Below are 142,336 nucleotides of genomic sequence, written 5' to 3' on the forward strand. Positions count from 1 at the left end.
GCTATAGCAGGAGCAGTTTGAACTTTAATAATTTTGTAACTTTAAGCAATAGATAACACAGCAGGAATTTTTTTCCAGCAATACTATGAACTTAAGATATCAAAACAGGAGACAGACATAAATTAAGGGAACAGAACTTTTTTTTGTAGGTTTGTACAAAACTCTCCTACACATCACTGGAGCCAGTATAAATCTTCCCAGTAACTTTGTATTGGTGATACTGGTGTGTTGTAGCATAGTCATGCAGTCAAGGTGTCAGTATTGCTGCATTCAGTACTGGTCCTCTGATCCTGCCTGTCCCTGATGGTTGTCTTCCTGACCCTTAGAGCTGTGTCACAAAATCTGTGTGACACTGAGCCACACAGATGGTGTCCCTTGGGGCTGCCAAGCTCTCAGGGTGGGTCATGGGTGGGAGGGCAGCTCTGGCACAGCAGTTCAGAGTGAGGGTGAGCTGCTGCCTCACTGAGACTGGGCTTGTCTTGTGCTGGGATGCAACAGCATTTGTTGATTTTCTTCCTCCTGTAGTAACAATTAAGATTATTTGGCAGCCCTCACTCCAGATCAGCTTCTCTGACAGTATCATAACATCCTCCATGGTATGACACCTACCTCTGACTTATTCAAAAGTGATGTTCAGTGAAAGAGGCACAGTGTTGCTACAATGCCTTGAGAAGGCTTTTTATTTTGCATCACCATACTGTATTGCATACATTGTGCAATTTTTTGTTTTGCATTGCATTTTTGAGGATTTTTACTGGACAGCAATGGTAGCAGAGACATAAAATCAAAGTCAGTGTTTGTGCACCTCCACTCTTCTGTCTTGTCAGTGTGATCTCTTATTGGAGAAATAGCCAACACTGTATTGAAGATGTATTGAAGATGTTAAGACAGCATGGAGGAAATAGTATTGTGATTCTGCAAGTAATAGAATATAACAAGGGACAAATTCAAATATTAAAATCCTCTAGATCTTCTAAATCAGGGAAATTAGGGAAATTCTATGATAAGTGAGAGGTGTAAGGTGACTAGCAACATTGGCTCATGACCTTCACTCAGTGTAGATTCACTTTCAGTTACATTTAAGTGCATCCATTGAAAGTGGCATATGATTTCTTAACAATTACTTTGTTTATGGATGCAGCAACACCTGAAAGAACTTGCACTAACCTGTCACAAATATTAAGTATAGATAAGCCTTTCTTTGAATGTCTTCTAAAATACAGCATGCAGCAATGTTGTGCTGTAGTTTGAGAGATGACTAAGGTGATGATCTTTCTGTTTGAGTCATGGTGTATGGTCTCAAGACAGGGAGTCCTTAATCAAAGCTTGTTGACCCTGCCTGACCTCTTGATGCTGTGTTTAAGCTAGACTGAGGAAGTGTAATAACTTACTTCCTAAGCTTTCTTAATTCTCACTGTTAATTTTAGAGCTGTTCACTTCCTATGTTACTTCAGGAACAGCTATATTTTCCTGTGTGCTACAAAAAGCAAGTGGTTTTTGTTCTGGTTTTGAGGGATTTTTTGTTTGTTTCATTTCAACAGGGTTGTTATAAAAAGTATACTCCTTTCTATGCATTTGCATTCCTCCCCCTTATCCCTCAGTAAGATTTTGGCTTTAATCTAGAGTATGCATATCATTTCTGAAAGTGGTGTGAAGGACTTGTGCCTTGCATCTGGCTTTATCTCTTATGTATTCAGAGGCACTCCTGGTTGGCAAGCTTTGCACAGTTGCCAGTTAAAGTGTTGAGTTAAACATAGTGTGGTGAAGGAACTGTCTTGATCTGAATAATGATCATGATTGCACATCATAGTCTTAGGTCACAGTACTGAGTCAGGCTGAAAAAATTAGGTCCTAAGGTTAATTTTATTTAATTTTTGCTTTGTTCTGCCGCACTCTCCAGCTGGGTGATTCAACTCACATGTTTGAGGATCTTCTATATGCTCAGCCTTCTGGTTATGCTTCAGCCTCAGTATTTTACACTCATTCATCCATGGGGAATGACTACTGTAGCAGTCATACTTGGCAGGTACTCACATGAGAAAATTTTCATGTTGATTTTTGCCCTGAAGAACTAGTTTGTTATTGAGCTAAACAGCTTCTTTACATGTACCTCTGCTTCCAGCATCAGGTGGAAGAGAAGTTTGCCTCATCAAGCTGTTAGATTGCTTCTTGTGGGATAGTTTTTGAGGTGAGGCAGAAAGGACAGTACAGTCCTGCTTCTTTTGCTCTCTTGTAATTACTTTATACATAGTGTGACTTGTTTTCTGTCTAAATTTGAACTAACCAGTGATCTTCTGAAGCTGCTGTTGTTACAACCTGGACAAAGGTGACAGGGCACACACAGTTGGTAAAAGATAAAGTTTCAATGCCAGTAAGTAACAGTGTCAGCTCCTGGCATAGAAGTACCCAGGAGTAAAGAAGAGAATAACTGTATTAACAAACTTCCTCCCTTGTATTTTTTTTTTTTTTTGTGCAGTGTGGTATTTGCCTGTAGGCAGCAAGTCACTGAACGTTATATGCTGTAATAGTTCACTTCAGCCTTTGCTGCTCTGAAGCAAACCTGCTGCAGGCATGCTGAAACATGCTCTTTCAGTTGCTATTGATTCTGCTCTTTGTGGAGCTCACAGCGACCCTCTTATACCTCTCTTACAGCTGCTCACTGCTGCATCTTCTCCTCATTTTTTGGGTACACAGGACACTTCTACATAATCTTCTAATTATTTTTAGAGACGGTTTCCAGCAAGTGAGTCAGATGAATCTTGAGTGTATTTCTGAGAGCTCTGCACAGCCTTTCACTCTACATTTGCTGCTTCTGTTATTCTCTGCACAGATGTGTCAATGCACATGTGGATGGTGTGAGCAGGTGTGCCAAGTGAGGGATCCTGGAGGGAGTTCCAGTAGTCACCTTTGTGATACTAGGTCTGAGTCAGACCATTAAAAGTCCCCTTTTTTCCATCTTGTGCTGATTCTTCTGTCTTCATGTTCAAGCAAATCCCAGCACTTGAGGTAGCTGTGTGAAATCTTTACTGAGTCATTTTTCAGTATGGATTTCTCTTTTAACATTTTGGACTCATGAGAAGTATTCCAATGCAGTATTTTCTCGTATTTTCTTCTCTACTAAACAACTTCTTGGTAGTTTTCTGACAGATGTACTAGGTGAAGCTTCAGGGAAAATAAAGAAGATAAAACCCCATTATTTGATCCTCAGGGTTAGTCAGGGACCAAATTCTCCAGGTACTTGGAAGGATGAGATCTGTCACCTATGCTAGAAGAAGAAGCATTTTTTGCAGTTCATGACATGCAAGCTCTTAAGCATGCATGCTTATCACTGGGCTGATAGAGGTGACCATGGGAAACATTTTTCTGTAATCTGCTTAGGTAGTGTCCTTTTTTGATTGTTATTGTTTGTAGCTTTCCATCCTGTGACAGTAAGCAGAGCAAATGGAGGCTGTTGACTGCAAAATACTTTGCAGTGTTACTGTTCCCAGCCCATGGTGTTTCTGGTACCTGTGCATCCTGTCTTGCAAATAAGAGTATCTGAGGACAAGAGAACAAATCAGAATATGAACAGTTTCTAATATATACCTTTAAGGGAGCATAATACTACATCATGAATCCCAAAATGAATACTGCATTGTTTAATCTGAACATAGTTCACTGTGCACACCCCTACTGTAAAGGTAACAATTCATCAAAATAAAAAGTTACCTGAAATGTTCCTTGCACCTTTACCATAGTGGATGTGATTGTTCCTCCTCTTTCAAAGTGCACTCACTGTAGTTGCTTTTAAGCATTTAGAAGTGAGAGGGGGAGCTGCATCTGTGATTTTAATTTTGCCTGAGTATGACAGCAGGGCATCTGAGCTTGTATTGGTACTGTAGGAGAGTGTCACCAAAGTAACAAGTAATAAACGGGTGATAAACTTGTTTCAAAACAGGTAACTTGGGGTCATTCTTCATTTTGCTCAGGGAATAGAAATTTAACCTACAAACTCAAACTTATGGTTTTAATTGTAATTGTAATAATAGCTTTAGATACTTTCATAAGAAGTTCTGAGCACTTCTGACATAGGAAATGTAGCAAAGTAACTTGGGGCTCAGTTTTGTATTCCTTGAATGTTCCACAATGCTGTGCAAAAATCTCTTCTCTTAAAAAAAAAACAAAACCAAACAAACTAAAAAAAAACCACACATCCAAAAGACTGTGAATATAAGATGCTGGAAAGGCTTAGGAATCTGCATTGACTTTCCAGATGGCATACTGGCACTTCAGATTTAATTTGAAAATGTTCTTATGCTGGAGCTATAAAGTTATTAACGAAATGCAACTGTGGCTAGTTATTTGACTTAATATTTTTATATTAGATTATTTTCAGTTTGATCCCATGTTCCTGAAGGAGAGGTGTTGAGAGTTTTATTCTGTTCTTGGTTCCCCTGCCTCCTGAGCAGTTCCAGAGCAGGTTTGCTGCACAGATGGACGTGCAGAGGGTTTCTGGAGCGAGCGGGGCGCGCGCGGGGTGCGGAACTGATCTGTGCAGCCAAGTGAGGGTGGGAGCCCCGACCCCAAACTGCCTTTTGCCTTGGCTTCCAGGTGAGCAGGGTAAGCCTGGCACCGTGGTAGTGCCCCTTCCTTCCTAGGGACTGCTGTGGACTGGGTTGGAGTAGACATTGAGAGTGTAAATCTACTGTGATGGAAGGAGAGAGGATTAATAATTACATTGCTCTCCATTCTTTCATTTAACTAATCTTTCAAGTCAAATAATTTATCAAGTCATAAACAAGAATATTTGCCAGGCAGAACCCACTGTGTGTGTGGAAGTAGAGTTTTCTCCACTCTGCTGTGTGTGAGAAAATCCTGTGCAAGGCTTGCCAGGCTTCCTGTTGGGTGACCTGCTGCTGTGCACCTGCTGGCAAAGGTCTGCTGCAGGTTTTTTGCTCCCATCAGAGTTTTCAGGTGGAGGTTTTTTCCCAAGCCTGTTATCCTCCAGCAGTACTCATCAGTCTGCTGGGAGTGTGTTAGTCTCGCCTCTGCCCAGATAGCATGTGGTGCCAGTTATCAGGAGGTCACAGATTGTTTGTTTATGTGATAGTATTTACTACACTAACAAGACAGAAGCAATATACTAGAGCTGTATAAAGGTCTATGCTACCTGGCTTTATGGAGACAGACAGAAAGGCAGATTACCTGACCTGCTGTTTCCTTCTGGTTTGGTTTAATGGTAACACCACTGGTGTGATTTGCAAAACTGATGTAATAGACCTTTATTTGTTTTAAAACTCCCTGCTCATACCTGTTGTGCTGATTCAGAGGGGGTCAGAGCTATTGGTGTGTTACAGTAATTTCGTAGTTGTAGCTTTTGTTACAGTTCTAACACAAACCCAAATGTTGCTATTTTACTGGGAAAGGTTAACTAATTAATATTAATTGAACCACTATTGATACTACTTTTACTTGTTAAGCTCTTGTTTTAAAGCAAACTTATAAACTGTTGTTTGGTCTTTCTGAGTGCTTTTTTTAAGCAAAGGGAATTGGCAGGCTGAGGAAATCCCAATTCCCCACTGTAGGAAAAAGATACCTTCAAATTCTCTGTTGTTTTAAATATTTGGGAATTTACCTGAAGCTGTAATTCCAGAATATACAAAGTGCATGCTAATAGTTGCACTTTAAGACTTAGAAAAAAAAATAATCTGTATTTTAAATGATGAGTTTGCAAACTGCATAGTCTGTATGTGCAACTGTTCCAGCAGACTAACACTGTTTTGCAAGTGAGCCAAAGAAAAACAGGGTGGCTGTATTTTATAGGAGATGTTAGAATTACTGGTGTGTTTCAAGATAATTAGATATTACTAGAGTTGCACTCTTTGTCATTATGAAATAAAACAGCTTCTTTCCATTGCTGCTCTTCCCACTTTGTTTTTCCTGCACAAAACCTTTTTCTCCTGCTTCATCTTCTTGTTTTGTAAGGACTTTTTCTTTCAGATCAGTTGAGGTAACAGTTCCTCTTTTTTTTTTCACTCCTCTGTTAGCAAAATGCATCTTCCATCACCTGAGGGAAGAGAAGCAACAGACTCTCACAGCACTTGCTTACAGAGATGGGAAGGAGGGATGATACGGAGATAACTTCCAGGGAAGAAATAGAAGGTTATTCCCACACATGCAATGATTCAGCTCGATTGTTTTTATGTACAGTGTGATTAAAAAAAAAAAAAAAGGCGGTGGGAAGTAAGGGTATTTCTCAAAACAGTCTTTCCAGTTGGCATTTGATGTTTTTTGCTGGAAATGCTGCAAAAAATAAAGAGCAAGACTGAGGATGCATATGGCATGGATTTAAAAGCCAGCGGATTAGTTGCCGAGTTACACTTCAAATCACTTAGTGGTAGGACTAATTGAAGCATCTGATTTATAATTAAAGTTCAGTAGGATTTTTTCCCCCTCTTGAAAGACAAATTTCTGTAGGAAGAATTCTAGTACATCCAAGTGTACTTTAGGAAGGCAAAGCACACAATGAAATTTATGAACAGACAAAAAATGCTCACTTTTACCTTGGTAGGAAAAGGGTCTGTTACATTACTTCTGTCTAAAGAATATGCTTGGGAATTTTAGGTAGAAGTAGCTCAAATCAGTTTAAAAAAGAGAACTCTCATGCTGATTGAAACAAAGGGTCTCTAAAATAAATAAAAAACTGGAAAGATAGAGATACCAGTTTAAATAATTAAAAAGAATTGTCCACATTTCTTCTTTGTCCAGGATTTTTATGTCTCTACTACATTATGCTGTTTCCATAAAGCAGTGCTATTTTCGTGCCTTTTATGATGCAGTTAAACCCATAAGTTAATGTAAAATACAGAACACAGGTAAAAAATACACCATTAATTTGAGGGATTTGGGGGTAGTGAGTGTTGATTGGAGGAAGAAACAGGCTTTCAAATATTTGCACAGTATAGAAAGTGTAGGTCTTGTAGTGTAAATTTAGTGACTTTTTTTCCCACAGCATTTGAAGAAACGTGCATAATCAATCCACCATAACTGGTGGAAGTGAGCAAACTATCTCCATGTTTTCAAAACTCAGTATCAGCGTGATCACATTAATCCCAAAAGACTTTAGTCCTGGAAATAAGATCGAGGTTCCTCAATCATTTACATATTTGTAGAAATTTTGCTCTCCCTTGTTCCTAAAAGGCAATTCTTTGAATTTCACAGCAGATTACAAATGTTAGTTAGAAAGGGCAAGCTGGTTTTGGGTAAACCCTGAAAGCTACCAGAGGTGGTTGCCAGAGGTGTTTTTCTGGATGTAGCTGTGCACTTTGAAGTTCTGCTTGCATCTTTCCACCCTTTGCCATCCTGGGGGGCTTGGGCTCCTCCTTGGGCTCCCCACAGCTCTGAGAAGTGGCTGCTTTACCTCAACTGATAAAGGTGGTGGAATTGAGCTTGGCTAACCTTGCCCTGGGTGGATTAGGTTGGTTTGTGTAATCCTGTTATAACAGCCCCTGTGTCTGGGAAGGCAGGCACTGGTAACAAACACCTGGGTTACAATGGACAGGGACAGATATAAACCGAATTTGCCTACCTGTCAGCAAAGGGAAATTCTCCATTTTCATCTTAGAAACTTTACACAGTGGATATCCTGATTATTAGTGATGTTTTATCCTGATTTTTAGTGATGTTTGGCAATCTTATGGCAGTGGAACACCTGTTTTTTTCTACATGTCTGTTTTTAGGTAAACTGAAAAGATGGTCTATGAAGCTGTATTGAAATGGGAGAACTGGAGAAAAAATGTGTGATATCAAAACCCCAGCTGCTTAAGATTTCCTGGTTTTGTCAAGTTGCTATTAGGGACATGTTTTGGGATGTTTGATTTTAAAGCTCCTGTAGGGCATATGTGTCTCAAAATATGGTTACTATGTGACCTGTAATATATTGATATGGTTCAGTAACTAAGGATATAAAAATTGATAGTTAAAGTCTCTGAGGCTTTTGAAAATTGTTTCCTTTATTATGCATAATTTTATTTTCTTATGAGGACTGATGTGTCAGTCACCATGAAACTTAAGTGCCTTTTAAATTACCTGCCAATGCAGTTAAGTGGTTTTTTTTCAGTAGCTTAAGCCAGGAAATATTAAAAGGATTTGTCTGCTATGGAGGCCCAGGTGGTAGGGAAAGGACCTCAGCAGATGCTTCATATTTACAGTTCCCTTCAGGACTCTAATGTTTGGTTTTGCCTGAGTTTGTAGGTGGGAAAATAATTTGTGATCTTTACAGCGTCTGCTGTTGTTCCTATTTCATTATTCAGCATATGTAGATGGTAATAGTAATATAGAAAATATTTTATTAAGCTTGTGGAAGAGCAGTGTTAAAATTGAAGGTTAATTTAGGTAGGTGTAGAATTCCCTAATACAATTGTGAGGGGGAGAGTGAGGATCGGGCTTTCTGTGTCTTTGCCTTAATACAATTGTTGTTCAAAACTATTTCAGAACCAAGTAGGTCATGAATATTAAGGGATAAAGCTTTGTTTAGTTCATGAAACTTATGAAGTTTTGGCAGGATTTTCCAGTACCATCTTTTTCTTAGTAAAATTCCTTAGGAGGCTTCAAACTGAAGTTATTCTCTCTCCTGTGCAATGGTAGCTTTCCTTTTGGGAGTGAAGGGATGGATGCAGTTTGGATTCTTAAGTATTGATACTTTCAGTGGCTAAAATACCTCAGGTTCCTCCTTCACATTCTTCTCCAAAGACAATTACAATCCTGAAATACTACAGTGTTTCTCCTTGTTTCCTTCAATTTTTAAGGCTTTAAATGATAGGGGCAATTAAACACTGTCTTTTAGGAATTAATTATCCAAAGAAAACTCAGATACAAAAGGCTCATTTAGTGCTGCAGCACTATGTTGCAAATATCCTTTAAAGTTTAAAGCATAGAGTTTGGGAAGATGAAAGTCACCTGTGTGTTCATTGCTTGCTTCAGCCCACCATCCACGGAGTTTCTAAATAATTTAGATTTTCATCATTCTGCAAATGAAACTTCCTTCAGAAATCCTGTCAAAACCAAACTGTAGTGCATGAGCACTAGATGATTTCTTTGAGTGTACTTGATATCCACTGTTTTAAATTATCTTCAGTGATGTTGCAAATAGCCTTTTGTGTGCAAAGGAATATATAAGCCCAAGGCAGAGAAGCTCTTTGGGATGGCTGAGCAGAATTTTGAACAGTTGGAGCAGAAGCCATGGGTAACGCCCTGATGAGAGAAATTAGAACATGCATGCCTGCGTAATTTCTCCTGTGAAATGAAGAATAAAGAAGAGCCAGAGGAGAGTGGAAGTATAGCACAATTCCAGAATGTCTAAACCAGGAATTTTTTAACATACAACCAATTATTCTGGTTAGTATAATACAGTGTGTTGAGACACAAAGCAACACTTAACTGCTATCCTCTGCTTAAGCAAAATGGGTCAGAATGATCTTTACCTCACTGGCTGCTCTGCTTTAGCAGGGGTGGGCTCTGGTTTAGAAGGGCTGGGCTCTGCTCTAGCAGGACTGGGCACTGCTCTAACAGGACTGGGCTCTGCTCTAGCAGGACTGGACACTGCTTTAGCAGGACTGGGCTCTGTTTAGCAGGACTGGGCTCTGCTCTAGCAGGACTGGGCTCTGTTCTAGCAGGACTGGGCTCTGTTCTAGCAGGACTGGGCTCTGTTTAGCAGGACTGGGCTCTGTTTAGCAGGACTGGGCTCTGTTTAGCAGGGCTGGGCTCTGTTCTAGCAGGACTGGGCTCTGCTTTAGCAGGACTGGGCTCTCTTTAGCAGGACTGGGCTCTGCTTTAGCAGGACTGGACACTGCTTTAGCAGGGCTGGGCTCTGTTTAGCAGGGCTGGGCTCTGTTTAGCAGGACTGGGCTCTGCTGCTCAGCTGCTTGGGACAGTGGGGGCTGAGGGAATGGTCTCATTCAGCCACTGCTGTGGCTGTCGAGCCGTGGGCACTGTGTCAGTCAGGCTGGCTTCCTCCAAGCTGCCAAAATCTGTGAGGACAGTGGCTGCTCATTTATTCTGCATCCGGATCTGAGTGCAGAGAAGTGACACTTGTAGTATCTCCAGTTGTGTTTCATAGATGTCCCTCCCAGTGTCACTGTTGGTTCCAGTTCTGGACTTGCAGCAGGAGAGTTGTGCTGGTTTAGGTGTCAGGTAGCTGAAGTGCACACATCAAGTGTAAGTGCTAGGCCACATTATCTGTGTGCTCTGCATATCAAACAGAAATTACATTCTGTTCATATGTGATTATTTTTTAACTGATTGCCAGGCTTGCAGCAAGATTCATACTCCAGAACAATGTCTTATGTAAAGGAGTTTGAGATTCCTGAGTTTTACATTTAGAGCCCACAAGTTGTGCTACAAAATAAAGTTAAGTTGTGGTCAAACTAAGGAAGTAATGTAATGCACTATGTTCCATAGTACTTGCTCCTCACAAAAGCTGCAGCTTTTCACCTAAGACACTTGAGTCTCACAGTCTTGTGTTCCTTGTGGGGCTATTTAGTGATGCTACCGTGGGAAGTCATTCTTGTGATTTTGCAGCCATAGTTTATTTTTTAATGATACATCACTATCCCTCTCAGTGGGACATGAAATTAAATTGAGTGGCTTCTTTATAATTCTGTTCTCGCTGTGAAATTCTGATGGAATCAGCTTACCAGACTAGAAAACAGATGTGATGCAGGTAGAACTTTGTTTTAAAACATGTTTAGAGAAAGTGTAAGAGAGGTTTTTATTTTACTTTTCCCCATGTGTTAAGATTTTCTGAAGTACAGGACAAAGATCTACTTCTTTACTCCTATTTGCTGTAACGAAAATGGCAAACTAAAATGGCAAACTTCTCTTGTGCATGGCAGAGAATTCTCTCCATGCATCCTAAGTATGTGTTGGGTGTGCTTCAGTATGACTATAAAGCCAAATGAAATATCTTTCAATAGTGAAATCAGGTTTATTACAGTGTAATTTCTTTCTATAAACAAGTCTCCCTTTAAGGACTTTTATCTGAAATTACTGATGAATGTAATGGTATTAAATAATAAAATACTGTTATGATGCCAAAAAGAACATCTCAGTCTCTTTGATCTTCATTTTGGCTAAATATAGAAAATTTCACTAGAGACTTTTGTAAACAGACTCCATTAATCCTAACAAATTGTTTTCAAAAACAGCAACTGTAATAGATGTTGATTAAGACAGTGAATAACCTTGAGTTTTAATTTTCAATACAGCATGAGTTAACTCCACATTAATTGGAGTCACGCCTCTAAGTCATGTTGTACTGCTCTGAAATCCACGTGTGCCTACTTCTGTTTGTCTTGGCTTTAATTAATCATTCCCTTATTTCTTGGCAGCAGCCTGTTATTGGGCAGGGAAATATGGATCCAGGTGTAGTCTTGAGCCCCTGTAGCTTCTGCCTGCCTTCTGCACACCATGGCTCTGTGCAGCACAGGAGGTCCTGGCAGCAGGAGTCTTGCAGCAGATGAAACACAGATATGTCTGTACTATTTCCAACTGGAGTGCTGATGAGATCTCTCTAGTAGTCTTTAAGCCTTTCTTCTGTCATTGAAAAAGTTCAGATTTCATTTTTTTCTACAGGTGCAGTGTTTACTAACATTCTGTGCATGTGTAATGTAGGTTTGTGTGTTTGCACGTAGCTTAATTTTTTGTTTTGCCACAAAGCTTTTCATGACTACCTAAGAATAAGAGGGATGCCGTTCAAAGAAATGCAGACATCTGTTATTTATGTTTAGAAAAAGAAATACATCTGGTTCTGACAACACATCATTATTTTATGTGCTTCTAAAGAATGCAGCAATTGATATAATTATCTGGATTCAGAGTGTCAGTGGAGTTAATAAAGAGCAGTGCCCTGAGAACTGCAGTGTGTGTATGGCTTGGCTCTCTGTGCACTTTGGGGACCTCTTTTCTGATTGCTTTGTTCTGTCAAAGTTCCCTGATGGGACAGGGCAACAATTAACTCCCATAAAGCATGAGCCCAGGAGCAGCTGGGCCCACTAATGATGGGCAGTATGGATTTGTGCTGTGCCATGCATGAATTTCTCCCCAGGGATACTCCCTTGGTATCATCCCAGCCTGTCTCATGCCATTCAGTGCCCTCAGGCAGCGTGGTGTTGCTCCTCGTGGCTCACCGTGCATGTGGGCATTGAGTCCTTGCTGAAAACACTGCCCCAGAGCAGTTTCAGGTGCCTTGTGGATGTCACCAGTCTGCTCCAGCTGGTCCAGAGGAGCAGAGGCAGAAATGGGGCTGTGTTTCTTGATCAGTTCCCCACTGTGCAGCCCCTAAAGGCAGACCTGACTCCCAGGTCTTCCTGAAGCTGGTGTACCAATTACAGTTGAAACATAATTTCTATTTTCAGGAGTTTAATTATTGGGAATTTGCCCGTTTTCCTTGTTACTTCTGGTCTTGAAAGCTAGATTAATGGTCAAGCATGTGGAAACAAATTAGCAATTCGGTACACGTGGCCTGCAGTGGGGACAGAATTAACTTGGTCATTGAAGTGCTCAACTTGTCCTTTATCACCTACTTCTCACCTGGATCCAGTACATGCACTGGGAAGATAACGGTGAGAAAGTTTAAATGCCAACACATGGAATAGCAGTGAAGAGTAGAAGCTGGCTGAGAAGCTGAAGGCAGAGTAGTCAGTCTGGTGTAAGGTGTAAGTGTGGTTTGGAATGTGCACATTAACTGCAGGGTGTAAGCTTCCAAGGAAAGCAAGAAAGCAGCTGTAGGAGGAGGTAAGAGATGTCCTCTGTCAGAGGAGTTTTTCTCTTAGCCTTACCTGTATAGAGAGTTATGGCAATGGCCACCCCAAGCTGCCAGGCTATTGTGACTGTTCCCCTAACTTGGAGGGGAGGAAGAGAAGCTTGTGTTGTTCATAATACTGCAATATTGGAAGAACTAAACACAGGTAGTGTGAGTTCTTTGCCTGCTCTGACTCTGTTAAACACAACTGTTGGATATTTTAATCAGTTTTATTGACACCTGTATACAGCTTCCAGTTATTAACATTTGATTTATTTAAGTGTGTGTGCAGTAGGGAAGTATTAGATTCCCCATCTCAGCTAAGGGCTTGGTCTTAATAAATTGCTGTCTTCTGGTGGTCCCTCAGAGCTTTAATGAAAGATGCAGTTGTACTTGGTAACTAGAAACAATACATTCTTAAAAGATAACCAGCTATTACTGTAATGGTCATTGCAGAAAACAAATGAAATTAATTTAGTTACTCTGTGGCTGGAATTACATTATTAGTCAAGTTGATGATGTGTTTCTGGTACTACAGAAGCACAGAAATTCGTAGCACTGTATGAAGACATTTTTATTTCAGCTCTCATTACAGGCAAGCTAAACATAACTCACTGACAATGAAAAACACATGTAATATGGTAAATTATATATGGGTTAACTGTCAGTCAGTCACTTATTCTCTGAGCAATTGCTGCTGCATGTGTACTACATATTTTCTGGGGTTATGGGGGGAGAGTACATTTTTAGTTTATGTGACTTCTATAAGCAGTAAAAGAAGCAGTTTTTCTAGCTCTAGTACTGGCACAATTACTGTCAACTTTTGCAAGCGTGGTACTGAATACAGACTGCTGCCTGAAGCTCCCTGCCTGGTGCCAAGGGGCTGACTAGGAAGTGTTTTTGTGAAGTGTGTACTCAGAGCTACAGCTGCGCTCATGGTTGAAGACTGAACCGTTTCTGTGTTATGCTGGCATTAAAATAGAGTGTGACTTTCAATGTGAATTGAAGGCACTTGGATTTAGATTTGCTTCCATGCTTTTAGCAAATCAATTGCAATATTGACCTGTTGGCATAAGAAGCTAATTGGAACTAAATGCTACAAAGTGTTGTGAAGTAGATTTTTTTAATTGCATGCTGCTCTAAAATTGCCTTTAATGAAATTGAGAACTAGGAGCTTGAAATATTTTTTGTTAGAATAGTTGATATTTCATTTGCATGTGGGTTTTTTCTGATTATTTGTTCTTTCTCTTTTTATTTCTTTCTTAGTCTTCATGAAGAAATCATTGACTTTTATAAGTATATGTCTCCCAGACCTGAAGAAGAGACAATGCGGATGGAAGTGGTGTCCAGAATAGAAAATGTTATCAAAGAGCTCTGGCCTAATGCAGATGTGAGTAGGACACTGTTTTATTTGTTAATATGTAAAAGCAACATTTTGTGCCTCTTCACTTTATGGAATATTGAATATTGCAAATACTGTTTATTTTTCCATGCTAAACATAAAAAGACTTCTGGTGAAATGAGAGGGGTCATCTTTCTTACTCAAATAATACAGGATAACATTTTCTATCACACATAGGATCAAAGACAAGTTAGTCCTGCTGTAGTGAAAGAAAAGGTAAAAGGTGTGGCAATGTTCAGTCTCGTGAATATTTATTTGATAAGATGAATGGAAACATATCAGACATGCGTGTATTGTGTTTAAAGAAGTCTTCTGAAACTCCTGTCTTTAGTAGTAGGGCTTTTAGTTCAAAGACTTGTGATCTTGAAGAAATCTGTTAAGGTGGTGTACCAGCAATATCAGATCATGTAGACCATGGTATTTTTAATGGGCAGTTATACTAAATTGATATATTTTACAAATTAAAAAAAACTCAGAAGTCTGTGTTTAGGAAGAAACAAACCTGTAGATCTGTGTGCTGAGTTGTGTAATGCCTCTTTCCACTGAAGTTTTTGCTAGTATGTACTCATTCAAAACAAGAGCTTCTCCTATGCAGAGCTATGGGATTTTTTGATAAAGGTTAGATTAAAAAGAAGACAGAGAAGTTGCATTTATAAGTCAGTATGGTTTTATGGGGACACAGTTGGGTTTCTGGCATAATTGAATCTAGTTTAATTATATTCTTCTACTAATATTGTGTTCATTTCCAGAATGTAAATTTCAAGCTGTAGTCATCTATTTGTAAAGAACAGTAGCTGAAAATAAGGGCTTGTTAACCAGAAGAGCAAACCAGATTCAGACAGCAGAATCTCTAGTATAAGGAATGCTCTTTGATCCTGCCACAGTAAAAGACAATGTTTTGACATGAGTGACTTAAATCCACTGTTCATTTCAAATCTTCTTAACCTGTTTTTTGGAATGCCTTTTTAGAAATTGGCAGAATATGACAGAATGTGAATTCTGTATAAGTTCTATGTATGGGATGTGTGGGTTTGTGTGTAAAATATACTCACATTTTCCAAGAGGTTATTGTTATGGACAATGTTTCACAGAGCATCACATGGAAGGAGCACTCCACTCGGTGATTGCTGCCTTTGCACAGCTGGAGGGAGGTGTTTGAGTCATTACTCCACAGGTCTGGCAATTTTCTCTTTGAGCAAACACAGTAACCTTTCCATGGGAGCTGTGTAAGAGAGCAGCATGTGCCACAGGTGTTGCACAGCTCTCCTCTAACCCGGTGAGACATTCAGGTGGACCCTAATCAAGAGCAGGAGTGGTGGTCTGGCAGGCAGTAGTGCAGGAAACAGTGTGGGTGCCACACCCTGTGAGTGCCTTGCAGGAGAGGATTTCACCAAAACCACTGAGGCTTCAGCCTAGAGATGTTGCAATTTCCTAGGCAAGTTTGTGTGCTGCAAACTTAACTAGGCTAATGGGGTGAATGGATTTATTACCAGGGGATCTCTCTTTGTTACCACTAGCACTTTGAATGGGGCACAAGAACATACTGCGTCCAGAGATACTCTGTGGGACAGGCTTGATCTGTAAAAGGCTTTTGTATTAAAAGTAACTTTTTATGTACATATATAACATACATGTTTGTGTGTGTGTGTGTGTGTAACTTTACATCCTTGAGCAAATAGTCTTCCTTTAAACTGCTGAAAGTTTTCTGTAGCCACCAGGTATTTAAGGAGGGGAAGCAAATTACGAGTCCTACCACAAGCGACAGCTGACCACTGGGCTTAGCTGTAACGTGACTGAGGGGAAGCACACACTGTGTAGTTGAAAAACCAAAGTTCACTTTTCAATTAGTGCCAGTTAAATCTGCCAGGACTGTCTTTCTCCACTGTGCTTGAAAATGTTAGAGAGCGAGAGCGTGCCAGTTCTTTTTCTCAAGTCAGTAACTGTTCTTCAAAGCCCAACTGCATTTTGTCTGCAGTTGTTACGTTGAGGAAGAATTCTCCTTTTGTATGTCCTTCCGTTTTCTGGAGGCTGAAAGGCAACTGAATGGTGACAGCAGCATTACTGTGGTGTTATTTTTCCAAAACTTATTTTGCCAGATCAGCTTGGGAACTGAACCGCTGAACTCAACTGTGTTCGACTTGGACAGTCTCTTGTAATTTTTCAGTCCTTTGAGTTAATCACTAACCTTTTGACAATCTGTGTTGGTTTAGCTGCTTCTAAGATTCAAGTTTTGGGTACATGCTCTGGGAAGGTGGAGTGTTACCTGGTCCAATGTCCTCAGCTCTAGCTGTAGTGTAAAGTGATGAGTTAATATTTAAGCTGTTCGTTTTGAGTCATTGATACAGCCAAACCAGCTTAAATAAACTTGGAAGTTAAACATACACATTTAGCTTGTAGTTTCTCACTAAACACATAGGTAAGACATAAAAAAATATATAAATGCATAAAAATCCAATACTAAGAAAAGAAAAATATGGCTTCATGAATTTAAATGTACAGAGAATGTACATGTGGAATGTGCCTGAGCACATCCTTTTTTTTCCCCCTCCCCTGTTCCACTTAGGAACTGGCTGAAAAAGCAGATGGGGAGGGGGGTAAAACTAGGTATCCTAAACTGTTACTTTATTTATAGAAGTTAGCAATTGTGTCATTTGCTCTCTTACTCAAGGGAATGTGCTTAGAAGGAAACATTCCTAGTAAGTGAGAACTGTTCTTGGCATCAGCAGGGCTCTGACCATAAGAAACACTTTAATTACGCTGAAACCAAACAACCCAAAACATTTAAATGAAAACTTTTAAGACAAATATTTTTGACAAGTTCAGTAGGAAAATTTGGCTACTGAACAAGTAAGTACTTATGCAGTTGAATTTAGGATACATTTGTAATGATATCCTCAGCTTCATGTCCATGTGACCACATAGATCTGAAAAGAGGGAATGTTACATATTTCACACACTTAAATTATGAAAGTACTAGGATTTGGAATGAAGGTAAAAAGATGAACTCTAGTTCAATAAACTTCAGAAAATTCTACTGAAAGATGTAGAAGAAAGGGAAATTAAATTGGCTGTGGATGTTTTTTGTTGTTTTGACAGAGGGATTTTGGTACCAGAAATTTACCACGCTTTTGTGGGTTTCCATTCTTTTGTGCTTAGTGAGCATGTATTTGGACACATACTGTAATTAAAGCTCCCTCAGGAACTGTGGAATTTATTATGAACAAGTTCACAGAAGTGTGGGATAAACAGTAACAATAACCCAGAGGAGTTGGAGTTATTAGAGTACTGTGAAGACTGAAGTTATCTTATGAGTGCAAATACAGATCTCTGTCCACAAGCAATATGAACATGATCAGCAGGATTGGCATACCACAAAAACTAATGCTCACATCTCAAGTCATAATAGTGTTCTGGTTTGGGATGCTTTCAATACATGCATGGCTACAGAGCTTCAACAATTTAAATTCCAAACTGATAATAAATCAGAATCCTTTAAAATCTGTGTTCTGATTTCTCCACTCTTCCTCTTTTGTTTTTCCAGTTTTTGTGAGAGAGTGGTTGAAGTGTGGGTGTGGGTTTCTTTTTTAATAGTTCAGTGTTTCTCATACTCCAGATTATTGTAGAAGAGCAGATGTTGTCTCATTCCTTTTGGTAAAGGTCATATATGTTGTATCAGTAAGTTTATGAATACTTTCAGGGTTGTTTATTCAGTAAAGGCTCTCTTTGCTGTTCAGCTGAACACACTATTTTGTTTGATATTGTGAAAGCACATTTCGTTTTTTCCAAACCCATCAGTGGCTGTTTTATTGTGCAAAAGCACTTTTCTTGTGTTTTTGGTGCCTGAATGAATCCTGGTTTGACCGAACCCAGTTTCATAGAGGATACTTTTATTACTACCCTGGATAAACACAGTGATTATTATTATTACATTCTTAGCTTTGTGATGCCTTTATGCTTTTATGCAATATTGATGTTCATGTTGTGGCACCTCTCACAGTCTTTGCCAGTTTGAGAAGCTATGAACTGTCAATATTAAGTTGTGTATGTACTTTTTATTGGGCTTGGGGTGAGGGGCTGAGAGGAGTGAAGTGATAAAAAATAATCAGGAAGAAGCACTCAAACTGCTTCTTAGTCTACTAAAGTATTAAGGCACTTGCAAAACATCATCTTTTCTTCCCTTTTTCTTATCCTGAAGGGGAAAAACATAAAAAGTGGGTCATTGACATACAAATAGGTGGCAATCAAGCTGGTGTATGAGACTCATTAAAGCAGAATACTCAAGTCTGTATAAGGTGGCTCCAGGAAACATCAGAAGAATGGCTGAAAATTAGCTCAAATGTGTTGATATTTTTTACTTTGAAGTCTCCCCAACCTCCCTTTGAGACAGCACATGAGTCTGACCTCCCTGCAAGGCTTGGCTAGGTAATGAGAGCGTGGTTTTGGACAGCTTACAGGGGAAACCTGATGGTTTACACCTCCAGTGCTAGATATTACAGCATAATAAAGTAATTCTGTGGGATGTGAAGTTCTCCGAAACTTCCAATTGTTGTTTAAGCAGAAATAGACAGAGTTGTGCTACTTGCTTTGTAATGCAGAAAAAAATGGGGCATGATGGAATTGGGTTTTTTTAAGTATGCAAAGCAATGGAAATATGTTAGACTTCGAAATGCTCAGATACTGAGAGGTATACTTTGACATGTGAAAACAAAAATCAAATTAAACTGATACTGTTTTTCTTAAATATTCTGTCATCGTTAAGCATTTCAAAATCTTGGATTCTGGGTTTTTGACAAATTTGGTCATGGGAACAATTTTTACATTGCAATGCAGTTGTTTATTAGAAAAGGCAAAGTTATTAATGTTTTATGAGTAAAAACAATGAGGATCAGCTGTTTGCAGTACATTGAAGGTATGTATGCTTTAACAGATGTGTTCAGTTCCTGTTAGCAATACCAAAATCTACCAATGGAGGGTAGCAATAGCCAGCCTTTACAAGCAGCCTAATAAACTATGTCTTCTGAAGCCTGAAAAATTTCTTAATTCATCCTATATGTGTTCTCATATATCCTTTTCTTTTGTTTCAGGTGCAGATATTTGGAAGTTTTAAAACTGGTTTATATTTACCTACAAGGTTAGTAATTTTTCAGTGTAAATTCCACACAAAAGAAAAGTAACTTGTTGGACCTGTAACCCTGGGGTGATTTATCTGCTCTCTCAGGATCTGTGCTACTTGTGTCAATACTTGTTATGCTAAGCAAGTGTTAAGCTATTAGTTCTCTGCAAAGTGTACAGAAATGCAATAAATAAGACTATTGACTGTAACATGTGTCTATATAGATCTTGCATGTATCAGTAGAAGGTTCTGAAATACCATGTGGTCAGAAAAGGCTTGTGTTGGAATTTGGCTTCATTAATGCAAAAAGAAGATGTTGGCCCTTAAAGAAAAGCTAAATTTTAATTCCACAGATGACTAAATCGAAACCTTTAATGTAACGTTGTTAATATTAGCGCTGAAGAAAAAATATTACAACAGAACTGTTTTTTTTCTTTCAGTCGTCTTTTGTGAAATCTGTACAATAGTCAACATCTACCTTTTCCAAATTTATTGCTAGTTTTCATAAAGAGTCTTTAATCAGTGACACTGGTATCTTCTGTGTAGAAATTGTGAGTATTTATGACAACTAAATAGAAATTGAGTGAAATGCTTAAATGGTTGTAGGGGATAAACACATTTAAATAGCATAAATCTGAGGATAGCTTTTGAACTGAGTTCCATACTTTGGGAACAGGAGGACATCTAGTACTGACTGCAGGTGAGGGATATCCTCATTATTGTTCCATCTCTATTTGTAAAAGAAAGAACCTGACAGATGCTTTAGTTCCTCCTTTAGTTTCAGGAGTTGTAAGGAAGTCTAATTCCTCACTTTTTGTTTGTAAAGCCAGAAGCGAGGTGTACAAATACTCATTGTTTTCACATTTGGCCTCATTTCTGGCCTTATTAAAATTTATTTTAAATAGGCTTAATTAAATATGATTTGATGCTGATAATGCTAGAGAGATATTCCTGGTGACTTGATGGATATTTTACTATATTTGCTTGATTGTTTTGAAATAGATATAACAAAAATGTTTTTCTGTTGTCATATATTGCCTTTCTTGAGTATTTGTTTCAGGTGAGGTTTTGGGGGAGAACAAATGCAGATACTTCAAATGCAGTACATAAACCCACAAAAAACCTTCCTGTGGCAGTGCTTGCCAAACTTTCAAAACAGTCATTATGGTCATTAATTCACTGTTGCCTTCTATCAAAGCTTCCTTCTGCCCTAGGTTTTCCCTTCCTTTTCAGTAACAGTTTGTTTAGATCTCAGGCTCTGGGGTTCAGAAAGGTCTGAAGTGTGTTTTTAATGCTGTGTCTCTCTGTTGGGATTTGCTCTGTATCCATTAGCTGAAGCTGCTGCTGAAGGTTTGGGCACTTTGCTGCTGCATCTCTGTGTCCCCTTTGCAGGCAGTGTCTGTGCTCAAGGTGGCAACAGAGCTGCTTTTTCTCTCTTGGTGTGCATCAGGAAAATGTCTCCTCTTTTTAACTGTCAGCAGTGGGTTTAACAGGAATTCAGTTTAGAAGAGACATGTCCAGCAGCATTTCCTGCTGCCCAGGCCAGTTTTGAACACGTTTCAGAAAAAGAGGCAGGTGCTGCCTGTCCTTGTCAGCCCAGCAGTCTGTGGCTGAACTGCTGCTTCAGGACACAGCTCATCTAGTGCAGATGCAGTTTCTTTGGGGTTGTTAAAGCAGTGGTGTTTGTCAATCAGCAGATCTATAGGATCTCTTGCAGGGGGAAATATTTCTTAACTTTTTTGAGTTTTGTGTTACGCAGTTTCCCATCTCACTGAAGCACCCTGCTAGCATAACTATAGGGTTGCACACTCACCTCCTCTGTGTTCCTGGCCAAGCAAGGGAATCAAAGGACTTAGGGTGCAAGGAGGGAGAAGCTCAGGATCTCACAGTAGCCCTCAGTGGCTCAGATGTGACACCAGCCACCTTTTGAGTTTGAGTTCAGGGATTGGATTAGGGTGTCAGCTTCCTGTGTAATGAAATGGTTTTGTGTGTGTGTAGGGAGGAAGTGTAGTAGGATGGAGACACCCCTTCAAAGAGCTGAGTTAATGAGAGAAGTTAATTAGTGGCTTGATCTTATTTAATAGCTTGTTGCTTCCTGAAGTCCAAGTTGCCATGTTTTCTTCTCCCTTGCCTTGTCCCTATTATTGGTACTACAGGCCAGCAGCTTCCCCTGTGCCCTCTGGTGCTCTGATCATCCAGAAAACCAACTCAGAGATGCAGAGGCAGGAAGTTACCCCAGAATGTTCTGTGGGTCCTTTAAAGGGGGAGTGAAGAAGGTTTCTGCCAGACCCATTGATAGGCTGAACTGATTTGCTGTAGATTAGACAAACACCAGACCTGGAGCAAGGGAGGAGACAGGGTCATGCATGTGGGGGTAGAGGATGGGAAACTGGACTTTTCCTTTTGGTGTCAGGCTGTTAAATCAACATTCCTGATGAATACAGCCCAAAGGTGGTGATTCACAACAAGTTCATTTCTTGCTCTGAATCACTCCAGAGAAGCTGATCCCTCTCTGCTCACAGTGTGGCCTGAGGAGACTAATTTTAGGCTTTGCAGCCTAATTGATTTATGTTTATCTGTCCCCTCCTCCAAGTAACCTGAAATGGTCTGTATTTCCCCAAGTGTAAGAGTTCATCTCCAGCCATTTCCTGGGAAAAATCAGAATTAATTATTTGGTTCAGCTATGTTCTCTCAGCTTTATTCGAGTTATGTATAGATGTCAATTGTTTGTATTTTAAGTTTATCATTCTTTTAATTTGAATAAATATATTTTTTTCCTTTTCAGTGATATTGATTTAGTTGTGTTTGGAAAATGGGAGACATTACCTCTTTGGACCCTGGAAGAAGCTCTTAGAAAGCACAATGTAGCAGATGAAAACTCAGTAAAGGTTTTAGATAAAGCAACTGTAAGTTTGGGGGAAGAGGGTATTCCCTTGTTTTAAGCTGAATTTTTAATCAAAGAAAGATGTTGGTTAAAAGAATGAATTTTTATAAGCAGTAACTTATTTTGTATATTAAATTTGAAATAGAAGATAAAGAACTTTTTTATTTAGTATGATTTTTACTACTAACAAAATAATTGATACTGCAATAACAAAAGCATTTTTTCTGTTGTGGAAATTGTCTGATATTTGACATGCACAACGTGTTGCTTTTAAGAGAGATTGGACTAGTCAGTGTTGTGCATTGATGTTTTTAAACCAGGGCATTTCTGGACTGAGTTTTTACATAAGTAATTTTTCTTGCAAGTAGGCAGGTATAATCAGTTTTCACGTAGAAGTGCTAAGTACAGCATTGTCTAAATAGGTAGTGGTATGTCTTGCAAAAAATAGATAAATTCTATTATAATTTCCTATCTTCTGCTAATTTTAAGAGTATTGGGATATCTAAGTCATAGCTGTTATTAGTAGAGAGAGGAAATTTGATGGTCACTCAGGTGGAGACACATCAGAGTACTCTCCATATCTTGTACTTCTTAATTGAAGTTCATTTTGGTGAGGAAGTGATGACCCCGGTGACATGAGTTGTGTCATTTCTGATGTCTCCAGGACCATTTCTCTGTTTCTCCAGTGTTTGTCTCCCTCTGGTGTCTGTGGTCTCCACCAGAGCTGAGCTGCTGCAACAGCAACTCACCCAAACCAGTCCAAAATAAATCACCTGGAAGGTGAAGCATTAAGTTCTGTTCAGCAGGACAGTAAATTGAAAATAGTGCTTATGAAAAGCCAATAAGAAAATAGTGTTAGAAAAGCCAAGTTTATGTAAACAGATTGGCAAGGCAAGTGAGTTCATAAGTAGGAGTCCTGATTTCACTGCCTACCTCCTCTATAAATTCATAAAAAACTTCAGGTTTGCTGGTGCATATAAGTCATAAATGAAACCAAGTGTGTCTTGGAAATCTGTATTGACTTATTGTATCTTTCTTTTGCAGGTACCTATTATTAAACTGACAGATTCCTTCACTGAAGTAAAAGTTGATATAAGCTTTAATGTACAGAATGGGGTTAAAGCAGCCCAGCTCATCAAAGATTTTATCAAGGTTAGGCAACACTGTCATGGAACTACACACTGAGTATTTGATAACTTAATTTTATTTTCTGTTTTACTTTGACTGCATCCTTACTAGAGATACACTTTGTTGGTTTTTGTTGTCTGGTAATGCTGAGGGATAGTCTTAAATTGTAGATATATTGTCTTAAAAAGCATGAAGATACTAAAATAGAAGAATAAAATATGGAGTAGTTTTGATGGTACAATGATTAAGAAAAATGCACTATTGCCTGTTTTAAGTGTTCTGCTCCTTTAACTGCAGTTCATTGAGCTCTGCACTTCAGAATTTCAAGATGTGAGATAGTCTTCTCATGAAAGCCTGAAGGTGTTTTTGTGTGTGAAAGCATAGAAAATCAAGTTGCCTGGGTTACTTGTGACCCTCTGGCCTTGGGTCAGGGGGTGAGAGGGGTCTGTGCCCCGGGGGATGGAGCAGGAGCTGTGTGTGGCAGCAGGGACAAGAATGCAGCCCTGTGGTACCCCAGCCCAAAGAGCAGAGCAGGTCTGGTGCCAGCAGCTGGGGCAGAGAAGTGGCCAGGGAGGATGTGCAGGCTGTGGCTGGGGTCAGGGTCAGCAGCAGTGTGGGGCAGCATGGACCAGGCTGACAGTGCAGGGCAGCAGCTCTGGAGCAGAGTGGGGGCACTCCCAGCAAGGCTCCCCACATGGTGCTTTCCCACAGGGCTGTTCTCCCTGCAGGCTGAGCCAGGGCTGTGCAGCTGTGCCACACCACAGCTGGCCTTGAGCACGGGCAGCTGAGGAGGAGGTGGCACAGGCTGCTCTGGAGGGTCCTTTGTTTGACTTGGAGAAAACTTGGTGTGTTCTTGCCAAGTGACTTTGTTGGTGTTCTTGAGGCACTCTCTATGTAACACTTGCAGGGCATTCTCTTGGGTCTTATTTTATCACATATAACTTCAGTACTTTTCTGAGATGTCATATTTGGCATTAGGCTTGGAAATGCCTCTTTCTCTTCATCCAGGTTGTTTAGGAAATCCAAGGCAGTTGAAGCCTTTATTAAGGGTGTGCAGTTTTCCAAGAAAAATCCCATCTCTAAATTTTGGTATATACTGATATTCAACACTTCAGCTTGTGACTGGAAGTTTTTAATAGTTCAAAATCTTTGGTTAGATAGTTAGGGATCCTCAGTTAGATGGGACTCCCAGTACTCACCATAAGGCTCCTGCAGAGAGGTTCTTGGCAAAATTCTTCTTTCCCTTTAATCTTTTTGCAGTCACAGACATAGTGATCCACATTTCATCTGTGACACTAAGGAACTTTTTGGCTCTGTGTTGATAAAAGCAGTGATCTTATTAGTCCTCTTTTGCCCCTCTCCTGTGAGGGGTGTACAGAGTGCAGGCCTAGCCCAGCCTCCACTGCTGTCCCAAAGCAGCCTCTTAGGGGAATCCATGCACATAAACCCTTTAAAGGACCAGTTACCCAAGGGTATTTTGCTTTATTGAAGATGTTACCTGGGTGTAATAATTTTGAAGGGCTTTCTTTAACTCTGGGCATCTGAAGTACTTGCAGGACAGAAGTCTCAGGGCACTTTGAGCTACCTCTCAATTGTAGCAAGAAGGTTTTGTTACAGATGTCAGTGTCTCCACAGTTGTTCCTTTGCCATATTTTTCACTTGTATGAGAAAAGTAAGTGTGTGTGTGTATATATATATATATATATATTCAACACAAATACTTCTGATTTTACAATGTAATAACTTTTTTCTCTTGTTAATATCTGCCACCAAAGTCAAACAGGTAAAATACCTGTGTTGATTGTAGGCAGGGCATTGGCTCTTCTCCACAGTTACTAAAAATGATAGGTTAGATTAATGATTAGATTAATGATAGTTACCTTAAAGGCAAAATATAATAAAACATGGTTTCAATATGCTCTCCATTGCATGCATGCATTGCAGTATTGTAACAGCTTTGTTTTTCTCTTTCAGAAATATCCTGTGTTACCATTTCTAGTTTTAGTATTGAAACAGTTCCTGTTACAGAGGGACCTTAATGAAGTATTTACAGGTGGAATTGGTTCTTATAGTCTCTTTTTAATGGCTGTCAGTTTCCTTCAGGTAAGTTCAATGGAATCTGTCAATGCCGTTGTGCCTAAGGACATCACCTTAAGAAGGAATTTGATCAACCCTCCAGTTTAATAATTTAAGCTATCACTTTTTGGGGTTGCACCCCCTTTTCATTTAAAATTAGATATGTCCCATCTGTCTTCTGTTCCTTCTCTGATGCTGATACTTTTGGTACAAAAGGTGTTTAGGACATCTGTTGGTGTACCAATGCCAGGCACTGATATATATGATTTTGATACACATGATGTGATGTGTGTCATTGATGGTAAAACAACTTGAATATTGTATAACTTGCTTGGAACAAGTTCCCTAAGGTTGGTGTTAGCTGCAGCTGTCCTTTGTGACAGTCCTGATTGGTCTCCGGGTCACACACCCTGTATGTGCTTTCACAAATGCAGTGTAATCTTGGTTCTCTGGGTTACTAAGCTGATATCAAACAAACATCTTTTGCAACTTTCTCTTAAATCTAATAGAACAAAATGCATGAGCTAAATCTATATTGTTGTGCCTGGGAGAGGGAAATACTGAACAAATATGAAGTAGCTGATTTCTGGCTGTATCAGCCTTGTTCTTTTTCCTGAACTAATGTTATGTATAGCTGTGTTTGCAAGTGTATGTCCACACTTTTCCAGACTGTAAATACTCTAAAACCCGAGCCTGGAACTGGAGCTTGGTGTTTGCTGAGTGCCTTTGCAGTTCCCTGCTGAGCACAAAACAAATAAGGGCAACATGCATATAGTTTAAAACCATAATCTCTCCTAATCCATTTTCTTATGTTGAGTAACAGCACTTCCATTTGCTCATTAAAAAATATTTTAAAAAAAGTTAAATTTCATATCTGTTACAACTCTGAGCTGGTTTTGTCCACTCAGGCTGCCTCTCAGGCTGTTTCCTTAACAGTAGAGGGGATCCTGTGTTTAGCTGTGCACATGAGAAGTATTTGTATTGCAGACCCAGGTTTGTGAGGTACAAATATCTGCTTTTGCACAAGAACCCTGCCATTAGTGCTGGAAGTTCACTGATTGGCCTAAAAGTTCAAATGCACAAAGATTAGTGTTTGACAGCCTTTTTTTGAAGAGGTAATTATGTTATAAAAGTTGTCATAGCATCTTATTTTAGAGATGCAAAACTGCTTAATCAAGGGAAAATACTTTATTTAGACATATCTGTTTTATTTTTTATTTCTGTATTTAGACATGTTTGCTGTGAAAAAGTGAAGAACTTGAAGTCATAAAAGAATGATTTTTTTCTCTCTCTTCTTAATAGCTGCATCCCAGGGAAGATGCCTGTATGCCCAATGCCAACTATGGTGTTCTTTTAATAGAGTTTTTTGAATTGTATGGACGTCACTTCAATTATCTGAAGACTGGAATCCGAATAAAGGATGGTGGCTCTTATGTTGCCAAGGATGAAGTGCAGAAAAGCATGTTGGATGGCTACAGACCATCAATGCTGTACATTGAGGATCCATTACAGCCAGGTATCCTCAGAAACCAAAATGGAATAGCACTACTATTAAATGTTTAATAGATGCACTGCAGGATTTTTTTCTCTTCATATATTTTACTTGTACCCAAAGAATTGCTAGTCTGGACTTCTTTACATTTAAATCCCTGTAGATATTTTAAGTTGTTTATGCTAAATAAATAAATAAATAAATAATATATATATATATATAATATTTCTGCTTTATGCTAATCCTCTTCTACAAGAGGTGGCTACAGTTAGTTGGGACTTAAGGGCAATTTTAAAAACAGATTACTGTCTTGTGCCTGAAAGGTGATGACCATAGTTTCAATCTTACTCATTTATTTATATTCTTATTTTAAGGTAATGATGTTGGGAGGAGTTCCTATGGTGCCATGCAAGTGAAGCAGGCTTTTGATTATGCCTATGTTGTTCTGAGCCATGCTGTTTCCCCAATAGCTAAATATTATCCTAACAACGAAACAGAAAGGTAAAGTCTCCGAGTCTAAATCTCAAACATTCATTGCTTACATTTTTCTGTCTCTAAAAATTAATTGTGGTGATGGTTTTGTTTTGGTTTTTTTTTCCTGGTTTGCAGTATATTAGGGAGAATAATTAGAGTTACACAAGAAGTGGCCACATACAGAGACTGGATATCCAAGCAGTGGGGAATGCAAAGCAGAACAGAATCTTCATGTAATGGTGAGTTCTGACTCAGCAGGGATGAGGGGGAAACTTCCTGCACTTTTTGCTTGTATAGATTTTATTGTTACTTTTGCCTCACATAAGTCTATGTGTGCATCTTACTAGTAGTTTCTTCTTTATTTTTCAGTATTCATGTCTTTTCATCCAGAAAAGTCAGATTTGTACAAGAGTAAAATGTCCCCATCTTTGTTGTACCAACAATGGATTTGGTTAGTAGAGAGATCTGTAAAGAGGGCTGCCTTCCAAAAAGAGACTTTGGAAAAACTTCCAATTGAAATTACCACATTGTCAGTGTCACACTTCCTTTGTCCTTTAAATATGGACAAGGTTTTCACAAAAATTGCTGGGCATGCTAGTTTAAATCTGAATCCTTAAATACTGCATTTTTAATAGTAATTTTAAAGTGTGAGGAAGAAATACTTAAGCCAGGATTCACTATGTAAGTGGAATAAGTCTTTTAAACAGACAAGTCTTGAAATGTCAATCATGATCTGGTTTTTAACAAATGGAAACACAAAATTGAGCCAGAGAACTTGGTGACGATGCCCTTTGGAATCACCTTTAATCCATTGCCCATCTTCTGACTTCAGCAGCCAGTTGCCACCCTCTCTTGGTGCAGGTGTATCTGCTGTCTGGAACTTTTTTAACTAGAATTAATTTTCATGCTCTCCAGTTAATTTTAGAATGTTTCCTGTCAGAAGTGTTCTCTTGTTAGCGATTAATCAGAGAAGATGTTTCAAGGACCCGTTCTTTTGGCTAGGCTGGGATTTTTTTTACTTGTTTTTAGAAGTTGTGTGAGTGATTTGTCAGCTGGATGTGCTCTGTGCCATTGGAGCTGTGACCCTGCAGGCCCTGAGCTCCCATCACCTCCCTTTTAGCTGCATTTGTGCACAGACATCATGTAAATCTCTACCTCCTAAGTGTCTTATTTCTGATAAAACAGCAATCAAAAAAGAAAAATAACCCTGTATTAATAACCCTGTGACAGTAAAAGTGGTTGTCTTGTTAATTTAGTTCAGATCTAAGTTCCAACTTTTGTTTTTTTAAGGCAGAGCTTAGTGATATATGAGAGTTCTGTATCTTGAATTTTCAGTGTAGGAAATCCTACAAAGTAATGGGGCTTATTTGGAGTTCATCTGATCCTAGAAGCTCCAGCAGAAGAAAAATTGGAGTTGCTGAGTACTGGGCATACAGAATTTAAATCTCTGTATTTGAGTGCTGTTGAAGTGTGGCATGGAACAATCTACAGCAGCACATCTGAACTTTGTTGCTGCCTTCTTCCACATCTTCTGTCCCTAATTTCCATCTCAAACCATGGGCAGTGCTCAGTGCATTAATGTCCATGTGTTACTGTGGATGTAACATGTATTTTGTATCTTAGGGGCTATATTAAATAACCTCAAGGCAACATGTTTTTGCATTTAAATGTGTGGTGATGCTTCTGTTTTGTTTTTACTAGGTAATGGAGTAACCTTGATAGTAGATACTCAGCAGCTGGACAAATGCAACAATAATCTTGCTGAAGAGAATGAAGCACTGGGAAAGCCTAGAAATAAAACTTCAGAAACACTTAGTAAACACTCTTCAAATTCTTCATCAGGTCCTTTATCATCATCATCATCTACATTGTCCAGCTCTAGTGATGTAGTAAGTACTGGAAGTTTTCTGACTCTGCTTTTTAAAATTTCTTTGGGTTTTTTCCCCTCTGATTTATATTGTCACAAAATACATTTTAGGAGCTTACAATCCTAGTCAATTAATTCATCCAGAATCCTAACTTGCATAAGATGTTAATTCTTATGCAATTTCTACACATACAAGTTGCAGTGTGTTTTTGACACAATACATGTAGAAAGTGAATATATAGACACAAAGTTTCACAGCCCTCTTTTCTCTGGGAAAACTGTATTTCAAAAATAAAACAGACTGGTAATCCTAAGCCACATGCTTTAAAAAACAAACAGGCCAAAAGCTTTCAAAAATATCTGTTTGGGAATTTTACTTTAAAAATAAAAGGCAAATCTCAAAACCAGAATCACACATCAATACATCTTTAAATCTGTTGTACTTGATAAGAATTCTGGATTGAAAGAATTTTAATATCTAGTAAAGTAAACAAGTTTTCAGTTTTGTCCACTGTTAACTTTATTTTTAAAAGAAAATTCACTTTTAGAAATACTCACTCTTAAGAAAAGCTCACTAATCCTTTACATTTTCCTGAAGGATTCTGATGGAACACCTTGCAAAACCTCTAAACAGTTGAGTTGTCGTCAGTCTACCACAAACAGAGTGGGGTCACAAGAAGTGTCACTGGAATCCTCCCAGTCAAGTGGGAAAACACAAAATAGCCAAACAGCCAATACATCCAGCAACACGAACAAATCTCAGGTTTGTGAAATGTTTGAAAACAACAACTGTGTAGATTATTTGAATATTACACATATCCTCCATGGAAGGGTAATTTGTTCTGGAAAGGGAACACTGCATTTTTCACCTCCCTTTTGCCCCATTAAAAATCTCCCAGCACTGATTGTATCTAAAGCCACCTGGTTCTCTGTTAAGCTTGCACAGATGAATTTGCAACCGTGGCTTTCCCAGCTTTAAAAGAGATGAAGTTGGTCTGACTTGTACACCAAATTTGCCAGAGGTGTTCAGCTGTGTTGCACCCATTTCCTCCTTTGCAAAAAGCACACCAGCCAAGTTTTGATTGCAAAATATGAGAGATGAGGTGTGCCTACACTCAGTGAAAGCAGTTAGCAAAAATGTGTGTTTAAAACTCTGACTGACTGCTCTTTTAGCTGTTGATACTTGTTGCTCTGTCTTCCGCTAAGGGAGGTGAAGATTCTTTGTGATAGATGACATTCACCCTCATTTTCCCCTATGGCCCATCCTTATGATGACAACTGTCAGAACTTACACATTTAGGAGATTTTCCAACTGAGGAATGCTTCAGTATTCTGAAAATATTCTATGCCTCTATATACAGCATACCCTGGATATATGCAGTTTAAATTCTTACACTTTTTCAGAAATTGGGTCTTTATGTTTGAAACATAGTCCACAACCTTCTGGAATTCTTTCCTTGAAAATAATTCTGAAGACATGCCTCTTATCTGCTGATGATTTGTCTTCTAACAGGACAATTCACACCTGGTCTTGGCTGTGCTATGGGTGTGTGTTTGTATTATTGGGCAGAACTAATTCCAGGCTGGAACGTGCATGCCCATGATCTCATCTTTGAAAAGATGGGGTATGTCAGATCATGGGCATGCACAGATTTGAGCAATCTTCCCGTGCTGTCTTAGATTATGGACATTTCTGTAAAATACCTTTATACTTTCCAAAATTCCAAGTGCTCTGCCCCTCTTGTTAGGGGCTAGAGATGAACATTTGTTTGCAACCACCCGGGTGGGAGATTGGCCCTGCAGTGCTGCTGTCCCAGGTTCCCTCTGCCATGGCAGGTTTTCCAGGCTGTTCTCAGGGGTCAGCACGCTGGTTGTGCAGGAGCAGGGCTGTGTGACTGCCATGCCCTTTTCCCACTGCAGGGATTGCTGACCTCGTTCTCTTTCCTCCACAGCACGGATCCGCACGGTTATTCCGCTCCTCTAACAAAGGCTTCCAAGGTCCAACAAACTCAAGCCATGGTACCTCAGTCACAAACAAACAGCACCAAGGCAGCAAATCACACCATCAGTTTTTCCACGGCAAAAAGAGGAAACACAAGAGGGATGCAGCTCTGTCAGACCTTTGTAGATAGTTGACTACTTTAAGACTGTTCTTCTGTGTGCAATGATCTCATGCTACAGGATAGTTTGATAGTGACTCCTTGGATCTCTTCTGGAGCTTCAGACTGTTCAGACATAGATTAGCAACTGCATTTTTTTTTCCCAGCTCGCCACGGAACGGAACATGAAGATTGATCACTGCAAAAAAACAAAAAAAGGAAAAAAAAAGAAAAAAATGGAAAAAAAAGGAAAAAATTAATTTTTTAAAATGAGGAAAAAGGCTGCTCATTTGATAAGTCATATGCTACAACAGGGTCATTTAGGATATAAAAGCTTGAATGTAAAATAAATGTATTTCCCATCAGCTCATGCTGACCTGTAGAGATAGTACTCAGTGTGTCTAGGGGGTGGTAACAAACAAATAAAACACAAAAAATAGGAAAAAAAAGGCAAAAAATTGTATTTTGAGGGAAACCCAGCCTTTAAAGGTGAAAGTAATTTGTGCATGATTTTTTAATTATTTTTGCATATACTTACCATTTTATTGTGTATATATAGATGACCATATAGGAAAACTGACATTTGTAATAGTGGATTTGTTAATACTTTTTACATAACATTACTGTTTAAATTGTAAACATGAATTTTTCTCAGGATTAGTTTGGAAAATAATCTGAATTGTCATCTTAACATCCATATAAAGAGACATTACTAGTTGTATTGCTCAGATTTTCTTTTCTTGGCATTTGGAAGATCTCATAGAACTTTTGATCTGCAAAAGCTGTTCCTCTGAAAGAAAGGTTTATGGTGACAAATGAAGATTTTCATTTGTATAAAGTGTACATGTACTTTGTGTAGACACTGAGCTTGTCATCTCTGAGAAGTAACCTTCACCTTGTTTTCTAGAGTGCCATCATTTCAGGCAATGGGGTTTTATAGTTGCATCCTTCTCTTCCTCCCCTTAGTGGTCTCTCCTCGACCCTTCCTTCTTTTTTTTAAGGAAAAACAAAGGGCCACTTGGGGTTTGGGGGGTTTTTTTGGTTTTTTGTTTTGTTTTTTGTTTGTTTTTGTTTTTGTTTGATTGATGGTGATGATTGTTTTCTTTTTTTTGTTTTCTTTTTTTTTTTTTGGTTAAAAAAAACCTAAACAACAAAAGTCAATTTGTTACAGACATTTGCATTCCTGGGCTGCTTTAATCCCATGCCTCCTTGTTTGTGCCTTTCCTCCCCCTTCCAGGTCTGGGTTTTTTTGTCTTTTATATTTTTGCTAACTCCTGTAGGAGATGATAACTGTTGAAGCTTTAAGTAAATTTTACAATTAAAGTATTTTTTTCTCACTCCCCTCTTAGGCATTTTTATATATACACTTAATTATTAAAAACAAAACAATTTCAAATAATGAAATATACTTTATATTGCCTTAAAGACCCAAACCTTTCATATCTCCTAATATTTCTTCATTGACCTAGTTCTCATTTCATTGAAACTCCACACGTGTGAGGTTCAGTCGCATCACAAGTCTAGGTTGCAGTACCTTTGATGCCATGAATGCGAATGAAATGGAAAATTGCACTCACAGGCATAGTTTGGAACAGGAGTGGGGACACTTCAGTGCTAGAGAGTTAAGTGGCATTTACTTTCACATATTTCTGTAAAGAGGAGAGTCTGTACTTGGCATACCTGGCTGTATTAAATGCAGCAGTTCTGAGATGATGCTTTTATAAAAAGTACTGTTAGCTTTGAGAAACTTTTTATATACATTTACAGAATACTACAGACCAACCTGACCTTTATGGGCACTAATGAGTGCAATGATTTTTAAAGTAAAATGAGACCAGAACCAATGTTATCACTTAAATTAATAAACATTTTCAATGTGTTAAAGTGTTTTACTTCAAAAAGGAAAATATATATATATATATTCCAAAAATACAGCAAGTCATAACATTTACTCCAACACTAAGCTTACGCGATGTTAATTTGACAATTTTTTTTAATTTTTAGAGTCATATTTTAATTTGATCAGATAATTTTATCAAGATGTTCAGCTTTTCTTCATAGAAACTAGTGAAAGTTGTACCACATTATGCATAGTCACTATTTATTTTGTTTTAGATTATTGTGAATGTGTAGACTTATGTTCACCGCTTAGGGAACAATTATTTATAAATTATATTAATCCAGTATTGTTAGCTGCTATTAGCAAAACTGTTCCAAAACTTAATACTTGCAAAGATCTGTATCGCATTTACCACACTGAAGTGTTTTTAAAAGAATCACCCTCATTGTTGAAAGCAAATGTACTCCTAGGGTGCAGATATTAGTGTTCCAATAAGCATGTGATAATTTTAAGGTGGTGGTAGCGGGAAGATAATCTTGATTCCATTGGGAATCTTAGGTTTGCCTCAATTTATGGTTTTCATAAATTTAATGGAAAAAAGCTTTTCCTGGACTGCTCAAGTTTCTTTTTGGTAAACAGTATCTTTCTAAAAGAAAAAGAAAAAAAAAAGAAAAAAAAAAGAAAAAAAAAAAAGCATGAAGGAAAAATTGAGGTATTTTACATTGCCTCAAATGACCAGCATTGTATTCATAAAATACTGTATATCTTGCAAAACTTTATTTAAACGGAACAGTTGAACTGTTCGTTTTTCAATCTGAAGTAAAATACTTTCAAGACCTTTTAGTTTGCCTGCTCATTTGTCTTGTACATTTCATCTCTGTATTTGACTCAAGTCTAATTCCTTTTTGAGTTTCAATACTTTTGTGAAGATTTTGTGAATATATGAAAAAAAAATAAATGTTTAATCTAACTACTGCAGTTTATCACCATTCTTGACACCCTGTCTTCCCCTTCAGAGCACTGTGGAAAGAGTTTCTCAAGTAACATTTTTTGTAGGATCAGGGTCCTTCCCCAGCTGAGTTCTGGGCCCTCTACCCGGAGTTTGGAAGCTGATTTTGTTCAGGTGGCCCTGGTCTGCTGGTCTTCCTTTCAGGAAAGCTGGAGCAGAGTCTGTAAGCTTGGGAATAAATGGAAGATAATACATGTGTAATGATTTCTTAATGTATGATCTTTGTCTAATTTTCATCCTCAAATACACAGGAAGCTTATGGAAGGATCCATTTTCCTTGTCTTCTGAAATCGGCTGTGGGATGGTGTTGCAGCTGCAGGGCAGCAGCTGCTCAAAGCTGCCATGCTGAGGGGGTTGTGTAGAACTATTCAAGAGTTAATTGGATTTACTGGCAGCTAAAATCCATGTTCAGCAGTTCCTGAAGCACAGCTGATGTTACTGAAGTGTGTTCTTGTCCTTCCCTGGGAGACGTGCACATACTGCAGGTTCTGGTACTTTTCCTTCTGGTACTCCACTGCACACCATTGGAAGTACATAAATAATCTGGAATGTTTGTATATTGTCCTGTTTGGCATTAAATTGATTTGCTGAGACTCTTTCAATTAAAAAGAAAATTGATCAGATAGTGTTTATGGTTAAAAATGTATGTATTTTTTAATTGACAGTCTTCTCCCTTGTGGCAGAAAAGAAGCTGAAATGTAACTAAATCTTCTTGTTTGTGAGACATGATTTCTGTTTTGTCAGAGTTTACAGCTCAGGTTTTGAAATACTAAATCCAAACTTGTTTTCCTAGAACTAAATCTTTAGAAAATAATTGTAGTCCAGTGGCTGGTGACAACTTTTTTAATGTCCTTTCAAAAAGGACCTTTTCCATTTTATGTCTGGAGTCATCATGAGTGTATCTTAAATATAAAGTGAGCAGCTGGTTAGAGAGTAGTCTTACCTGGAAAATGTATTGTAAATAAATGCAGCCATCCATTTGACATCTTGATGGATGCTAAAACTCATGATAGATCTTAAAACAGAACGTTTGACTACAGCTTTATTTTGTAAAGAGTAAAAACCATAGGAGATAAAATGTGCCTTTGTTGGGAATCTTGGCCATGCTCTTGGCAATAGCCAGCTCAGACGTGGCCTGTTCCATTTGCTCCTTCCTGTAGCAGTGCAGGATATGGATGAAACAAGGCTAGAAAAAGAATTTTAATTTTAGTTTGCTGTAAGTTAATTGCTGAAAGCTGATGGGATCCTGAAAATCATTTAAGTATACCTATTAGAAGGGGAAGATGAAAAATCTTGGGTGTCCTGTGCATAAAAGCCATTTGGAGGAATGCCATCTTTCTGCTTCCAAGGTGCATGGAAGTGAGGTGCTGTGGGGTTCTGGTGGGTCCCTTTGCTCAGGCACTGCCTTGGGATACCAAATGACCTCAGCAGTGAATTCTTGCAGGTGTCTCTGCTCTGTAGCAGGCCTAAATAGCTCTTGGCATTTGAAACTTGCTGCATTGAGTTTCCGAATCCTTTTTCAACTCTGAGCCCACCCTTTGTTTTTTGGTGCTAAATGTGACATCTTTCAAATGCTGTCCAACAGGTTATAGGGAAGTACAAAGGGGAAGCAGATGATTAGTGCTTTAAGAAGGGTATTTCCTGCTACTATAGCAGCTCTTTAAAGGAAAATAGACCAAAAACCCTTTGATTGAGCAGGCTGAGGTAGGAATACAACCCCTTAGCCCTCACATATCCATACTTGAATTATTCCATGTAAATTATTTGACAATCTAATGTTGGGATGTGAGGCTGATTGTTTTAGTGTTTCTGTATAATAAGTCCTACTTTCCCAGAGTGCAAACCTCTGCCAGAAAAAAACACTTGACTGTGTGCAAGAGCTGGCTTGTAAAGAATGCATTTGTGTGGTGGTAGAGAAATCTGGGGAACCATGAGTGCAGAATTGGTGAGTGCTTTGCTTGTTTAAAATAAATAAAATGCTCTTGTGCGCGTATATGAAAAGACCTTTGCTGCTGTATGAAGCAATGTTTGACTCTTGAGCTTAAAGATCATTAAGCAATCAAATGCTTCTGAATAGCTGCTAGTGAAACTAATCTGCACTCTGGGCTGCATTTTCCCAAGTCTAAAGTTCATTTGTTGTGCTAGATTTGGTGACAGCGAGATCTGAAAATAATCCTGGTTCAAATTGCTCATTTATGCTGCCTGGCAAAAATATCTGTTCTGAACTTTAAGGTACCATCTTAAAAAAAGCCAAAATCCCCAAACAAATACATCTTCCTGGTCTGTACACAACATATTATTGCACCAGCAGTGTGAAGAAATATTTTTCTTTAAAAATAGCATGATGTGGTTGAGGTGAAATGTGCATCAATGGTTGCTGTTTGCATTTCCCTCCTCCTGTGACCTATTTCCAAACAGGACTGTTGCTCATTCTTAGAATAAATAGGAGACTGATTAAGGCTGGGTTGGGGTTTTGTCCCTCTTCACTAAAGTGGATCTTGAATCAAGGTGCTTTGTGGTTGCCTGGTAATCAGTAACTATGAAAAGACATTCTCGGTCAGAAAAATCAATGGCTTACCCAACAGCAGGTAGAAATCTTTCATATTGTCTTCCTTCAATGCATGTTTGCTTTTCCTTGTCAAAATTTTTCATGGTGCATGGGAGGAATAACTTATAAAATAATGTATTATTTCTATAAGATTCTTTTCATCCCAAAGTGTCTTACTAACCTGATGTTATGATATCAATTTTATCCATCAATATAATGTCACAAAGCATGATTGCTGACAATTTCAAGTGTGTCTGATCTGCAGTGTGTGCCACCTCCTGAATCGCTTCTGTGCAGTGTTTAAGCCACCAACTCCATCTACAAAAGGTAGTTTGAAGGCTCTGGTTTATAATGTTTTTTGAATGCAGGCAGTAGCACCTTCAGATAGTGGTAACTACACACAGAACCCCACTAATCTAAGGGTAGAACTGAGAGAAAGGAAATTTGTTGCAAAGAAATATTGGGACAGTGTTAGTAGGGTGGAAAGCCAAGAGGGTAAGGGCAGTGCTGGCTCCAAGGGAGAGGCTGCCCTGTCCTTTCCTGTCGTGCCCAGGGGCAGAGACCACACTGCCCTGCACCTGCCCTCCTGCACCAAGGGCTTTGTAACTAGTCAGCATTTCTGAGCTCTTCAGGTGAGTCACACAGTGGTATGTCAGAAGCAGAACAAACTTCTTGGGGAGTGCAGCCAAATACAGACATTGGGAATCCAGAAGCTGAGGCATTAATGTGAAAAATAAACCCAACCTTTGTAGTTACAGAGAACACTGGTCTGGTAATTTTACCTGGCATGGACAGTCTGATTTTTAAAAAAACAAACCAAAGCAACACCTAAATCTTTAAATGAATTACTGCACTTAATTTCTATTGAATAAAGTGATATTTCATGGTACAATTTTAGAGGAGTATTTTTAAAGTAAAAGCTATAGAAAAGAATAAGTCATGAAATAATGCAGTTCTACAGTTTCTGTATTATGTAACTATTTTGCTAATTATTACACTTAGACATAAAAACCTGTCCACAAAAACCCAGTAGTTGTGAAGTATAATTACTGTCTTTGGACATCTGTGAAAGTATAATGTTCTGGTGCTGCTTAGTGAGGGAAAACTATAATAGACAATTGTGATGAGCTGGTGAAACACTAAAAGGACATAAATTAGCACTGATGTTTATTTCTCAAATGTCATTATTGGAAAGTTGTTCGTTTTCATTTCTTCTTAATGTCTTCATCAGTGTCTCAGTTTTTACAGGCTTTTCGTACCGTGGTGCCTCATCTGGCCTGCACAGCACAGCACATCACAGCTGTCCTGCATCCCAAACTGGCTGCTGGCCTCCTGGAGATTAAATTTTATGAGCTTCATGGATTCTTTTTAAAGAATAAAGAGTATCCATTTTGGATACAGTCCTGTTTGAAGCTAGCCAGGTTTCTTTCCCAGTTCAGTAGTTTATCCACATTGAAAAAAATTTTTGTAATGCCAGTACAACCAACTATCATGTGGACATTCTTAAGCACCAGACAATCCTTACCTCATGGAATTAATCACTGCCCAGCTGATTTCAGTTAATAATGTGTTGTACTGAAAACAAATGTAGTGAAGATACAGAATGAACAATTTTAATGTTACTATGTCAAAAATTTTAAGATTTTATTGCAAAAGAGAGAAATCTTTGCTGTTGGAAATTTGAGGTTACATTTCTGCCTTACTCTAAGAATCACCACAGCCTGGTTTTGTTGAATTTAATGGGAGTTCTTCCACTGATTTCACTGATAGCAAGCAGGACTCTGTGATTTCAGGATATTAAGAAAGTATTTTCCACTTTAGCCCCTCTTTGGTTTGGGGCAGTTATTATATTGGTTTGTTTGAAAATACCAACTGCATGGAGGAAAGCACACTATGTTTCTCAGCATAGAGGAAAATAAAGGGAGGGCTATGTTTTTCTTTGTATTATCTTTTTCTTTGTATTCTCTTTTTCTTTGTATACTCTTTTAAAATCCCCATTGTGATCTAAATAAACTAATCTTCAAAAAGTAAGCTACTTCCGAAAGATCAATGAGATAATATGAAAGGCTACATCCTCAGGTAATAGAAAGAAATTTTACCTCATTGTTTTCACTGTAGTAGGGCTACATTGATTTAATCAGATGAAGTTTGTCCACACACTTTTAAAACTGATTTGTAACAGGGATGAGGGGATTTGAGTTTGTTATGTTGTTTTGGTTATTTTTTTTTTTTTTGGTAAATCCATGTTTCCTAGTGGATTCTTTTAGAACTTTGTGTTCTACAATTGTATTCCAATATACGTAAGAGCATTTTCTCCTAATAATATGCATTGTCCATTTGTTCCTTATTTTTTCCAAAGTATTCTTCTTTTCTTTCCAGTATAGAAGTTATACTAATGCAGGTTACTAATGCAGAGATACTGAAAGTGCAAATTGAAAACAGTTAGCTAAATAGTTTTATCATTTACTGTGAACATAAAACGATCTGTTCTTTTCTGTGTTCTTTCAATCAATAGCATCTTCCATTTTGTGACAAGCTCCACCTGCAGTGTTAGGGCCCCTAATAGGGAAATGGCCTTCTTTTCATTTATTTTCCTTTCTTGTGTAACTTACCAATTAACAAAAAGAGTGACTCCTCAATAAAGACCATCTAACAGTTTTCTAGGAAGCCACAGATCGGGTCCTCTGTCGTTGTTGAGAGTAATTAAATTTCTAGAAGAAAATGTTCCATTTTATTACAGGTCAGCTTGAGTATACAGAAAGATTTAAAGTTCAGGCTGATCTATAGCCCTTGGGTCAGTACAAATCACACCTGCAAGTCAGGTAAAAAGGTTAAAGCAATTAACCAGCCACAGATTGTTCAAGGAATAGTGCATTTTCTTGTTCTGAAAATAGATAGAATCTTAAGCATGAACAGGAGAGGAGATGCAGGTGTTTTTTTGTTTGTTTGTCCAAGAATTCAAACACAACTTCTAGCCCAGGTTCTGGAGCTGCAAGTGATGGGACTTGTATTCCTAAGTCCTTCAGTTCCTCTAGGAAACTCTGCATGGGCTCCTCAGTCACACACTTTTTTGCACTCTTGGTACCTTCCCTAATTATCATTTCCCAGTGCTGTGAGCTTGAGCTAAACTGTTCACTTGAGTCTTTCTTTCTTTGTTGTCCCGCTAACTTTAATGAAGGCTGGAGTGCTAGAAAGCGCAATCATCTTTCCAAGTCAGCCAAGAGCCTTTGACAACTTTAAAACAAATAACAAGAGAGCTGAATAGCTTTCATGTCCCCAGAGAAACATGTATGACATCTATTGCTCTGCTTAGAAAAAGCAGCAAATTATTCCCCAAAGTTTGGTCAATTAATCCAAAAGCCAAAAGTGCAAACCACAATAACAGCAGTGAAACTCTGCCTTCTCTTTGGCCAGGCTGATGCAGTGAGATGCTCATGCATTTAGCAGCATAAACCCAAGAGTCTTCAGCAATTGATTCTAATATTGCCCTGAAAATAAGGGTGACAGCAATGTAGCAGCTCAAAACAGTGTCCTCCTACATCCTTCCTAAGCATGTCGTGTCTAGCAGGTTGGGATTGTTCTATTATTAGATATCTTTACAGGAAATAGCAAATAATTTACTCAAGTTGTTTGTCTCATTCTCTAAATTGATCAGTGGCCAAAGAGAGTGGAGTGTGTGTGGATGCACACTGGTAAATAGAGGCTAAATCTCATCCAAAACAAACAAACAATTTTCTAATAAATACTTCCTACTGTAGAGTTCATTTAAAATATTTCATTTCTGTCTTTCTGAATCAGAATCATGAAACTAGTGATGAAAAACAGAAATTATGGTTGTCTTGGTCACTGTTTCTGGGTATTTGAGGAACTACAAAAAGGCAGCATGGTAAAGCATGCTTCCCAACCCATGCTGCAGTGTTGCAGGACCTCAAAGGAGTATTTAAAAGGAGTGAATATATTAAAAGTCTACTGCTAATTTTGCAAGTACAACTTCACATATTGTGGTACTTTATACAATGTCTACCCCACAAAAGAGTCTGCTCTATATTAATTTTCAAATTTTTCCTAAAGGTTTAAAAGAATACTTTCTGAGGTTATAAATATATTTCTGATTTGCTTCTGTCACATATTTATTTGGTCAACAACCACTTCCTGAGTCCTAACTGACTCATTTATGGGAACTACTGAAAATCTGAGTGTTGAAACATTTTGCAAATAAAATTATTTAGAAATAAATAAATAATGAACGCACAAACTGAAGGCAGGTTCAACCCACGGTGACTTTCTAAGAAAAATGTAAACCCCTCACATGAGAATTATACTTGAAGTTTACTGTGTTTTTCTATCTCTGCTTCTTTTTAAAATAGTAATCTTTCTCTGTCTCATAATGATTCATGACCCTGGATATTGCAGCAATTTACACGGAAGCACACTTCTGAATTGTACAAAACAGGCTCCTGTAATGCTCTTTAACTCACTTAGCAGATACATTTGTTTTAAACATCCTATCTACAAATAACTTACACAGAAAACTAAAAATTTTGTTTTATTAGATTTTTATCAGAAAATATGTTGCATTTTAACAAAATCTCTAAAAGTATTTATGATATTGTTAGCCAGTTAAATCTTGAGAAAGATTGGATTTGTGTCTTTAATACTCTGACTTCATACACTCAATATGTACACATCATTGTAGAGCTGTTGGATATTTTCTAAGCAAGAACTTGAAAATAATAATGGTTGCTTGTCTGTGAAGAAAATTTTCACAGAAGCAAATACAACCCTAGGGATTCCTGTACTCAAATTTGGACATTTCAGAAGGACCTCCAATGAAGGACTACATATCCACAGTATCTGACATTCACAGCTACCTCATATGCATAGGAAATTCATTTTGGATTAATTTACAAGGGCAGAAAGTTAAGCCACTAAAAGCACAGGTGAGACGGGGACATTGCTCACCAGGACAGAGCCCCGTGCCTGGGTGGGGGCGCTAGCGGGCTCCGGCAGTGCCAGCTGCTCTCCAGTAAGGGGTGGCAGCACCTGCTGTGGAGAGCCGCCCTGGCTGTGCCTCGGCTGCCGGCGCTGAGAGGAGAAACCTCAGCAGCACTAAAAAGAACGGGGCAAGTCTGTATGGAACACGTGCAGGAGGCAGTGAGCAGGATATTAATTTCCATATATTGGCGTTTTTTTTCTTTTACATTTTTTTTCTTTCTTTCTTTTTTTTTTTTTTTTTGCTAAAAAGATGTTACAGTAATTGCTGATAGTTTAAGAGTAATCTACACAACAGTGTACATAAAGCACTTGGAATGCTTTGGAGCTGCTGCCATTAAAAAGCCCTACAACGTCAGCAGTCATGTTGAATCATGCAGGAATTTTAGATCTTACTCTGGGATATCAAATTCTTTTCGTGGGTATACAGAAATAATGTTAAGCAATCTGTGTACTCGTAAGGTCCACAAAATTCTGATGAAGTGATAAATTGAGTCCATCTGTTCTGAAACTACTCCATTTATGATCTCAGCAGAACAATGTATTTTCCATTTCCTGCAGTTTTTAAAATGTTATTATCTAATCCAACTTCTAGTGGAGACAATTCTTTTAAACAATAATTTTACTGGAAGATCCTTCTTCTTTCCCCTAAGAAATGGTCTAAGCAGCCTGTGTGCTACTTCTATCTGAATGCTCCTCTAATTTCTCAGTGCTTTTGGACACTAGATCCAAAACAGGAATGGGAGGACCAAGGTATGATTAGGTACCTTGCCCAAGACTGCACGTAGGAGCATTGTAGGGCAGGGTTCAGAGGAGCAGAGTCCAGCTCTCCTGCTGCTCAGTCCTGTGCCTCAGGTACGTAACCACTTCTCCAGCTGTATTCCTTATCTATTGTCTCACATAGCTGAAACTGGATTTAAATTCCTTCCCAAAATTCAGCCTGAAATCATCCTAATAGCTGGGCAGTCTCAGACAACATAGTCCTTCCCATTTTCCCAGCAATGTTGGAACAGGAGCTCAGAGAGTCGGGCTTGTGATGTGTGTCCTGAGCTGCTGCTCCCTCTGAGAGTCACCTGAGCACAGCACTCGGGCCTTCGGAGAGGGGAAAGCACCAGCTGGCTGGCAGGGCACAAATACAAACTGTATTTGGTTACTAAGGTATTGCTGCGGTCATGCTACGTCCATGGATGACTAACACACGGCTGTGGCTGCAGGTAGCCAGGCACACACCTGCCTGCCATGGGCTGTGTGTGGTTGCCAGTGACTAACAGCTCACCAGATAAGCTTAATCCAAAAATCCATGGAAATCAGCATTTCTTTCTGCTGCCTCCAGCGAGCTTTGCATTGGACTTGAGGTGTGGTGGAGCCAGGCTCCGTCTGAGTTAGTGGCCATATGTTGCAGGCTTGATGCTCTGAGGCATCACTGCCAGCCCGTGAGGGTCCCAGGGAACAGTCTGGGGACCCAGTGGGGCACAGGGGGCCTGGGGCTGTGGGATGGCATGGCTGGGTCCCTCAGTAGGGCACAGGGAGCCCGGGACTGTGGGATGGCAGTGCCAGGTCCCTCAGAGGAGCACAGGGAGCCCGGCACTGTGGGATGGCAGTGCCAGGTCCCTCAGTGGAGCACAGGGAGCAGGCCAGCACTGTGGGGTCGTGGCCGGGTCCCTCAGTGGGGCACAGGGTGCCCGGGGCTGTGGGGTGGCAGTGCCAGGTCCCTCAGTGGGGCACAGGGAGCCTGGTGTTGTGGGATGGCAGGGCCAGGTCCCTCAGTGGGGCACAGTGAGCCTGGGGCCGTGGGGTGGCACAGCCGGGACCCTCAGTGGGGCACAGGGAGCCCGGGGCTGTGAGGTGGCAGTGCCAGGTCCCTCAGTGGGGCACAGGGAGCAGGCCAGTGCTGTGGGGTGGCAGTGCCAGGTCCCTCAGTGGGGCACAGGGAGCAGGCCAGTGCTGTGGGGTGGCAGTGCCAGGTCCCTCAGTGGGGCACAGGGAGCAGGCCAGTGCTGTGGGGTGGCAGTGCCAGGTCCCTCAGTGGGGCACAGGGAGCCCGGGGCTGTGGGGTGGCAGTGCCAGGTCCCTCAGTGGGGCACAGGGAGCCCGGGGCTGTGGGGTGGCAGTGCCAGGTCCCTCAGTGGAGCACAGGGAGCAGGCCAGTGCTGTGGGGTGGCAGTGCCAGGTCCCTCAGTGGGGCACAGGGAGCAGGCCAGTGCTGTGGGATGGCAGTGCCAGGTCCCTCAGTGGGGCACAGGGAGCAGGCCAGTGCTGTGGGTGGCAGTGCCAGGTCCCTCAGTGGAGCACAGGGAGCCCGGGGCTGTGGGGTGGCACGGCCGCTTCTCTCATGTGCAGCCCGGCCAGGTCCCTGGTTCCCGGGTGCTGCCGGCTTGTGACGAGGTGGGGAGCCCTGCCAGAACCACTACGGCAGTAGCCAGATGTAAAGAAGTGGCTGTAAACTTTTGTATTTTTCAGAGTCCCGGGCAGAATTTTGTTTCCACCGCTGCACATCGTGAACGCTGATGGGGGGACACACGGACTCCCAGGCTGTGCGGGACAGGGCACTGCAGACGCGGAGCCGGGGAGCGCTGACGATGGGGGAAGCCCCTCACGATGTGGGGAGCCCCTAACGATCGGGGGAGCCCTGACGATGTGGGGGAGCCCCTCAGGATGTGAGGAGCCCCGGACGATGTGGGGGAGTCCCTGGGCCGTCCCCCGGCGGGGCCGGCGGCGCTCCCGGAGCGGGAGGAGAGGCAGAGCAGGAGGGGCGATGCCGCCGCGGTCCCGCCCTCGCCGCGCCGGGGAGGCTCCGCGGGCCCCAGAGACACCTCGGGCGGCGGCGGCAGGAGGAGGAGGAGGAAGAGGAGGAAGAGCAGAGCCCGGTCCAGCCCCAGCCCCGAGCCGCTGCCTGCTGCTCTTCGCCGGCCGCAGGTGAGAGCGCGCCGGGAGTGAGAGCTCGGGGGTCGCGGAGCGCGGCAGGAGGAGCCGAAGGCTCGATAGGTTTCCCGTGTAATGGTTATTTACCACCTCGTATGGCACCACTTGATACACTTGGGAACGGCGAACAAATGTTGAGGCCCGTAAACCTTTTCTCCAAGTTTATTTCGCTCAGAAAAGGCGGATTTAGTAAATCTGCGAGGCCTGAGTATTGGCACATGAATGGAGACGTTGGGGGTGGTCTTCTATGCTCTAAAGCCAAAAGCTGGCTTGGTTTAAGTAGAGGGAATTTTAGATCTTTTTTGGATTGCACTTTTTAAACACAATTGGGCTTTAAACTGCTGAAGGAGGTACTTAAATACCAGTGAGAACTTGAAATATCAGGAGTTTGGGTTGTTCCTTTTTGCAGAAGTTTGGTTTGTGTCTTGTTTTACTGCTGAATAGGTGAGTTATTTCTAATCTCCATGGGATGTGTTATGGTATTTTTATAACAAATATTAATAAAGGGATTAAAACACTTTAAAACATGTAGTTCGGCATTGGGTCTGTTGCTGGGCTCTGATGTTTGCCATTGGCGGGTGAAGGATATCTGGGACAGGGACATGTCATCACCAGTGACCCAGGACTAGACTCAAGTCTGTAAAGCCTGAGACTTCTGTCATAAGCACTAAGGATGTGGTCAGCACAAGTGCTGAGAACTGGGCAGAGACACTTTGAAACCCTTTTTGGACACACAAAGTAAATATGCAGTGTAGTGTTTGAATTTGGTTCAGCACAGAAGTCTGGTTTTCTCCTGTCATATGTCTTATATTTTATTTATATTACTGAGAGCCTGACACACTTGGTTGTGGCCCAAGACCATGCTGTGATAAGTGCTGTGCAAATACAAGGTGGGGAAAATCCGCACAAATGTACCTAAAAACTTTGGAGTTGATTCTGAAGTGGTTGAGATTTATTATAGGAAATCAAGCATCTAGGCACTGCAATATGAAAATTTCTTCATAGTGGGAAATAGGCTGTAAATGTACCTGCTTTTGGTAGAAATTCATGGTGGAGAAGTTCAAAGGGTGGTGATTTTTTTTGTTTGTTTGGTGGGGAGGTGGGGGGGTGTTGGTTTTTTTTTTTTTAATAGGAAAGAATGCCCTAGGATCTTCTAAAAGGAACTCATCTCAAGGGGGGAAAAAAAAGAAGAAGAAAGAAAAAACAGGAGAACTTGTTTACTTGATGTCTTTATGTCTAAAAAGGAAAATTACTATAGAGAAATTCTGTAGCTATTATATATTTTGAAAACTAATAACAACACTTTCCAATACTACTTTTAAGCAGGATTCCAGGAAAGCAAGAGAAAAACTCCAGGAGGGCTTAATGCTTGTGTCTAGGTCAAAAATAAATAATTTTTTGTTTGTTTGTTTAGGTATCCTGATCTTTCAAGGATCTATCCTGATCCTGATCTGGAAGGATTTTTATGATCCCCTGTAGGTAGAAAAAGAATGTGTTGAGGTGTATTTGCCAAAGTGACCATACCTGGACAGTCTCCCCTCTCCAGAAGTGAGGAACAGACACGGAGGGGTGTGTGGAATACCTCTCTCAAAACAGTAAGCCAGTACGGATTTCTGATGGCCATTATGGCATGTTAGTTCTGCTTCCAGAAGCCATTAGTAACAGCAATTAGGGTCATTGGGGGTTCTTGTAAAGCAGCCATTAAACTTCTTAAATTTTTCTTAATGAAGCTAATGTCAACGCCGTTAGGAGAAAACAAGGGAGAGACTTCATTTCCTAATGTATGTGGGTATTCCCTAATGTGTGTCGGTATTTGTGTCCTCACGGCCCGTGCTAAGTGAAAGAGCAGGTGCTGCTTCACAGCTAATTAGTTTAAGGAGTAAGCCTAGGGATGATGATCGCTGTTTCATGTCAAGGTGGGTGTTTGTGTAATTGCCAGTTGCTCTTAGATTAAAATAATAGAAAGAGACAGTATTCCCCATGGAATTAAAATAAAATCTCTACATTGAAATCTTAGATTTATTCTTGTGTTCCACCTTCGACTTAGGTGTAACATTACAGAACTTAGCAAAATTGCTTGTTCTAACTTATTATGGAGTTTGTAAAATATAGGGTGAAATATTTCACCCAGTTATTGTTCCCTCAGTCTTACAGTCTGTGCTGAAGCTACGTTTTATCTTTCTAAGGATAAAAAGGAAAAAGGATCCAGACTACTTGGATTTGTTCCAGATTAATACAATGCACTCAGCATCTGCAAAGCTTCTGTATTGCAAGTGTCATTTGGGATTTTTCTTTATAGAAATACCCACTCTTTTTGTGTAAATTGAGGAAAGTTTTACTGCCCTGGGAGGTCGGGCTCGGGGCTGAGGTGTGCAGGGCCAGCAGAGGGATGGCAGGGATGGTGTCAGGGAGGCTCTGGGGAGCCGCTGTCCCTCACTGCCCTCCCCTGTTCTTCGCTCTCCGCCGCCAGCTGAGCCCGCGGGCAGCTCCGGACACCTGGGCACCGCCACAGCCTTACAGACCTTCCTTAACCCCGCCAGGCTCTCCAGGTGAAACCTGGCACCTGCCTGAGCCGAAGAGCTTCTCCTTCCCTAGTAAAACCTGTCAATGTTCAAATTGTGCAGCGCAGGGTGTAAAAAGCCATTTGAGGAGTTAACCGGTTCTGTCAAAGGCTGAATACCTTATATAAAGAGGGGTGTAATCTGTTAAACCAGCTTCTGCACAGTTTCAAGATGATTGTTTGCTGAGCTGACAGGATGTTACAGTGTGAAGTAGTTTGTAAGCACTGTGCACAGATCATCTTGTATTACAATAAGGAAGTGCAACTTCTTCCTCAGGCTGTTACAGCAGACTTCACCAAGAGTCTGTCTTGTGTTTGCAAAAACCTTAGTTTTATATTTTGCGTTTTGAGAATAGTAAAGATACAGATCTTGGATTTCCTCCTACTCTTACAAAACCAGAACATTTTCATCCGGAAGAAAACACTGCCTTAAAAAATTAGGAGTTTTACAACCCTCTTATCTCATAATAAAAATCATTATCATTGTTATCTCCAGAGACTTGGAAATCACTTTAAATAACTGTTGTTGTTTGTCTTTCACTCTGACACCATCCTATCTTCCTGAGGCTCCTCAGCTAGGATCCAGGCTCTGTCTCGTGGTGCTGAGCAGCAGGGTGCTCCATATATGCAGGCAGAGGGACAAGCTCCATACATTGGATTTTTCCTTTGGAAGTGTTTTTCTTTGCTTAATAATAACATATGACAGCATAAATGTGCTGTAATGATATGACATTTCCTGCACACCATGTGTAGGTTGCTACTGCTGAACGTTACCTCTTCAGTTAATAAAATGAGGGTGTAAAAGGTGGAATGATTCTGTCTAGATTACCCAAAGATAAACAGGAGAATTTAAGCACAACCTGTGGCTGTTCTTTTTCCAGCCAAAACGTTGCTTTACCTCATACTTTGGAATTATGACATGTCAAAATGTGCCCTTCATCAGCTTTGTTTTGTGTAGTCTCTTTTCAGTAGCACTTTTATAAAAAATAAACAAATCTTCTCCTCTGTAGCAGCCAAGCTGCTGGTTTGATTTCTCCAGCACAGGCCCTGCAGTTCAGAGGCCTCAGATCTGTTGGTGCTTTAAAGAAGGAACAAAGTCAAAGCTGGCTCTCCTGTGACAGCAGAGCTGTATGCACAGCTTTTCCTATAGAGCTTCCTTCACAGCTAATGGCCAAAATGTTCCTCTCTTAGCAGCTGTTCTGTAATCCTCTTTTCAGCATTTAAAAGTGGCTTCTGGTCTGTAATTAGAGAGAAGGAACCAACAGGGTGTGTTTAGCTTCTGTCTGTGGGCACAAAACTAAAGTGAATAAGCAATGATTCTAGTTAAACACGAAATAACTGAGATTACCGAGGCTGCACCCGGTGTAAGTCAGAGAAAGGGGACAAGTTTCTTTGAGCAGAGCTGGCTGTTTCTGGCAGCTTCTCCCCCAGGTGCTCCTGTGTGCTGCCTTCACACCGTGTCTGGGTGTTTGCCGTGCTCAGGTCCCTTCTGGCCAAGTCAAGGGAAGGGAAGGAGGTGAATTTCAGGCTCATTCTCCGGTGTCCTGTGCCCCTTAAGGGCACTGCAGGGCTTTGTCCCACCTCCTGTTCTGTGGGATGCACAGACAAGTGCTGTTTGTCATGCAAGGTGTCATTCAGCACACAACAAGAGGTATGGATTTTTTTGAAGTGTTCAGTAAGAATAGCTGTAATTTTTTCTTTTAATAATGTTGCTTTGTAAATGGCTTGTTATAAAGCCCCAAGCTTAGTCTCAGAATCAATACAAAAATGCTTTAAAGGGCTTTAATAAAGTTGTCAGGTCTTGAGACTGCATGCTTTATTTCAAGGAAAGAGACAACATAGGTAGACAAATGTAGAAATAGTTTACCTGTGACTGTTTAATTTTGAGTTTAGGTTGTTACTTTTCACTCCATGAATTTTTGTAATGACTAATAATGATAAGTTAGCATGTCAATGAGTTGAATAACATATTGTAGTATGATGCTCTTCATTTATAATATAGCCTGGGTTTCAATATTTACTTATTTACTTAATGTCCAGTCTGGGACACTTTCTGCTTTATTTATGTAAAAATATGCATTTATTCACAAGGTTTTTGAAAGGACTAGTTGATGATCAAACCATCTAGCAGTGACTAATTACTGGAATACTGTTTTCCATCCATGTAACCAAAATGGTGAGGGAACAAGCATTCCAGTAGGATGACAGAGCACATGGAAGGGCTGGGCAAGGAGCACAGCTGAGAAGGATCTCACAAAGGTGGATTGGGACAGACTGAGCTCAGTGGGGTTTATTTAAACTCAGCTGAAATTAATGGAAATGGTGATAAAGCCTTGATCACTTAAATGGCAGATATTCTTAGCACCTGGCTCAGGTTAACCTGAGCCCATCTGCTGTGGTATTTCAGGCAGGACCTGCTTGCTCAAACAAGCTCAGGCTTAGTCAGGCTGTAGGGAAAAACCCAGACTGGGTCAAGTTGAGAGAGGATGAACTTTGTGCTGGAGCTTTTCTGTGTGTCTTTCTCTTTTTCCCTGTTGTTGCTACTGAGCACATAGGGGAATAAATCAAAAAAATAAGTTGTAGTAGCAGAAGAGAATTTTGGTTTCAATTTTCTCATTTGAAAGGAAGTTGGGGTGCTGCTGTCAGAACTTTCTCACTTCCTGGCACTCTTTGCCTGACCTGCTGCTCCTCCTTTGATGGCAGTTCCAGCTGTGAAGGTGACAGGTATGTCAATGCCAAGGAAACAAACGTTTCTCTATTTGTGAGAAACGTGTTTGTTGCAATAAACTAAGGTAACAGAAAATGTGTTAAATATATGTTAGCATTACTAATACATTTTAATCAGGAACTGGGTTTTGAGGTTAATATTTATCTTCCTCTAGATTTGACGTAACTACCAGTCACTTTGTAGTCTTGTGAGCAGATTGAGTTTTGGGGTTTTTGGGCCCAGTTTTGCTCTCATATGAAGTATCCACCTTGTTAATGATTTTTCTTTTTTTTTTTTTCCAGTAAGGTCTTATGTATATGCAGGAGGGAACAACCTCTTTTGGGAACATCCTGGGAACTCTAAATCCCTTTCTGCTCACTTTTTATGTTACAGTGACTGATGATTGGGTTTAAAAAGGGGGGTTTTTCTTAGAAATATATGACTTTAACTATGAACACAGAAGTAAGCACACTGAAGGCTGTGATTTTTAGGGTGCAGCTAACCTGGCTCAAGGAGTAGTTGTCACTAAAAGTCAGCAGCTCTCTTCACTTCCTGCCCCTGTGCTTCCACCCCACCCTGGAGTCAGCCCTGGTGCTCATCTGACCTGCTGCAGGGATGATTCATGAAGCTAAATGGACAAAATGCAGGTTTTTTCATAGGATAAGCATTTTTTAAGTATGATTTTTTTTTCCTCTGTAGGAACAGAACAACCAGGCAGAGGAAGTGGCCAGAACATATTGTTGAACTTCTAGAGAGTCAGACAGGGACAATTCCCTCCTCATCAGTAGTGGCTGTGCTGTGTAATTGGGCTCCTGGTTATGCAAGTAGTAAGTAATACTTCTGAAACATGCTGGAAAAGTGACCTGGACTCTGTTTTGCTTGAAGGTATTGCCAGCTGAATTGTTATCCTAATTTCAGTATTCCTTAAGAGTGAGCTCTGTTCCTCTGTTTTACTTGTACAGCAGGAAATGAGCATAAAAATATTTCACTGCAGTACTTTTAAAAAATCATATTTTTTTTGTCAAGTTCCTGAGGAGTATCCTGTTTTGAATGTAGTAGTTTTTACTTATTATTTTTAGATTGTTAATTGTAACAATTACAAGCCCCCTCCTCCCTCAGGATGCTGCACTTTTAAAACAAGGTAGAAGATGCTTTGCAGTGCTACAGCAGCAATTGAGCTGATGGATATTGTGGTTTGCTTGGGACTGTGCAGTGTTGTGGCACATGAGATAACACAAAATTCACATTGGAAGGTACTCAAAGCTAGGAGATGCTCTGAGAAAGTGAGAACTTGATTTGAAAGCAGTACAAACACCATGATTAGCTTTCAAAGAAATAGGAAACCCCAGTGTAGTGACTTGGTAAGAGCAGTTTGATGCAGTTTTTACAGTGCCACAAAAGGCAAAATTCCACACAGGCTGTTTTATTTTCCCCAGCGAGCTGATGTGTTGATTGCTTGCATGTTCAGAGCTCACTGGTGCAGCTGTAGAACACAATTCAGTGGCACAGGCTGTCAGTCTGAGCAGAGCTGCATGCAGGTGTTAATTGCTTCTGGTCAGGTGCAGACCAATTATTTAACTATCTTTTTAGATAAAAGAGATTAAATTGCAATTAATGAATAGTATATTGAGAGTACAAAGGGGAAAGTTTTGCTTTTCAAAATTTTGGGCAAATTTAAGCAAGAAATAAGAGTTGCTCTTTTCTTATATTAATTCTGTATTCCATAACCATTTGTCAAGCATGTTTACACAGGGAATTTGGATCTAGTTGTAGCTAAACTGGTTTATCAGAGTAGCATGAAACACTTGTTTTACATGTTGAATTAATTTCTGTCCTGCTTTTGTGCAGGCAGCTCTACATGGAAATAGATTCTCCTCTACTTATTTTAAACTGGATTGTTTGTGGTTAGGCTTTTCCTGCAGCTCTCTGCTGCCAATAAAAATGCATATGTGTAAAGATACATAAACATCTATTGGTATAAATAAAGAAAACTAAAACATCAGTTCTGAAGGCCACAGAATCCAAAATATTGTGCTTGTTTCTTTTTATCTTTCTGAATGGCAGTTCCATTGTATTCTGTGTATCAGTATCCCAGGCATCATTCTTTGGGCTTGTGCATTTACAAACAGCCAATTTTTAAAGAAGCAGTAGCCAAAAAAAACCCTGAACAACCAAACTTACTGCTTGCTGTTAAGTCTGAGGAGTGTTGGTTGTACAAAGTGTGGGAACTCTGGGAATTAGAAAGCCATGAATCAGTTGTTGCAGTTTTTACATGCTAGAAAAATGTTCTCATTAGAAATGGGTATTCACGACATGAAAAAAGTGAGATTGGGGGGAGAAGGAAGGGTTTCTTTAACTGTGCACTGCCCTCACAGAAATGGGATGGGTTGCAGGAGGAGGAGACCTAGTGTTGTTGTATTATTGTTGCATAATGGTACTGCAGTGGACTTGGGAAGAGCTTTCCCTGACCCAGAGTCAGGCTTGGGTGAGTGCCCCTGATGGGAGGGGACTCTGGAGAGACCAGAAGGGAGAAGGCAGGGAATATCTTCTGAAAGCTGGTGTATTTTAAAAGCACTTCTGAAGCAGCTGCCTAACACATTGGAAATCAGGTTATCCAGAAATACTTTTAAATTGCTGTAACCTGAACTGTGTCAGAGCAGAGGCCTGGCAGTGGGCAGGGGAAGTGTGCCAGTTCTGAGTGGGGAACAACTCCACCACTCTTTCCAGCCTTGTGGTTGAATTTTAATAAGTTCTCTTTTTGTATGCAGCTTAGTGATGCTATCACCCTGATTTGTGCCTTCTTTGAAAGACACCAGCCAGCTGTATTTGTGTCCACTCCATGTGCAAGTGCTTTAAGCACCTCAGGATTCTGGGTGCTGCCTCTCTGCACTCACTCACTGAGCCTGGGCCTTGGGAACAAATGCCCTGGATATTAAAATCAGTTCTCACACTGTCTTTTTGAAGTAAACAAACTTTTCTGGAGTCCCATGAGCTAGAAATACTTAACTCTTGGAGGCATGAGATAGCTGACAGTCACAAAGACATAGAGCTAGTAGTGGGGGGAATTTTTAGAGAAGTTTTCTGGGTGATGCTAGTGACTGCCGTCAGTGCAAAACAAACCATACAGCATGCTGTTTGCTGAATCTTCCCTCTTTGAAGTGTTTAGGATTTGGTCAATGCTTCCCAGAGTTCCCATATCCCTGTTCCTGTGCTTGACAGCCCAGCACAGGCTTTTCTTTGCTCTGTGAGAAGGCTCAAGCAGCCTTTGATTCCAGTTCCTGTGCTGCTGTGTGACCCTCTGGCCACTCACAGACCCTCGGGTGGTCTGTTGCATGGTTACCATACAATTTGAGTTCCGACCTGAAAAACTGGTTTTTAAATGCACCACCCACCTGTTGAGCTAGGGAACAGCCAGGGGATTGTGGATGATCTTTGTTGGTGTCTTATTCAGCACAGGAGGCTGAGTGCTGCTCCTGCCTCAGAGCAGTGCCATAGCCAGCCCTCCCTGTGTCCCCTGTCACGTGAAGGACTCTTAACTTCTTAAAGAGCTTTAGTAATATCTGGACAAACCTCAGATATGTGACAGCCACAAGGAATTTGTGATTACAGAGCAGAGCTTCCTCACCTCCCTCAGCAGTGCACACAGGCTGCCCAGATATCTTCTAACATAAATGTATGTTCTTACAGCAGGAGAACAACATGGTAATTATGGCCACACTCATTTTTAGACAATAACCTGAGAATGGCTGCACAAAATGTTGTCGGGGGCAAATTAAAATGCCTTAATTATTCCCTGTGTATACTGTTATCCAACATAAAGTAAATGTGAGACAAGTTATTCTGCTTTTCTTTACAGGAGGCTGTGAGTTTGTATATTGGCAGTTACTATGGGAAATTTTATATACTGTTGATCCTCATGTATTAATTGATCTGCTGATAATTAGTTTGTGTAACTAGGTAGGCAGTTTTCTTTGCCATGGTAGCCTTTGAAAAAGTCATTTGGACAGATCTTTTTTAGCATGCAAACTGTACTGTGTACCTTTTTATTGGAAGTAAAACTTGAGTCAGAATGATCTCAAGATGTAGTTTTCTCTAGTTCTAACCTGCTTGGGGTGATTGCTTGTATTGCTATAAACTATTCATTAATTATTTTTTCCTTTCTATGCTGCTATATAGCTAACAGCATGGAACTCAGTTTTTAATAACATGATGGCAACCTGAGGGGTCACTGCACCTTCCTTGCCAAACATAGCTTTTGGTTATGAATTGTTTACAGAAAGAAAAAAGGCTTTCAGAACTCTATGCTGATTTCTCACTTGTCTTATGAATTTTTATCACCTTTGACCTAAGGCAAGTTCTCCTCTGCAGTTAAATGCTAAAAGCTTTGCTTAACGCACAATTTTGTGATTTAGGGTTCACTAAAAATGTCTGCTAACATTAATATTCTGATAAAACACCAATGCTGTGTCAGTGGGCTTAAACATTCTTATAATTGCCTTCCTGTCTTAATGGAGAAGTCAGCAAACTTTTCAAGAATTTCTTAGGACCTTGAGTTTTTTACATATATTTCCCAATAATTTCAAGCATACTAATTGAAGAAATATATTGTCAACATTATCTGCTCTGTTTCTGGACTGTGCCACAGGGTTTGGTATTGATGCAGTTACCTTGGGTTTGTACTGTAGTGTGCTCGTGCAAGAGATTAATTTCAGGCTAGAACTAGACATACTGCCTGCTCAAAGACAGAGTACTGACACAAAAATCTGCCTTTATTGATGAACTTCCTGGCTGTTCTTTTGTTTGACTGCTGCCAGAACGAGAATCTGCCTTTTCTTCTTTGGGATTTCTTGACCCTCAGTCTGAGTTCGTTGCTGCGTCATTGACTGAATCATCCCCGTTCCTCAGACTGACCTCCTGATCCTTTCTGCAGGGTCATAAAACCAGGGCAAACTGGGGGAATCACTCAAGGGCTCAGAGCAGGAGCCAAGAGCTGCACTGTGGCTGCAGGGGGGAGCCCCTCTGGTACTGGTTTGGCTCTGGGGATGTCACTCATGCATGGCCCTGTCAGTGTCCCCTGGGAGCTACAGTTTGTGCTAATGTCCACATTCATCTCAGCCAAGGAGGAAATGTTAAAGGAAATTGAGAAAATCTAACATCACTTAGAAAAATTGATGTATTACTTAGTATATTTGCTGCTATGAATATATCTTTTTACAAAATCTTAAGCTTTGTTTATTGTGGCTGATTTGAGTCCTTGCTTTAAGTTCATGGTACGGATTTGTTTCCAGCCATGATGTTGGTAAAGTGGACCTCTAGTATTCATAGTACATGTAAAATCTCTCTCATATGTAGTTTGTTTAATGTGCAGCTTTGATTTTACTTTTACTTCTTTTGTTTGTCATCCGCTCTAGGAAATCAGGATTTCATGAGTCAGTGGTGTGGGTGGAGAGTTCAGCGAGTGTTGGTTTCCATGTTCATCATATTTAGACACTAGCTAGTGTCTAAATATAAAACTTGTCTTAATGCTTTCTGAATTTGTGCTTGACGTCTGCAGATGACAGTGTACAGTGTGTTTCCTAATGGGACACTTTTTTCTTGTACCCCACTGGTTTTCTTTGAACGTCACTTGAACTTCTGCACATTTCTTGCAGACCTGCTGTCTCCCCCACACACATTTTTTTGAACTCCACCTAAAGCTGGGAGCTTGTGTCAAAGATATAGAAAGCCTTTTCTATGCTTGTCACTGAACACTTTCAGTGTTTTATTTCAAAAGACACTTTGAGTGTCTTTTTGTAAAAATGCTGTGGAGCAATTGGTGTTTTGAGACCTAAGTTTTGACTGTTTGCTTATAAATGTCAACTTATTTTATCGTCTGGGGTTTCTTTGTGCTTATATATGCTTATAGGTATATTAAGCAATTAGGCACTGATGAAATTATTGGTATAGTCCGATGTGTGTGTACCTGAACAGAGTAACTGCTAACAGTCATTTTAAGGAGTGGATTTAAACAAAAATACCTACCAGACACTTTCACTTACATTTTATTCCTTCTCTTCCTTGTTTTAGGTCTGTATGCTTAGGCTTAACATGGTAATCAAGTACTAGAAGGTTGGGTGTAAACCATTGTTTTATGATTTAAATGAATGTTACAGCATTTTTATGTCAGTGTGTAATACATGGAGTGCCTAGAAATGTAGATTTGCCTGTTTCATGCACAGGTGAGGTCACTGAAGGGTTACATACAGCTTATGATTTTCCCTACCCTGAAACACTTGGATGTTAATTTCTGGATGAAGTGGGCTGACTCAGTGATAAATATGAATACGGGGTTTGTCATATTGTGCATTATATTGTATGTTAGTGGTTTCTGCTTCATTGGTTGAAATTAATTTATAACCAACAAAAATAAATGAAGTGTTAGTGTGTGGGGTTTGGTTTGTAAATGTTTGCAGATTGTGTTACATCAGAAACACTCTAAAAATGTAAATGTTTGGCTTTTTCTTTCTCACGGTGAACTCATATGTCTTTTGAGGCTGGTAATCAAATGCAAAAAATACTTGGTTTGGAGATTAGCCTCTAGAAGGTGTGCAAGATAAAAAGCATATTAGAAGCTACAAATTGGTCACAAGTGATTGATATTTTTTCTGTTTGTGTGCTTAACTCGCTTCTGTCTAAAAGAGTGAGCTAAGCTTTTCCTTTTGGTGTATTTCTTGCCATGCAAAAATTGTAAATTGGAAGGGAAGAGCATCTTTTTTTTTTCTCTGTGTGAAATGACTGCATTTTTAGGTAGCAGACTTGAAGTGTGTTTACTGGTGGAAGCATAAACCTGGCAGTCAAAAGATGTGAGTGGTGCTCACAGGGTGATTCTAGCAAGTCTGATTTATTTCTGACTTTTTCATTCTGTGAAATGTTGATAGAAATAAGAGTACATGAGGTCTTATTTACTCATCCTGGAAGCTCCCAGACAAAAGTGGAAAGTGTTCTGGACATTAACAGTAATTTGGCTGCTGGAAGTTGCCCAAAGTACTGGCAGTGTGTTCTTGCTCTTACAGAAAAATAAAGTAGCAGCTCTTCTTTCTCTCCTAAGCGTGTTTGTGTCTGGATCCTGCTCAGCAGCCTGTTGTGCAAGTCATCACTTCCAACAGCACCGTGCCCCAGGGACCTCCACAGGGCATTGACGGGCTCAGCACTCACTCAGAGCCCGAGCTGTTGACACTGCTCATCTAGAAAAATGATGCAATTACAGCTCTCCTCCCCACTCTGGGAATGCATCTTGGATCTCCTCATTCAGTTTTCAGAGGTGGGGTGAGCCAATCTGATGGCAGTGAGTCTTCCCTGCTTGCATATATTTATCTGTCCCTGTTTTTTTACAGTCTTGAATATTTCCTGCAGATCACAGACTGTGCATAACTGAACTGTTAATGGCTTTTGTCATGTGTTAAAATAGAGAATTTCAGACCACCCTGACTACTTGCTTGGTGCCAAAGGCATTGAGAGGTCTGTTTTCTCCTGAGGAGCTGATCTCTTCTGTTCCTGGCTCTTGCCTAGCATCTCTCTGGATTGTTCCTCATCTTGGGGCACATGTGGGAGCACAGTTCCTCCCTCTGACTTAGGCTGAGGAGCACATTCCTGCTGTCACCTCGTTGTTCTGCCTCTGCTCTGCAGCCATCTGCTCTCAGCTGTGCTGGCTGAGCTGCACTCCAAGCTGCTGTGCACCATCACTGACCCTGTCTGCCTCTTGGGCAGAAAGGAACAAAACCTAGGAGAGACAAATGATTATTTTTGTGTTGATCTGTAGTCCTAGAAACAGTGACATGCACATTCTGAAAGAATGGTGTGGCAACAAGATAGGAATAAGTGGTGGGGAGGAAGAGGGAAGAGGAGGAGAAACTTGTTGAGCAAATATTACTGTAGACACCCCAGTTGTGGAGCCAGAGCCAGGATCTGTGATAATTTTATTTCTTTAAAATGAACAGTAAAACTTCCTGTTTCTGTTCATTAAACTAACCTAAACCCTGTGTAGGGAGGATGGTGATTTATGAATAGGTGTGAAGCTGTTTGCAGCAGAGCACATCCCAGACACCTCCTGTTCCACCTGTGGGTCAGGTGTGCTGCTGGGGCAGGTACCCAGCTGTACCTGGGCAATAAGGCAGTGTCAGCTACAGCTGCACCTCAGAAACAATGCTGGGGTTTCAGCCACATGACAGGGATGAAAGGAACCTCATGATTCCAGCCCCTCTTCTGTCACACCATTGCTCAGAGGGGCTGATTACATTTGCTGCTGAAAAGCTGGTGTTAAGGGATCCCCTGAGTTTCTGGAAGTGAATTTACAGCTCTGGTTGCTGTGTTGTTTCTGTAACCACCATGTCTGACAGTGGGAGCTGAAGCATGGGCATTCTGCTATCCTTAACATTATGCATTCTTATCTAATTATATATTTATTTTTGAAAATATAATGCTATTACACAATAACTTAATTATTATTTTATGTGATATTTAAAGCCCAGCATTGTGCTTCCTGCCAGACATTCTCCTCCAGGAATTATGTTTCTGGAAGCATGAGAATAAAGTCCAGCAAATATTTAAGTGCCAGCAAAGATGTTTGCTATAATAACTTTTTATAGTCCAAAATTATCTGCATCTTATAAGCTTGGAACTATTCCTTGGAAATATTCCTAAAATGTCTTGTGAGTATTCACTTATTTTGTTTGCACCTTTTGTGGTTGGATATTGGTATTAAGTCAGTTCCTTCAGGAGAGAAGAAAGGGGGTACCACACACTTGGAGTCTGCCAGGAGCAAATCCATAGGAGGGAGGGAAGAAATGAATTTGAGTTCTTTCCTTTAAACACATTAGCTGTCCTTCTCACACAGAGACTAAGGGCTTCAGAAGGTTTTGAGAATTTGTATTTTCACAAGATGGAAATATGGGGTTACAAGGGAGAAAAATAGCTCTGGAATTTACTGTGTTTTAACTACAGGATGTGGTTATTGAAATAATGTTCTTGTGCTTTTGGCATTAGTTGACTCTCAGGCCTGCTCTTAAATTGTGCTGAACAACTTCAGTGAGAGTTAGAAGTAATTTTGAACGGCTGACACTAATTAAATGGGTGATTTGTGCTTCTACAGGAGCTCCCTGATGTACCAGGGAGGAATTGACCAGTGAACTCTCAACTCTGGCTCCTCTTCCCAGACCTGCTCCTGTCGTGCTTCATACATGGGTTTTGGTTGAGCACTTTCCTTGTGTGTAACTGCTGGCTTTTTCCTTGGGGCTCTGTGCACAATGCAAGCTCTGTGAAACATGGCTGTCTTTAATAAACTACCTGCAGGTTGGATCTTTAGGCTATGGCTTATGGCCATTAGTAGTTTGTATTTTGTTGGGGCATAATATTCATGAAAATTTGTTTTTTCCTTCCTCAGCATCTAAAGATAAACTTGGGATGGATGAGTTGTGTAGTTCAATTACATTTTCATTGAAAGATATTGCTTTTTCTTAGTTTTGAATGGTTACTTCCTGGATTGTAATTTCTCAATTGTTGGCACTTAAAAAAAACTTCATTATGCCATTTAATCTGATGGTGAATAGTTGATGTTGCATTATTATTTTGGTACATTTTCTGTCTCCTTTGGTTGATTTAAGTCTCCCTGACATTAATCAAGGACTGTATTTGTTACATACGCGACTGCAGTTGTGTACTTCTCTGTATTCTAATACTCCAAACTTCAAACAAAGGAAACATCTGGAAAGTAATAGGGGTGTTACAAAGTAACTAAGTTACCTTTTTTAATACTGTAAAGTTTTGGGAGTTTTTTCCACTTTTGACCAGTTTTAGCTTGATAAAGTTCAGATAGTTAAAAAAAAACAAAAAAACCCAAACCACCAAAACACAGTAAAGCAAATCTGTGCTGCAGGTGCAGCATTGATCCAGCAACTCAATGCCACACAAAGAACAATTTGGTAGGTGTGAAAGGCAACTGCTGCTGTAGCAGCAAGGTGCAGGGCTCATAATGTAACTGGTTAAATGTTCTTCAGTCAAAATGAAAGCGCCCCACAAGCTGTTGCTACGGAAATAGGTGCCTGTGGTGAGTGCTGAATGCAGAGAGGCTTGTCTGTCTTGCAGATCAAAAATTGGCTCCAAGTACTTTGTGTATCACTTTACTGCCGGAAACTTGCTACTTATCAGCAGACTGGTCTGTGCCTCTGAGGAACTTCAGTTACAAACACAGAGAGAACCTTTTTCTTTTTTAACTCTCTTCTCTTTACATTTTGATGTGAAGTATTTCTCCTGTGCATTATGTTTGTTTATAATGTCTGTGTAGGACAGGAATATCCCCAGGATTCGATCGTGAGGACACTTCTAGGGAAGTGGTATTCTTCATCCCTCTGTAACTGAAAGGAATCTTGCATATAACTGTTTATTGAGGGCTCTGGACAAAATAATGCTTTTAGACATAGATTTAAAAAATTAAAAAAAAAAGTCAAAGTCAGTGAAACTTTGTCAGCTTGGTATAGTCATTACATTAATTCCCCAAATCACATTGTAATTCTCTAAGGTGTGTTATAAGTATGAATTACAACTAAGCACCTTCATAAGGATGGAGTGATTTTTAAAAACTGTCACAGTTTCCTTTTCTAAAGCACTCTGATATTTCTGGGGTGCTCTAACTGTTCAGCATCCTCCCCACGTGCTGCTCTCCAGATGACACAGGTCCATTTCAAAGGAACACAAGGTATCTCTTGTGATTATCGGAGACTCATCCTTAGTGCTGGATACGTGACACAGTGAAAGTAAAGCAGCAGCTTATTTGGGCATTCCAAATTGTGCATGTAACAGGTTTAACAAAGTTTAATTTTTATCTGCTGTTATGCATGCACAGACACAGCAGATTCATATCTGCCTTTTCAGATGAGTTCTCTGAGATCTCTTGTGGCTTTTCGTCTCATCTCTCTCCAAGGCTCCCAAAAGCCTTTGTCAGGGTTTTGACCTTTCACATAACAATCTTTTCCATCTTTCACCCAACTTTTATGAATGTTGATGCGTGTAGGGCTTGGCTAGGTACAGCTAACTCTTGGCTAGGTACAGCTAGCTCTTGGCTAGGTACAGCTAACTCCTGGCCAAAATCTAATGGAAATGGCCACAGCTGTCCCAGGACTTAGGTATGGGCTGGACATTTAACCCACTGTGACAGAGTGGAGTGCCTGTTTTGAGTGGTGGTTCAAGTAGTTTGTATATTTTAGCAAAAATTAACAGAAAATGACAGTAGATTTACTTCAATTCTTTTTGTGTAACAATACTTTGCATCCACTCTAATTTTGTGCTGATTATTTGGCAGTTTCTTTTGCCTTCTGTTTTCCAGAGTGGGTCCCCACGGGCAGAGCTTCGGGATGAGCAGTGAAGTTGATGCTGATACTTTCTCTTCCCAGCACAGCTATTTAACTTGAATCAGGCTCCTCAGTGCCATCTTAATTCTGATTTCCTGCTCTGGGCCTCTCTTTGGGTCATTGCTCAACATTGCTTTGTAACCATTTACTCCTCTTGGTTTGTGCCCCTGGTGGGTATGCACGGGGTTCCAACAAGGAACAGTGAGGAGTCAGGGCTCCTGCCAGAGCCTGGTGCTGTGCTGAACTTCTTTGGCATTTTCTCACATCTGAAGAGCTGTTCCCAGAATGTGTATGAAGAGGATAAAGCAGGAAGAGAGTGAGACAAAGCCAGGAGCTGTTATGTGTGATATGAATTCCTCTACCAGATACCTGGCGCACTGGGTTCAAGGATGATACCTAACCATGTCTTTGTCATCTGCCTGACTGGAGACAGAATTTTCTGCTCACAGCATCCTAGGAATATGCACTTCTGCCCTTTGGTACTCCAAGACAAGCAAATTTAGTGTCAGAATCTCTTCATTTCCACACTAGCACTAGACAAGTCTTTATCCAGAGTTACAAGGTCCGGGGAAGGAATGTTTTGCTGGTGTGCTTTTGGGGTTTTTTTTTTCCAGCTGCTTTCCTGCCATATTGTCATATTTGCTGATCTGCAATATTTTAAATTGTTTTGAGTTATATAGTTTTTAAGTTATCCTTCATGGAGTGTCTTTTTTTTAATTGCTGCTATTTGGTCTTATGTGCAACAAAACTTACTGGAAAAGTAGAACTTTCATTATCTGTGATGCTGTGAAAGTTAGTAAAATGTTCTTATCCTATTTTTAGCAGAGTTCCTTTGCTGTCATGCAGGCCTTGCTTAAAAAAATGTTGGAATCAGTTAGCATAAAGACAGTGCCTCTCATCACTCTTGAGCCTTCTTCTCAGACATTTCCAGCTGTGATTGTTTCAATCAGGTTATATTCATGTCACAATACAGTTAAATACTTTTTCTTCTACTGATTGTCTGAGTAAAGCTTCATAAAATGTGTGATGGAGATAGATTTTTCTTCCTTTAACTATGAAGGGAAGAAATAAAGCATTATTAATGCCTACAGTGGCCTTTGGAGTAAAGACTCCCTGTCTTGTTGCAGGCTCCCACGTGTGGTACATCAAAAGATTTAGTGTCAAGAATTTAACCTGAGTGGGCTGCACTCACTCTTCTGTAGGAATTTGAAAATGATGGAACAAACCATGATGGAGTGGAGAAATATGGATTTTGCCAATGAATCCTGTGTCCTGTAATGGTAAGCAAACAACAAGCGTGTGTTTCTTATCAGTGGTCCCAGTAAATAAAGGTGGATGGTGTGCTGTGCACAGCTCAGCACTGCAGTGCAGGTGGAAGTGCTTTCCCAGTGCTGCTGGGGTGGGTGAACTCCCAGCCCTGGGGCTGGCTGGGCACTGAGCAGGGCAGCCTTCACTCAGTGTTAGAGATGCCTCAGTTTGGAAGGTTCTCCTGTAAACCTCCTGGAGCTGTGAGGCACCAGCTGCAGGCTCTTTTGGGAAGTGACTTCTGCCACATCCTGAAGATTTGCCATGTCTGTGGTATTACTTCAGGTCTGGAATTTACTAGTTCTGCTTTAATACTCATTAACTGGCTTTAGTATCAGCAAATCCAAAGGATAAAGCTGCTTCAGGAGAATTTAATTTGCAAATGCCTGCTTTGTTTTTGCTGTGCCAGGTGAGATATCCCCATTTCCCCTGGTGAGTCAGTGCTTTGCATAGTGCAAGTGGCCTCTTGGCATTGGGGATGGTTTGGCAGGGCTGGCTATCAAACAATCTTTGGAAATGGCAAGATGAAAGATAAGATGAAACAAGAAGAGTGATAGTGATTAGATCTGTGTTCAGACATTTTAGTATCTTAGTAGACAATCAAAACTTAGTGTGGAAACAAAATTCCATGAGGCATGTTGGCTGTCACTGGAAAGCTCTCACTGCTTCCCATGGCTCCCTCTTTGTGATCCAAAGCACCTGACCAGGCCCTTGTGAATGTTTGGCTCCTGTGGCCCTTTGTCTGGGTCAATGAAAAACATGTATACAACTGCTAGCATTTTTTTTAGTGTGTTGCTATCAAGTAGAAGATTTCTGAGGTTTTCAGTCCTTTATTATTGTTTTATTTGAGAATGACTCCACAAAGGACCTTTCCAAAACCAGGTACTGCATTTTGGAACAGTTTTTTAAAAAGAATTGTGGGTGTTTGACAGCTTTGTGTCCTCAGGTTGGCTATGATTCCAGAAATAATGCTTCCATCAGAAATGTGTGTCTCTTTGGTGGTGTTTTTAGTATTTAACCTCCAAGGGAGGGAACTTCCTTATTGCAAGTGTTACTTTTAGTTTGTTTGGCTGTGAAGTACGGATGTGGTTGTGTAACAAATGTTGCATGGTTAGTTTGGGGAACATTAAAATTTCCCTGTACTGAATAGTATAGAGAAATAAGATTTTTAAAACAGGTATTTGATAGGACTTAGTATTGAAGTATTAGTCATTAAATAAAAGGGGATTGGATTTGATCTGTCTCCTTACCTTCCCCCTTCTTCCTTAAATTGTATGAAGGCTTTGCTTTAGTAAAGGACATTGTATACATTAACAAAAATATTAGTGCTGCAGTACCACCCTGCAGTGCCCTGCTCCAGGTACTGAGGCACAGTCACATTCTTTCTGTGTCCATCTCTCGACCTGGGAGAGGTGAGTGAGCAGAAATTCAACTAGAAACAACCATGTTTGACAAAAACATTTAAGAAAAATACTTGGCTCTGTAAAAATTAGAGACTGGGACAAAAAAAAAATCAAGGAAACTGAAGTTATTGTTGATATCAATGCATTGTTTGAATTTCAGATGCCAGTTTGTGTTTCTGTTCACTTCAGTGGGGTGGGAATATTGTAGGTAGGAGAGTGAGGAGCCTCCTTCCCTGTTTTACTGGTTTTAGATGGACCTGACTGAAATGGGAAGTGATTTCTTATCTTACTCAGGGCAGGTGTTATCTTTTTCCTGCCCTGTCCCTGCCATATTGTGATTGGACCTGCTCTGTGCAAATACACTATTTACCCTAGACATGGGTAAATAGCATTGGGTTTCTGTACTGAACTCTATATTCCCCTCAAATAACTTTGTGGGACAGAAAAAAAAAAAAAAGAGCAATGTGTTATGCCCATTACACTGTTGTTCACAGTGATTTTTTTAAAATATTTTGTAATTTTTTTCTTTTTGCACATCTGTTGTATCTAGTGATAGAAGATTCCAGTTACAACCTGGTAGTCTGACTCTGCCACATCTCTGCTTCTTGACTGCTTTACTGAAATAGATTATCTGAAGCATATTCATAGTTTTGCCAAACAGGTGACAGAGAATTCATTCTAGTTGTAATTAACTATATTGAGCTTAGAAATCTTGTCAGCCTGAGCTTTTTGTTTGCTATTTGTTATAATTCTGTAACCTAAATGAGATAATGCCTGAAAAAGAAAAAAGACTATTCAAGCACACCTTTCTTGAATTTTTGTTTTATTGCTGATTTCAGTAAAGGCTCAGTATTACCTAGTGTGATGCCTTTTTTTTCCCCTTAAAAAAATAGATCCTCTGAAATCAGGAGTTTTACTTTCTGTGAAAATCAGGGATATTCTTGTAGAACTTACTGGGGCTTAGACACACAGAGACTCTGTCCCTGTTCCTGTCTTAGCTGAAAATATTTTTCTGCATGATGTTGAAGCTTAATGGTCTGTGTTTTAGGGATTTTTTTCTGCAGTTTATATAGCTCAATATTAGAGGTTTTAGTACTTTCAGTAATGGCACAAGCACACTGCTTTTGATATAACTAACTGAAATTACTCAGTGAAAAGCTATTCTGGCTTCTGAGGACACTGTGTTCAAAGACATGAATTTTAAATAGATATGAAAACTGAAAGTGTAAGGGGAATATTGACTTTTGCAGTGGTAAGTTCAAGTTTAGATCAGCTAAAGTCAAAAAGTCTATCTGTAAGATGTGACAGGGGGTCGGGAAGTCAAGAAATAATCACACACCTTGGTTTGGAAAGATGCAAAGCACAGCTCAATTCCCTTCTGGTGTGATGTCTCTTTTTACACCCTGGAGTTTACTGCTTATGAAAACCAGTATTATAAAAGGGCTGCTTCCTCCCCCACCCTGCTGAGCCAGACCCAGCACTTAATTATAAGGCTTAATAGATTTGTTGGTTGAACCATTATGTGTTTTCTCAATAAAAAGTTCCTTAGAACTGTAGTAAACTCTCCTGTGTAGTTCAGTTGCAGCAGTCTGATTATATGGACTCTTCTTTGTGTTCTACTGACTTGGTTTGTGAGCTCATAAATTACCAAAAGGTTTTCTGAACCATATTCTGTCACCATTTTCTGTCCTACCTGGATCAGTAGCACAGAGATTTCTTTCTGTGACTGTAATCTTTTTCTTCAAAGCACCAAAGTAATAACAGTGGTATTTAAATATGAGCAACAAGCACCCTCCCCCTGCCCCCAGCTTTAGCAGTGGTATTCTTCATGTTCTTTCCTTAGGCTGTGGACCTGTGAGAAGTGATGAGTCAGTTTAAGAGCTCAGTGCTGTGCTTGCTTTCCTACTTGTGGTTTGCTCTTCCTTTCCAAACCCAGGGCCAGCTGTGGAGCTCATCTGTGCCTCTGCTACCTGCTGCACTCCCCCACCCTAGAGGGAAGTGACTGCCAAAACTGGCTCTCCATGCTGTGTTTGGTGAGTGGGCTCTGCAGAGAGCTCAGCAGCAGGAGCTTGGTGCAGGATGGGGGCTCCAGCTGGGTGAGACCTGCTCCTCCTCCTCCTCCTCCTCTGCCTGGCCAGGGCTGGCTGGTGGTGCTTATGAAACCACAGCCTCTGTTATTTCACATCTTCCACTTGTACAGGAGACTGAAAAACTCTTTCCAAATTAAACAACTTGTTACTTATTCCTACTTGAAATAGCCCTGGAGAACAAACATTATGAGAAGAAGCAATCGACTGAAATAAGAATGTGAATTTAAAAGTTCAGTTTCCATGCTTTCTTTGCAGCTCATTCAGCACTATCATTGCTGTGGCTTTCAACGTTCAAGGGCAAACCCTAAGTGATGTAGTGTCACTGATTACTCTGATGTGTCAATTTTTAAAAAATGACAGACTAATTTTGTATTGATTTAGTGTTTTAATGTAAATATAGTTCTGTGCTGATGTGTTGAAGTGGGTATGCTCACTTTTTGAGAAAATAGAAGGTGAATGTAAGTAAGATTTTTTTTTCGGTATTGCAGAAAAAGGCCTTCAATAATTAAATGTAGCTAAGGAAGGTGAAATTTCACATGAAAACTTCAAAATATGTATTAAAAAAAGTTCACCTTTGTAAAGAAACTCACTGCTAGCAGACATCATTGAAAGCACACCTGCTCTCCACTCAATACTTTTGCATGGGTAGAAGAAGCTGAAGTGGCTGCACGGTAGTGTTTGAAAGCAAAGTCTAAAAGGAAGAAGTGTTGTCTTTAACATGAATGGTATTTCCTGTGGTGTGTGTTTGTATTGCTGAATTTCATTTCCTAGACTGAACTAGTCATGGAGTCCACTAGACTGAGATTATTTTTGCCTGAGATTCATAATTCATCCACTAATCTCCTTCAATTATTCTATTGCATGTTTATAGATTCCTGATTCCCTTTTAGGATCTGCTAATGGGTAATTACAGTCAGCAATCATTCTTGTCATGGAAATTGCTAAAGTAATTTCAGAAACATTGTTGTTATTTGTGTGAAACAAAAGATGGAATGGAAATCAAAACTGTACTGTTTGTCTGGTTCTGTATCAGTTAAAGATGAAAAAAGTGTTTCTGCTTTCTTTTATCCAGAAGTTTTTGAGAGGAATAAGACAATTTGCATAGATTCATTTGGTTCTTGCTATTAGAGCTTGTTTTAATATTTCAGACACTGCTCTTTGCTAACCAGGCAGCTCTGGGTGATCAGGTCTTGAGCTCTGGGCAAATGAACAGCTAAGAGAAAAAATAAGTTATCCAGATGGTTACTGTGAGTTCACTTGTGAATATATCAGGAGCTTTGAAATTAAAAACAGAGCTCCAACATACTTGGATTATGTTTGGAAAGGCTTTAACTTGGTCAGGAGCTGCTGTGAATAATTCTCCTGAGAGAGGGAATAGGATGTGATCGCTGGCTGTCTGTCCATCCTGGTGTGTGAGTGTGAGGGTGGCAGGAGGGTGCAGAGAGTGAAAGAAGCCATCCCAAGAGCTGTTCTTTGTTATCAGTCTGACTTCTGTCATTCTTTCTGTTACTCCACCGTGCAGTGTGAGGGGAGGCTGCTCTTTGTGCCAGAGCTCTAGAGATGGGATGTGGGATGTGACTTTGTGCTCTGCTCTCTCCATGTCTTGGATGCTCTCCCCTTTTTCCCTGCCCCAGCTGCCCTCACACTGCTCCATGCAGACAATCTCTGGGGAGGAAGGGGCTGAAATTACCCCATGCATCCACACCCTTGGGCTGGTGTGTGTTTCTTTACAACACTTGGGCTCTACAGCCTCTGTACAGGCCACAGCTATTCTGCAGCTGTTGAGCCTTCAGAAAAGGTGTGTGTCTCCAGCCAGGTCTTCAGAAAATGGGTGGATTGACAAAAAGCCTGGTGGACAGTTTTAACTAGCCTGGGAGAGTAAAAGAGCCTCAGTCCAAGCCTGGTAGGCTAATGAAATAATAATTGCTTTTTGTATTTTTGAGTCAGTAGGAGACTGGAGAGTTTAGCAGTGCTTGAAAGTTCCCATCTAAGGGGAGGAAAGCATAGGACAATACCTAGATTTGTGGGAGATAGAACTGTTGTCTTTTTTGTGTGCAGGTGAAAGGTGGCTGTGTTTTGTCAGGTCTTGCCCAGCACTTACCTAGAAGAGGTTCTGGTGCTGAATGTGAGCACATCCTTGTTCCCACTGAAACGCAGTAGATTTGGAAGGTAATAGGTGTTTTGGTTCATTTTCTGGAAGGTATTCTGTTGTCCAGTTTTTTTTATACCTCTCACATGTCCAGTGTTCTTACATATTCACTGGGGAAAAATTCTTCATGTTAATTGGCTGGCAAATGGCTATGGAGCTCACACAGATGTGACTGAATCATATTGGTGTGTTTGGTGGCTGCTCCCAGAGGCTCTCAGTGCAGTTTCTAACCCACAGTGCCAGGGCTGCTTCTTATAGATCCTGACCTGGGTGACAATTCCTTCTCTTTTTCATCCAAACACAATGAAGGCTTCTAAAGAAATGAGACTTTTTCTTGATAAGCTGCTGATCAGAGCTCTGTGGCTTTATGGCAACAGCCCAGATCCAGTCCCTATTTGGCTCAGTGTGTTTGCCACTGGTCCTTCTGGGAGTGTTCTTTGGTTTTTGTGGGCTGTTGGTGTTTCAGGGTTACACCTCTCCTGGTGTGTCAAAACAGCAAAACTTCCAGGAACAATGACCAAAAAGAGTAAAAGTGATGTTGTGGTGCACAGTGCTCACATTATCATTAAATGTATAAACAGAAGCATGGTGAGTTGATCTTTTTCCCAGTGTGTGATACCACCCATGATACAATCTTTTTCTCTCTCTCAAATCTACCTTCTACATTTCCAGAAGGTTGATGGAAAAAATTCAAAGGAGGAAAGACACAAAAAGTGGGGACTTTTAAAAAAGGAGGTGGTAGTGGCAGTGGGACATGGGATGCAAATTGAAAGTAATTTGGAGTGGAATGATTCACCTCCAAGTAGCATTTATGTGCTGCATTATGGGTTCTTGGTAAATCAATAAAGTACTCTTGGGGAGTTTCTTTGCCTGGTAGAGTTCTGAGAAGAAAATTGTATGACCCAGGGGTCATTCATAATTACTTGCAGTGCATATCTACAAAGATCAGCCAGGAAGAAACAAATCAATGAGATATCAATCTCTTTTTAATTAAAATGGCCTAGGCTATTGAAAAGACATGTCTCTTCAATCTACTGTCCTGTAAAACTCTTCAATAACATGCAGAGAGAGTGCCAAGCTGACACTGCACCCATTTTTCATTTTTTGAGCATCAGATAACTGAGCCACAGCCACACAGTATAATCCTGTAGAATAGATGTAGTTCTTGGTACTGTTTTTTCATTGACATAGTCAGGAGAAGTTACAGAAAGCAAGCTGTGAAGTAATTTTTCCTGGACTTAGTATTAAGTAGACCAAGACAGGATAATTTGTTCCACATAATTGTGAATGTATTGCTGCTTAGCAATTATTAGTTATTTTTTGAAAATGGATTCTGCTAATTGGAAAAATGATGTTCCCTCTCAAAATACATATTTATCATAAAAAATACCATAAAAATCATATTTCTGCAAGTATATTAAAGAAGATCTTCATTGTTTTTGATTTGAAATAAACTTTTAGAAGGAACTGGGACAGCAAGCCTGTTATCTCTTTCATGCAGTTGTTCACATCGGGCAGAGTGCCTGCACCCCCAGCCCCATGGTAAAGGAATTCCTCAGGATGTTTCGTGAGCTGCCTGCCTCTCTGCTGCATCAGGGGCCAAACCTTCCCACTGTCTGGAGTGTGTTGTCTTTGTTACTGAAAGACAAATTCAGATTGGAATACTTGCCCCTGTGCACACCTTCTGAGAGTTTCTTCTTTAGGAAAAACTGGCTTACACCCAAGTGAAGTAATAGTGCAGTTACCTTTGACTTGGAAAATGCAGTAAAACATGATGCAAATATTTTAATTTCTTCTTCATCTCCTTTAAGTGTCAGTGGGACACTTTCTGAGATTCACACTTCTTTTCAAGAGCATTATTATGCACATGAAAATGGTCTGAGTACCAAAAGAATCTTTTAAAGTGAAAAATGGGAGGATTTTAATTATGATGAAAAGCTCAGTAATAACCAGTACAGGTGAGACATTAGGGATACAATTAACTATAAATGGGAAAGATTCAATTTTATTTGCTTATTATACATATAAATATGTTAATATAACTGTCAGTTTATTCTGGGTATTACTGAATAAGAGTGATGCAATATGGGGGTTTTTTGTCATTAATCCAAGTTTGGGGGATGCTCTGGAAAGAAGTTCTAGTTTCTTATTTTGCAAAAGTACACTTTTTTTTTTTTTTTGATCCACTCTCACTGTTGATATATCTGGTTATGCCTGCTTAATCATTAATAATTGGATAGGATGTTAATGTTTGGCTCTATTTACCAGAGGCAGAATTGCTCACTATGGTTTCTGAAACTTTTTCCTGCTTTTAGTGTGAAAGCAGCCTCAATGTGTGTGTGCAGTTAAGCATTTTGTTTTTGAAAGTAACTGGCTAGGATTTGACTTTTCTGAGGAAAAAAAAAGTGAGGTTTAGTGGGTTCTTTCTCCCTGGAGCAGTGGCCTTGGGCACCATGGTGACAGCAGTCAAGTGGCAAAGAAGCTGTGGTCCTGTTATCAAGTTTTAATAAGACTTAGAAAATCCTGTTTTTCATGCTTCCCTCCATCACATCCCTGTGCTTCTTTTTTATGGCTCTTGGCATTGAATGAACTATATTAATGAACCTATTTGAAAAACACTGGTCATTAGAAATTAACAATACAGTTTATTCCCTAATGTTCATTGTTAGCAGAACACATGTATTGCTTTGGGAACAGTATCACTTAAAGTGGAATGAAGTTTACAGATCTAGATACTTAATATCTTTAAAAAAAAGTTTAATGAATTTTGGCTTGGACAGCTGTATTCTTTTCTCGTTTTTCTATGCCCTAATTAAAGTCTGAAATTAATAAAAGAGGATTTCTTAATTTTCAAGATGCATGTTTTGAGAAAGAATGCCAAGTGTATTGTGATTGAAGATGACATACACACACACAGATGCACACAACTTCCAAAGAGCTGTGAGCATTCAGTTCCCCAGCACACTCACAGGAGCTGTGTCATTGGCTCAGGAGGAAAAGCCCCCTGTGGCACACTTGTACATGGAAATGTTTGAGCAGAGCAGCCCTTGGGGAGCGCTGCCCACGCACGAGGCTCCTGGGCTCCCACCCACCACAGCACGCTGCTCCTGCTCACTGGTCACAGCATGCAGGTGGAAAGTGTAAGGAATAAACTGTTTTTATTCCCTCCCTCCTGGGGAACATTGTGTATGATTAACTGTGAATTTATTAATCCTGTCTCTCTGCAGGGTTCATCCCAGGAAGTGAGACTCAAGCTTATGGAAAGGAGCTTGAGACTTGCAAAGTAATAATTTAAAAAGCCTCATGCCAGAAACACCTGTCTGCATCAATGCAAGTTGATCTGGAGCTTCATGCTTGGTGCTGATGATGAATTGCCTGTGGTTTTGGGGAGGCTAATTCTTGTCTTTGATTGCATTGGGAATCTGAAGCTGCTGCTCATGAGATGTAAAACCAGAGAACGTGGGTTACTCGGTGTGCCTGAAGATCACAGAGGCAGCAGCCAAAGGACAAAACTTCTCTTTGAAGCAGTGGCTTCAGCTGTGTCACTGTGTGCACTGGGAACTGAGAGAAACAGCAGAAATAGCAGCCAGCCTGGGAGAAGATGCCAGCTAAAGGGAAATACTTCTTCAACGAGGGCGATGAGGGCAGGATCTCAGACCCGCTCTATGAGAAGTACCGCTACACCAGCCAGCAGCATCCCCTCCTGCTGCTGCTGCTCTTCATCGCCATCCTCTTCTGGACTACTCTGATCATCATCTTCTTTGTTACTGCTGTGAGTAAATTTTGTGTGTGTTCAGTGTTTGCAGAGAGGATAAGGAGTCACTCTGACAGCACACTGAATCTTTTTGGCTGTATAATATTTTGAGCCTCATGGTATCAAAGTTGCAGTGCTGAAAGATATCAAGGAACCGTGCATGTATTACTGTGTATGATTTTGAAACGGTTGGAAGAGAGGAGAGATTGTCAGGCACCTGCACAATTACTATAAGGATTGTTTTTCTATTCTATACATCTGTATTGTATGTTTGTACATATGTATTGTATTGTATTCTATACATCTGATCTGTATTGAACGCTAGCTATGATAGTAAGTATTAAAAGGGCTAAGGAAGGAGCAAGAACAGAAGCTAAAATGTCCTGCATTTCTCATATTATGATGACTTGTTGGTTTTTCATCAGATTATTCCTGAGGTGGTTTTTTCTTATAAGATTTGCAGATGTTAATTTCCTTTTTTAAATTTTTTTTTTTTTTTTTATTAATAAAAGCACAATAGGAACCTCCCAGTACAATAGGTAATCAGTGGAATCAATATTTAGTTAGCAAAGAGCGATGATCCTATAGGCATAGAAAAGATGCAGCTTAAAGTTTTTTTGTTATGTAGTGTAATTTGATTTTTTGTAAAGAAATTTTGGTGTTGTACAAGCCCAGCTGACAGCTGGTAAGAAGAGGAGTTAATTTAAAGGTAATGTTGTAAAAAGGTAGTAAAGTAGTTGTTATAATGCTTCATTGCCTTTTAACTCTGCTTTCCAAAAAGCTTCATGATAAAGGGTCTTCAAGTCTCTGCTTAGCAGCAAATCAAATCTTACCAATTGCACTTGTATCCCTTTTGCCTTTTATTTCTTAGGAAGGGAAGAAAAGTAGCAACAACATTTTTAACAATTTATCTTCTGTAAAACTTAGACCACTGTTACATTACTCTTTAGCCAAGTTTGAACTCTAAATCCATTTCTTTGGGTACATCTGCATTATAGATGCAGTGTAGTTAGAAATTAGTGGTTTGGGGTTTGCCTTTTAAGCTAGTTTGAAAAACAACAGCAGTGGAACTGGGGTAGTGTCACAATAGGACATGAAATGAACGACATGCACAAGCTGAGATGTCCAAAGCAAGAAGAGGGCAGTTTATTTCCAAACTCCAATATTTATTGACTTTCAAAAGTGACCATGGATTGGGGGATGAAATTGCTGCCTCTCTACTACACTGGTCAAACCAACAGTCCGTCAATTTTCTCCTCCTCCAGAAAGGAAAGCAAAACAATCATTATTTACTTGAAAAGTGCATGAGAAACTCCATTACAAAAATGTAAACACCAGAAGGCTTAGAAGAACTTAGAAGAAGAGGGACAGGGTAGAATGAGTGTCTATAATAGTATTTATTATATATGTGTGAATATCAGAAGGTGTTCATGCTGCCACAGCTAGTCTACTTAAAAATGCAGGTCAACTTATTTCAAAGGTGTCCAAGCTCTTTCCAGGGCAGTATAGATGCATCTTTCATTGTTCTGAAGGGGACATTTGTAGCAGCTGTAACCCTTTGTTTTGCTTTTGCAGGAAGCTCATTCCCACCTTGCCTTCCTGACTGTCTATAATAGTATTTATTATATTAGCTCTGTATGTGTGAATATCAGAAGGTGTTCATGCTGTCACAGCTAGTCTACTTAAAAATGCAGATTAACTTATTTCAAAGGTGTCCAAGCTGTTTCCAGGGCAGTATAGATTTTCCTTGCTCTGGAGGGGACACTTGTGGCAGCTGTAACCCTTGTTTCCCTTGCAGGAGGCTGGCTCCCACCTGCCGTTCCTGGTGGCGGTGTGCGCGGCGCTGGCCGTGTTTGCGCTCACGTACCTGCTGCTGTGCATGGAGTCCCTGCTCCGCCGCTGCCTGGCGCTCTTCGGCCTCGGGGCCTGGCTCTGCTTCCTCACCGTGGGATATGTTTCCCTCTTTGAAACAGGGAGTGGCTACCAGCTGTGGGAGCAGGTGGGTATGCTCTGCTCATTCGGGTACTCACATGGGGCTGGCCATCAGCTGTGGATGTTTTTCTGTGCTTCAGTCTTTCAGGATGTTGTAACTGTGCAATAACTCTTCTGAGATTTAGGTTAACTTCTAAAAACTGGCTTCACTGATTTGTTGCAGTAATTTTAGTTGGTGTTCTGGGTTATAGTGAAAATACATTTCAGTGAAAAAATTGGATAATTGCATAAACCTATGTGGGAATTGCATCTTTAGTGATGAATTGGATTTTTCTAATTAAATTGGATTTTTATTTAGGATTTTTACTAAATCTTAATTACTATGAGTTCATCTCTGATTATTTTTTTTTTTTTTTTTGTTAATAATACTTGCTTTGTTAATTTATTTGGGTCAGAGAAGTGTTCAAGAAATGTATAAAGGACTCCAGAGCTGGGTGTGCCCTAGGGAGCAGGTTTTTAAGTCAGTGTGAGAGGTGAAGTGAACAATAAGGATTAATGACACATCCTGGCTTTGCTGGGTGTGGCTAAATTTCATTGCTTGCTATCTCTGATCAGAAGATGGGTGATTTCATGAAGCCAAAAATATCATAATTTGTAGGAAACTCCTCCTAAGATCTCATAATGCAAGCAGAAGAGTTTTAATTAATTTTTATCTTGTTTTATGAACTCTGCCCCTTCCCTTCTTTATTTGAATAATGAAGGATATAAATTATCAGTTAAACAACCCAAATCTGATTTGTATTATGGCCTGGATCCAGCACTGTATGTTTAGAGTTGCTGTTCAGTATTTTGTAACTTAAGGAAATGGCTATTACCTTAGGAACCACCCCTCACCCCCAAATGTATTGATCCTAACTATAAATGCAAATATGTAACAAAGCATGTTTCAGTGCTGCAAGCCAATGTGGTGCTGTCATGTTGTAATAACTCATTCATTTTGATTTTAAGTCTAAAATATAAGGACGCCCTACTCTGAATGAATAGATTTATTCAAATGAATAGATTTATTTCAGAATTTCACCTCAAGTTATGAATTTATCACTAATTAAAGCTACTGTTTAAATGGGGTATGGCTTTTGCTTGTCCATCCTTTTCTTGTGCTTCTAAAACTATCACACAGCATTCAGAATGTTGTGTGATGGGGGTTGCAAATATGGCAGAAAAAAAATATTTTTACTCCAGTTAAAGTAGTAAGATATAGACAGAAAGCTTTTATTTGCCTGTTAGTTTGACTGGGACAGCAATAATCAGACAGTCTATTCTGGGAAAATATTTAAGGGCAGACTGGACCTTGAGACTTCCTCGAAGGAAGCTCTTGTCTGGAGTGGCACAATTTAGTTGCTGTGATGAGATGTATCTGAGCCAGGAATGCTGCAATATATTCCTGTGATCAGGGCTGTTAGTTTCCCTATATATATAAGCTGACAATAGTAACAAGTCTATAAATATGAATTTAAGTTTTACAAACCTTCCCACTGATCTGAAGAAGTTCAGTTGTGCATTTTATAAAAGGTGTGCAGCTAAATATGTGGTTAGTGGTAATAAAGGTTATTCTCTTGTGGGAGGACCAGGAAGTATTGGTTGGATTTTTGGTTTTTATCAAACATGAAGCAAATATACACATGTGACTGGATGATGTTAAAATTAGAAAAATATCTTCCAACAGGTGAGAAATCTGATTCTATTTAGTATTGCTAGCCTTGCAACACACTGTTCCTGATTTGTGAGTACAAAGTGCATCCAAAGTGCATCTCCAGCTGTAAAGGATAAGTTCAGGATAAAGGGCAAGGACAAGTGAAAAAATTATAGGTGATATGTCACCTTAACTCATCTTGTCTATGAACCTATAGACATTAATCCCTCAAAACTCTTAGAACTACTGTTTTAACTGTATTTTGAAACATCTCTCTAATTGTTCAGCCTTAAATTGAATAAGAATCCCACTGCTTTGCTTCTGTTTCTGTAGTGATTTTTGGCATTTACCTATGACATGTATGTGTGATTCTTTCTTATTTTTTCTTTTTCTTTCCAAAGGTGCCATTCTTTCTATTCATAATCTTCACAGTTTATACCATGCTACCCTTTGGGATGAGAGGTGCTGTCATAATTAGTGTTGTTTCTGCTCTCTCCCATATTGTTGTTTTAACTGTGGTAAGTGTAACATCTGAAGGAAATAAGGAACACATTCCATTTCAGGTAAGGAAATAGCTTGGTTACATAATGAAATACTCTAGTCAAGCTACTCTTTGCTTTTGGCATAACTATTCTAGTAAGAAAAGTTCCATTGATGTTTCAAGTTTATGGATTTGGAGCTTGGGCCCAAAATCTCTTAGGCTTTTTGTAAAATTGCAGATTTTTAAATCTGAAGTGTAATTTTTGTTTTTCTGACCTAAGTGGAAAAATCAGGGCTGTTAAATTAATTTTTAAACTAAGCTGTTAAAAACATGCCTAGCTTAGTCACAGTCACTCTTCCCAACTTGTGCTCCTTCAGTGGGCCTACCCACCTTCACCCTGCCCACAGGGTGGATCACAAGGGCCCCTGCTGCCCTGGGGTGTCAGAGGGGCTGGGAGTGCAGCCTGGGAGTTCAGGGCTCCAGCACTCATCACCAGGGTGTGCTCATTAACAGGAGCACCCCAGCTCCTGTGTGCAGGCGTGTGCCAGGCTCCACACAGCCTGTACATGTGGAATGATAGCATAGCATTTTCTGTTTCATTATTGTGACTCTGAAAGTCAGATTATGTCTGCCAAGGTCCATCCTGGCTAATAGCAACAATGATTTGTTATGGGATGGGGTAAGAGGAAATGAGACATGGTCTGGGATTGACTGTGTTTTATAGGACTAATATGTGTGTTGGTGAAGTATCAGTGACTGCTCTGCAGTAGGTAAATATTTTTCTTCTCGTGCAGCTCCTTGCCAATGCTGTAATTTTCCTTTGTGGCAACTTGATGGGTGCATTTCACAAACGCCAAATGCAGGTTGCTTCATGGGATCTGTACAGATACACCTTAAAGTGCATCCAGGTCCGAATGAAACTGAAGATTGAAAAGAGGCAGCAAGTGAGTGAGCTAGCTCATGTTATGAGTTGCTTGTTTTCATTTCCAAAGTCTGCATAAATTCATAAGGTTGGTGACTAATCCATGTTGAAAGGCTTGGTCCAATCTTTGAGATACCCACCTAATGTCAAAAATAAAAGTTGTGCCATTTGTAACAAAAGAAGGAAGTTAAAGGGAGGAAGCTGTTTTCTGGGGCTTGTCTACATGAAAATCACAGTATTTGTAACAGGAATGTAATTGCCAGTCATTTTTAGTTCCTTTTTCCCTAAAATAAACTGTCCCTGGGACTGGCTATGATAACTTAAGAGGACATATCCTTAATGCCCTGAAATCACTTGTAAGGTAATTTTAACAGTTAGTTTTATGGCTCCCTTGGTCATATTTTTTTGCATTGAATTTTAAAGTATTATTTGTTCTTATATTTTATTGTCTCACAAACTGTTTTTCCTTTGCTAAAAGGAGAAAATTGGATGTGAAGGGAGAAAAAGAAATAATGTAGTAGATTAAAATATTTATTTCCATAAACTCCAGCGGTATTCAAAGAATAAACAAGCATGAATTTCTTACTGAGGAAGTTTTGTAAAGAGATACCAAAGCTGAAACTGTGGCACCTTTCCTGGTACAAATAGGGTTAAGAAGTGCTCTACAAGGCTGATGTGTATCGTGTTCTCTGCCCACCAGTGATTAGATGAAAAGAAGGGGCTGAGAAGTGACTGCCCTGATCAAACCGGGAAGCAGAGAATGCCACAATGCCACAGTGCGGTCTGTTCTCTGATGCTAATCTTGGGAGATGAGATGACAAATCTGCAGGAAAGCTCTGCCAGAATTTCCCCACGCAGCTGCTGGGGAAGCCTCTGATCACCTTGGGCAGGCAGTGTGTTCTCATTTCCTGGGCAATGTGCTCACTTCCATGGGTGTTCAGCATTTTGCTTTTGGGATTGTTTGTTTTAATGGTTCCTTGTTTGAAGTGTAAATGTGCTTGAGTTTACTGAGGGCTTTCTTTTCAACCATGTTGCAGTTTGTCTGGCAATTCTGAGTATCCTTTCTGCCACCCACTTCTCTGTGAAAAAGATGTGAGAGCTGCTGTTCAGGGTTCCTCACTGCTTCCTTGAACACTGTGAGATGTGTCAGCCTCCCAAAGGCCCTGTTATATTCCCTGGGACTCAGCTGTCAGTTTAAGGTCTTTCCCAGGGCTGACTCTCCTAGTACCAAACAGTAGGTGAGGGAAAGGAGGTATTTCTAGTTCTGGCATCAGTCTCAAGGTAAACTGCTGCCCACACCTTGTGCAGATGAGTGCTCAATGCTCAAGGACTGTCTCTTCCCACTGTGATCCCAGGGTATTTCTTCTTGGGGGCAGGCACTAGTTAAACAACCCTGGCAGCTCACTGGTGCCTGAACAGGGCTGTGTTGGGCAGCCAGGGAAAGGGGGCAAGGACTTGGTCCCAGGGGACAGCATTTAGCATTTTTCTTGGCTGCAAAATGTGCTAATCTTGCTGTTGATATTGTCTGAAAAAGTTCCTGCTTGTAGCTGCTCCACACAGCATTTCCTCTTCCATCTCTGTGGTGGGAGAGCCCTTCCTCACTCAAAGTATTCTCTTTTTTGTCATCCTCTTCTGCCCAGCAACTTACCAGGGTCTTTTTGAAGAATGGGCTTTTGAGAGAGAGCCAGTGTAAAAAGGTGTCCTGAATAGTCAAACAATGGAAGTGCGTTTGGAGGAGTCTGTTTCTCTCAGTTCAAAAGGCTTCATTTCTCTGGCATTGCTTCAGGTTAGCTATAGCAGCATGCAGCTGACACTTTTGTATCTGCTGCTGCTTTTCCAGCATTTGAGAATTTACAGATATTTTAAAAACTGAATAGATTGTTAGGTACAAAACATAAGCTTTTACAGAACTTTTATCAGAAAATGCCAACATAACACTGACATCAGGGAACAAAATATAATGTAATTTATCCAGAAAATGTAGTACTGAATACTGACATTTTGTGTGTGTGTTTCATGGTTACAATGGAATGTCACACCTAGGCCACAAGGAACAAAAGAAAAAATATGCAACATAAATGTGAAATCAATAATTTGGAGAACAGCAATGGAAAAATATCTTCTGGAAAACCTGACATGCATTACTCAAAAACTATTTGAATAAAGGCATTTTGTTTTGGTTTTTTAAATGCCTTCTTGCAGTCAGTTGAATTCTGCAGTTTCTAACTTACTGTGTTAATAATTTTGCACAATTATTCCTCCCTCCACTTTTTAGGAAAATTTGCTTTTATCCATCCTGCCTGCTCATATCTCTATGGAAATGAAGCTGGCAATCATTGAGCGACTGAAGGAAACTAATGATAACAGGCAGATGCATGACAACAACTTCCACAGCCTATATGTAAAAAGGCACCAAAATGTTAGGTAAGTGAAAGCCCCAGAAATTGATATAAACTTCTGATTCTTATCAGTACCTATGGTCCAGTGAAATTAAAATTTGAAGGCAGACTTTGAGGCTGTAGTGAGCTTCTTTCCTGCTGTGGGAAGATAACGTGTGTTGAACTGGTGTGCTGTCTTTTAAATCAGGGGAGATACTTGAACCTTTTTGCTGGAGCTGTTTCCCAAAGAGGAGAGAGAGGTGTTTTCTGTTAAATACATTTCAATAGTTATGCTGACTGTGGAATTGAGGTGTCTTCATATTTCACTTTCCCTGCTTTTGCCTTTTTCCTTTTGCTCCTGTCTAGCATTCTTTATGCAGACATCGTAGGATTCACTCGCCTTGCCAGTGACTGCTCTCCTAAGGAACTCGTAGTGATGCTGAATGAACTCTTTGGAAAGTTTGATCAGATTGCAAAGGTAGGTGTACAGTTTGTGCTGCAGGATAAAGGCTTTTGGAAAAAAGTCTTTTTGCACAACAGGAGGCAGCTGGGTGTTTGTCAATAAGTCAGGAAGGCAAAACTGCTTTTGCTTTAAAGCTAACTGGAAAAATCACATTAAAACAAAATGTAAATGAAAAATGGGAAATGTAACAAGTTGCTACTGTAATTCCAGTTCTTGGGTGTGGAGGTTTATCTGTATCATTTAGGAAATTGTCTGATGGTGGTAAGTGATTGCAGCAGGGCTGTGGGAGGTTCTGTGTACAAACTCCACTGAGGAGCTTTGCTGTGTTCAGTTTGCAGGTTTGTTGGACTCCACAAATGGAGAACTCTCAGACACAGACTTAAGTTCATAAATTCAGAGGCATCAGGCAAAGAGTTCTTTAGCTCAGGAGTGAACTAAAGAAAGCTTCATGTTACTAATGGATACTTACAAAAAAAGTGTAAGGCTGGGGAGTAGTTTAAAATGGTCCCTGTTAAGACATACCCTCAATACTGACCCTTCAGCCTGGCAGGAATTGTTACTACTTCCAAGGGCTGCTTGAGGTTAATTTTTTGTAGCAGTCATCACAAACTCAGGTTTTTAGTTCTCACATTACAGGGACTATATCATCTACATGTTTGTGGGTTGTGTTTGTGAAATCCTAAAAATTTGGAAAGTTGGAAAACTCTAAAATGATTAATGTAGCAGAGGAGTGAAATTGTTGTAATTAAACCCTTGTGGATATTATTGAATAAATTCTTAAATATACCACTGATTAAAACCTGACTAAGATGCTAGTAATATTTTGGCCTAAATTACGTGGCTAATTTTTGCATTTATCTGAATTCAGTTGTTGTTAAATGTTTAAGTACTGAAAATAAGTTATACTATTGCAATTGTATTGTTGTGAAGCAGCTATAAAGACAGAGTAAGTTATGTCATCTTAGTTGCCAAATGGCAAAATTCATTCTAATGCTGAAGTACAAGCTGAGGTTAAACACATTTGGTAAGGCTTTGTAACTGTTTTGCAGACAGAAAAATGGAAAAAAAATCTAGATTTTGACTGATGAGTTTCAATTTCTCACTGCTGTATGCAAATTGCGCTGAAATGTCTGGATTTAGTGAGTCAAGGTCTTTTGCAACTCTGTGGTTGAGCTGTGAGAAGAGGTTCCTGCTTTTTGTGCTATTTTTTTTCTGCCAGGGTGTATTCTGTCATCTTTTCCATAATGTGCAAATCTTGAAAGCTCCAATTTACCTAATAAAAATTGATGGCTGAGCTGGACACTGAGCTGGTTGCTGAAGTGCAGCAGCTCTAATCCAAGGCTGGCTTTCCCTGCTGGTCCCTCTGAGCTTGTCACTTGTGGCACTGCTCAGCACCCACTGGGGTGGATTAAGATGTGGAGAATGATGGATGTTCCCTAAGGCTTTAACTGATGAGGGAGAACAGCTCACTTTGGGAAATTACCACATATTTGGGCTGATTTTGGAGCTGATTTAGGAACTGTGTTCCCACAGCAGGTATTGCTGAACAGCTGGAGCTATTGGCTGGCCCAAATTGAGCCATCTCTGCTCGTCAGTCAAACATTACACAGCCTTGCAGAATTAGTCCTGGCTTGCTTGCAACCTTTGTAGTTAAAATTCTTCAGTAAAGTGTTCACAAAAGGCAGTGTCAGAGACTTTTTGCTCTGTCCTGCCAGTCATTGGCAGCAGTATCCTCTGTTGCACAGTTAGGAAAAATATTTTTTGCTACCATTTAGGGTTGTGGCTTTTTTATTAACAATGGCAATAGTAGTGTCTGCCAGCTTACTCTTCAGTCATGTTTGAAATAACAAAAAACCCCAATTTTCATCTGCACAACTACCAGGTTGGGCATCTGAATTTCCAAGTTTTCCCTCAGTGCTGGGAGGTTTTATGACACCTCACACTGTTACTTATGAGGCTGCCATGTAAAAATAGAGGGAAAACTGCCCGTAAATCAGATGAAGATTAAAAGATAGATAAGTCGATTTCATCTTTTAGTGTCGAAGGAAGGGGACCAGGACACCAGCTGGTTCATCACAGGTCCAGTTTATTGAAGAAAGCATTAAACACTTTTACAGCAAATAATAAGCTTATGAATGTTCTGTAAGCCAAGCAATCTATTGGTTAAACTATACCATTAACTCTTCCTCATTCCTTAGGGGTTACATCTCTCTTTTCTCATGTCTCTTTCACTATTTGTCATCATACTACAGCTAGGCCCAAGGACACACTATCTAGCAGGTGCAAAACTTCGAATTAGCCACGGCTTTGTACTTTTCCAGTCTCTATTCACCTAAATTTCCCAACATTTTAGATGGTAAATTTTGTGACGGTTTTATTTTATTTATGATTTTTTCAATTTCACACAGTTCCAACAAAAAGGCAAGAAACTAACAAGATAGTTTTATTTCAGAAATGCTTAAAGTGTCATTTTTGTTCTCTCCAGTGGGCAATGTCCAGGCAATCAGACATGGGGCAGAAGAAGTAAGCTTTGTTTCAACAAGGAGTGAATAAAGCCTGACTTTCTGAAACTAGAACCTTGGGAGTTAATTTTTGGTGTAGTAAAATGTTTGGTGTCATTTTGCAGGAGAATGAATGCATGAGAATAAAAATCCTGGGCGACTGTTACTACTGTGTGTCAGGCCTGCCTGTGTCCTTACCAGTTCATGCCAGGAACTGTGTTAAAATGGGGCTCGACATGTGTGAAGCAATAAAGTAAGTGTTACACAGAAGGCTGATTAAAATATAGATACTGTGCAGACACTGAGATTTGAGATATTGAGTTAAGTATTTTGTTTTCTTGTCAACATTCAAAGTGTATTTATTAGCTGTAGTTGCATAGTTCTGACCATAAGTTTTGCACCAAGTGTATGATGAGATAGGAGGAGGAGATGAAATGTCAAGTCTGCTCTAACCCCCGATGCCTCCCCAGGCAGGTGAGAGAAGCCACGGGCGTGGACATCAACATGAGGGTCGGGATCCACTCCGGGAACGTGCTGTGCGGGGTCATCGGCCTCAGGAAGTGGCAGTACGACGTGTGGTCACACGATGTGTCCCTGGCCAACCGCATGGAGTCCGCCGGAGTGCCGGGGTGAGCGAGAGCCCTCCGTGCGGGGCTGGGGCCGACTGTCCCCTCCGTGCGGGGCTGGGGCCGACTGTCCCCTCCGTGCGGGGCTGGGCTCCTTCCGTGCCGGGTTCCCTCCGTGCGGGGCCGGGGCCGGGTGTCCCCTCCGTGCGGGGCTGTCCCCTCCCTGCCCTCTGAGCCGGGCTGGCACGGCCCCGGGTCCGTCACTTCCTCACCCGGGGTGGTGGGTATAGGACAGATGTGTGCTTAGCAGAGCTGTAAAATGTTCGTATTTTCTGATTGCGTTTTCAGCGAGCTATAAAATTCTATTCTTAGGCAAGAGGCTGCTTATTGACCATGCCTTCATGGGAGAAACATGTGCATTGTGTTGACTTAGTTAATCCGTGCTGTACACGGGGGTAATTCTACGTTTGTGAGTTTAGTCAGAGAACTGTTGTGCTCCTTAGGTCAACAAGGCCAAGCTGTCTTTGCCCAGCGTTTCTGCTAATGCATCAATCAGCTCCACTTGATTTATGTCAGCTCTATATTCACCGCTCAAACCTCATAAGCAACTTAGAAATTAAAATGCACCCTGATGGGAGGACCCCAGCAAGGAGAGTGTGGAGCTGCTGTTTGTTGTGCATTTGCCATGGGCAGAAGGAAGGGAAGGTAGTGGTGCTGAATGGGAGGATTGAGGCTGAGCAGGGATAGAACTTGCCATGAGCTGCTGCTCAATGATGTAAGGATTAGAGCTGAGGTTGGTCTCTTGTAGCCTTTTTAAGACACTTGTTGATCAGAACAAATATAAATGTTCTTCAAAACCACCAACATTTGCATTTTCTTTCTTTAGGAAAGTATACTCTTTTCCTGTAAATGAAATTTAAGGATTAGAGTTAATCTAATAAACCCTCTTTTTTTTTTTTTTTCCCCTTATTTTGGTAGTTTGCACTAAAAAAGGCTGTTATAGGACTGTTTCTTTTTTCATTCCCAAATCAGACCATGACTGTTTTTGTGTCGTGATAATGTGGCAAATTGGTTTCTTTTAAATGTTTCTAACCAGTGACATTATAGCTTCTCTTATTATTTCTCTACTTCAGACAGCTTTTAGGTATATGCTTGTAACTTAAAAATTAAAGTGTTTTATTAAGAGATAAGAGGTTATGAATATCAAAATACTTTGTTGCATTGGTCACTGAAACAGAAAGCTACTTGGAGCTTGGTGAACAGTTACACCACCAGCCAGGCTGAAGGGTTTACTGTGTTGATTCAGCGTGATTAAACAAGAATACAGAGTTGTAAAGTTTCTTTTGTTGGTAAAACAAACAGCATGACTCTGAATATGGCACAAACCCACACTTCGTTAGTCACGTTTGGGACCTCTGCCTAATCTTGAAAACTCTAATTATTCCTGTATGCTTGTCAGGTTTATAGTTGATAGGCTGCTAAGGAATTAAGCTGGTTTAGTTTGTCATGCTGATCCGGAAACATTTTTCTTATTACTTCCTCTACGTATAGCTGTGTAGTACACACTCATCTTGTGTTTCAAAACTGGCCAGGGGAAACATCTTCCACTTGTGGAAGATTGAGCCTGACAGGGTGGAAGGGGTATTATTCACTATGGAAGTGTTGTGTTGTATTTTTTTTCTGCTCTGCAAGGAATTATTTGTTGGGGATTCCTTTGTCCAAAGTCAGCTAGTCCTGCTTTGGAAGCAGTTTTGCCATTAGGAGCCAGCCAGAGGTTTTGCTTAAAAAAGGAAGCATATCTATTTTGAGTTTCTGTAAATGAAGGAATTCTAAAGACTTTTGAAGGGAGGGATGCAGGAAAGCTTCTAGCTTTTGAAATATTTTCTGTCCAGTGTCAGAGTAACCTTGTTCATCTTCCTTGTGATTTTAAAAATTACTTACATTCATAACAGTGTTAATCCACTACTAAAGCAGAAAGGAGTAGCATAAAACCAAAACCAGAAGTGCATTTATGACCAGTTCTCTCTGATGTGTAAATGGCTGGAGGCTCAGCACGTGTTATTCTGCTGTCAGCATGGGAGGCTGGCACAGTGTGCTGGGTGTTCTGTCCTGGCACAGCAAGGGCAGCAGTGCGTGCTCCAGCTCGCCTGGGAGAGCAGCTCTTGGTGATGTGCTTATCCTGGAACCCAGGGAGCAATTAGGAACTGCTGAGAGATCACTGGCACCTGACTGGAAGAGAAGTTGGCAGTAAGATCAGAAATGTCCTACACAGTGTGTGGTTTGAGGGAGAGGGGAGAGGAAGCTTGGTAAAATGTAAAATGGTAGGTAGTGAACAAATGTACTGCTTTTTGGAGGAAAGGGAAAAGCACAGGAAACTTGCTGCAGCACGTGGCTGTGTTTTAAGGCTCAGGGCACAGACATCACCCAGAACACCCCAGTCTCTGTGGAAAAAAATTATGCTTTAGAGCAAATTTTAAAATTTCAGATTTGAATGTTCACCATAACTGCAAAAGTGTATAGTCAAGGTAACAACTAAACTTTTTTTGAGAAAACTACCAGTACACAGATAAAAGCAGGCACCTTCTGCAATTCAGTTCTTACTGTTGGCTTCAAAAGTACTGAGGAAGTTTTTATTCCTCCTTCTTAGAAGCTGTAGCCAGTAGTTTTCAGGTCTTGGACACGTTACCTCTGTGCAAACCTATGTCCAGCTTTAGGAAGGGGGGTGGATAGAGGAGTGATTCCCTTGCTCTCTGTAGTTAGGCAGCAGTGCTGCACACTGCCAGCTTCCATTCTGGAATTGTGCTTTTCCCAGCCCTGAGCTAATGGGCTGTAGGACAGTGTCTAATCCCTCTGTGCCAAAGAAAAGTGAGAAAAGCATGGGAAGATGAACAATGAGAAAGTAGAGCTTAAGAAATGATATTTTATTAACTCTCTTCAGTCTCCTGTTGAGGAATTATATGGAAAGCTATTACTCATAGCTTATGTGGAAATACATGATTTGAGATACTGAGTGAAATAACATGTAAGGGGAAGTGTGAATAGGTACAGAAAAATACTGGCTGCTGTCCTCAGAAGTGTATTGCTGTTGTTGCTGTGTTGCCTTTTCCTTGGATTGTTTCAGTCAGAAAAGGCAGACTTTCAGAATTCTCCTCAGAATTAACAAAAAACCTTCCCCAGTTTTGTTTTCCCAGACTCTGTGTCTCCCCTCACCCTCATGCATTTCTAGCACAAAGCAGTCCTTGCTTGTGTTTTGTTCATGAGTTTTCCCTGCAGCTCTCACAACCTGCCTGTGAGCCTGCCTGTCTTGTGAGTCATCAGATCTCCTTTGATCACATTTCTTCTTGTTTCATTTACTTCCCTGCTTATTTCAATTGAATTTTGAACCAATACTATCTCATTATGGGAAGTGTTTTTTGGGGAACTTGCTATGAATGATGTACTATAGTAAAAGATGGCAAATATAATTTTAAGTACTGGCAGGATTTTTCAGTTGGCTGCCAAAGCAGGGGATGTCTGAAAAGCAGAAATGTCAGCAGGGACCATTGAAATGTAAATGAAATGCTTAATGTGACCTTTCTGTGAGTGTTTGGGTCTCTTTTTCTTTCTCCCGTTCTCAGCCGTGTGCACATCACTGAAGCAACATTAAATCACCTAGGCAAGGCTTATGAAGTAGAAGAAGGGAATGGACACCTGAGGGACCCTTACCTTGAATCCATGAATATCAAAACCTACTTAGTGGTTGATCCAAGGGTATGTATTTGTTTTCAAACATATATATTTATTCAAGAGTATACGCACATAAGTACATAGGTTTCTGTGGTGCACACAGCTTTTTCATTCAGATGCAGAATTAGAGCATGGTGTGAGTCACCTGAGTAGCTTGGATTTGGGAGTTCAGACCTGAAAGCACATCCTGCTTCTTTATGACATGCCTATTACATTGAAGGTAATAAGTGTTATGCTGAAACCTCTTTTGTGACCCACTTAAAGTAAAAAGACATAGTTGACTATGTATTTTTATGAAGTGTCTCAAAAACCCAGGTCAAAAGATGAGGAATGAAAGAATACCTGTACTGTGTGGCCACTTGCAGATATGGAAGTGTTGTGTTGTACTTTTTTTTGCAGATAAAATAGTCCCTGTAAAATAGCATCAGATGTCTTCCTCCCTATCTGAAAAGGAAGATTCACCTTCTTTTCAGTGTGAAGTTAGCAACTGTGGGTTGCTCCCTTAGAGCTTGGTAGCTACAAACACCTGAATTATTGCTATTTTGAACTGGCTTGTGGTTGATGAGTAAAATGTTGCAAATGAAAAAAGAATGCAGAGGAGAAACTTCTTTACTTCCTGATCTCTACAGGAAGGAACAGCATAGAGCCACTTTTAATTAGCAAGAACTCAATCTTATCTTGGTTATATTTTTCAATACTGCAGTCCGCCCCCAGCTGCACACAGTGCATATTCTCAGAATGAGGACCTATGAATATTATAATGGTCCCTTGAAGACACTTGTGAAATGTTAGAGAATTATCAGTCATTGATGTCTTGGTTTATTCTGTGGTTCTGCAAGGGTATTGCTGTACACACTGTCTGTACTGCCTGACTCAGCAGCTGTGACACAGATATAATCTAATGTGGAGTCTGTAATTTGTGGGATCTTCTAACCACTGTTTTGATACACCCCAGCAGCTCAGGAGTTTGGCACCTTTTCCCCTGCTGTAGTGCTGACTGCAAGGGAACTGTATCTGTTCATAAGATCCTGTGGGCCCTTGCATCACTGTACATAAATGTGGAGTTTGTTGCAGTGTTGCAAGCCAAGTCTGGTGAAGGCAGCTGAAGCAATTAATTTTGTGTGCACTGTGATTTGCTTTAGCTCACCTTAATTAAACGGGATAAAGGAATTGAGGTTGGCTGACATGTTGCTGATATGTCCAGAAACCTACAAAACGGCAAGATTTGAGTCTTAAACTACTCAACACACAGAGCTTCAGTATTTTGAAATTTGCCTGAATTTCTGTTTAGTCCATGTGTTTTCTTTCTGCCAGTCCAAGCAGTGCCTCTCCAACAGCCACGTCCCCAAGGCGCGGGTGAACGACGGGCTGAAGATGCGCGCCTCGGTGCGGATGACGCGCTACCTGGAGTCCTGGGGGGCGGCGCGGCCCTTCGCGCACCTGAGCCACCGCGAGAGCGTCAGCAGCGACTGCTCGGGCTCGCAGGGCCGCCGCAGGAAGGTCAGCCACCCAGAGTGCTGCCAGCTGCTCTGCCAACTGCTCCGGTGCCACTCCACACCTGCCTGTGGTGGCTGTGTGGCTGCTCTGACCCTTGGTGTGCAGTGCACCCAGCTGAGGGGTGTCTGTCCCTTGCTCTCTGCAGTCAGGCAGCAGTGCTGCACGCTGCCAGCTTCCATTCTGGAGCTGTTCCATTCCATTCTTTTTCCAACCCTGAGCTAATGGGCTGTAGGACAGTGTCTAATCCCTCTGTGCCCAAGAAAATTGGGAAAAGCATGGGAAGATGAACAACGAGAAAGCATTTCTTAAGTTCTACTATTTTATGAACTCCCTCCAGTCTCTTGTTGAGAAATTATATGGAAAACTATTACTCATAACTTATGTGGAAATACATGATTTGAGATACTGAGTGAAATAACATGTAAGGGGAAGTGTGAATAGGTACAGAAAAATACTGGCTGCTCTCCTCAGAAGTGCATAGCTGTTGTCGCCATGTTGCCTTTTCCTTGGATTGTTTCAGTCAGAAAAGGCAGACTTTGTGACTTTCTCCTTCTGTCAGACCTTCACCATTCTCAGACTGCCAATCTCTCTAGCATACTATAACCTAGCATATCCTCAAAGCAAAATTATCTATTTTTCCTATTATTTTTCCCATCTTGAGATCCTGCCTGGTCCATGTGGTTTTTATAAAAAGAACCAGATGGACACACTCAATACTTAATTGAAATGTATAGAAAATAACTAGTCCTTCCACATGCTCTCCTCGCAACTGGATTTTATCAGTAAAGAATTTTTAAGATCAAGAATTCTTAAGGTTTTTAAGATTTTAAAATATAAGAAAACTAATTTTTCCTTCCATCTTCCCTTTCTGAAAGGTGGAAGCAGGAGATGTGCATGCTGTCAGGTGTGGTCCTGGAGCCACAGCTGTAGTAAATTTTAAATTAAGCATCCATTCAGATTTGTGGAAGTGGTTCCCAGTCTGTTTGCTTCTGCTGGTGCTTGCTTAATTATTTTGGTGTGTAGAGAAAAATGAGAGGGATGATCTAACGATCTTTTTTGTCAGAAAACACTCACTTCTTACTTGTTAAAGCAGAAAGCGTTACTGGAAAGGATTGGTTTTTAGAAACATTTCTTTTATTTCTGAATAAAAATGGTTTTGATAGTTTCTTGATGTTTGTTTTCCATAGTTGTTTGCTATTCAAAGAATGTGTGACTTATTCTGAATTCCTATTTTATTTAGGAAATACCTTTGTGCTCTACTGGGCGCCAGAGAACTTCTGATAGGTTTGTCAAGTACCTTATTTTCTTCATTTTTTTTTTTTTTTGGTGCTCCTGTGCTGCTCTTGCAGTTCAGTGTGCTGTAAGGATGTGATCATTTGGTTGATTAATCACTGTGTGTATGGTAGTCCTGCCTTAGAAAGGTTAAGCTAGAGCTTTGGCCTTTAGAAGATTTCTCAGCTTATGTTTGTAATTGTTAGCAAACTCTAAAAGGAACTTCTTGTCTTACTGTCCCCCCTCTCATTCAGATTCCATTTTGCTTGCTGGGCTGCAGCAAGCAAATTTATATTACAATATTACAATATGATAAGAATTGTCAATGGTACCCACAACACAGAGTTAAGTGAGGAGATGATTTTCACTTGTGGAACATTCCCTCAGTTTGTCAAAATGCTGTCTTGAAAAATGCATGATTTGGGTAACTAGAGAAATGCTTAGTAAAGTGCTCCTGGGTGTATTTTTTAATCAGTTTGGAGCATTTTGGTTTAACTTTTCCCTGGAGGCTTGCCCCACTGTGTGCTGACAAAGTGTGCTCTGTACCCGTTACTTGTTTCTGAGTGGCATTTGTGACACAGACTTCTCTTCATCCTCAGAAATTCATCTCAGAAGGGAAGGATAGAGGAAGATATTTATGATGAAATGATGTCAACCATTGAAGGCCTCAGCTCAACTACGTATGCAGTACTTTTATTTATTCTTCATCTTTTCTTTGAGATTTACCTACATTTTCAATTTAAGCTTAGATATAAAGTATATGTATAAAGTTATCAGGGTTTTTGTCTTGCCCTTTTTTTCTCTTTGTTTTTATTTAGCTTCTGGTTTATTTTTTAATTTGAATATGAAACTGTTACTGCATTATTTAGCAAGAAGCCAGTGATCAGTCTTTCTGTTCAAAGTTTTCTTTATTAAAACAAGAAGTGTCATGAGATGGGGCACTGTTCTGAACAAAAAGCTATGTAGAAAGTCAAAACAGTTTTGGGGGTTGAAGGCAAATCACCTGTCAGGGGCAGGTAATTCCTTTGGCACTGCATTTGCATTTAGAAGCAGACAAACACAGGCAGTGTGTTGGTGGTAGTTTGGGTTTTCTTTTTTTTTTTTTTTTGGTTTTATTTGTTTTAATTTAAAATACAATATTTACATTCCTAACAAATTCTTAAAACACCGAATTGAAGAAGATGATCTCTTTCTTCCATCTAAATTCTAGGAAGGCTATACCTCAGATATTCCTAATTGGAGTCTGATATTATTTAGGGCAAGTTTTTAGAGGCTGTGAGCCCTCTCTAACATCTGCTCTTATACTGTGCTATTCTTCAGCCTTCAGGAAGGTTTGGAGCTACATTTTTCATGTAGCTTAGGCAGATGTTGCTGTCTGTGGGTGTTGTGCCTGTCAGATGAGTAAAAATGTTATGTTTTTACTGCTCTGTTCTGCTATGAAGCATAAGACCTTGCAGAAGCATCAGACGTGTGTTGGGAGTGGCTGTGGGTCTGAGGTGCAGGATGATTCTGTGTCCTCTCCTTGGCCCTGTGTGCTCCTGCTGACCCACCCCTGTCTCTCTCTGGCTGCAGTCCCTGGTGTGGAAGGTCAGATGACTTCTGTGGATTCTCACTGATCTTTGCAGAACCTGGTCTTGAAAAAGAGGTTGGTAAGAAGAAAATAATCCTTTCTGGTCTTTGGTTTGCCCTTCAGAGCAGCATAAGAATATGTTTGAAAAGTTTCATTCTGAAACTGGATTCTGGAGGTGACTGCACATCCTAAGAGGTTTCTGGTAACTAATGGAAAGCAGATTTCAGTTTGAACTGGTCATTCTTCCTTGAGAATGAAAATTCTGAGCTTAAATAAGATTGTCTCTAATCTGTGGTCAAATTCTTGCCATAAGGGAGTTAGTGGGAGTTTGATAATTTTTTGAAATAAATGACTTCCCTCAAAAGTAATGAGATTTAAAGGAAAGAAAATAAAAGATTTCTTTATCCATAATGAAAACACTTTGTTTGCTGTGTCTGTTCCATTGTAGATATAATACTGCTATTTTTTAGGTGCAGTGTAGTTTTTCTGTTTGAATAACTGCTGTTAAATTTACTGTGCTGTGGATGTAGTTACTGGTGTGGGTCTGTACATACACTTTAGTTTACTTCTGTGTATGTCCTTTCCTGATAAGGATTTTGACCATGGGAATCTGTGGAGAGCTGTTTTACATACTGCCTGGATTTCCCTCTAGGTTGGAAATGTAGAAATTATCCTTTGGCCTGGACTGTTTTTCTTGAACAATGTTCAAGTGATTGGGCTTTTTTTGGTGATGGTCTCTTGTTCTGTTTTAGTGTATTTTTAATAATGCAGTATGAACTTGTATATATGTGTCATCACAAGAATGTAATAAAATAAAGAAAAAACACCCCTGAAAGGGCCCTGATGCTTTGCTCTCTGTATTTCAGTACCGCACCATTCCTATTCTGAAACTCAAGAGTTACTTTGTGTGTGCCAGTTTTGTGTTCCTCTGTATATTTGTGATCCAGATGCTTATCATGCCAAAGTAAGTGCTGGTATTTTAATTATTTATAATTCAAATTAACCAACAGCTAAAGTGAAATGCATGTGGAGGTTCTTTTTGGAACTTTTTGGAGTTCCTGAGGGGTTAAATTTAAGAAACATACATTCATTTACCCCGTGATAAGGGATTACATTCATGTTGTTGGCATAAGAGCCAAGATATTAGTATGAAAATAAAATAGAAATATTTCTTTAATATTTTGTGTGCTTAGTACACACAGGGAGGAGGTCAGTTAAGTAAGGAATATCATTTCATAAGAACAGTTGGCTGTAAGGACATTGAGCAGTAGGAAAGTGGGATTTCACTGCTTGAACTGTGCTCAGTGATCCTTTTCTGTAGAGTTACAAGGAGGCAGCTTTGAGCTGCTAGTTGCAGCCCAAGAAAGCAGAGGATGGGTAATTCTGAAGTGTATGGCCCCTTTGTTTTTCATGGCTGTTGCAGTGCAGTTTCCATGTGGTTTATGCACAGACAGTGGCTCAGGCCATCAGAACAGAATCTCTTAAAGCAGAGATTGTGCAACAGAGCAACCGTAACCTGTGTGATGTTACTGTTATTCAGTGCTATTTGAAGAAAAACCATATTTCAACTTGGTTTTTTTAGTGCTCTCTTCTTCTGTTTAGAACTGCAGAACTGGGAATTTCCTTTGGAGTTGTTGCCATCATCATTGCACTTATTTTGTTTGTGTGCTTTGCTGAGAAATGTCTGGTAAGTTTACTTTAAAATAACACTTCCTGTTTTCAAAGGGGGATGGATATATTTCAGCAACTTGGTCAGTCTTTTAGGCTGATGAAATTTTAGTAATTTCAATAGGAGTTACAGGAGCCTTGCACCTCAGGTTACCAGAAGATTCCATTGCCTGAAACAGATTTTCATGTCTGAAAATTCTCCCAGTAATTCAGAATTATTTGAGTGCATGAATAGATGGGTAGGAGGGAGGACATGGGGTTGCTTTTATAAAATGTATTTCTATGTTTGTCGTTAATAGTAATTTTGGTTGTAAATAGTGTTATTCTCTATTCTGGAAACAATATTGAAATAAGTTGGAACAGAAGATCAGTTTTCATAATAATTTATGAAGTGTAATGAAAATTGCAAACATATGAATAATTTATTGGCAACAATTTCATGGCTGTTAGAATTCCAAATTCACCATTACATCAATTGGGACACTTTGCACTTGTAGTTCCTTTTTCTTTGCATTATTAAACACATGCAATTACTGTTTAAAAATATATAGTGACAGAGAGAGCCCATAGTGACAGAGTTCAATGATACAGAGTGAAAAAAAAAAGAAAAAAAAGGCCTTCTCAGTTCAAGAAGTGCCTGGGGGCAATGTGGGGAGAGGGAAGGGATTTTAGAGAAGGGATTCTACAATGTTCCTTGCACTCATCAAACCTGCACTGTGCCAGAGCAGGGACGTGCAGCAGCACTGCACTGCAGCACCCAGTGAGGGGATGGAGCTCTCCAGGGAGGGAAAGAGTCTCTTACAGAGCCATGGTCAAGCTGTGTAAAGGGGAAAGAAAAAAATAAGAGAAAATTACACTCAGGACATGGGACAAAGATTTATGACTCATTTAATTGTATGGTTAGACAGATTTGTGGATTTTATATATGTATGGTATTTGTACATGTATAAACATGAATTTTTGCATATATGTCTGTAGAGGGAGAGAGAGGTGTGTGTATATGCATTCATGTGTTTTTTCTACATGTGTAGAAACGCCTGGACAAAATAGAAAATTCCAGGACTGCAGTTGCATGACACTTGAGTTTTATGCTTGGGAGTGTTTTGGTGTAGTCAAATAACAGAATAATGCTGGCAGGATGGCAAGAATGGGGACTGTCCAGAGTTGGTTTCAATTTATTAATCTGAACATGTAGTTCCAAATATTATAGCTCTATAACGGGAAAAAAAAAAGCCACAACATTTTTACTGCATTTTATTAACTTTTCTCTATAACTTTCAAACAGATTATAATTCTGTATTTTTAAAGTACGAATTGAGAAAATTTTAGCACCCAACCCCTTTGAAGAAAGGAAGCATTGTCTCTATTTTCAGCCAGGGAAAGGTGTTAGACATTGACTCAGGATGAGGAGATTGTAAATTAGAATTCCAGTGAAGGCTCTTGACACTTTCCTGCAGAAAAAAGGTCAACTTTATATTTAGAAATATTTCTTTCCCTGTATCAAAGTGTTATCTGTTACTGAAACTAATTAATTGTGTTTACAGAAGTGCTGCTCAGACCAGTGGCCTCCCCTGCGCCATCTGTGTGCTGTCTCAGAAAAGGTGGAAACAATGCCTTTGCTTAGGCTGCCTCTAGCAGTCATCACTATAGCTGCCTTGCTGATTATAGCCATCTTTAACTTGGTAAGTAATCACATTACTTAATGAACATATTGCAAAATCCACTGTTTCAGTAACTTCCTGCTTTCTTTTCATCAAGTACCAGTTTTTGTTGCTTTTTCTAATGCCTGCCTTACAACACGAGTTGATTTGCTCAGGGATAGTGCATGATGTCCATTAAAAGCATTAAAAACAAAAGCTCCTAGTTTGTGGAACTGGAAGTACACTTGGTAGACTTCAGTTCTACAAACTTTTCTGGTTTTCAAGACAGTACTTATAACAGCTCTTGATTGTAACCCTCCTCACTAAGATGTTTTCCTGTTTTAATGGGGTTTGAGATGTTTGGCAGTGGCAGGCAGCACTTTAAGCAGTTCACTGTGGTATTTGCACTCACTGGTGGTAATGTGGGTGAGGGAGGGAAGAATACAGCTTGGCTCTCTTCTAAAAGCAAAGGCATTGGGGATAGGTGCTGCTGGAGTAAAGTGGAAATGGCATCTGTCTTTTAAATTTAGTTTGAATATTATATTGCACCCGGGACACGTACATTTGAAAAACTGTGCTGGTTTTTTTTTTTTTCTTCATTAAAACAAGCTCTGTGTGTTAACAGTTCCACTTAACTGATAGTTAACTACCAAAACTGGTGTCCTGATCCCATGTGTTCCTTTGCCTTGCCATTCTTCTGATTCCATGGGGAGTTCCTTCTGAAAGCAATACTGCAGAAAGTGCTCAATTTTCTCTCATAGGGTGTTTTTTGCTGGCTCAGGTCCTTGAATTGACTCACAGTGGTGTCATGTGAACACCACCAGAGACAGACTGAAAGAAAACAGGAACAGCAGCTGTGAAACTGGGGGGTGAGACAAAACCACATGTTTGTGCCAGATAGCTGCTAAATTAACATGTCCATAATGTAAACCTTTACCCCCAATTAGAAAATAAGTAAATGTTAACCTTCTTGCAGCTTGTGTGTGCATATATGTTTAGCACAACTACATGGGATGCAATTGTATTTCAACATTTATTCAATAGCAGTGAAAAGACAACCAGATCAACACTCTTTGTAAAATATATAGGGAAAAAAATCAGTGATTACCTAATTAGCTAATTAGTTTGTATGCTGTTTTTATTGACTTGTTTTGCTTTGTGGGTTTTTTTTTTCTTCCCCTTCAATAAATCAAGACTACTGAAAAGAACAAACCTGCCAACTTTACTGGATCAAATGACCTCAATGCTACCAACTGTGTGAGTAAAATACCATCTTAATTTCTAGGACTGAAATGAAATGAGTCTTGGATGGTAGGTATAGAATCATAGAACATCCTGAATTGGAAGGCACCCACAAGGATCATCCAAGTCCAACTCCTATCATGTAGGATGTCATGATGGATGGCAATATTTTTATATTTTTTCTTTTTATTTATAAAGATAGGGTTTTGGGGTTTTTTAAGTATTGAACATGAAGACTTGCTCATGGCACAAGGCAGTTTTAAGGGATATTTTGTATTTTTATATGTAGCTTTCTTGTGCATCCTTTGGGGATTTTCAGAAGTCTGGAGTATTCATGTATAAAACTGAAGTTTTGATTTATTTGATCTCTCAGCATATTTGAAAGGTGTTCTCCAGCATTTCTGTAAGAGTAAATCCAGCACTTACTAGTGACACAAAAGTATTATTTCAGGAAGTTTCACTTTTTTTATCTCTAATGCTGAAGTGGTGTTCTATTTTGAGTTCATCCAAATATTTGGGATGCCCCTTTGTCACCTGGCCACCCCTTTAGATGATGGATATGTTTTTGAATTATGTGCAGCAAGGTGTGTGAGGAGCCTTTCATTCAGGTGCTTATGACAAATGATAAGTTACACAAATGAAAAGCACATTGCACTCACCTGGTGATTTTTTGTTCTTGCATGTTTGAACATCAGGCTTTTGAAAACACAACTCATTCCTGCATAGAGGAAACTGTAAGTAGTGAAAGCATCTTACTTAGGCCTGATCTTTGAATGTGGTGTACATTACTGACAAATGGCAGGTTCTATTGCTGTGTAAAAGGAAACTTTTTTTAGATATCTGACAGCATAAAAATTGTTCATGAAATCAAGATAATTCAGCTGCTGTTGTTGTGCTAAGTAAAGTATTCTTTGCAGGTTTTAGAAATTTCAAACTGAGAAATAGGTCTAAATCTTTAAGGAGAAAACAGCAGACCAGGGTGATGATAGTGTTTGAGTCTGAAAGATGAGAGCTGTACTTGCAAGTGTCCCAGTAAAGTGTGTTTGCAGAGTGAAAGAGCTTAAGTGGCTGACAGACCTCTCTTAGGATGACAGAGTTGGTATAATGTGTGATACATGGACTCTGATTAGGAATTGCTTCATAAATTGTTCTGGTCTCATTCACTTCAGTAGAAATGTTAATTATTTAGCCAAGAATCTCACAGTTCTGTAGTAGGCCAGTGCTATTACAGATGGGAAAACTGTGCATTGAGGAGCAGAAGCTGAGGTAATTTTGGAGTTGCTTGTAGCCTGAAGTGTGCCAGCTGAGCACCCGACACCTGTGCCTGTGGCTACAGGCAGCAGCCCTGTCTGCACCACACTCTTGGTACTCTTGGTACCATGTTTGGTGCTGCCAGCTGCAGGCTGACCTTGGACACCCTGCCTGAGCTGGGATTCCCCTGGCAAAGTGCTCAGCAATTCCATAATGGGGACAGTGGCCACAGCTTGATAATGCTTCTTAGCATCAATCATAGTTCTTCTGAGGAGCTGAGTCTCAGGCTGGATAACCAGCCACAGTCTCCACGTGTTACTGGTGTGGGGCTGGGGATGGGGCATCTGCTCTAGGTTACAATGGGAAAGCACAGTCAGGATAGGGTTAGAGTGCTGGACTTGCTGGTTCTATGGACTGTGAACCTACTTTAGATTATTCTCAAACTTTAAATAAATAATTATTTGAATTAATAAAATTCAGGAGAGAAATTCTCAACACTTCAGGTTTTATGTGGCATTGCTTACTTATGTTGATTGGTTTTTGTTTAAATATTTTGTTTACCCATAACAAATTATAAAAGTAAACTAAAATCAATATTAAGTTCATCCTTTTAGTGCCGTTAAAAATACAGCTTTAAGTGATTGCAATTTCTTTGCTTTTAATTGCAGTGCCCATGAACTCAGAGTATTTGCTGTGGTTTGAAGATTTCTTAGACATAAGTTCTGAATAATGCAAAGACTCTTTACATTCCTCTTTTGCAGTATTATGCTTACTGCTGTATATTGGGGTTCATTGCCTGCTCAGTATTTCTTCAAATGAGCTTCGAACTCAAAGTTCTCCTCCTGTCCATTGCTGTGACTGTCTACCTCATCATTTTTAATACCCTTCAGCACAAAGACAACGATGGCAACAGTACCAGGTGCACTGTAAAGTTTCTCATCCTTTTATGTTTCATTTAAGGAAGTGTTAGATTTTTGTGCACTTACTGGAATATTGAAATATCAAAATCATGTAAGCCAGACAGTGCAAACCTTTCTGTAAAGTTAACAACATGGAAATTCTATTAGACCATGCCACCTTTTTTTACATATACTTTTTAAACAAAGTGTATGTTCTCTGAAAAAATTCTGTCATGTGGCTTCTGAGATCCCTAGGAGCCTTGGATTACATTAAGGACTGGAGAGTAGAATATTAATGTCATAGAAAGGTTGATCTTAAGTTGTGAACAAAAGCCTTGCTAAAAGTCTGAGGTTCAAGCTTGGTAGTCAAGGTTGGTGAACTCTTACAGGTACTTTGAATAGTAACAGTAATTTACCTGATCTAATTGCAGAAACTGAAAATACTGAAGAGAAATCACATGCAAAGGCTTCACTGTTAGTTTTGAACTCTTTCTCAGATTCCTCTGCATAGTCTCATAGTTGAAGATTAGAATAATTTTATTTTGCAGGGGCTGTAACCTGTGAGCACACCTTAAAAAAGCTTGAGTGAACTTAATCATTCATATGATGAGAATTTAATTTGCATTTGTAAAAAGTAATATATGTGGTAAGACTGATCTTACTATGAAATACGAGTGGTGATTCAGATACAGATATAATTTAACTGCTGTCTTTGTCTTAGGAATTCAGGTTTAAAATTTGTTATTGTCTTTCCTTCCACAAATAAGAGTGTTTTTTACTACCTCAGGGTTTTGTTGGCGGTGTTTTTGTAGGGTGGTGTGGGAGCTGAAACTCAGTCTGGTGGAAATTAAGATAGCTCCATTAAGATAAAGCCCTGATTACTTGAGCATCTCACTCAGCATCTCACAACAGCTACTGGAGCAAGGTTTCAACACCCAGTGTGCTGTGATGTGCCATGCATCATTCCAAGTGTTGGACTGGCTGACAATCCTTTCTGGGTGTTGGGACAGGACCTGTCCCCAGCCAGCCAGTGGCACACATGAACAGTGACCCTGTGGTGCCAGTGTGGACAGACACCCTCTTCCCTCACCTCACACCCCAACCCTCCAGTGTGCAGATTTTCTCAAAGCATACAGATGACTTTGTATTGCTTTCTTATTTTCAGGTTTTTCATCAAAGAGCCAAGGATAATGACTAATTTATATCTGGTTCTGTTTTACATAACCCTAGTTTTACTTGCAAAGCAGGTATGTATTTAAAATGCAATCCTGTAGTTCCTTTACTTGCAGCAAGTTGATTTAAATAAAATGCAAAAGTGTTGTTCCTTGAAATTGTACTTTTAATGAGTATATATTTTTTGTCTTTTTTTAGTATTCTGGTCTTGCAGATAACACACTTGTAATTAGGTTTTGGTAATGAAAGAATTTTTTCTGTCGAAGGATGGGAACGTTTTTCTGGTTTTCAACAGTGTTTGCACCACAGTTGTGAGAAATTCCTGGTTCTTCCAGTTTTGATCTATCTGTATTTATATACGAGTATTCATTCTAAATCAACCTAGCAATTCAAGATAAAAATAATTATGTTACTAAAGTGTCATTTTGGTAAATACACCTGATGGTATCAAATGACATTTGGTCTTAGTGGCTGCTTCATATTTTTCTGACCTTTGCTCTCAAAGCACATTTTTCATAACTATATAGACTCAAAAGGCCTTGAATAAACTATTGCTACTACACTTCTTCAGAAAATTTCCTAATATTTTTCAGTGTGTTATTTTATGGATTTAATTTATCATATTTGATCTCTTTGCAGATTGACTATTACTGTCGACTGGATTGTCTGTGGAAGAATAAGTTTAAAAAGGAACATGAACAATTTGAAACTATGGAGAATGTTAACAGGCTTTTGCTGGAAAATGTTCTTCCAGCACATGTTGCCGCATATTTCATTGGAGAAAAACGAAATGAGGTGTGTTGAGCCTCCCCTATGTGAGGGACAGCAAATTGGGTTTCTGTGATATATAGTACACATGATGTGAAAAAGAACACAGACTGTAAGCCTCTGCAATCTTTGCCTCTTGTTTGTATTCTAAGACCTTCTAGTGTCAGTCCCTGAAATCTGTTCTCAGAATTAGTAGTTCAGCTTCAGGACACAGTTTAAGTTTGGCAAATATTTAAATGAGATCTACTGCTTTCCAAAGACTGTACTTTACCAGAGAGGATAGGCCATAGTTTTTAGAGATATGAGTTGAGGAGCATATAGTGTCTCCCAGAGAAAAGTTCATTGATAATGATTTTTTTTTTAAGAAATATCATTCTGCCAGCATGTCATCTGCCAGCTGTGTCTCAGAAGAGTGACAGTGTCCAAGTAGATGAAAATGCTTAAGGTATCTTTAAGGAATCTTAGCTTTTCCTTAGGCAAATCCACTTTGTTAATGTTTCTGATAGAATAAGAGATGTGGTTGACTTCATAGGAAAGCTGTAATTTGATTACTGGTTACAAACAATTATCGTGAGTGTGAGTACCTGTGGGGGAATGTGGCTGCTGACAATCTGTGGGTTTATTGCTTTCCTTTAGGACTGGTACCATCAATCCTATGACTGTGTCTGTGTCATGTTTGCATCAGTACCAGATTTTAAGGTTTTTTACACTGAATGTGATGTCAACAAAGAAGGCTTGGAATGCTTGAGGCTGTTAAATGAAATCATTGCTGATTTTGATGAGGTAATTAAGCTTCTGTCATAAAAGCACTGGATTACATATTTAGTGCAAAATGAATGTTTCACTAGATCTGTGAGCATTAGAGGGGGAAAAACCATTTTTATGCTGTACTAATATTCTGACTTCAGCCTTGCAACCTTGAAAGATATTTTCTCATCTGGTTGGGATTTTCAAGTACATCATGAAATCTATTAGAAGTATGGTTTGAGAGTCCTGACTTTAGGGACTTTATTTCAGTACTTCAGTGCCTTCATTTCTCCTGTGAGTGGATAGAGCAAAACTGTGAAACTAATCCTCAGTATTTTATCTAATCTTCATGTGAGTGATGGTATTGCTAGAGATGTTTAATGCTTATGATAGACAGTATAAGATTTCTGGTTAAATACTACACTGAAATGAGGTAATAAAGTCTCAAGTTTTTGTTTTCTTTCCATTCCAACAGCTCTTGTTAAAACCTAAATTTAGTGGTGTTGAAAAAATAAAAACAATTGGAAGTACTTACATGGCAGCAGCTGGTCTCAGTGTTACACCAGGCCAGGAGAACAACCAGGTATGTTGGCTCTGAATCTGCCTTCAGAATTCTGTGGGTGCAAAGGTGTGTTCAAAGTAACAAAATGTAACATGCTGTGAAAAAGTAAATCACTAACAGTCACTTTGTGAAATGTTAAAAAAGGTGACAAAATTATATTGTCTCCTGTTGAATTCACTATCTATCTCCTAGTTCCATTTTATTTCTGAATTAAGGTTTTCAGTCTGTAATCCCAGCATACCTTTTACATCTTTCATCTTTGATTCCAGTAGTTTAACATTCCTAGATGCATAAGAGAAGGGCTCTAATAATAAGGGAGTCAAAGAGTGGGAGCCAAAGAAAAGGCCATCTCAGAGCTGGACAGTAGCTTTTTGTGATACCTGAGAACTGGCACAGAAAGAGAATCCTCAAGTGCCACATTAGGTCTGTTACCCAGAAGAATTAATACCAATTTCTCCGGCCCATTTTCAGTATAGCAGGTTTGTGTATGACATTAAGATGCACATAATAATATACCCAAAATATGTAAAATTAAAGGTGAAACCCTTAAGGACAGAAAATAATTTGTTAGGAAATTTAATCATATCAGGCTTGTTGCCTCATAGACATCCCAACTGTATTTAATGGAGTTTTGAAATTCTGAATTGACAAGGATGAGTGATCTCATCCTTATAAACACTCCAGTCACTCTAGTACTGCTTTGGAGTAGCAGCCTGACACAGCCTTTCATGTTGCAATTTGGTTCTAATTAACCTGTGTTATGACTTGCACAGGATAGGGAAAGGCAGCACGCTCACATTGGGATTATGGTGGAGTATGGGATTGCCCTGATGAGCAAACTGGATGGCATCAACCGACATTCCTTCAACAACTTCCGCCTCCGTGTGGGTGAGTTCTGGTTGTGGGGAATGTCAACTGCACAGCTCAGACAAGGGAGAAATGGCAGGATGAGGTAGGTCCAAGTGCTGAATAGCCAAAGGCAATATTGTCTGGCCAGCTGTTCAGACAGGCTAAGCTCCTCCATGGATGGGCTTTTTCTCATCGCTGGAGGGGGCAGCAGGAAGAGTGCAGCTGGATGACTTTGGAGGAAATGAAAGATACAGATGAAGAGTGAAGTACCCTGTTAGTGACTGTTGACTAAAGACAGTATTGACATTACCATGCTCATTTCTATATATTAAAAGTAGAAGAGCAGAATTTCGCTTTGTGCCCTGGACCTCCTGAGCCTCAGTATGAATACTTATATAGAACAGCACTAATACTGATTGCTAGAAAGGTGTTGCAGAGTTAAGCTTTGGGATGTTTTTTTCCCCTGAAGCTACAGCTAACACAATCACATCCCTTTCTAGCTCAGTAATGACACCTGCCTGTGTTTCTGCAGGGATCAATCATGGCCCTGTGATTGCTGGTGTGATTGGTGCCCGGAAGCCTCAGTATGACATTTGGGGCAACACTGTTAATGTTGCCAGCAGAATGGAGACCACAGGGGAGCTTGGCAAGATCCAGGTAAAACTATGAGCCTTGCAATTTCCAAGGCATTATTTCTAATTGGTTGTGGAATTTTGTTTTAATGTGAATAATCAGAAGAATTTCACAAGAGTTTCTAATTCTTTTCACACAAAGGTCACTGAAGAAACAAGCAAAATACTACAGGAGCTGGGATACTCATGTGAATGTAGGGGACTCATTAATGTCAAAGGCAAGGGAGAACTGAGGACTTACTTTGTTTGCACTGAGACAGCCAAATTCCAAGGCATGGGACTGAACTGAGGCTACAATGAAGTTAATCAAAATAGACTTAGATCTGCCTCCCTTCTGTGAAGACGTAGAATTTCCCTCCTTATGTGAAGGACTTTATTCTAAAAACATGTATATACTGTTCCTATCTCTTCTACATCTCAAGATGAGAGAATTTTTTTTTTAATAAAGAAGAATTCTGAGAAGTTCCTAGGAGATACACAACCATCAGTCTGAAAAAGACTACCTTTTCCTGAAGTAATTTGAGGATTTACCTGGAATTGCCATGAAGCATTTTCAGTTAGTTGCTTTCCTTACCTGCACTGGGAGTCTTAACAGCACCAGTGACAACCGGTGTGGATGCACTGTAGAACTCATTCCTGTGTTAAAACATTCCATTGCCTGCTTGACACACACCTGCTTCCAGTATTGTGTTTGTCCTGATGTGTGTGCTGATACTGAGGGCACTGCTGTCCTGCTTTTAATGCTGAACACACGGCACAGCACAAGACAGCTGAGTAATGGGAAGAGGAATGCAAGGAAACTCAAGTGTGTCACATGATAACTGTGCTGAGCTTTTGGGAAAAAAACCTGAATTGCACAGTGTGGGGTCACTTCACCACCCTGCCTCCTCCACAGCAGTACCTTGTGTTATGCAAATGTTTTCATGACCAAGAGCTGATCAGAAATAACTTTAATCTAGTTCAGTGTGTTTACAAAGGAGAACATGTGATATAATGTATTTCTCTGTAATTAGTGTCTGTCTGTATGTGCATTTTGTTCTGTCATGGTAAATCTTTAATTTTTTACTTTAAGTTTCAAAAAGTACAGCTGATGGTGAGGAGCACAGGGATCAGGCTCTGACAGCAGCTGGTGTTGCTGATCCCAGCAGGAATTCTGATCCCATGCTGTGTTCTTGAGGGCACTTAGGGAAGAAAAAAAAAACCTGTTCTGAATTGCTGGGAAGCTGAAGAACAGAATTACTAAAATAGTATTAGAAACAGTAGCAGGTACTGTATAAACAGAACTGTGGTGGGGTTTGCTTTTTTTTTTCTGTTCTTATTTCTATGATTTGACCAGCCACTGGCTAGTTTCTACGCCTTTCAAAGGCAGTGCAGTTTTTTTCATAAACTGGTTTTGAAGGTTACAAAAGGATGTATGGAAAAAATGTGTTCATAATGAAATGTTTCAGCAGAGCCCCAGTACTGGAAGTATGAGTAGAGCATTCATAAGCTCACTGTGGTCATGGTGTAAATTAGTTTAGTTTGTAAGGTTTTTAAGCTGTTAGTGTCCTTTTTAGTGTTAGTGGCATTTTTTACTTACTGCAATCTCCAAATCCGTTTGCTGTTGGTGGAGATGAAAGGAGTTTGTAAGGCTGACACCTTGTGCCCAGTTATGTCCCTTACCAAGGATGGGCTCCCCCTTTCCCCATACACCAGGTGAGGGCTGGACAGCACAGTGATCGGGGAGTACAACACCTGCCTGGTTGAGCCTTCCTCCTCTACAAACAGCACTTCCTAATGCTTCTGGGTTTAGCACCAACCCATCCTGGCCAAGTGTTTCAGCAGTCCTGTGCTTCACTGCTGCTTTCTGATTACTGTGTCATTTCTTTAGAAGAGGAAGGGACTATATTTCAAGACAGCAACAAACCTAAATATTGTCCAGCGGTGGATTAAAAATCGTATGTGTAGTCTTTGTCAGTTTTGTAGATCAAATCTATGTGTGTAGTAGGTCTCCAACAGAAAACAGCATGTAAGAAAACCTGAATTTGAGGTTGTGAGTTCAGGCATGGGCTCTGCTGAAGAAAGAAGTGACATACTCACTGTTGTGTTAGTGCAAGTCAGTGTTGTAGCTGAATAAACCCTCAAACAGCTTTTACTGCTCTTGTATGTTGTGTATTTGTAGTTACAGGTGTTTAGCAAACGTTTCTTTAGAGGTATTTATTGTTTTACAGGACTGTGCATGTGTCAAAGGCTCCTTTCAGCAGTCCTTGATGTCATGTCAGGTCAAGTGACCATTTGTCTCATGTATCTATTTTGAAAAGTGCATTATGCCTATAAATAGAGCTGGCTCTGAAGTGCTCCTGTTCTCAGACCTAGTAGACTGTAGATGTAAGTTATCTATGAAAGAACATTTGCTGTCTGTAACAGCATTTGGAAATGCTTTTGTTTACACGATGTTGCCTGGAAGGCTGGTAACTTATTTGGGGGAAACTTCAGCTCAACCTCATTTGCAGAAGTGGCAGGAAGAGCTGCAGCTTCCAAAGGGGAAGGAGTTGGGTTTGGTTGCAGGTTTAAAAAGAATGCTCACTTGGTGTGCTGTGCACAACCTTCTTGGGGAAGTTAGAAACTGTGTGTAATGAAAAAGAGGATGACTAATTTCTCACCAGAATTGTAACTGTATAATATGAGAGCTATATTCAACCACAGAAAAAGTTCAACTTAACAAGCAACTGTATTGAAATAATTGTTTTCAGCAGTCCTGAGATTGAACTGTGAAACTTAACATTGAAGAAACAATCTTGGTGGAAAAATCTTCCTTGCAGCATTATTTTTTTTTCTTGAGTGGAAAAAATGGCACTGTATCTAATTTGAAGAGCTTATAACATCTGGAACTAGGAATCTGGTTTAAAGAACAAACTTTTGTTTTTACTATGAAATAAAAAGCTTATTGAAACATGTCTGGTTTTGCAATTATTTTGATGGAGATACCCATGAAAAGGAGGTATGTTTTTTATAGTGCTGCACACTTAATGGAAATGTTTTTGCTGATAAACTAAACTCAGTATTTATCTTTCTAAAAAATGTTGCCAGTAGAAAATGCTTAGAGTGACATCCACGTGTTCAACAGCTGATGAGAAATACTTCTGTCACTGGCAGCGACCTCCTGCTCCATCTAAAAGGTGAGTGATGGGCAATGAGATGCTAGGGAAGGAGCCAGTAAGGATTTGGCTGGCACATTTGCCCTGAATCTTGTCATCCTTTTGTAGCATGAAAATGATTTAAATGGTAATAGAAGAATTCATTTCCTGGGGTAATAATTCAGCTGCTATTACCTAGAACTGAAAAAACTCCAGTGGTGACTATTAAGTCTTCTGGGACAATTGAAACTACTGGAGAAAAACCCAGGCTGACAGTTAACAATTTTGCAATATATTTTAGTAATTGTGAAAGTTTAAAAACAAATCTTCCTGCAGCATTTTCAGAGAGGAAGGAAGGGAGGAAGGAAGCAAGGATGATGCTGGCTAGAAGACTGAGGGGAAAGGGTGGAATTCACAATACTCAATAATGTAAGTTACCTCTTAGTTCAGTTCTCTGCCACTGCACACATCAGCAATGGCTGGAACCCTACAGCTCATTCCTCTTGACTCCAGGGTTATACTGGAATCAGGGATTAAAAAAAGCAACATTTAAAATTAAGGACATCTATGGTAGAAGCCATGTGTGCAGCACTGTGTGATGGTGTGAGAGCAATGGGGAGCACAGGGAAAGCCTACTTGGGTGTGTCACTGGCTGCACCTGTACCCAGGCAATGCTGGAGCTCTGTGCCTGAGAGCTGGGCTGCTGCTCTGCACCTTTGGTGAACAGGGCTGTGAGAAGGCTTTCTGATAAACAGGCCTAAACCATTATCCAGGCATAACAGTAAGAACTGTCTGCCTGAGTGTCTCAGAGATGACTGTACCACATCCATGTACTTGTACTTGCTAACAGTGTTAGTCTCACTTTTGATCACAGGTCTGAGCTTGCCCTCCAGTTTAGGATACTGTAAGTACACAGCTTACTGTATCTAAGAGGAGATTAATCCACATCCAAGGTATCACAAAAGCTGAGCATTTGTTAATTCAGCACACTGCACCAGTTTTGTATAAAAAGTTTATTTCCGTTCCTCATGTCCATGAGAGTTGCACAGTAAATTTAAAAAGGGGGATTTGCAGACACTAATGATGTTTGCACTAACCAGACTCAGAGACAAGTCTATACATTGCTTCTATAAACTTTTGGTTGAGTCCTTGCACCATACATAGGCACACTGTCATTATGCTTTGACGTTTCCAGACACTTGGTAATTTTAGGAAAACTTAAATGCGATAGAGGAGCTAAAAAACATCAGAGAATGCAAAAAGAATAATTTAGTGCATTTACATAGCAGAAGTAACTAATACAAACCCTTCAAAATCCATCAGCTCCAAAATTTAATAAACAAAAGTAGTTTAACACACAATAAACACATGTGGTGAATGCACCTGAAGGACGTTTACCTGGTTCTTAAACAATCAAACAAACAACTGTAAACTGAACAGAATCTTCAGCTTGTAACTGCACCACACTCGTTTTCAGGAACAGTGATGGTCTTTTTAGGCTCTTCAAAGTCTGAAAGTTTACAACAGATAGCAGGTCACTGACCACAGAATGCTCAAGTGAAGACATGCATTTACAGCAGATCATGCCTCAGCTCTTTTGTTTTTTTATGCAGTTAGGTGTTTGCTCTTCAACAGTCCCAGAAAATCCTGAGTTTCATTTGGTTCTGTTACAAAGCCTCTGTGTAATGTTATGGAAAAGAAAAGGCTCAATAATTTTGAAACTGAAATTTCTTGAGCAGTTTCCTTAAAAATAAGAATGAGTTCCTGAATTAATCCTGCTCTTTCAGTTAAAATGTTATTTAATGAAAACTTTCATAAACCACAAATTGAGTAAGTTTGTTATGTGAATTATGTTTTGTGAGAGGAAATTCTTCCTGCCCTGCCCTAACTCTGGGTGCTCTTTTGCTGTGCATGTTATAAATGAGGAAGGAGAGGGTCTGGCACTGATTCCACTGACCAGACTCCCTAATCCAGCAAAAACAGCCACTACTTTTGTCTGGATGGGGTGAGCTGAACTCACACTGTCAGGTTCCAAAGCATGACAGCTGGCCAAACTAAGCAAAAGGAGTGCACAGCCAAAGCCTGGAGAAGAAGGAATCACGATGTTCTCATTTTAGCAAGTGAGGAATTTTAACTCCTCTCTTGCAACCGCAAGCAAAATGGAAAAACTAAAATTAAATGTATTACTGAGATTTAAAATCTGGCAGTGCTGTAAGATGGATTGTAAAGTAACCGTGTAGCTGAACCAAGGTTCCATACACACAAAAGATTCAATTTGGACTGAGACCAAAGGCAGCAACTTTCCATTTAAAACAGAATTTAAAAAGGAGAGAAGAACTGAAAATTGGAACCACACTACTGCAAAGTTTTACCATAAGCCAGTCTAAGGATTTGCAGATGTGGTTTTGTTCCAGCTGAACAGATGCTACCAGATGTTTTCATATACTCACCCTCTGTCAAATCTACCCAGCTGTCCTCTGTCTCGGGCAGAGGGACCGAGATTCCCATTGCTTTCCGGATGCCGTAGGTACTGACGATGTCACCGGGCGTCACTTGCTGGGCCAGCTCCTTCAGGTTATTGGTTACTCTCTCCGCTGGGAAAGACAAGAGGATGTGTTTATATGCTATATATAGACACCAAATTGCTGGATCACCCAGCAAACAGTGCAATTATTTAGTACAAAGGCAACTATGTTAAATAATATTTCTAGACCAGAAGAGCTGTGTTGTTCTGTGTGCAGCCATGCAAGACATCCTGGGAACCAAGAGACAAGGTGAGAAGAACAGGAGGAATGAACAGCTGCTGGCCAAGGATTGCTACCATCAGGAAACACCAGAAGTTAAAGAGTAAGTTAATGAAACCTGGGCCACACATGCAGCAGCTGAGAGAGGGCTGGTGGCACCCACACAGCACTGCTGTTAGTAATAGCTGGAATCTGGGATTCAGTACAAAGCTTTGGATATAAAGAGAGACTGTTCTTGTTGCTACAAATGTGGTTTTCCCTCAAGAAGGAAGCCATAAGTAGTGAAACATAAAAAAAGATAGTATTTGATCTGGTTTAGACTTGGTCATATTTCTTAAGTAATGGGGAGATTATCTAATCACATCCATGTGGTCTAGTTTAGACCATGAACAGCCTTGCACAGGTCAGTTTTACTTGCCAAACAGGCACTCTGCACACAGTCCTGTCTTAGAGGGCTGCCATTAACAAAAGCTGTGTAGCTGATCTGTGAGACAAGCAGGTTTGCTCAAATAACTAAAGAATGTATGACTGGTATTAATTAGTGTAACTCAACAGACTGATAACCAGATCCATCCTGAACCAAAGCTGGCTTTGCAATAATAACTTGGTTATACTTCAGTAGACCTGTTCAAAGACACTGCAAAACTCAGAAGTTATTGGTACTTGGCTATTGTCTGCCCCATGGCATACAGAAGCTTCAATCACTTCTAGGGACATTTAGGAATAAAGAGGGACTACTTGTAATTACTATTCAAGATTTTCATCTGGCTTTACATCCAAAGAAGTTTAAGTTAATCCTCTAGGCCTAACACAGCACATCATCTACACTACAGCCCTTGAGATTTTTTTTCTTGGAGCTGATACCAGTTGGGACTTCATCAATTCTGGAAGAATGATCAGAAAAAGTGTATTTACCCAAGTGCATTTCTCTGTAAGATGGACCCAGAAGACAAATCATATTAGGGGGTGGTTTTGTGCTCAGTCGTTCATTCTGAGCATCCTGGAGTTCTCTGAGCAGCTTTGTTGTTTCATCAAGTTTCCTTTGGAAGATTTCAGCCTCTGTTTAAAGAGAAAAAGAAAGTCCTGACTAGTAAGATCTAAGTAAAGTTTATTTACTTTATGATACAAAACATTGTAAGGGACTGAGAAACTGAAGGAGTAAGACATATCAGAACTTTGACTACCTCAGGAAGGAAGGAAGACTCACCTTCAGAATCAAACTCTTCTATAGGCATGCCAAAGTTTGTAACTGCCTTTAGAGCTGTCAGTCTGTCACTATTAGCAGCGTCCAACCTGGCAGCAATATCAATTTCCACAATCTGAAAGAAAACCCCAGCAAGCAATAATTTAGATAATACTTAGCTCAGCCTTGAAACAACAAAATTGTCTGGGGAAGATCAGAACACAAAGGTGAAGTTAGCCTGCTCTACAAAAGTGAACATACAGAGGGAAAGCTGAAAAGACACTCTATAACTTACTGTTCTACAGTTCTTGTTTACTCATTCTATTTCATATGCAAATAGAAATCAGCATCTGCCAAAACCACTGGGGATAGGCACAAATGATGTGGTAACTTAAGACCTGCATCCCAATTAAAAAACAGTTTAAGAATTGCTTCAGCTCACCTAAAGGAGATTTGATAAACCAGATAAAGATCTGGTTGCAGATGAAGAGGTGCTTCAGGAGAGCACCCCTGGCCCTAGAACTGCTTTCTCTAACTGAGCAAAGTTTGGGTGGAATGATTGGAGATCTATAATGTATTGCCCATAAGGGGCACAAAGTGAGAACTTCTCAAAGACTGCTACACATCATGTGGCATCTTACACTCACACTACAAATTCATGTTAAACGAAACTAGATTAAGATAGAAACAAATCTATAGTTCCAAACAACCACAAACAAAAATACATAAGTATTTTCTTCCAGTTCTCTTGACGGAGAGTTAAGACATAATGTTTTTGAGAACCTTACTCTCCTCATGCCTACAAAGGGGCACACAATTTTCAGAAGATTTGCAGCTTGTCCAAGTCTCAGTGTTGTTGTACAGCCCTGAAAATTTTAGGCCATTTTATAACTGTGAGCTTGGACAGGTTGGTTGGAGAAGTTAATTAATAAGGAAAAATTTTACCTTTACATCTTTCATTGCATCACTTCTTTCCTGTGGGCCTTCAGCTTCCTCACACGGCTGAACAAAGAAAGGATTTTTAAAGAAGATGTTAAAATTACTCTTTTAAATTCCAAGTAAGATCTTACAAGATGCCATATTTTAGGTAAGTATGCAATGCCATAATGTCCTTTCACTGTAAAACAAGTTATAATGCAGCTATTTTTCAGGGTCTTTCTTGGGGTACTAATGTTTACTGAAATACAGTTTTTCAGCTCAGGTTTTATTTCTCTTTGCAAAGTTCACAGTGATGTAACATCAGAGACTATTTACTGGGGGGCAGGAAGAAGAGGAAGGGTGGTTATTAGAGGCTGAAATGTTTTCTGTTTCTCTATGCAATTGTATTTCTCTTAATACTGCCAGAGTAAGAGGCCAGACCCTGACAGTCAGTGTCACTACTGGGTATAAGAAAAGAGATAACATGTAATGCTAAGGAAAGGTGTGAGCTGAGGCAAAAAGGTCCATGAACTTTTTCTAGTATTAACTTAGGTAATATTTGACCCATTCAGGCTACAATCTGTTTATTTCAATATGATTTGATTTGATTTGAACCTCAAAGCAAGACTTCTAGTTAACAGGAACTGCTCTGAGGAGATTCTCAAATAATTCTTGGATTGTCAATTAAGGTTATCAAATGAACTACTTTGATTCCAGTTATGTTTAGCATGGGCAGGACTGGAATTTCCTAAGACTTTGACGTTACTGTTCAGTATTTTTACATAGTACATGCTTGAGTACAAAAGCATGGTACCAAGTAAAAAGAAAAACTACATATTAATTCACCTGAACTAAACAGGGGCAGCTAGGAATGTGCTAAAATTTTAATGGAAAAAAAAAGCCTGTCAATGATGACCTTATTTTTAAACAACTGCTTATTGGTCTTGAAACAAGAGTGATAATGGGAATGGGATAATGGACAAAGACTGGATAATTATATTTCTATGTACAATATGTTAATATTCACTCATTAACAATACAGTAATTCCTTTCCAGAAAATCCTGCCACTGAAGGCAAAGACCAGTGTTTACTCTCCAATTCTATCAGTTAAAAGGAAGACCATCAATAGGATCAGCATCATCTTTCTCTTGCTTTAGAGCTTGTGTGCTAAAACCAAAGACCAGATAGTACACAAATCCACTCTTACCATTTCTAGTTCTCTGAGAGCTCTAGAATGTCCTCCTTTAGTTAGAACATCCAGCAAACTATCAGCCATTAAGAGAGGATAATCCTGGGACTTCATAAAAAAATCTTGAATACTGAAAGAATAAAGATAGTTAAGATAACGACTTTCATATCAAACATTTAATGTAAAAATGTTATGTAAGTTCAAACCAGTATGTACAGCACAAAACCACAAAAAGTAGCACAGGATCTGATCAAAATGGATTGCTTTAGTTTAATCATGCCTGCCTTCTGTAGCTGAGGAATCCAGTCTGAATGGGACACTGGAAAACTTGGAAAAGTGCAGTGTCTCAGGCAGCTGCATCAACACAAAACCAAACTTGCCTAGGCCCTTCACATTTACACTGTACTAAAGAATTGCTCCTTTTCCTAAAAATTTGTGTCACTGTGCCTGCTCCTTGTGCAATTCTCACAAAACAAAGGGACTTTGACATTTTTGCAATCAAAAATCAGAAACCATTAGAATTATTTTTATATACAAAGCTGTATCTCATTCAAGGCAGTAATTAATGTGAAAAAATCCCACCAGTTTATATAAACATTTCTACAACTCAATATTCTGGCTTTGAACATGAGTCCTTCAGTTATAAATACATCTAAGTTTAGACAGTGTATTCCTAGGTTTCAGCAGCATAAAAATTCTTCCAACTTGGCTAATTTTACTACAGAGGCAGGCTCTTCTACTGAAGTGTTTGTTTCTAACACAAACAAACCCCTGTGAGCTCTAAAGACAGCAGGGCCATCACTCCACAGCAAAGCCAGCCCATCCTGCAGAGAGTTGCACACAACTGCCTCTGTCCTTGGGAGCTGTACTGTGCACCCTGCTTGCTGGGTTACCTGGAAGATCCTTGGTTAGAGTCTTCCCCATATGTTGAGTAGATTAGGTCAGAATCTTCTTTGCTTATGTTGGCAAATGTTGAATCATATGTTGGTGCATAGGAACTGAAGGGTCCATAATTCAAGTATGTCACTAATGAATAACAATAGCATTAATTATTATCCTGCTTTGTATGCTTCAGACAGAAATGAGAAAGGGCTGTAAAACAATCCTCAAGAAAAAATTTTGAAGGAATGTATTTCTTAAGGTGAAAACATGCCTTCACAGAACACCATCTGTTCACAAGGTAACAATTTTTACTCAGATCTAAACCAAATGCATTTGTATTTGTAAATATGTCATTAACACCACTGTGAGCCTTAGCACAACATGAAGAGTTTGATGCTGGAAAAAGGTTCTCAGGCCCACCCTGGCTTTTTTAAAGCCACTAAAAACCTTTCCCCATCTGGTTGTTTCTCTTCTCAGTGTAGTTAAAAAGTAAGTATCTTGCCCCTTTTGTATGTGTAACTTAAGCTGGACTTTGTGATGTGCTGTTTAATTGTGCAATGGATACAAAGAATCATAGAATGGTTTGGGTTGGGAGGGACCTTAAAGATCATCCAGTTCCAACCCCTCTGTCATGGGCAAGGACATCTAATAATGTGCTTTATCTTTAGAAATACTTAGTTCCAAATTTATGTGCTAGTAACAAGATCAAATACACTTTTTTATATAAAAGAAAGATTTGTATTTTTTTTTAAAAATCAGCACTTACCTGGAGTAACTTTGTTTCTTTTATCTTCTTTGAACCCCTGTAATGTATTAACTCCTGACTGAAGCCTTCCTGCTGTCATTCCCAGCTTTACAGGGCAGTAACCTGGCTCTGCAATAGGACATACCAAAATACAGAAACAGAGAAGGCTTACAAAGATGACCAACTCATTTAATACTCACAGCTAAGAACTCAAAATAAACAGGACATGGCTCTCAAAGTGTGCTTTCCTATCCAAATGCTTCATGCTAATGATCTGGGACCCAGACAGTTCCTAATTCTAAAACATCTGTGGCCTTCTGGCTCAGCAGACACTGCACTCTGTACATGGACCAGAAATAAGAGGATCCCAAGAAATTCTCCAGCAGCAAAAGTGTTCTTTTGCAGCTTCCACAAACAGCTGACACAAATCAGAGAAGCAACAGCACTGAGGGCATCCACCAGCTGCTCTTAACAACAGCCACAGCTGAGGCCTATCTATGTGATCTCTCAGCTGCAGCTCTTCCAATCCAGATCTTTATCAGGCTGGAAAGAGGCATTCAGTTCTTGGCCAGGATTTGCTCATCTGCCCCTGCAAAGGTGCCAGGTAGGTGGAAGTCACTTGTTCCCTGAACCATGCCAACTCACCTCCTGCAGCGAGGTCAACGGGGTTAAGAAGGCCCAGGGTTGTTGTACCATCTGGTTTTCTTCGTTCAAATTCACACTGAAATAAGAATAGACTATTTTAATTTACATAGTACTTGAAATTCATGGTCCTTAAACTAATGACATTTAATGAAACTGTCCTATCTGCAGGAATAAGAAAGGAAATCAGTCACTCAAAATTGAGTGCTGCTCTAAATTTTTACTTTCACTAGATAATTTTATTATTGGTATAGGCACAAAGAACTGAGATATTATGATAAATATTAATTTTTCTGCAGAGGCCAAGTGACAAAAAATGTAGAAAATGAAACAGGCACAGTATTACTAATCAGAGTTTCTTCTCCTGTAATATTAACAATCTTTGGTCAGGTATGTGTCTGTTTCAAAACTATGAGATTTTTTGCAGGTCAGATTTAGTTTCTTGAGCTTTCTACTATTCATCTTTTTCTATTACTTTATTGAAAATTTTAGCTCAACTTGCTCTGCTGATGAAATTCAGCATGCACTCAAATTGCACTTTTTTTTAACCTTATGATGTTACATAGATGATCAATGGTGTAAAATGGTGTAAGCTGCAGGTATGAGGTTTCAACTGGTGTAAGAGGTCAAGGAAACCTGGTTTATGGAAAAGGGAAAGGAGCTACCCAATCCCCCAGTGCTTACCTGGCTGTTTGCAAGGCGCCTGGTTAACTTCCCTCCGGACTCCTTCACAATCCGATCAATCTGCTCCTGCTCCCTTTCCAAGCTATTGCTCCGTAACTTGTCTTCAAGCAGGTCTTTATCCTTCCTGTGAATGCACCCACACAGCTTAGGGACTAGCTGGACACCAGCTGGCTAAATAACACACCAGGATACTCTGACAATAGTTTTAGCTAACTCTGGTTTTGTGGACAAAACAACTAACAACAAAAAAGAGTGCTATAGAATGTGACTGTATTTAATACAGCTGGGGAAGGCATATGACAAAGGTTTACATTGGTAAAACTTTACAGTTAATAACTGTAAAGGTCTCTGTAAAGATCTCCTACAAAACTAAGATACTCTTGGAATATTGGATGCTCTTAATTTTAGTATCCAGCATTTATTTACCTAAATATTTACCATCTTCATATCTGGTATTTCTAGAAACGAACAGCTATTTCAGAAAGTATACTTTCTGTTGCTAAGCAGCTGCATGTTTCAAATACAACTACTATGTAAACAAACAAAGAAAAAGTAATCAAAATTGGCTATGTAGCTGTTTGTACCAAAATGTTTAAAAGCACATGTTTGCAAGCTTTCTCCAAAACTTCATAGTGTCCATGAAATGGACACTAAACCAGAAAATAATTGAAGGAATGGAGTTGATGAACAGTATGTGGTTACCTACACTCAAAAATGATTGTATTAAAAATTATTCTAAACTTATTTGGTTTTAATAGATGATGATACTTTATGTAAGTTTTGATCCCTTGAGATGAAAATGTCTCAGCAGTACCAGAGAGAAACCCACATCCACTCTACCCTAAGTCATCTTGTTTCTGTAGCATTTAAAAGGTGTATCCTACAGTGAGTCAGTAATACTTCACTTTTTGTGCTCTTTGCTGGGTGTTTTGAATGCTTTGGTGTCACCATCCATAGGTTCTCCTCTGTCTTTCCCAGGACCATTTTCCTCTTCCCCAGTTTGCTGCAGATCTGTCTTGTCCTTCTGCTTCCTTGTCTTCTGCAGGTCAGCCATGAATTCTATACTTTGCTTCAGGCTCTGAATTCTCTCCTGAATAACATCAAAATCCTTTTATTTGCTGCTTCAATTAATCTTTTTGTAACCTACCCATAGAAACTCATTTTATCTGAGTTCTTTGTTACACTAGCAAACAAACAGAATCTAGAAGGTGAAATACTAAATGCAACTATTTCTACAATGACTGGTCTGGCAGCACTACTAAAACAATGTACTATTTATATTCCAATATACAAGCATTTGACAAATACCATGCAAGGTTTTATTCATTTTCAAGAGATCCCTGTAAAAGGGATAAACAGAGATCAAAAAGAGAAGCAGTATACTTTTGAATATTTTGTTTGGTGCTTTTTGTTACCTGGCTAAGTATCTTCATCCCTGAGTGCAGCAGTTTTTTTGCAGCTTTGTAGTAAATGGTGTCTGGTTTGTTGTAAATCATTGCATTATTACACATCAGTTTGAAGTTATCCTGTTCAAACATGAATAATTTTGGAATGAAAGTTAATTTTACAGCATACTATACTGATATTTGTGTGGCAAATGGGGTGTCTTGAGCTTTAGGGAAAAAAAACTTATAAAAATACTTTTAATTAATGAATTTAAGAAATCTATTAAAAATGTAAACAGGGATAAGTATGTAACTTTGTTTTAAGACTTGAATCTATCAACCCAAAAAACATTCTCAAAGGATTCTTAAGTGTTCAGTACTGTTTGTAGTTTTCAAAGTTTTAGGGAAGCCCTCTTAATTACAACTACCCACCTCCTGGCCAATCAGCAGTCATTAAAACAAAGTGAAGCAACATAACAAAGGCAAAGAAAAGCTGCAGGGCAAAGTTAAATTATTACAAAGACTATCCCAAAGTTTTAGTTACAATGAAGAAATGTGTGCTTGTTTGAAATTCAAGTGAGCTAGAAACTGCACTTCTATGCTCACTGCAGCCTCTGCAGGTGAATGTTTTATCACATCCTCATCATTTACAAAGTTAAAATGAAAAACTAACCAGAAACAGCTGTTACAACAGGGTATGCTCTACTTAAGTTTTGGAGATCTAAAGAATGTGCGAGAAAATAAAACCAATGCTATTAACTGACATCTGCCTAATTGATAATTACACACAATCTAGCCCAGTAAAGAACTAGAGTATTTCTGATGAAAAAGAAAACAAAACTAGGCCCCAGATCTTTTAGAAGTTCAAGGAGGTTTTCAAACCAGGCCTTGAATCCCTTAGGCACACCACAGCACAAGGACAAGTGGCTGCTGTCAACAAAACCAAGCTCACAGTGCCTTCACTTGTTGATCTGACCAGACTAGCCTGGGAAAAGTAACAGATTTAAAATATGCTGGGGGACAAATGGACAGACCCTGCAATCCTGCACAAAACCTGAAACCAGCTGCATCTTTTGGAGATGCACATTTACAAACCAGAAGTGTTTTCTCTTTTACAGTCAGAACTTAGTTGCTCACATAAATTCAAGAAGAAACATTCCTTGAGGCAGAAGTACTGATTCATTTTGGCATCTTTCTATTCCCATAAAATACTGCCTTCAAGTCAATTGAGCATAATACACCTCTGTAGTCAAAACAAAATTCAAAACATTACCTTTAATTCTTCTATGGACTGGTACCCATTGTTCTTGATCTTCTCTTTCATGGTACTAAAATCCATTGGGTTTTTAATGATCATGGAATAGCCAGGGGCAATAAAGTCAGTCACAGGAAATGAAAAGAAAGAACTTGGATCCTTTCTGTGAAGAAATGAAAGACATTTTTTTATGTTTCAACTTATAACAAAGACCTGAGTTTAGAATTAAATAGAAAGGAAATAACTAAGCTAAAAAGAAATTAGAACTATAAAGAGAGAAACAGCTTATGTCAGCATAATCTTTCCCTTTCAAGGTTGAAAAGAGCTCATATTCAGACCCATGTACCAAAAAAGTACTACAAATATATTTCAGAAGTTCTTTCTACATTTTGATATCTGTACACCCCAGAAAGAGAAAAAAAATTCCAAAAATTTTTTAAAGGTTTTACATTTTAACAAAGGTGTTTTATACCATATTAGAAATAATTAGAAGTAAAAGAAATGTACAGAATATAAGAATATTCTTGTGTTTCACCACTTACTCAGAAATTATCAGATGGGAAGAGACAGTTCAAAATCAAAAGTGCTGCTTTTTGTATGCACAGAAAGAGAGCCAAAACTAACAGGCATCTTTTGATAGCTTAAGTTTCTTGAAACTGACATTACATCTAGGTCTTGAAAATTTATGGATAAGAGAAAACTTGCAAACAAAGTTTCAAGTGAGACACCTAAAGGGAAAGATCTTCCGACCACTCTTGTACAAGATGCAGATAGTCTTAAAGTCAAGAAATATTATCTTAAATAAGAGACTATTTGAAAAAGCTGCAGACTTGATTGTTTTAACCAAAAAGACACGTGGTTAGTAAAACAGAGAACATGGGTGAAGTTTTCATACTTCCTTTTCATAGTAAATAACACTAAAATAGAAGAACTCGAGGTAAAAAAAACTTTGGCAAGCTAATTATAACCTCTTGTGCCTTCCTTTCAAAAGGTTCCTCTAAAGAAAGCATCATGTTATTGGAAAACTTTACTGGTTTAGAAAGCTTTTAAAAACTACTATGAGCTTGAAACTGGAGGTGTTCACAAGAAGCCTAAGCTGAAGAGAAGTTCTAAGCACACTTTCTTAAACTAGCACTTAAATTTCTACAACAGCCCTCTTGGCAATGTATTTACCAAAATTTCCCTCAGCTTTGTGTGTGCCCCTTCCCTTACTGGATGTTATTTTCCCTTCACAGCTCTGCAAGCCTGTAGCACAGACATTACCTCTGCAGCTGTCTCATGAGCTGATTCAGAGCTTCCTGAAGTGGTGTCTGCTCCACCTCTAGACCAAAAACAAGGAGGGGGAGAAACAGTGTGAGGCAGAACTGACTGCACTTCCAAGATATCAGAAATCAACCAAACAAAACTGATGCACCTTGAGAACTCAGTATAAAGAAAATAACAGAATAGCAAACCCCACAATACCTATGGGGGATCTACTTTTCCCATTGCCCTTACTTGACATTCTGCTCACTCTGACAGAAATACCAAAGGAAGTGTACAGAAACCTAATTCCAAACTTTTGTACGAGATGGAGAAAAACACTGAGATGGCACAAAATGCCAAGTCACTTACTACAAAAGTAAACAAAGAACAATAAAACATGAGTCAATTACAAAAAACATGAATTAGCAAAAGAAATTTCTTTTTTCCCCCTACCTTCCGGCTTGGATAAAGAGCTCGTCAGTGGTTTCTCTGGTGACAATTCCATTCTGACCGGGGTCTGACATTTCAGCTCCTGCTCTCCCTCACTGTCTCCATGGTCTCGATCTCGTTTCTTTTTATCCTCCTGGAAAGATTGTTATGGGAATGTAAGAGCACTTGCAAACCCTGCATTATTTATGTACATAATGCTCTATAGATTTTTGAAAACATAATCACAAAGTTTAAAGATAAGAATAGTTTGTAAGTGCTTAAAAATTCCGTATTCTTTATGTACTGTCTCCATCTGCTGGACACTGAAATAATTCAGCCATACAATGCAATGTATCACTGAATTAGGTTTTTAGAAAATGTGACAGCTATGTGGTGTGTATCCTTTAAAAATGAGACAGAAATGTCTCAAACACCGAGGCTGAATATATTCCAGCTTAAGGATACGAGTTACAGTCATATCTGCTGACCTTCTGCTGTGAAACCTAGACAAAGTCAAAGTATATTTTTTGCTAAAATGCAGTAGCATGAACACATACCTTAACTTTTCTCCTCCTTTTCTCCTTTTCTTCACCAGGAACTTGTTTTTCTCCTTTCTTTCTCTTTTTCCTTTTTCTGTCCTTGTGTTTTTCATGTTCAGATTTGTCTTCGTAGAGGCTGGAATCAAGTCCTGCATTTCCCGTGGACAGCTCAGCAACTTCATTTCCTCCAACTTTCAGCACCAGCTTCAGGGGCTTTTCTACATATTCTTAGAACCGGCAGAGAAACAGGCTGTGTGAGTACCAGATAAAATACAGTCCCGTCCTCAATAACCCCGCGATCGCTCCTCTTCCTCATCGCACCATTTCCTCATTTCCAGTCCCCGCAGCTGCTTCTCCCCCGCGCAGAGCCGAGCCCGCCGCCCATCTCCCGTCCCCGGGCCCGCGGGCGGAGCGAGGGCCCCGCTCCCGCAGCCTCAGCCCGGAGCGCTCAAACAGCCCCGGCGCTGGGCCCGGCGGGGCGGGGCGGGCGCCGCTGGGGGCTCCGGGGCCCGCGTCCGCTTCGGGCCGCGCTGCCCGGCGGCCTCTGCCCGCCCACCCCCGGAGGGACCCACCCTCGTAGGGATGTTTGTCCGACTTGTGCTTCTTGTGTTTCTTCCCCATGGCCCCGGCCCGGCCCGCCCGGGAGAGGCCGCGCTGTTGAGGCGGAGCCCGGCCCGGCCCGCGCGGCCTGCAGCGGGCGGTGGCGGCCGCAGCGCCCCCTGGCGCGCCGGAGGTCTGGCGCAGGGCGGCGGTGAGCGGGTGAGCGGCGGCGGGGCCGGGCGGCGGCGGGATCGGGATCCGCCATCCCCGAGCCGCGATCGCCCGGCGTCTGTACGGGCCGAGCTCCGGGCATTTCCCCTTATGAGCAGCCCGGGCAGCGTCGCCTCTCTAGAGCCCTCACGGCATCCTACCGAATCAGAGAATGCTCAAGGCTGGAAGAGCCCTTTCAAATCATCAAGTCCCGCTGTCAGGCCGGCACTACCTCTAAAGCACATCACCTGAGCCACATGCACGCACCTTTAAAACACTCGAGGAATGGTGACTCCACCACCTCCCCGGGCAGCCTGTTCCAAGGCCAGATCACCCGAATAGTGATTTTTTCCCCCCCTTAATATCTATCTGATTTCGCCTGTCCTGCCCCTGCCCGCAGCCTCCCCCGTCCTCTCCCTTCATGCAACCGCCAGCAGCTCCTCGCTGCTCCCCCGGCTGTGCCCCTTGCTCCCGGCCTGAGGTGCGCCGTGCCCGCGCCCTCTGATCCCACCCTCGGGAACCCGGGGCAGTGCAGACTTGGGCAGGATTCACGGAGCCACAGAATCACTGAGGTTGGAAGGGACCCCCGGCGCCATCCTGTCGCTCCTGTGACCGGTCAGCACCGTGCCAACCACACCCTGGCACTGAGGGCCACGTCCGGTCTGTCCCTGACCACCCCAGGGACGGTGACTCCACTGCCAGAGTACTCGGCCTGAGTCCTGCGGGTTGGCAGAACCCGGTGCCGCAGAATGTCCCGTGCCGTGGCTGTGTGTGCCAGGGGCCGAAGGTGACAGCAGCGGGCGGGGTGCTGTGGCAGTCTGTCCTTCTGACAGCAGAGGTTACTCTGCTCCCGGCTGGATGCCCTGCGAGTTTTGCCGGCTTCTTAGCTGCGATGTGGCCACCACCTGGCCGCTGCTGCCGGCCGGGCTCTGGCTCACCACACCCTTAATCTGGAACAAAGGCTCGCTGCTGCTGGAGTTTGAGAACCCGTGCCTAAATTTGTACCAGTGAGGGGAGCAGAGGATGTATCCACCCGAGGAAGGCGGCAGAGGTGTGTAGAGGCTGTACCCATCCAAGGGACAGGTCTCTCCTGTGCCCTGGCTGGGACAGGCTCTGCCTTGCTGGCTGAGTGCCTAAACCTGCTCACTAGAGTTGAAAGCAAATACTTTACAATCAGGTTAAAACTCTAAGGAAAGTATGTATATTGTCCATTACAGGTCAAAAATAAGAATTTCTGATCTCCTAGAAATGCTGGAAGTTGCCCATTTGCCTTGCATGGGAGTGCTTCCAAAACAAGCAATGGTTTTTCAAAACTGAATGCAGCACTAGTAGTATAGTCTTTCAAAGTTAATAGTGTATTGTTGCTATTGCTTAAGCTGCAGTCATTGCTGTTTCAACAGCACTGTGTAGGTATTGTTTTCTGCCAAGACCTCTTCAATAGTGCATCTTGAAATTTCACTTCTCTGAAGTCTGGAGTGCAAAAACAAACTGTTTCTATTTCAAAAGAGAAGCTTTAATTTATTCCCACACAATAGTCCTGTAAGTATTCCTCAAGTTTGTTGAATCATAAATGATGTTTTATAGCCAAAAAGAAAAAAAAAAGTTGTTAATTAGAAATTTATGATATGTATGGCTGTACAGCAATACGAGGTTTATTTTGAGAGGTTGTGAAGATCGAGAAAATCTCTTGTCTGCCGTCCATTCAGTCACTGGGAGTGTAATCAGATGTGACAGCTTTGTTTTGCATTTTGCTGGTTACATTACTGTCATTTGGTATCCTACTCAGAGAATTGTGTGGGTGGTGCTCTGGAATAAACCACAGCTTTCCTGCTTGATCTTACTCCAGTAGTTTGAAATTCAGTTTTAATGGACGCAGTTGTTTTTCTAATTCACATCTGGATCCTTTAAAACTCTTATTGCATATGCAGTGAATGTTCTTAGGCACATTTTAGTGAGAGGTAGAGGGCTTTTGCTTGGGATATGGCCACATGTAGAAAATACAAGACTAGTAAATATTTAAAGGACATGTTTTATAGAATGAAAGAATGTTGCTATATCCTCTGTTCCCACAAGAAGATTGGCAGAGTTTCTAAGGTTTTTTCTTTTAGATATCATATGGTAAGATCATTTGTTCAATTGTTATTCTGAAATTTCCTGACTAATCTTCTCTTGAATTTAATAAAATCTCAGGGAATTACACACAAGTGAGTTATGTGAGACCTGGCTGGTACTGAGAGCTGCTAGGTGTGTCCTTCAACAGCATCCTCTGGGTCAGAGAAGGATATTTCTGAACAGGTAGTCCTCACACACACCTACAATACACACTGGCTTTGCCACCCTTGTGTCTAGCTGTGCTTTCCCATTAGAAGATCAGCATTCCTGCTCCAAACCCCTCCTACCCTAACTGGGCATAGTGGCTGGTAAGCCTATGAAGGGTTATCACTGATAATAGAAAGGTGAGGTTTCATTCTTGTTGGTTGAATGTGCAGAATTAATAATTTCAACTCATTGCATATTTTCTTAATCTGTGTCAAGTTTCTAAAGCACAGATTTTAACTGAAGAGTGATAAACAATGATGTGTGTTGTTATCACTGTAAGCCACTAACAGAGAAAATGTTCAAAAAAAGATCATTGAGTCATGAATGGTTTGGGTTGGAAAGGACCTTAAAGACCCCCTAGTTCCAACCCCTCTGCCATGGACACCTTTCAGTAGACCAGGTTACTCAGAGTTCCATCCAGTCAAGCCTTCAACACTTCCAAGATGTCCAAGTGTTTGCACATTTACCTTTTCCATCTCGTAAAGAACTTTTATTGAGACCTGTGGAAAGCATAAGATCATATAAGTGTATGTAATTTAGCTAGACATCAAATACCATAATTATTTAAATTGGTAATGTGGATTTTTGTTTGTTTTGGTTTCTTTTTCAGGAGGAAGAGGTAGATCCTGGTCACAGCAGAAAGGTGCAGAGGCTGCTGCAAGGCACAGGAGGAGAGGGTGCCAAAGTCTTTGGGAGCAGGTTTCTGTGGATGCACAAGCACATGGAAAGCTGGGATGCTAAAGTCACTGGGAAGTTTTCATGAGTGGGTTTGGTTTGTAGTCTGTGACACATGGAAACATTGGAATAAAGTTTTTGTGACAGACATTCATTTTAAACCAATATTTTACCCCAACACACCTTTCTAAAAGTACCTGAACACATGTGGCTGAAGTAAAGAATGCAGTCAATATTTTATTGATTGTTGAGTTACTAATATAACTTTTAAATCAGTTACTCATTAGCTGAAAATGTGATCAATGTAAATATTTTCTTGATTCTGTGAGTATTAAAGGGACATTGTCATTTTCCATGCCCTGATAAAATCCACTGTGACAGATGGAATTTTTTCCCTTAATTTGAATAGACAGTCTCATCATTATGATGCATTTGCTCTTTTTTCAGTTTAGCACTGAAGTGTCTACTTCATTTATTCATGAAAATAGGCAATTATCTGTTTCTACCCCAAGATCCTTATGACTGTAATAAACTTTATAATAAGGTTGTAAATCAGTCATAGGGATGATGATCTTATTGTCCATAAAGCACTCACATGGATCATACACACATCTCATACACACATCTCTGTGTGTGTATATTTGTACAAATCTGTGTTTTGTAAATAGTTTTCCTGTGACCTTGCCCAAATCCTGCTGGCACCTCTTTTAATAAGTCTCTTTTGAAGTGATTTTGTGCATCTGAAGAAATACCTTGTTACACACCTCTGAATGAAAACAGCAAAATTTTTGCTAGACATGCATGAAATTGCATGAAATTTAAACATTTATGACCTTGGTTCTTGGCTGCTATTGCTGCACAGGTAGGGAAAATTAAACAGGATTCAGCTGGATCCTCATGAGAGAGGAATGATGGACAAATGGGATTTATCCATCATCCCTGCTTTTCCCTAGTCAACTGGAGCATATGGAGAAAAAGAAAGGAGAAACCTGAACAGCAAAGTTGGAACTGAAGCCTATTTTAGCAATTGCAGCAGGTAATTTCCTTGGGGAGGAGAGATGTTGCTGGCAGAGGGTACTAGGTTATATGTATATGTATTTTTTTTGGTCAAAATATGGAGTGGATGTCCAGATAAAACCACACCATCTGGTAGCAGCATAGGGCTGGGCATTGAATTTGAGGATAAAAAGTTTGAACTCTAGGTTGAACTGATAGGTCCTTTGAGATGTAACCAAGTTATATTTACTCATGATTCTCAGCCTGATCCCATTGCCCTCACTCACGTGTGTAGTCCTGCTTGTTTCAAATACATGCAAGATTTGATTGTTCAATTAAGATATTAAAGCCAGTTCTGAACTTCCTTGATTCACATACTTGGCCAGACTTTAGTTGAAGTCCTAAACATTTGTTTTCCCTATGTATTTTGATTACTTTTGTCATGTTTTAAATTGAATAAAACATCTGAAAATGCTTGTGGTCATAGCAGGCACATCACAATCTCCATTAGATATATATATTACCCAAATAATGTGGAGAGAAACCTTTTCCTAATAAGTTCTGTAAGAGGAAAAATAATGATGAAATTTGTACTTGTATTAAATGTGCACTCATAAGCTATAATAGGAGAAAGTTTAAAACAAGTGTCTGGCTGAATGTCTTAGATGATACTCCAGTTAATTTTTTTTTTTTTGTTTAGGTAGCAATTAATCTTATTAAATTAAGTTTTGTTTTGTGTAGTGGTGTCTCTGGAGGAAACACATTGAACAAAAAATAAGAGCATTATGCCACTTGGTGGTGTAATATGCAAAGGAAAAGCAACTTGTTCAAGAGAAGGAAATTTACATAATAGAGAATTTTTGTTTGCTCATTATCTGATTAAGCACAGTACAAGACATTACATGAATGGTAGCTTTTTAAAGACCTTTAATTTCATGCAATAGTCAAGCAGATTTTGTAGGATAAATTCTGGGTTTAGCTCAGCTCTTTCGGAAGGTGTTTGCATTCAAGCTATTAATGGTCTCTTAGTTGGTTCAGAAATCCTGATCCAGTTCTCTGTGGGAAATGTATAATTTAAAACTGTACAGGGCCACATGGGATCTGCAGTGTCCCCCACTGTGTAACAGCTTTGGTTTTCACCTGCTGCAGTCTGGTGTCCTTCATTCACATTGCCAACAGGTGCAGCAGCTTCTCCCCAGGTGTTTGTACTTTGAGCACTGATGAGGGGCTGGGAGGAGGCACTGCAGGGCTTTGGGGGTGGCTGGAGCTGCCCAGGCTGTGACCAGAAAGAGGGAATGGCCACCAAGAGCCCTGTGCACATGCAAGTGAAACACATGGACACTTGTGCAGGGAGCCCCAAAGGGAGGGTGATGTGTGCCAGGGCAGGTTGGTGGGGCCCATTTAAATTTCTCCATGCAACAAGAAGAATTAAAGGTCCAGTCTTCTCTCACCTTTAGTTTAAACTTCTTTAAGGAAGGTGTTTGGGTCTGCAGAACAGTGTATGCAGAGACTAAATTTTATATTGCATGCACTGGTGTTCATGTGAAGGGAGAAAAACGAAGTTAAAAGAATCAGTAGGATGCCACTCTGCAAATTCTAGCAGAAGTAAGCAGTTTCTGTGCTAAACGGGGTCCACTAAGGAATGTCAATGCTAGTCAAACTATTGTTCTGAAGCAGTAATCAGAATTTTCTTTTCTGAGGGAAATAAAAATGAGGGAAAAAAGAAGAAGTTTCCATTCCTGTTTGACAGAAACATCAAACTAACAGTTAAGTTTTATTTTCAGATTGAGGAAGGAAAAAATAAAGATGTTTTGACTGGTATTTGGCATGAGTTTGGTTTGGCTTTTAGTCTACGACCTAGAAAAAAATAAAAATTAATAACAACTTCAGCTTGGGCTGAATAAACTGAAGATTTGATGCAGCTTTCTCCTTGATGACTGTACCATATTTAGGTACTAAATATGAAGAAGTAGCAGTAGTAGTAAAGTATTAGTAGTTGCTCATGCTAAGAACAAGGAACCAGCACAGTCCCAGTAGGTACCAATGTACCTGGGACCTTGTCCTAGGTTTTGCTACATTTCCCTGGCAATCCAGAATGTGTGGTAGAAGTGAGACCTTCACAGGTTTTCTGTAAGGAGGGACTGACTCTTTAAATGGGTGTAGGCTGTACTCTGGTGCTTCAGAAGACAGCCAACACCACTGATGGTTATCTGCTGCTTTAGTGCTGGTTCTGAAGGATAATGACATCCTGGATCACATTCTCCTGGAATACCTAATGCACTCCACAAGGTTTTGCATAAATTAGAGCTGGAATATTTTTAACTTTCCCCCCACAAGCCAGGTGGCAGATAATTGATCTTCTTATGTTACACATTCTGTCTCCTGAAACTTCCCAGTGGTACTGACACCCAAAGATGTGGTGTAGATGGGAACTTAGAATTTGTAACATGCTTCTATAGCTCCTGTGATATGCTCAGCAATTTTGTCCTCTGAGTGAAAGCTTGGAGGAGAGCAGCATAAAAAGAATGTACTGTAAGGTGACATGACCTTTTAGATTACTGATTGGATTTAAGCAAAAGAATATTATTTCTATATCCAGATATTTGGGACCTGGTGCAAACCATAAATCTCTTAGAAATTACTAATAATTTTTGGTTTAAGCTTTTTTTGTTTGTTTGTTTGTTTGTTCTAGACCCATGTGGCAGAATACTTTAGAAAAGACTGGCTTAGGTCAGAAAATGACAATTGCAGAGAAAATGAAATAAAATGAAAACTGTGAGAGATTTGTCTGGCTGGGTTTATTTACTAAAACTCTGAAGCAATTTTAGTTCTTTCAAAGTCTCTGTGAATAACTAGCCTGATGTGGAATGAGAGGGGAGGTGGATGCAGTCTGTGAGGAGGAACATGGCTCTGCTGAGGCCTAATTATGTTTCTGTTATACTGCACTTCTATTGAGAGGGTTTGCTGAAAAAATGTATGAAATGACAGCTATATGATCATTTCTTTTACCTTTAAAGAAAGAACCCTAATTTGCTTAAGGGAGATGGGGAAGAAGTTTGAGGGTTTAAGCATGGAACTGTTCAGATGGAGTCTGTTTGGTTAGACCAAAATTCCTTATGTCATTGCTCATTAATATTGTTGTAGCAAGTGTTTATGCATGAGTGTCTGAGAAGAACTGGGTGTGATCAATTCAAAATGGCCTTGTCAGACTGCATGAAGTATTCTCTCTGAGATATATATGGAAATGCATGTTTTATAATTTATTCTGACAGGGCATTCACGTTGCTGCTTTAAGTATTTCTCCAGATCTTTTCACAGTAGATGATCAATTAGTGCTTTACTTGTTCTTTCTATTAATTTAAAACATGGAAACGACAATACGGCCACTTCTTGTAGGACTTTTGTGTATGCTGTGAAATGAAATCAGTCAGGTCAGTGATCTGTCTGGTTCTGTCACCAACAGGTCCTTAGAGAGCTGCCTCTGGTTGCAGTGCCTTCCTTCTCCCCAGTCTGGTGGAAGATAACTGAACCACAGCCCTCTGGAGGCCCCAGGGCAAGAATCACAATCTGATCCTGGAACTGGAATGGACTTTTCATGTAGGTTTCTGTAAACTCTTCTTTCCCTTCTATGGTCATTGTGTCTCCAAAGGAGACTAAAAGTTCTAAAAATTGCTTAACCTCTTAGGAAAGTTTACATAGAGTTGCATCAGGCAATTTCAATGTGCGGTGGCATGGTCTGGATGCTACAGCCCAATACTGGGCATTTATTTATTGAAGGACTTTGTCTTGCATGCTGAGGATGAAATGATTCACTGGTGTCTGAAATTTTTAGCTCATGTTTTGTTTTTGACCATATCTCATGTCAGGTTGTTCCCCAGGCTGACTGGACAAGAGGTGTTTTCACATTTAGCAGGGTTTTATGCTTTTGTCCATTTCATTCACATCCTTGTTTTTCTATACCGGAAAGCCTGAATTTCAGTCATAGTTACACTCATGCCAAATTTTCTTGGAAAGCCAAAACTGATTTTGTTTAACCTTAGAGCAAGCTAGCCAGTGTTTTTATCCTAAAACCAATGTATTTTCAGTCATATAACTTCTTGCCTTCAGAGCTTTTTTTTTGCTTTCTAGTTTTTAAAGGAGCAATTCTTCACCCTTGTTGATACATGCTATAAGGTGAAAGTGTGCATCGCAGAGGGTAAATTCACAGTAAATGGAAGCATACAACTTGTTTTAAGGTAATGTGGTTATTCTAGTGGATAAAGTCAAACTTGTTACATTTTGAAAGCTTTGTATAGCCATCTTTTTTTTTTTCTTTTAAACATTGTTTACACTGACATGTCTGAACATGAGAGATATTGCTAAATGTGGTTTCTGATCCCAAGTTACTCCTAAATACTGTTGTTCATAGGAAGCAGTTCAGGAAGAAGTGCTACCCATGTCTCAGATGGTACTTTCAGAAACCTTGCTGGACCACCAATATTGCTGTATTTTAGATAATCTGTAATGGGAAAATGTTTTTCTGCTTCTTGTAGAAACTGTTTCTCATGTTGCAAGTGGATGGTAGGTAAAAAGGGCAATACAACTTCAGAAAAAGAATTTAAAATTTTTTTATTTGATTTAATTGCAGGCATAAATATAAGAATCAGTTATTCAACTGAAACCTTATATTTATTGCTACCTACCAGAATTTGTACACTTCACATAGACTGAGTTCCACTGGAGATGAAGTGATAACTTCTGGCTGTAAATTGTAAATTGCTGTGGGATAAAAGGTATTGCATAAATGTAAATCATTACCTTATTACATGCAAGTCTAGCATAGCATGGTTTTCAAATTACTAATGAGTATTTCTTTGCAAGTCTGATCTCTTTTTAAAGATAAAATAGCACTAGGTTTATTTAATCATCCTAAAATGTTCTTATCTGGCACATTGTAGTAGTTATTTTTACAGCTATAAACAAACATTATTGAGAAGAATTGCAGGATGAAATAAGATTAAGTTTACAGTGTTTTTCTTAATCTTAATGTTTTGATTGCCAGTCAGGTTGCTTTTTAAAAAAAAATTCAACACAATATTTTATTATAATATTTACTGAAACACTTTTTTTTCTGCTTGTTTTTTTAACAAAATACTGAAGTCAAAATGTCATAGAATCTATTCTGGATATGCAAAATGATTAAATATGTTAACATCAAAAACACTCTGAATGATTGTTTGGGGATATTTAACTGAAGTACTGATGAATACCATTAAACATATCTCTGTATAATTTGTATTACTTCATTTCCTTCCCTCCATTTATACGTTTGGCTTTCACTAGAGTGAAGGGAGAAAAGTTAACAAGACTCTAATTTAAATGAGAGTTTTCACCAGTAGGTTGCAAGATCATTAAATTCTTATCAGTCTAATTGTAGTTTTTAGAAAGTGCTAGGATCTCACTTCTACTTGATTCAATTTACCACTCATTTGAGCAACCAAGAGAAGACAAACAGATGTTTACATAGCAATGACTGAAATTTGACAGGTAATATGCTTGAAATGACCTTTCTTTCACAGACTTTGTTTGAGGAAGAAATGGATGAAAATAACAGGGTTTTAAGAAAACATTGCTTAGGAAGAAGGCCATAGCTGATCATGTCTTGGTACATGGAGCAAATGGGGACAAAATTCACAGATAATTGGAAAATTTGGAGTTCTATTAACAGTTGTGAGAAAACCATTGAGAAAAGCTTAATGAGGAAAGATATGACGAAATAGAAAAAAAAAAATCCATAAGGCTTCAACTGTGATGCAAGAGGTTCCCAAAACATGTAAAAGCTAATTTTTGTTGGACACTGAACTTGTAGCAAGTCCAGCATGGTTTCATTTCGTGCTGAACTACACTTTGTTCATAATATGCACTTACAGATTTTTAAGAACACTGGATGATGTATATAAAAGATGAGAGTTTTCTGCATGTGCATTTTAGCAAGTCTAATTTCACTCTCAGAGCATGTTCACATCAGGTAAACACTGTCATTCTGTGTTTTGATTTGATTCATTATTATTCTGACATAATTTGTGATGTAAAACATGGGAAGGGAATAATTCTGGTACAGCAGAACATAATATGGTGGAAACTAGGACATTTTCCTGAGGTCTATTGCTAAGCCAACCTCATGGCCAAGAAGGAACAAAAGTCAGGAGCTTTGTGCTTGATGTGAGCACACATAGATGAGACAGGGTGAAGGGATATTAAATATCTATAGTGATCTGTACCAAAGTGGGGTTTTGGCCCTGTATTGGTGCATCTAACAGAGCAGCAGTGCAGACAGAAATGATGTGGACCTGCTATTAACTATTGACTCACAGTTTCTGCAGAACTTTTTCTTGGTCTGTGTTGCAGTCACATATTTGGTTTGCTCTAGTACCACAGCAGCAGTAGGAGCCACTCTACCTTAGATTTACAAAAACTTCTAACAGCTTTCTACCAATCCTCTGGTGGTAAACTACAAGCTGCCATGGTGCCTTGGGAATAAACAGTGAAAGAGTACAGACAAAAATAGTAATGGTTAATTTAGAAACTCTACTCCCAGCTCTTTGAGAGTCAGGGTTCAGAATTCAAATGCAGAATTGTACATGCAATATACAATATACATATTGTTTATGTATATTGTATTGGCTGTGATATTTGCTTTTACGTTGCTGGGGTAGCAGGACAAAGGAGCATGTGCAATTTTGTTGTGCAATTTTTGAAATTTCTTACATGAAATTCTTAATGGTTTTAATATATTGGAATATTTAATGGTATTTCCTACATATGGCTTAGCTATTTTAATTTGTATTTTTAAATACTGTACAATAAAGATGAAGTTAGGAGATGCAGTAGTCCAGGTGCTCTATATTCAATCAGCTTTGCCAAGGAGTGGTGGAATGAGGAGTTACTGTCAGAGCCAAGGCAGAGAGGCCCACTAAGGACAGGGAGCCAGGGCTGGGTAGAACATCTCCAATTTTACAGGTGCCTTGTCTTAGGCACACATTATATTTTGGGGCTGCAGGTCTGTTGAGAAAAAACAATCACAGGAGAGGTAGAGTCTGACCTCAAATCTCACCTAAACCTTAAGTTTAAAATCAGTTACACTGATTTTTTTCCTGCCTCTGATCTCACAAACTCTTTATTTTCTAACAAGTATTACACCATGTTGCCTCTTCATTATTTTTGTTTTCTTTCATCTCTTGCTGAGTGTATTAATTTATTTTAGATCGTTGCTCAGTACATGATCTTGAAAGACGTATAACACTAAATATAAGCAAAAAGTAACAGCCTGTTCTGTGAAATGATAATATCTGCTAAAAACTGAAGGATGTGGAGTAGAACAGCTTTATTCTACTTGAAATTATTTTCTGCTTTTACTACAGTTTCCCATGTAGGTGAATACAGAAAAAATACAGAAAAAACTGCTGGGTAGATAAATCACCATTTCTTGGTTTATCCTGTTCTTTGGATATATAAAGATTATAAAAGGCTCTGGTCTTCAAAACTAACATGCAGATGTTCTACAGCTGCTTGTTGATGCCTGACTCAACAATGCCTGAACACCTTTTTACCTGCCTGGAGGTGTCATGGTGTATTTAACTGAAGTGATTAAAATAATCCTTATTTTGTGAAAAAACTGTAACTCATAAAGCGAATCTGAGCATTTATTAAGGATGAAGATACCATGAAGTAAACAGCTTTTAAAAGGGAGACAACATTTATTTACCTTAGGCTCTCTAGGTCCTGTCAATATCACTGTATTAAAGCACTTCACAAAAGTACAGCACTTCCTTAGCACAGTGACGTATCAAATAGTCTCCCCAGGCTATTGCAGACTGTCAGAACTTTATTATTCTATCAAGGATGCTTATTTATACACTTCACAAACTGATTTAATAAACTAGAGTAGTTGTTTTTGGAGAGTAAATTTGGAATCGAAATCCAGATGACTGTTCCACTATTTTCACCTGGTTTACAGAGGTGAATAATTGCCTTGAGTACGCTTCAAGAACATTTCATTTTTTAGTAAAAAAGTTGTATGGGCTGTTCTCAAATATTGACAACATTTTTTTTCTTAAGTTCTTTAGCAGATATTCACTGACAGAATTCTGCCTCTCTTGCTGTATAGGCCACTAGATACCTGCAGGTGCACAGTTTGTGGTAGTTGGGAGTGGAGCTCATCCCCAATGGGCTCCAGCTGTGAGCAGCAGGTGAGCAGCACTGACAGCAATGAGCCATGGAGTGCCCAGGGGCACTGAGCAACCACCAAAGGGAGCAGAGGGCACACAGGGGCAGGGCATGGACAGTGAGGGGCACACAGGGGCAGGGCATGGACAGTGAGGGGCACACAGAGGCAGGGCATTGACAGGAGGGGATAAAAGTTTGGGCTAATGAACAAGGAGGGCAGATGCTTGCAGCCTTCTGAAGTGCTATGGTGTTACTCTGGATGAGCAAGCACTTGAAGCCTTCTGATGAGGTAAGGTGTTACTCTGTTTGGGGAAATGCTTAAAGCCTTCTGATATTGTATGGTGATGCTCTGTGTGTTGTGTTCCTCTCAACTGTGGCATGTGCTGTGACAGATACCCACTGTTTTTACAATTTTAACCAAAGAAAAAAAGCAAAACCAAACCTGGCTTTTTTGGGTAAATTAGGGAACAAGGGTGTGAATGTGATGACTTCTTTTAGCCAACAGAGAGCTGATTAAACCTATCCAGTTAGAGTCAGAAAGACTCTGCTAATAGATTACAAGCCCCTTTGTTTTAGAAACAGCATTGACTGTAGGCTTTCTGTTATTTTCCTTATACCAAGAAAGTTTATTCTGTGAATATGAGATTCCTGGCACTTTGCAGCCAGGATGACCTTCTGTTTTTGTTATGCCACCATCTTGGCTACCACATAAGAGAACTGAGATCATGTTTTACAAAGGGTAAAAATACCTGAATCTTTGTCAGTCTTGGTGGTTGGGGATTTCCTAGCCCACACCAACATGTTCTAGAGATCTTGAGTTGATAGAAGTGCTTACTGATCAGCAAGTGAGAAGAGCAAAAAAGGCTAGATTGTTTCTCCTCAGGAATGCTATAGTTCAGAAACGGTTTAGTGCTTCCTCCTTGGAAGAGTGTAGTTGGCCCACAAGGGGAAAAAAGACTATTTCACTCTTTTGCAGTTAATTGTTAACATAACTCCTGGAGTATTTTAGACAAAATTCAATCAAAACTCAATTTTGTTTTAGAAATCAAGTTACTTTAGGATTACTTCAGTGCAAACAACAGAAGAATTTGAGCTCTCTGTTGGCTTTCATTATAAATAATTCTGAGTTCTGTGCTGTAGCCTTCATTTGCCAATGAGTGATCTAGAGCTTCAGATACTGAAAGTTCACAAGAAATAAGATGATGTATTTTGTATCAGAGAGAATATGCTGTTAGAGCGGCACCTGTGCAATCAGTAAGTTAACAGCAGAATCCAGTTTATTGTTTAGGTCCCAAGGAAGGCCAAACCTGAGGCACTGCAGCCACACTTCTGAATGATTTGTACTGCTCACATTCAAATCCATCTGCGTAAATAGGCTTCCTTGCAGAATTTAGATGAATAGAAATGCCTCCTCTTTGGCTTTATGAATGTCATCTATTTTTAATAGAGGGGAAAATTGAAATAAGTTCTTTATGTGAAGTCTGTTGAGGAAAGGAATCTGGGGAAAAAACTTAAAAGTTAATTTTTTTTTAATCTTGAAATCTTGTGCTTAGTAAGTGTTTAAAAATTTCTGGCAGTCCTGTTAGTAAAAATAATTATTCACAGCCTTCTGGGTGTTGTGGATCTTTTCATTTTATATGTTCAAAAGAAAGGGGGATTCTTCCAAATCCTCAAATGTACAAAAGTACATTAATTTCATTTTCATCACATTTCTTCATTGCATTAGATTTTCATGGATTTTTAACCCAGAGATTTAGCAGTAGTGTGGGAAGACAAGTTCCTCCCCCAACCTTTTTTGTTTTTTTTTTCTTTTTTTCCAGGAGGGCATTTTGGGTCATTTTAGATGAAAGAAACCTCAGTTCGTGCTATTATGTTGGTTTCCTGGTTCAGTTATGGGTCATTCTCTTGAGGACACACAAAAGAGAAAAATGTTGGCAACTATATTGGACTTCTGGGTTGCTGTGTTCCTTTCCATTTTAGCACAGATTCTAGTTAATACTTTAGAATAACATGAGCTTTCCTTCTCAGGTTACTCCTGCTAACTGATTATCCTTTTGAGTGGAAGGATATTTATTAGTGAGCGCTGGTTATGTAGGACTCTCCTGGTCAGAGTAACTGGAAGTGATGGATCTTGCTTGTTTGACCAGGGGAATGTTGTTCTCCAAGAAGACAAAAGACTCACACAATTTATCTAAATGCAAGATAACGCTGCAATTTAGAGGAACAGTTCCAGGGGCTCCAAACAGCTCCAGCTGCTTTCATGATGCAGAGCTGTGAGGATGTCCACCAAACAAGGATTGTTGTCATGAGGCTTTTGATTTAGAGCTCAGTGTGGTGTGAAAGCACAAAGAGAGAAGACTGAGAAGTGTTTGCAGGAAAGGGAAGTTCTGGTAAATTCCACTGCTAGTGAGTAGTACCTAAAATATCTTATTAGAATGAACAATATATATCTTTTGGATAAAAGTGTTTTCCTGGAGGAAAAGGCTAAAGTGATCTCTTAGTGTGAATTCTGTGTTATATCTACTGCAGGTGCTATGGCAAATCACATTACTCTCTTAAAATAAATTATCTAAGTTAATTAGAACATGTAGATGTTGTTGACAGTTTACATGGGTTCTTAGGAAGAACATAGTCTAAAACAGAAGTGTAGAAATTTCTGGTGTCCATAACAAATTTGGTCATATTCCTTCTTCCTTATTTATTTTTAGCCAAGTGTTTATGTTTCACTGCCCTTTACTATGCACACAACCACTTGCTAGATATTTAACGATGGGTCTGTGACTCTGGGAGTGACTGGCACACTGAGTATTCTCAATGACAACTGGTACTTCATAAATGTAGGCTATTAATAGCCAAAGGGCTTTATTACTTGTTCAGAGTTTTGCAGACTGTTTATGCTAAGAGAAGAAATTTTGATATGGTAAGACATAAAAAAGCTCTTTCTTATTCACAGAAAATACCTGTAGTACTGCTTATCTAAACATGGCTGGGGTCAAACTACAGCAAATAATTTCTTGGCTTGTAGTTCCTATTCCTTTGTTACAGGGAGTGCACTTGCTCTCACACTTTCTTGCAGGGGTGTATTACCATGCCTTTCTTCCTGTGCCCTTGACTTTCCAGCCGCCTACTAATTTTTTTTGCCTTTGGCTGCTTCAAGTTGCCTTTATAAAGTTGGATATGACTGCCAAAAATCTTCAGGCTGATTTTAGCATTGAAACGTGAAGGAAAACTTCAGCCCACCTGGCCCAACTCCTAGGACTTTAGGGCTGTTGGGAGTGGTGTCTGCCTTTCTTGGCTGTTACCATTAAAAAAGGCTATTGAGCTGCTCTCATAGTGTCACGTATCTCTGGTACCTGCCAGCCTGCAGACCCTTTAGAAGACCACCACTAAGTCAATTCCCTCTCCTAGAGAGCTGCCTGGTCTTCAGCATAACAAGAGTTTATCCATGAGGCCATTGAAGAGCTCAAATGCCTGCTCATGCACCTAAGGACCTTGGGAACATGACTGGGAGGCTTTTGTGTGCAGGGAATGTCAGGATTGTGCTTTCCCCTTTTTTACTAATTTTGTTTGAGAATAATATTCAGCATTTAGGTCAGCATTGGTTCTCCAGAACTGCTGAGATTTGGATATAAATTCAAGGCTATCAGACATTATTCCAAATTTAATAATATAGCAACTACAGCTTTAAGTGGAACTGAAGTTCTATATTTCATTGTTGCACTTCACAGTCAGATGCACATTTTCTTAGTAATTGGGAGAATATAATTTGTGGATCTGTATTCACACACTATCATCTAGAATTTAGAATTTCTTATTCTTTGTGATTATTGGACCAAATTAGCTGCATGTTGGACCTCATTTTCATGTGACAACTCTCAGATATTTTTTATGGCTTTTAATATCCCTAGTTCTATTGCTTTTTTTCAGCTAACATTAGAATATAACAACTAAATGTTGTCTGTCTGATGTGTGCTCTGGTAGCTGCTTTGTAGCTATATAAGACAAGGGCTCAATGTGTTATAATTACCCACAGAAAGATGGTCCTTATCCAAAATATCCTGCCATCTAAAGCAAATAAGAGTGGAGCTACAACTTTTTATATTTTGAGTTGTTATTGTTCAAAATATTTTCCTATACCTTTACCTAATTGTATTTTCAGTGATTCAAAATGTGATTTACATCAGCTCCCAGTAGAAATCTAAAGCTTTTACCACTTACATGGCTTTGTTTGTCCATAGATTTGTGCTTGTGTGATCTGTCATGTGTCTAGGTTAAAAATTAATGAAATACAGAGTAAATAGAAAGTGCACGGGTTGCTGTTGTGTTTATGTGCAGTGACAAAGGTGCTTTCAGGGACCACCAGTCCCCTGAGACTGTCACCGTGCCCAGCAGATCCAGTATTTCTGAAGAACATTTAATATGTTTATTTTGTGTTTATACAGATTAAAGAGTTTAGGGTGATGAGGCAGACTAGTATTGAGCTGATGGTGATAGTGTTTACCAGCCAATGACTAGCAGTCTCCTTTCTTAGATGTTTCTGGGAGAACAAAATCATATCAGTGTTTTATTTACATTGTTTATGTTCTTTTAGAATATCGTGTGTCAGCCTTTCTTTGGATGCAATTCCACTGAGGTAATTTGAACATTTATTTAAATTATTTAATTATTTCAGACTTTTTGATGAAATTTTTTCTCTCTGCTCAGTGCTAATTATTGATGCTTTAATCTTGATATAATACTCTGAACTGTGAAGCAGTCATTGAAAAATTATTTCATGCAGTGAAGAAAAGAATGAAGGTCTAGTGAGATATGAATATTTAATGAAGGGTGAGTGTTACAATTCAGATAAACATAGTGGGCGATTTCATATACATGAGAAGTGAATATGATCTTATTTGTATATCTGCTGTCATATAAGCCAGCAAAAAATAGTAGCTTTAAGAAGAGTGGGTAATCTTTACTAAATAAATGGAAAGTATGTGCATGGTCAGTAATTGCTATTCTCATCATAGCAGCAAGTTAAAATATGTAGTATTACTTTGGGGATGCTGTTTTGGATGAAAGAATGCTGTGTTTCAAGGCTAGCAGAAAGTATGATTAATGCTGTAGAAATGAAGTATTTTGATGTTTTTATGTGTGGAGTTACTGCCATACCACTATAAAGACTTAGTCCTGGGTTGTAAATGAGCTTGAGCTCTACAGCTCCTTGTATAAAATCCTTAAAGGTCATGTCCCTTTTAGAAGTTTTATTTCTAAAAGTAATGGAGCAGAAATAGCTTCCTATTTCAAATCTTTCTAGCAGAGGCAAATGCTGGATGCAGATGAGGCTGGGTTCTGTGGCTGTTCTGTTTTTACTGACACAGTTTGCTCTGGGGTACTTGTCTGTTTTTTTCCTGATGTCTGCCCTGTTTGGTTCCTGGCTTATCACTGCTGCCCCAGCTACTTACAAGCAGGTGGCTGTGTACAGCTGATGTGGAGAAAGGGCAAATACTTTCAGTTTAAACAGTGGTGTTTTATGAAGTGATCTGGAATGGAATAATTGAAAATTAACTTTCCATTCAAAAGGAAGGGTCACACTTTGAGCTAGTTTCTACTGGAAGGCCTTTAGTGTAGCAGGGTTCTGATGAAGTCAGAATGAGGTGATGCAGAGATAAAAGATTTGCAATCCAAAAGCACAAGATAGAAAACAAAAGATAATGACACTGTCTTTATCAGAAATGAAATGAAAGAAGTAGTTCAATTGAAGGGTTTTATGAGAGAAAGCAAGAACAGGCATTCCTGTTAGGAACAGAAGACCAGTGAGGCATGACTTTGGACTGGAAGCAAGACCAAGCTTAACTGCCTGAGATGAGGGGATACAGAAAGTTGACGATTCTTGATCATTCCTTGTTCTTAGTGATTATTTTTCTTTTTTTTGTCTGAAAAGCTGTTGTGAATACATTTGTCAATTACACAGCTTGTTTTGAGAGATTACTGTGATATTTCATAGTGATATCTTCCCATTTTTATCAAACTTTTAAAAAAATGACATTTAATGCTGAAAATGAAGCGGGTAGCAATAGAAGAGAAATATTTCTTGAAAGATGCAAGACATTCAGGACCCCAGATGAGAAAAGTGGTGTGTAGCAATCTTTCTTTTTTTTCCTGTGAAAGATGTTGGAAATCTTCCCCACAGTGGGGTAGTTCAAAGTCCCAGTTTATAAAGCTATTGTTTGCAATGCAAATGTGGAAACCAACCTTGTCAGTTTTCACTCCAGTTCTGCTCTGCAGCATAGAATCCAGGAGAGCTTTGGAAACCCATAGCTAACATTGTAATGGTGTATGGCTTTACCACAGTGTGAATTCCTTTTAATGTCAGTTTCTCTATGGGGGATTAGCCACCACAGATGTCACAGATCCTGGGAATATCTTCCATGATAAAAAAAGGAAAGCTGGCATCTCAACTGTCATTTAATAATCTACGGACTCGTTAATTTATGTTTTATGATATTTGATACCTACAGATACAACAAACCTGTTCTTCAAGTGCTTGCTGGTTTGATTGCAAAATGTGTGTTAATTTATGTGCTTGTAGAACAGTTAGATTATAAACTGCCATATTGTCCTTGCTTTGAATTTTTTAACATACCAGTGGATAAATCAGGAGTGCTGATCTTCCCATATTATATATATGTATATCATTGAGTATATAAGCAAGCCTCTTTGCCTAATAATTTCTCCCCTCCTTTTCTCTCTTTGCCCTGTGTAGTTAGTCTAAAATGCTGGTTAAGGTCAAAACAAGTTTATGCCAGTTAAAAACAGCCAGATGGAAAGTTCCAGCACTGAGCCCCATAAGCTATGAGGGAGGAATTTATGGCCTCGCAATGCTCCCAGTGCTTCTCTTTAATTAACTACTCTAAGCATCCTAAAATTCTCAACAGCAATCTGCCTGACAACAGGGAGCCCTCTAGATCTGTATATAGTAGGAATCACTCTGCCCAACAGTATCCTATATAGATGAGTCTATCAGGTGTTCTGTGACCTCCAGCAAACTCTCACACTTCTTTGTTGTGCACTGAAGATGTGAAAAACAAGTTGGTTCAATTGTTTTGCTGTTATTTAAGGAAAACATATCCCACATTCTGCTTTACTAATTTTACTTGTAGAAGCATATTTGTTTCTCTGTTTTTAAGAAACTGTCAAAAAGACCGAATTCCACAATCCTTTTGGGAGTGTAAACACGTGTATTTCTCTTTTATGAGATGTTTTTCCTTTCTATTGAGTTTCCATTTTCTTGCTTCAAAAGAAGGACACTCAGATATCCTCTGGAGGAAGAGAGACAAGTGTGACACCAGACAGTATTTAATCCTGTCAAAAAGGAGGTGCTCAAGATCTGTAATTTGGCTTTCTTTATATCTGTTCTTTTATTATAAATGACTGGTTCTTATGATTCAGTTCTTCATGTATTGCTGCCTGCAAACTTAATCAGTATTTATGTATTTTCTTTGTTAGTGTTGAAAACATGAAAAACCACTGACCTCAGATTCATCTCATCTTAATAACGACTCAGTTTTTAATTCACTTGTTTGCTTGTTTAGTTCTATTATTAATAGGAATTCAAAACAGTTATTCATCAAAAATCTGACAGCAATTAAAGTGCTTTATGTTTGTGCCTTCCACCTTCATCAACCAAGTTTTCATTAAAAAAAGACATTAAGTAAATCTCATGTAACCTTTATGACTTCTTCAATCTGCCTTTGATTAGGAGATGTTCATGTCCTTTAAACTTCTAAAAATTGTCTTCATTCAAATCTTTAAAGTTCTGGTAAAACCTTTTTTTGTAATAGTGATAAAAGTATTATTAGGCATGAGGCAGTGTTACACAGTTGTAATTTATTTTTAGAATTATTTATATGCAGGGACTTTAGTGTATTGTGGGTGTGTCCAAATTGACTGTCCTAGGACACTAATTCCCTCACAGAACTTAGGGAAAGAGGTAACACTTGCTGAGGTTTTAAGTAAATATTTTCAGGATTAACTTGTACTGTGCTTTGTGCTAGTAGATTATCTCTTCCAGAAAAACCAGTTTTGAGCAATGTTGGGCATGATTGCAGGGATTGTATTAGGAACATGTCTAAAGGGTGTAAGGTTTTGGGTACAGTTACAAAAAAAAAATTAAAGCTCCTTGGTAACTGGCATCCTAATGTGGTTGCTGCAGTGGTACTAAAAATAATGTAATTTACTTCTATGAAATAATATTACTGTCTTTGGTTCCAAGTATCAGTTTTCTCATTCTCAGAGGCAAGTACTGTTTAATTCATTATTCTAGAAAAAATGCCTGGAAATAATATGGCCTTTGGAAGATTTAGTTATAATGCCTTTCATCTTATTGGGTGAGACAATGTTTTTGTTTAGAAAGATGAGTAAAAACCAGTATCTGACTTACAATTCATATTACTTTAAAATCTTTGTCTTGTTAGCTCGTATTTCTTTCCTTTTGAAAATAAATCCTAAGTCATCTGCTTATTTCTTCTTTTACCTCTGTGCTGACCCTATCATTACACTGATGAACCCCCTGATGTATCTGTTACATTTTTTGATAATGGCCAGAGGGGGTCAGTCTCTCAGGTGAGGATGCAATCACAGAATCATGAACCATCTCAATTTGAAGTGACCCAAAAGCATTGTCAAGTCCAACTCCCTGCTCCTCACAGGACTACCTAAATATGTATGAGAGAATTTCTGAAGCTACAAAGGCAGTTAGACATCTGACTGAAAATCAGTATTAACTGAGTACTTCACTCCCTTTCCACCTTTGAAAATCTCACTGTATAATAATATTTCCCTCTGGAGCTGTCTGAATAAGAAAGATAACAGATGTCTATGTATTGTGATTGCTTACCCAAGACATTGCTGTGTAAATCTAGTAAGTGAGGATCAAGATACTTTGTGATATGCTGTACCATGTCAAAACAGTGGCTAAATCTTTTCACTGAAGTGGTGATTAAGAAATTTATATTTAATCCAAATAGTCCCCAAGTTCCACTAGAAAGAAGTAAGACTTAATTGCATTATTGTTTATGACATATATTGTATGCAGTACAAGTCAGAATAACATGCATTGTATAAAGATTTTCAGTATTAGCTTTATTAACGGAGAGTTGAAAAATTCTGGTGTATTAACATGCTAAATACATTTCTGCATTCTGAACTCCCATGTACTTTGACTTAACAGTGATTCTAACAAGGGTGGTGTTAATAGAAGGACTGTTTAGCTGGTTTCCAAACTTCCAAGTATATACAATCACTGTTTCTGCTTACTTCAACAAAGCAGTAGGACAGGTTCAGTAAAACACATTGTGTCTAAGGAAAATGAAAAATGCAGACTGTTTGTATGAACAGAAATTTGGTGAAGTGCTCAAATGTCCCAGTCCCAGCGGCTTTCAAGGAAATATTTCCACCTGTGAATGCCTACATTGCTTAGGAAAGTGAGATTGAGCCACACTGACACTTCAAAATTTTGGTGCCTTTGTAGCCCATCTATGTGAACTTGAGTTAGCTTTAATCTTCAGTAACAGAGAGGCAAGGATGTCATGTGTGGGGTTCCAGCAAGGAGCAGCAGCCAACGTGTGTGTTGAATGGATTATATCTCATTTTGTAGTCCTCAACAGAGTTTGTGCCAGGTGATTTTAGCAATGTTTTTAACTGGATCCATGAGATTAAGTCTAGCAAAAGCCCATCTAATTCTGCTGTCATATTTACTGTGCATGCCTGCCACTTGACTCAAATCAGTGTAGTTCTTGTGAAAATGTTATTTCAGGCCTGTCAAATGAAAGACACATGCTTTGATGTGACCATATGATTGTGGGTGACATATTTGTGGCTCAAACCTGACAAGAGTTAAGTTTGTGCTCACAAAATAGGTAAGAATAAACTGTATTTTAGCCATGTGAATCATAACAAAGTATCAAAAATAAGCAGAAGTATGTGCATACCTGGTTCCTGAACTAGATTGCTGGAGGCTGGGAGTTTAGTAGACTGAAGAATCAC

General features: G+C 39.7%; 3 protein-coding genes across 8 annotated transcripts in view; 2 read left to right on the plus strand and 1 right to left on the minus strand.

The window, feature by feature from the left end:
• TENT4B (terminal nucleotidyltransferase 4B) overlaps positions 1–33,483 on the plus strand; it is a 40,977-nt gene extending 7,494 nt beyond the window's left edge. Inside the window, exons 2-12 of the mRNA XM_063167754.1 lie at positions 14,045–14,168; positions 19,265–19,311; positions 22,079–22,199; positions 23,222–23,329; positions 25,280–25,408; positions 26,684–26,897; positions 27,248–27,374; positions 27,483–27,586; positions 29,049–29,236; positions 29,813–29,977; positions 31,167–33,483. Of these exons, the coding sequence (XP_063023824.1) occupies positions 14,045–14,168; positions 19,265–19,311; positions 22,079–22,199; positions 23,222–23,329; positions 25,280–25,408; positions 26,684–26,897; positions 27,248–27,374; positions 27,483–27,586; positions 29,049–29,236; positions 29,813–29,977; positions 31,167–31,346 (1,507 nt within the window). The 3' untranslated portion in view covers positions 31,347–33,483. The remainder of the gene's footprint in view (positions 1–14,044; positions 14,169–19,264; positions 19,312–22,078; positions 22,200–23,221; positions 23,330–25,279; positions 25,409–26,683; positions 26,898–27,247; positions 27,375–27,482; positions 27,587–29,048; positions 29,237–29,812; positions 29,978–31,166) is intronic.
• An 11,009-nt stretch (positions 33,484–44,492) lies between these two features.
• ADCY7 (adenylate cyclase 7) lies at positions 44,493–105,341 on the plus strand. 5 transcript variants are annotated; one of them, XM_063167757.1, is made up of 29 exons: positions 44,523–44,618; positions 50,591–50,718; positions 62,400–62,552; positions 71,447–71,991; positions 73,772–73,972; positions 76,000–76,161; positions 76,874–77,023; positions 79,277–79,425; positions 79,746–79,857; positions 82,469–82,596; positions 82,814–82,972; positions 86,527–86,659; positions 87,950–88,135; positions 89,373–89,416; positions 90,004–90,084; positions 90,977–91,049; positions 91,841–91,938; positions 92,577–92,661; positions 94,187–94,324; positions 95,477–95,539; positions 96,220–96,258; positions 97,537–97,694; positions 98,840–98,921; positions 99,487–99,642; positions 100,252–100,398; positions 100,838–100,945; positions 101,698–101,812; positions 102,306–102,430; positions 102,548–105,341. In XM_063167757.1, exons 4-29 carry the CDS (start codon positions 71,821–71,823, stop codon positions 102,692–102,694), a joined length of 3,210 nt encoding a protein of 1,069 aa, XP_063023827.1. In that variant the 5' UTR covers positions 44,523–44,618; positions 50,591–50,718; positions 62,400–62,552; positions 71,447–71,820; the 3' UTR covers positions 102,695–105,341. The 5 variants fall into 5 exon arrangements, with proteins under 5 accessions (XP_063023828.1, XP_063023826.1, XP_063023830.1 ...); XM_063167756.1 differs by lacking the exon at positions 50,591–50,718 and having other exon boundaries at positions 44,503–44,618; XM_063167760.1 differs by lacking the exon at positions 50,591–50,718 and having other exon boundaries at positions 44,503–44,618; positions 76,000–76,116.
• A 1,178-nt stretch (positions 105,342–106,519) lies between these two features.
• On the minus strand, positions 106,520–120,036 carry BRD7 (bromodomain containing 7). Of its 2 annotated transcripts, none has more exons than XM_063167761.1 (17): positions 119,935–120,036; positions 119,381–119,589; positions 118,848–118,977; positions 118,413–118,470; positions 117,168–117,312; positions 115,925–116,035; positions 115,415–115,599; positions 114,510–114,633; positions 113,829–113,904; positions 113,205–113,312; positions 112,450–112,582; positions 111,575–111,686; positions 110,394–110,450; positions 109,473–109,584; positions 109,181–109,324; positions 107,972–108,115; positions 106,520–107,031 (listed from the first exon to the last, which is right to left on the minus strand). In XM_063167761.1, the coding sequence occupies exons 1-17, from the start codon at positions 119,981–119,983 to the stop codon at positions 106,967–106,969; spliced, it is 1,962 nt and encodes a 653-aa protein (XP_063023831.1). In that variant the 5' UTR covers positions 119,984–120,036; the 3' UTR covers positions 106,520–106,966. The 2 variants fall into 2 exon arrangements, with proteins under 2 accessions (XP_063023831.1, XP_063023832.1); XM_063167762.1 differs by lacking the exon at positions 106,520–107,031 and adding an exon at positions 107,056–107,199.
• Positions 120,037–142,336: the final 22,300 nt, after the last annotated feature.

Source organism: Melospiza melodia, chromosome 13, assembly GCF_035770615.1.
Source record: "Melospiza melodia melodia isolate bMelMel2 chromosome 13, bMelMel2.pri, whole genome shotgun sequence".
NCBI lineage: Eukaryota > Metazoa > Chordata > Aves > Passeriformes > Passerellidae > Melospiza > Melospiza melodia.

Excerpts from the sequence above, each read along its gene's own strand:
- ADCY7 (XM_063167758.1), top strand. The coding sequence starts at position 71,821 with ATGCCAGCTAAAGGGAAATACTTCTTCAACGAGGGCGATGAGGGCAGG. Across the intron at positions 71,992-73,771 it reads TCATCTTCTTTGTTACTGCT|GAGGCTGGCTCCCACCTGCC; the intron begins GTGAGTAAATTT and ends TTTCCCTTGCAG. Across the intron at positions 88,136-89,372 it reads CGCAGGGCCGCCGCAGGAAG|GAAATACCTTTGTGCTCTAC; the intron begins GTCAGCCACCCA and ends TATTTTATTTAG.
- BRD7 (XM_063167761.1), bottom strand. The coding sequence starts at position 119,983 with ATGGGGAAGAAACACAAGAAGCACAAGTCGGACAAACATCCCTACGAG. Across the intron at positions 118,978-119,380 it reads AAAGGAGGAGAAAAGTTAAG|GAGGATAAAAAGAAACGAGA; the intron begins GTATGTGTTCAT and ends CAATCTTTCCAG. Across the intron at positions 113,905-114,509 it reads GGCGCCTTGCAAACAGCCAG|TGTGAATTTGAACGAAGAAA; the intron begins GTAAGCACTGGG and ends TTCTTATTTCAG.